The sequence below is a fragment of the Chelmon rostratus genome, chromosome 7 (assembly GCF_017976325.1).
Source record: "Chelmon rostratus isolate fCheRos1 chromosome 7, fCheRos1.pri, whole genome shotgun sequence".
NCBI classification, from domain to species: Eukaryota; Metazoa; Chordata; class Actinopteri; order Chaetodontiformes; family Chaetodontidae; genus Chelmon; species Chelmon rostratus.
Window position 1 is genome coordinate 26,680,019 of NC_055664.1, and position 113,168 is coordinate 26,793,186.

Below are 113,168 nucleotides of genomic sequence, written 5' to 3' on the forward strand. Positions count from 1 at the left end.
TTTGTGAATTTGTGAGTAAACCAAGGGTGTCAATAATGTGTCTGAAGGCTAAAAGTATTCAGGGCCCAACATGCCATGGTCAAACCCAATGACCACATCAAGTGTAAATATTCACCTGTTAAAACATGCGTGCAAGTTTTCTTGACTTCAGATAAATGCACAAAAACCAGAGTGACTGACTTCCTGTTTGGCAAACTCTAAAAACATTTAAAGTTTCCCACATAATCACTTTAACGTCAAAGCAACTTTATCTCAACCTTGGTGGTGCTATGAAGCCCGCTGACCACGATAAAGCCCAGTCACTGCAGAACACTGCAATTTTCACCGGTTCTGACATATACCCATTTTTAGTGAGAATTCCAAACCCCTCAAAAATGCATTGCAAAAGTATAATAATAATACTACTAATATTATATTATTATATTATATATACTAATAATAATAAGAAGAACTTTTGTATCATGTTTAACTGTTTTCTCTCTTGAAATGGATAGACTTTAGCCACCAGGAGGCAATAATTGATATCTCAGGAGAAAAAAAACACACTATGTGGTTTTCCAGGAAGTGAAATTCAAGAGATTTTGGCCTGAAACTTAGTGAAGCCCTGTGTTGCAGTTATGTGTATATAAAACTGTGAGGGAAAACTGAGCCAGTCATCCATTAATTATGGCTTTAATTCACAAGCAAATTATCAGTTACGACTTCAGAAACTCTGAAGACTAATTTCACGAGCCGAACCTGAAGGCAGCACACACGCGAGGGCAGAGAAAAGGCGCGTGTGTGCGCGTGCGCGGCCCTGCCTTTTATTCCCGCTGACGTGCTCTCCCTCCCTCTGCCCCTTGTCACCGTGCTGTTCGGGAGGAGGAGGAGGGGGTTACCGTTTTCTCTCGTCTAATTCACAGAAAATAACGTCTCCGACACGGGAGACATGTCTTCGTACTCCGCCGCTGCTCGTCCGACACCGGCGACTTTCCATCCAGCGCGGAGACACTTGTAAGCGAGCCGAGCGAGAGACGCTCGGGGCGGACTTGACTGAGACTGACTGAGAGGCGGCACATCCGCCGCTTTCTTTAATTCAGCCGCAGTTTGCCATTGATTCGCATCCCGAGGCTTCGTACACCGCCTGTGATGTTGCCTCAGACGGTTCCTGCTTCTGCTTCCGTGGCCGTTTCTCCGTGGGAGCCACCGGTCTGACGTTTGTCACCCAGAAAAATCACACTAGCTACCGCACAGGAAGACAGAAACTCCCTCTTTTCCTCAGGTCAGCCCGCGGTGGTCGCAGGGACGCCCGGAGACCACGGCTGTGTTTTCGCTTTTTTTATCCCGTATTTGTAGCCTCATTGTTTGAGTTTCCTTCCCCACCTCTTCAGACGATGCGAATGAAAGCGAAGCGCTGACCACCTGGGCTGTTTTCGCAGCGATCCAGCCGCTGTCCACCGAAATGGTCCGATAGCGTCTGAGAAGGATCGGGGGAAAGTGAAAAGCTAAGTGGGGGTGGGGGGTGGGGGGTCCAGTCTGGGCTGCTTTTTCTCTTCAGATGAGGCTGTTTTGGTACAAACGACAGCACACAGACATGAAGTGGATGTAGCGGACCAGTTTGTTTTTTCAGTTTAAGCTGGATCACTGACTGGGTGATCTGTGCTGCATTCACGGACTGTGACAATGAGGATTGTATGAGAAGTGAGGCTGTTTTTTCTCCTGATACACAGAGCCTGGTGTGACTGACAACCAGGCTGATCTGGGGTGTTTTTTTTTTTAAACCCAGTCTGAACACAAACCGTCAGCCCACTTCTGTCTTTTCTCTCGGACGGCGAAGCGCACTCAGGGACGAAAATGTCTTTACGCACGGCACTGCCTGGGAACGAGCGGAACCCGGACCATGTAAGTAGATAATTACAACACAGGGTGTCTGATCGTCACCTCCAGCAGCAGGAATAGGCTACCATTATGTTTTATTGTTCTTTTGAAGAATATGATAATAACCCACTCAAGCCTCAGGCCCCGAGATTAGTCTGCCATGTGCAAAGAGCAGCTGCAATCAAGCAAAGCGACACAGACGCGATAATCCCCCCCTAGCTCATTTGGGACGGGTTGCAATTGGACACACGGGCTGGTCAGGATGGAGACTGGGAACATGGGCAGAGAGATGAGAGGAGGGGGGGTTGGGGTGCCTTGGAGTGGGTGCAAGGCATCGTGTGTTACATTGATAACCCACAAAATGCACAGATTTAATCAATGAGCTGCCTAAAAATATATAAATCTTACTAGACTTTCGCCTCCATCTCCGTTACCCACCAGTGTCTCCAGTGCGCATGTTTGTCTTCCCCCAGCTGATCAATAATTAATGCATCTGATGCAAGGCCACCCAGCCCTTTCCGCACCCACCCTGCCCTGCACCTACCCCTCCACTCCATCCCTCCTTTTTTCTGCCAGTCCATCCCTCGTCCATCACCTTACTGGCAGCTCTTCACCTTCTCTGTCCCCCTCCACCCTGTCTGGTCTGTCCAGTTTCCCCTTTAATGAAACTATGTGAAAGGCAGCTCAGTGGGCACCACAATATTGCAAAATCTGCTGTGTCAGGCTAGCCTGGTTTGTTCTGCTGATGTTTTTCTGTGGCAGCGTCTGGGTTTTAGGGAGGCAGGACTTTGAGTGGAATGGCTTTTTTGAAGCATTTGACAGTTTTATTGTAAGGAATTTGTGTTATTTATTGTCAAGATACATGTAAGGATGCGAGACTCAATAATATCCCACTACCAGATATTGACATCAGTAGTGCAGCTGCACTGAGGATCCCCACCTTTATCTCAAGGGCACCTAGCTAACACCAACCTAGCAGCCTGAAATATCACACTCTCCTTTTGGATTTGAAGCTCCAGTCAGGAGCTGACAGAATACTTCCACCCTGTGTTTTTACAGCATGTATCGTCACTACACCAATGTCTGTATTTTTGACGTTTAGATAATGTGCTGCTGTCTCAGGTGATGTAAATGGCAGTCAACAGTAGTGATGGTGTAGTCAGTTTGGAACAGTTTGGTGTTCATTGCTCTTGCCAGGACACAGAAACACTTAGAGGGGGCAGATGCCAGCAGATATTTCGATCTTTTTGCATGAACCAGCTGTGGAAGGTTTAGATGGTTTGTGTCAGGCCACACCCAAATGTAGGACTCGAAAAGGCGATGCTGCATTCAGACAGAGCCTTTTATTGCTTTCATAATCCAAAATGCTCAGTCATGACAACAGGAAACTCCCTTTATAGTTACTTTTAGGACCACTGTGTCGGACTTAGTGGCATCTTATGTGTGAGGTTGCAGATTGCAACCATCTGAACATCCTTCAGTCCTCCTTGTTTGATCGTGTAGTCATGTCAAACTCATTCCATAAAGGGCCGTGTGGCTGCAGGTTTTTGTTCCAACCAAGGAGGAGCACACCAGGCCAACCAATCAACATCAAGGGATCACTTAGTTATCAGCTGAAGACTGAGATCAGCTGATTAATTGATTCCAGCCAGGTGTGCTCCTCCTTGGTTGGAACGAAAACCTGCAGCCACACGGCCCTTTATGGAATGAGTTTGACATGCCTAGGAGAACCTATGGTGGCCTTCAGGTGATATAAAAATACCTTCTCTGGAGCTTGTGTTTGATTCGTCCATTCTGTGGTGCAACATGGTGCAGTATTATATTCGATTTTCCCCCAAATCCTACATGCTGGTATGAGCTGGGTTGTTTTTTTTTGGCCACATGGTGTTTAGTTGTAAATTCCACATAATAATTGGTGTCACTGGTTACTCTCTCCTCTTTATTATGTGCGTAGAAATAATCATCTTATCTGCTGTCTTTGCTAGCTTCACCATATGTAGATGCACCTGTATTCTGGTTGGTAGTTTTAAAAACCAAAACCAAAACCCAGCATTTAAACCTTTGTGGTGACCACGCTGGTATAGAGGAGAATCTTTTCTGAAAGCTGTGGAGGGAATAAACAGTTTGGCTGTGAGCTGGACAGCAGAAGGATTGCTGTGCTCGCTCAGTCACATGCCACTCTTGTTAGCAACCTCACCATGGCAACCACAGGGGGTCATCCAGACCCCTCCCCTCAACCCCAAGGGCTGGAACACATAATCAGTGCGCTCTTTTGCAATATGTTTTCACCACTGGCACCAACATTGTGATATATTCCATCATGACATTTTCTCTGAACTGTTCTGCTTTCTGGCAGTTCGAGGTCCTCTCAGGCTGAAGCTGTTTGGTTTTAATGATGCTCATGTTTGTGTTACTGTGCGCGCTCACATTCTATGCACTTTAATAAGCTGTAGTGTAATTAAAATGCTCACATCTGATTTGAACCATTCTGATCAAGAAATCGCACTACTCTCTGTAGCTTCAAACGAGAGTGAGGTCACTCCTTCACTTAGCTTAAGAGCTATTTCATGAATGTCTTTGACAAGAAACACGCAATGTCTTAACTAGATGCTGATGTAGCTGCCTTGTCGTGCTAATTTTAAATTAGAACAGTTTCACTGTTTTTTACCTTCCTGGTATGTCAAATTGAGTGCATTTTAGTCTTTGAGCTTGTTGTTGAATGTTGAGATCTGAAGAAAGAAGTAAATATGTGGTATTCACAGCATGTAATATGAATGTTGTTGCATGTACATGCGTGTTTTGCATGTAACACAGAAAGTAAGTGAGGTGTTTTACAACCTCCTGCAGATTGGAGAGCATCTCCTAACATTTACCCTCCCGTGGGTTCCTTGTCTTTGAGCTCATTGTCTCCCAGTTGGGTTATAGTTCAGTCATGACATGACAGCCAGAGCTTTCACGGCAGAATCTACAGTTTGCATGTTCGTACACTCTGTTCCATCTGTTGCCTCTCTTCTGTCTTTCTCCTCTCATTACACTCCTTAGACAAACAAATTTATCTACACATTTGCAAATCTCAATGCACTTGCAACTCTTAATACAGATTTGCAGATTCTGTTCTACTCCTTTGTGGATTCCTGTCCACATGCACAAATCTTGAGATGCAGTTACACAGCTCTGCACTCACATTTGTAGATAGATTTGTTACTATAATGGCTCCATAACAAACTGCTCCATCATGGAGAATCCATCGCACCCCTCCATGATACACTATAGAGACAGTGGGGCTCATTGTCCCACAGACTCATCAGCTCAGCTGTCAAAGACCCATTCAGGAAGTCTTTCTTACCTTTCAGCTTAACACTGTACAGAAGCTCACCTCTGTGTGGCAGGTGAAAGCACTTCTGCAATCTGTAAATACTGAGATACCCCCATTCTCTGCCATTTTTGCACATTCACTGCTATTACTATATATCATTCTCCTATAATATAACAAATTTCCCTCAAGGAATCAATAAAGTCCCTGTATCTGGCGAGCTAGCTGACACTGGCATTTTCAACCTTTCTTTACCAAACTGTACCAAACTCATCCCCCTCCAAAACACTGAGTGAGACGATTAAGACTTTGGTGCACATTAACGGTGATCCAACATGATGAAAGTTCCAACCAATGAACTTGCTTGTTGACATTATGAGTAATTTTTAAGTTCCACATTTCTTCAGTGATGAACCTCCACACAGAAATGACATAGATTGATATCTGCTTTGATATATTGTTGCTTTGTGAGTGTTTCTCCTCTCAGAAGAGCCAGGTGGTGGTGCTAGCCTAAACTAGCCTGCAGGTTTACTGGTGCCACACACTCAAAATCGTGTTCCTTAAGCATTGTCGTGGTCCAGGTGTTGGTCAAAGCCACAATATATGCAGAGGCGGAGGCTAAATGACCCACTTTTACTTGAGAACTTACATTATGTGTGCCTAAGTAAAGTTTAGCAGTGTACTTATCATGGATGGTTTGGTATCTTACATCACATCTTTCCCTGTAGCTCCTCATGACCTCTGACACACTGTGGTTGATACAGGTACATTACTTTTGTATATTTGTTGTTAACGTCATAAATCTGCTTCAGATGTGTTTCTGGGATTGTGTCTGTATCACCAGTTGCCTTTATTTCTACACACAACTGAACCTGGTAACCTGCTGAACCTGCATCTGTTTTAAACCTGCAAGATTTTGCATTTAAACTTTAGTTTGCGTCGTTGTGTCTGCACCATGTGGTGGTGAAGCTTGAAGTTCAGAGCTGAAGTATAATCAGTGAAGGTCCTTATGTAATAAGCAGGTATGAATGTAGGTTGCTGTACTGTGGGAATGGACAAACTCTTTTGCTTGGGGCTAGTCATGAGGTTTTATCTGTGTGTGAGAGAAAAGGAAGTCCTGCAGTAGGTGTGGATGAGTGCTTGTGCGCACTTGTACCGCTGTGTGTTCTTACAAATAAAGCTAACATTTCTTCCGTGTGCCACCGCAGGGCAGGGCTTTTGTGTTCCCAGTACAAGCCAAAGATTCATGAGCTCGCTGCCCTGACTTGTTGCCCGAAAGCTGGCTCCCACCTCTGATACCCCTGAAACACACCACATACATAAACAGCTCCAGGCTGTTAATCATCTGGTCCACTGAGGCCAACTCAACCACATAGGATTGGTGTAATTTTTTTTAAAGATTATTTTTTGCCGGCTTTTCCCCCAGCCTTTATTTCTGATAGAACATTTTAGATGGAAAGGAAAGGTGGGCAAGAGAGGGGAAGACATGCAGCAAAGGGTCTCGCTGCTTGGGCCTCAAACGTGGGGCGCGCTCCACCTGCGAGGCTCCCCATGATCACTATAAAATTAGCTGGGTTGATATCAAATGACATACTGGCCACAATGTGCTGATTTGTACACCAGCTTAACTCAACTGAAATGTGTTTTGAGTTACGGTGCAACAGGAGCCCAAAGGTCGGAGAAGTAGGTCAGTTTTAGGGGCATGTCCGGCTTAATCTCTGGAGAGGTGATTGAGTTACCATCTGTTTAGCCTTAACGGCTACTACCGAGGTGCCCATGAGCAAGTCTTTATGCTCTCGTGGCTCTGGTGACACTTCTTAGTGGGCAGCAGTGGCAAACTGTGGTGACACTGAGCATAGTCTGCTGTGAAAGTATGAAAGTGTGAATGTAAAGCAGGGCAGTGCTGGGAAAAGAGCTTAAGAGATTTAGCAGGCCTGCCTGTAAATGGCTTGCTCAAGAGCACAGCATTGGCAGGTTTTTAAAGGGAAATTTAAGTATTTACTTTCTCTGCTCAGATTAGTATTCTTTGCTTCTCTCTCTGTTGTCTTTTCACATGGCACTTTCCAATCACGCGGTCCATCACCGTGGCGTCTTCTTCCTTGTATGTAGATGAGATTTCTGTACGTGGTGCTCCTCTTTTAGTTTGTGTATGCTTTCACTCAACCATACCTATTTCTTAATTTATCCAAATTATATTTAGTGCTACTGTTGGAAATGTAAAAACATAACAACAATTTAAATTCAACTATTTTCTTTTCTTTATTATACAGTATCTGAAATGGTAATATTAACATAAAAGTAATATTAGTGCACTCAGAATAAGGCATAAAGAGAAAATTATGCAGATGTTTCTTTTGCAATCTGGCTTGAAGCATTTCTCTGTAACCAAAGCAGCCACATATGACAATAAAAAACAAGAAGGTTCAAAAGGAAGGAACCCAGTATCAGGTACATGCCACATCTACATATTTAATATCGTCAGCACAAATTGTTTTCCTGCCAGTTATTATGTAATTCTAGTGAAGAGGTTGGTCAGCAGCTGGTGCTGAACAGGTGGCTGGTTGCAGGTTTTCTGGAGATCAGGCTACTGTGTGAAGAATGACGCTGTTCACAGAGCCCCTGTTAACAGCCCCCCCCACACACACACACACACACTCCTACATTATCCCACAGATACACACCATTACAAAATCAAAGTGGCAGACAAGCATAAAGGACAGTCAGACGCACACAGTCGGTCTGTTGTTCATTGTTTAATGGGGCTCTTCTGCTGTCGGCCTCTCAGGTGTCGGCTTACTGTGTGTCTCCTCAGGCCTGAGCTGCTGCAGTTTAACCCGTGCAGATACATTCGCCGCTCTTCCTGTTTGCTCGCTTCTGTAGTGTGAATGTCTTGTTGGTATCTCGTCAGTTCTGCATTTCGTTGAAGCTCCGCTCCACGTGTGGCTGTATGAAGTGGCAGATAAATGAAAATAATCATTGTGTTTTCTGTCGGTTGAATGAAGGATATTCATTTATCTGCACTTCCACACACCTTTTTTCCAATCGTGCCACCAACTTGTTTTGCATTCTGGTCACCAACACCAGTGATGAATCCGTGCAGTACTCACATATGTTTTATCAGGATTGTTTGGCAACTTGCGCTCCGTGCTTCATGTTGTTTACTCTTTGCTGTGTGTGATAAAAACAGCGTCACGTGATCTGTGTGTTGTAATATTCGATTCTTGTTATCCAGACAGAGTCCTGTAATTGTGGTCTGCAGAAACAGAGTCTCTGATGTGGTCATTGTCACTGGCTTTTTCCATTTGTGTTTTCCTCCAGGGTTGAAGAGGCTTTTGGGACCTTTCTGTTGATTAAATGGCTAAAGGCAGAGAGACAGCGGTGCATTGCAGGTGTTGTTGACTGCTTTGTCACGACTTCCCCAAACAGTGACATCTTAGTAGCTTCCTGCAGCAGACAGACTGTAACTTGAAGAAAAACATCAGCAAAACCAACTTGGTCAACAATTGGCCACAACAGTTTTGTTTCAAATTAAATAAATAAAAGCACGTTTTCAAATAATAGTTTTTAACTAAAAAATAGTAAACCCAACATGGAAATTCCTTGTTTCAGCCAGTTAGTCAGTGGATCTGCACTAATCCTCATCTGTGAAGCCAAACCAACCAATAGATTTAATTTCCTCGCAGATCAGGTGTCTGTTTCACTTAAAAAAAAGCTTGTTGAGTCCCCCTATAGCAGACCTTTCAGGAAGATTATTTGGGCACGAGGAAGAAAAATGAATGTTGTGAGAGCTTGTGCAGACCTTGGGTTGGACTGAACTGGCCAGAAACAAAGACTGTGAGACGGGAGAATGTTAGAAAAGGTTGGAAGCCGCTGGGCTTAATGTATATTACACAGTGAAATGTGAAATGAGTGAGAGAATTTGACTCTCTAAGTGTATGAGCAGGTCGAAACAGGTTTTTCGGATTCAGGGATGATTAAGAGGTGAGAGTAAAGATCCAGTAAAAGTATAAAAACGCCCACCATTAGACAGCAGTGGCATGTGTCAGAGGCGGCCAGTTGTCTTGACCAGTGTTTCAGTAATGTCTACAAATGATATATGTAGCATCTTTGAAGGAAAATTATGGTTTTAAACAACTTTTTTTTGTAGTTTGGCCTCCACTCCTGCCCGTAATCATAGTTACTCATCAGCAACTTTGCTAAAAAGACGTCTGACAGGGAGAAGAGCACAAAAGATTGTACGAGTTTTTAAACAAACAAGCACGTTAGCCAAACTTGGCATTTGTCTGCCTGGTTCAGTTGACCTACTGTACTAGTTTCCTGTGCAGTGAGGCATTATTACTGACATTTTGGGGACACTTTTATCTCCAACCAAAGCGAGAGAAAATAAGCTAAACTGTGGGCTTGTGCACAAGCTGTTCGATCGTCTGACTGCATGTTTCTCAGAGCATGCAGTGACACGGAGTGTAGGGAACAGATCAGTACAGAGAGAGGAACCAGAAACCGAAGCCAAGGAGTGACTCAGCTCTTTAATCCGCTGCTGTTGATCCAAACAGAATAAATCTGACCCTTACGCAGCCTGGCCTGATGATCACAGCCCTGCAGTGAATGATATGCTGAGTAATGTGGCAGATCTCCAGAGGCAAACAGAAAGAGTGTGTGTGTGTGTTCCGGCACTGTCCACACGGAGGAATCCAGTTACACTTTACATACTGGGACCAGATAACGTCAGACTGGAGGAGGAAGGCGTTTGGTAGTTATCCTCTCCAAATTTGTGTCCTCTGGCTCACGTTGGCTGTAATATTTCGACAGTTCTCACCATGTTCTCCAAAAGAAGTTCTTGTTTCTTAAGTCCACTCGAGATGTTCCAGTGTAAGATGGTTCTAGACTCACTGTGGTTGGGCTGATGTCTGACAGTCATGAACCACTGAGCCCTCTAACATTTCAAAGCTGCCTCCTCCACACCAGAACACACCCTGCCACACACAGACAGGGTCCGGATTAACACCTACCAAGCACCAAATGTGGGTAAATTTTCAGTTTGGCAAGTAAAATCTTGTTACTGAAAGTTCAATAAAGCTTTGTGAGCATGAAAACATTTTGCGCCTCAGAACTGGTGAATATGTGTTTTAAGAAGTGTCAACCACAGAGCACAAAAACGAAGGATGGCTTTATTCTTATTGCTATAATAGCTCCTTGTGCCTGATTTCCTAAAGGAAAAGCTGCTTATTTAATCACACTATTTGCTGCCCAGTGAAAGCATGTTTTGCTTTAGCTGCAAACAGAAATGAATTTTAAATCAGGGTCTTTATGTGAATGGCAAAACTGAGGATTAAAAGCGAACTCTCCTGTTCTCTCCTAGGAAACCAAACATTTCAAACGCCTACCTAACAAGAAAGAGAGTGGAACACCTGTCTCAAACAAATAATTCCTCATTGTTTTATTGATATTAACCCTTTCTGCACCATGTGTCATCTTCACATCAACTGAACACGTGTCATGTTTCATAAACATCTAATCAATGAGTTATTGATATTGTAATGACTAGAGGAAACACTGATTTATTTTCACATCAAAAATGGGGTTAGGGTCACAAAAATAGAAGTGATAACTAACATCCAACATACATGGGGCTGTACTTGGAGTGGCCAATCAGATTTCAGTGGTGGACAGTGCCACTCCTGAAATCACGTATGCTTATCCAGTTTTAATCCTCCCTCCCTCCCTCACACACACACACACACACACACACGCTTGTTAATGTCGTACTAACTTGTCAATAATCATAACGGGCTACCACGAATAGTTTGAGGCTTCATTCATAACGCTGACATTTGAATTCTAAGTCACATTAGACCAATGCCTCTCTGCAATGATCCGTCCTGTTGTGTGTGGGCTGGAACGAGGACAGGGGGGACCAAAGGGACAGACACCGACAGACTGACCGAGAGCCAGGGATTTCTGGAGGAACAGTATAGTGTCTGTGCTGAAATGAGTGCGGTTTGTATATTGCATTGCTGCGTTTTGCATGTGGATGCTGCCCTGCACAAGGTCCGTTAGAAAAAAAATAATGCAACGTTGGTTGTCAGTGATATTCATTGAATTCAGAATATTTCTTATTGAGTTGTTTACATTTTAGTTCACATAACATGATTAGGCACTTTTTCTGGTGATAAAATGTGCTTTTAATTATAAAACGTGGACTTCAGAAGATCAGAGTCTGGAATGGACTTCATAAGGCTTCATATTTTATTTTAATCAGAAGTGATTCACACTTTATTCAATAACTGTGACTAATATCCAGCGCGGTGGCTAATAGCCAGTTAGCGGTTATTCTTTTTCTAACACATCCATCACCTGGAATAAAACGCTTTGTGAAAAATGCAGATCACGTTGACATTGAGCAAAGCCAGACTGGAGCAGCTGGCGGAGCCTCGGCTCCTCGCTCTCTGACAGCCTGTCTGTCGTGGTCACTGACATGTTTTTCTGGCAGCTTCCTCTTCCTTGTCAGGCCTGCCAGGAAATGCTTGCTGAGCAACATGTGACACGTCTGCTGTCACTGCTGTGACATCTCAGTCTTCAGGACAGGAAGTGACGCAGGTTGAGTTCATGCAACTTCCTGCTGCTCTTGACACTTTCTGCTGATGGATGACTGAGATGTGAGAAGTTCACACAGAGATGCTGAGTTATTGACGTGTTTGAAGGTTTAACAGAGATAGACAAGAATGATCTGTTATTGCCTCCATCTGTATAAACTTTTTCTGTGTTCAGTAGTTGACAGCAGTCGAGGAGGGGGTGCCGTGAGACGGGGAGCGCAGTCAGACTTTAACTTTGGATACTGTGGTTGCATGAGAGGCATCTCAGACTGCCAGTCTACCGTGATGCCAGCAGCATGCTATCCAAAGGGAGTCGGTGGCTTTGATTTTTAAAAATATGTAATTATTGGCTAGTGTGTGCATTAGGTGTAGAGGAGCTCTGTCAGTATGAATCCACAGTGGTGTAAGACTGCTTTTAGTATCTTTTCACCTTTTTTCCTCTCGTTTTCAGTGCTACAGGTATGAGCGTTTTGGTATGGATCACCCTAATTTCATCAGTTAAAAATAGACCTTTAAATAAGCTTTAGCTGCTGCTCTGGGACCTGATGATAAATTCATGTCCTGACCTCCCCAGCTAGATATCACTGGCCGCGTCCTCCAGCTCAGAAAGTTCAAAGCTGTCTGTCCTTTTTGTTTTTGTTTGATAAGACCGAGCACAGTGCAGTCCCACAGACTGGAAGACACCGTCCGGACAACTCATGACATCAAAGTAGCGTGTTGTGTAATTTAGCCAACTGAGCCGCTAGGATAACTCTTTTTTTATTTTCAGCAGAGTTATCTCTTTGTTTTCGTCTGTTTTATTGTGGAGACTTTGTGTCTGCTGTGGCATGTGATAGAGGAGGTGTGTGTCAGGACGCACCAATCTGAGGCCACAAGGCCGAGCGCCGCGGCAGAGGAAGAGGAAATCGGACTCTGCGTGCGTGCGTGCGTGCGTGCGTGCGTGTGTGTCTAAGGATAGATCAAGTTTACGCCATTCCCTCTGCTGGGGAGTAATGTCATACATCCTGTTTTTACTCAATACCATCCCACTAACACACACTCCGCCCGTCCAGGCTGCAGCAGCAGGACGCCTCCCTCGGGGCGTGGTCCATTGTTTGGAAACACGTGTGTGTTCGTCACAATGCGAGTCTTGACGTTGCTGTTGTGTCCCCTCCCTTCACCGCTCCGCCAGAATTAAAACCGGAAAAAGGAAGAAAGACGTTCGCATTCAGTTTCGCATGTAAAGAAACTGAAGCGTCATGTTCAGCCACAGAACTGTATCACAAGATTTCTGAGAGTTTCCATTCAGTCATTCATTCATATGAATTTTTATTCAGCTGTACGCCCACACAGACCAGCACAGAGATGAGAGCTGCTGTACTGTAGAGCAGCTTGACTGGAACGCCACATAGCATTTACTCTTTTGTACTACGGAGGATGAAAAGATTCAAGAGTTACTTATCATGATTTGTAGATCTATCACATATCTCTGTGCTGTGCATCAGGGTGTTTTACTTTTCTTGCAGATATATTGTATATGTCACATATCAGGTGGGACCAGAGTGCACCAGATCAGAAACGGAACGGGAAGAGAAAACGCTAGCAGCTGGTCTTTCTTCTCATCTTTTATTACGTAAAAATCTGCAGCCTGATTAGCAGCATGTCACATAAAACTGCCACCATATTTAAATATCCTGTTTCTATATTTTCTCTATGCTTTTGTTCAGTTTTGAAACAAGACAGGCATGAATGGCGTTCATGGTGCTAACAAACGTGGACAGCGTCCTCCTCTCAGTCACCACATCCAGAGAGTCCAGCTCCACCAATCACAGAGCAGGCCTTCCGAACTGGCTTGCTGAGCTCGTTAACATAACAAAATGTCATTACAAGTAGGATTTATTGCAGGATTGTTGTATTAGACTGCAGTAGTTTTAGCTAGGTGTAGCTTTAGGTAATCTTTAGGTTAGTCTAAGGTTGTTTCTGGAAGGTTTTGTGCCGTCTTTCAGCTGAAGCTGACGCGTACGTTCGTGTTTAAAGATGTGATGTAACAATGATAATGCTGCTGCTGTTGACAGGTTGATTGTCTTCTGTTTCACGTCAAAGCCGTCTGAGTCACGCTCCCGTTAGGAGCATTGTTGTTGAAATGACGTCAAGCTGTCAGTCCTGTCAGCCACACAAGAATTTTTAAAGGGCCAAACTGCCCTTTCACTGTGTTCAGTCTATGACAGGAGCCGGCTTGCCGATATTATTGCTTAGTAAGTCGATGGAGATGGGTTTGCCCAAAATGAATTTATGCTATTCACCACGAGTGAACTTCCACTCTCAGATCCTGCTATTATTATAAGCACGGTCACACTGACAGTAAGAGTAAAACATGTGACATCTCAGGATGATTTCGCTTCGCAGTGAATCCCTTTTTTATCCTCCTGACTTAAAGAGTAACCTGCAGGTTTAAGACCCAGTGATTCAGTTTGTAGAGAAATGAGTATAGATCTATGCACACTGCAGCGACATCAGAGAAGACAAACCACAAGTGACATAACGTGAGGGAGAGCAGCCAAGTTTAACAGTAAGAAATGGATGCAGTGCTAGTTTCTACACCAATGAGTTTTTAATATATACTCATATCCATATGACGGACCACAAACTTAGAATTATGAGCCTGTAAGTGTCCAAGAGAGCAGGAACAGACCAGGATTAGAAAATATACTAAAATAATAACAGAAATTGAGTTGTGGTGTGAGGAGACCCAGTGGAGAACTGGAGTCTCCATCAGTGTCTGGTGTGTTGGTGCAGTATGTACTGTATCTGTGAGCGGTGGCCAAACTTTTAACTCGTACTGTACATCAAATGCAAATGCTGCAGTAAAATAGATTTATTTTGATTTATTATCCTGCTGCCCCTTCAGAATCCATCATACATGTTTAGCCTCAGTTACATTCATGACTCTCCCATCAGCCCCCCGAGCTTCACCAGCAGCTGAGTCAGAGAGTTCAGGACAGAAGAACTGGATTTCCTTCAGTCCTTCAGTTTAGAAGGACAAGGTGTAGCATGTTTGCTGAATGTGCAAATCACATAGTAACAGCTCACCACACACACACACACACTCACACAGAGGCCTCCTCCTGAATGAAACTGCATGATAATCAGAATGAGACGGTGAATCGATGGACTGCGCGCCTTGAAAGGAGTGTGCGGGGCGGGGGAGGGGAGATGGGGGGGCGGCACGAAGCTCCAAATGATGTGAGGTCGCTGTAAATGAAGATAGCGGCGCGAGACAAAAGACGAGGGTGGGTCCAGGCACGGAGAGGAGAATAGAGGGAAGGGGTGAAAATTGATTCATCTGGGGGATGGGATGAGCCGGGAGAGAGAAGAGAAGGGGTGAACACATGGGGGAAGGGTGAAGAGGAGGTGAAAATGAAGGTGGTGGGAATAAATTGGAACAGGAATATGTTCTGCTGGGTGGCTGTAGTACTCTGAACCTCTGTAGTCCCTAAAACACTTATGTCCTCGAATGCTGCTCCAGGGTTTTTTCAGTTTCAGCTTTGGTGCTTTGTTTCTGGTGCGAGCGCCTAAATGAGTGTTTGACCCTCGGTCAGATTCGTACAGAGAGGCGAAAAAGATAAAAGATGAAGTAGATTTTGGTTGTTTTCTGGTGAACTGGTTCATGTTACAGTCTTAAAGTCTGTTCCCATACTGAAGGCTGCAATGTGCAAAAAGCCAAAACATTTTTCTGTAAGCAATGAACTCACAGATGACTCAAGTGTTCTTATCGCACTGTGTGAGGCTGCAGATGTTGGCTGCATTGAAGCTTTTGTCAGCGTGTGCTCATACTGTGTGAAATAGGCACTTTCCCGTCTTCTTGTCGTAAATAATAGCACTTTGACGCCGTGCTGATGGCTCACTCTATTCAGTGGGAATTTAGCTTAACCCTATGATTCATAAGGCAAGTTTTTGGGTAAGATTTCTGCTTTATTGCAAGTGTTTTCAGGTGAAAATGGACCTAATTCAGAATGAAATGAAAGATTTCAGGTGATGTCTCTAGTTTTTTGGAACTGGTTTCTGAGTCTGTATTGAGTCACTCTCTGGAGTATTTCCACTTTTATTTTGGTTGATTAGGTCCAGTGGAAATAATGCTCGTCCATCTCATGTTACACAAAACAATGGCCCTAAATGAACCTGAACCTGAATCCAGGTACCTTCCACAACCCCTCGTTCACTTGTAATCTGACTACGAGCCTCCGATGTTTCCTGTTCTTTCATATTTCCCTGTTCCTTGTGTCATCTCCACTACAGATGAGACGTTCACCCGAGCTTGTTTCTGTGGGATATTTCTGTTTCCGCTCAGTACTCGGTGGAGAGCAGACTGAGGGATTAGAGTTTGATGTTTATGCTGTGAGGTCTGAGGTCTTACAGGGTTCAGGTAGGGTCAGGCTGACTGAAAAGTGGAGTTGGAGGACAAAAGCAATCACATATTTAAGGACTTATCTTTTTTTGGGATGCAAGTGCAAATGTGCCTTTGTGATTTGTTACTCATTAGAAATATGCTGGTCATGATTTTTATCAATTTATCATTTTGCTAATTTGTATTCAGAACGCTGCCTTATTTATATATCAAGTCTATATAATCTAGTTCTACAAGCTGAAAGCTACGTCCTTTGAGTTTTAGCTTCTTATTTCACTGATTTGTCACCATTCTTCTGCTGCTTTGGCCCCTGATGGCCTCTCTGAGCAGTGAGGAGACGGTGATTCACAGACTGACTGTTTATGTTGTGGAGGTTTGAAATCAGAGCTTGTCGCGCGTGTTCAGGGCAGATCAGCGTGTCGGTGTCACCACTGACCTCACGGCCACGCATGAATGTGAGGAATGCAAAGTATGACGGCTCAGATGAGATTCATCGGTGGCCTGGTCACTCTCGCTTTTCGCCTTTGGTTGTCTGGTACCAGGCTGCGTTCACATGACTCCAGAACCCGAGGTCGCAAGGCGTTTGTTAGCAGCTCTGATGTGACATCTGTAAAACAATGTCAATCACTCCTGACACCAGTACAGAGTATGTTTTATGAACACTTTTATGAATATTTATTTCTTCTGGTGGTTCATCTTTCTCTCCCTCTCTCCACAGCATACCTCCCTGTCGGCCAGCCGCTCAGAGAAGGGTACCGGCTGGTCGAGCCGCTCGCTTGGCGCCCGATGTCGAAACTCCATCGCCTTGTGTTCAGATGAGCAGCCGCACATCGGAAACTACCGGCTGCTCAAAACCATCGGCAAGGGCAACTTTGCTAAGGTCAAACTGGCACGGCACATACTGACCGGCAGAGAGGTGAGTTTAAAGACGCTGGACAGGAAGAGAGGATGTGCAGCAGAAACTGTTCATGCCTGCACTGGAAGTACTTCCTCCCTCCCGGGTAAACACGGCTGTTTGGGAGCCAGAACAGAACTGTGACTCAGCCCACAGATGGAGGTTTAAAGGGCTGTTCCACCAAATTCAGAGCATCTTCTGTCAGCTTTTACAGCCAGCCAAAGTCTTTTCTCACAGTCGAGGCCTCTAACCCTTTGAAGAGAGGCAGGCGCGTGTGTTACTGCGTGTTTAAATACACTGCAGTCTTTCTTCTCGTAAAACCCTGACCTACATTAGTCGAGTCGACAACTCGATAAGGCTCAGTAGAAACTTTGTGTGTCTGCCACTGGCTCGATCATGTGAGAGCTGTTGTGTTCCACTTGGATAAAGCAGAAGACGTTCATATAGAGATGTTTACAGTGGTAGTTTGACGCAGTCTTTGACCTGGTCGCCACATGTTGTTAAGCCTCTTATGAAGCCTTGTTGGTTTGTTTATCTCTCTGTGTTCTTTACTGTAAAACACTGCATATTTCTAACTGTTTGTCCTCACTACCGGGTGGATTTATTTTCATGCCATGTCTTATTCAGATTTAAGTGACCGATAATGTTTTATTTTAATACACAGTTTATATAGTCCAGAAATTGGACTCAGCACCAGATCACATTGTAAACAGCCAGCAGTCCGATCAAGACGACAGCAGCCTGATGTAGTTTGGAACTGAAGAGCTCAAAATAAATACAGTCGATGATTGTGATTTAAAAACTTGATCAACTATGAACCGTTTAAAGTCAGTTTTCAACCAAAAATACCAATTTCTTTATATTTCTAACATCTTAATTGTTAATTTTCTCAATTTAGAGTAAACTTAATGTACTTTGGTTGGACAAAACAAGATATTTGAGTGCACCACATTGGGCGATAGAAAACTTACAAGCCAAAGGATTCATTTAGAAAGGAATATGATGTAATTGTTAAATGCCTCTATGTGTAATAAATTAACCAGAACAACGTAAAGCTTTAGAGAACAGTGAAGAGCGCTCCAGTACAATAACCTCTGAACAGCTACCTGAGAGTCTGTGGCGTGGAATTCATAGTCATTTCTCTTTGTTCATTTGTTTTTCTGTTGTTTCCTCCCAGGTTGCAATAAAGATCATTGATAAAACCCAACTCAATCCAACCAGCCTACAGAAGGTGAGTCACGTATTATTGTGTAATGTGTTTTCTCCGGCTTCACCTGTTGTGCTGTTGTTTAAGGGCCTTGTCTGTCCACTTCCATGAGTGATTTAAATTTGCGTAAGCTCTCAGCGTACTCTCATACAGACGTTTCATTTGATGAAGCTGGCAAAGCGTCATCTTTGTTTCGGCATAGTGTGCTCATCAGTTGTCCACCCAGTCCTCTGGAATTAACTGGGTTAAAGGCTCGGAGTAATCTACGTCATTGTGTGCTTGCATTGTGAAATCTAGGATCATGTATTAACTACATGTGTTACGTTCATGGCACTAATGAGATTAAGCTCTCTCCTGTCTGAAGTTAGTCTGCTGCAGCTATTTGTGTGCATGTGTGTGTGTGTATGGGTTAATTGAAAGTTATCTAATGAAAGAAAATTGAGCGAGAAGCATTGCCTCAGGCCTGCACACGCTTCACTGTTTTCATGCAGTTAAAGCTGCAGTGTTTTCACATCTGGCTTTGCTGGTGGAATATTCACCTCTCACTCATTATGTGCTGTTTCTCACACCTTTTTTTTTTTTTTTTTGCACTAGATAGCCGTCGCCTTCGCTCTTTAGAGATAGTTTCAGCCTTGTATGTATTTTGTGCGATAAACTCTGTTCTCACAGTTCATACAAGTCGCTCTTTGTTCAGCGGTGGCTCAGCTGACCAAACTCTGGGTTTCTGTGATTATGACTCTAACACTCTCTCGCATCATCCGGATCGATGCTGTATCAAACACACACATATATACGCACACAGCTAGCCTATTGATGAATGCTCAGCTGGTTAGCTAACAGTCCGGGTTTTGACTTTATTGATCACACAGCGTTGGGTTATTGATGGTGTCTGGCTCTGTGCAATAGTTGGTTCACCTGGCCTAGATACTGGCCAAGACCGCAGATTCATCCCTCTGCTGCTCTGACTGTTAACATCCATGGTTAACCATGTTGTGTCTGTGCAACTGACACTTTCTGAAGAGTATTAAATATCTGTTATGGTGCAGCCCAGCCTCTTTCAACCATCCCTGCTCTGTTTTTATTCCCTGCCCTGACATTCTGTTTCAACTGGAAATAACATCAGAGAACAGCATGAACGCGACATTTCGTAGCTCATTTAAAGCAGGATGACACAGATGGAACAGTACAAATCTCACAGCCCTTGAATTGTTTGTAGCTCTTGTGAGAAAATAAACACAAGAGGATGAGGAAGGGAAAACATATGAAAGAGAATATTCCGATCATACCCGTTTGTGGTTGTGAAAGCTAAACCTTTTTGGCAGCTGCAGTTCTATTGTCAATGCATTTCAACCCAGAATGCGTTCTTGTCAGGAATAGATAGCGACTGCTGCCATGCAACGCTGCAATTGACAAAGAATGCAAGTGTTCATTGCCAGAAGGCTGCATGTCAGTTCTGAGGCTGCTGCTGCTGACTGAAGTTGATCATTTCGCATCATAGAAATACGCTCGAACCGGGCCAGAAAATACTTTTTTGAACGACTTGTCATGTGTTGTGAAGTGCCATCACCGGGTCACAGGACAGTTAACAGTGTGTCAGTGTTATCACCACCTGATAAACTATTGACTCTTTATTGAACAGAGGTGAAGCTGTTTGTGTGTACGCTGTGTGTGTGGTTGTCCCTCTTTGGGAATACAGACCTCTTGTGCTGAACAGAAAAAAGTGAGTTTTATCTCAGAACATCATTTCCTTCTGTTCTAACCGTGATGTGCCTGCATGATTACGCCATGAATCTGCTCTCCAAATCATTTAGCAAAGACCTTGACTTTAACACACGTGTGTGTGTGTGTGTGTGTGTGTGTGTGTGTGTGTGTGTGTGTGTGTGTGTGTGTGTGTGTGTGTGTGTGTGTGTGTGTGTGTGTGTGTGTGTGTGTGTGTGTGTGTGTGTGTGTGTGTGTGTGTGTGTGTGTGTGTGTGTTATGCAGCATGGTAGTGGTCTGGTACTGCATAGCGCAGAGCTGGGGCTGCCAGTTGCATCCTGTCCTGTCAGCATTATTGTAGTTAGTGTAGGACACTATGCATGCTGCCAGGTGACTCTGTCTCTCTGCATCTCTTTGTCTGTCTCTGTCACAGTCTCTCTCACTGCCTGTCGTTGTTCAAGCTTTTACTTTCTCTGTATCTGCAAACTTGGGCTGAATTTCATTTTACATCTTATTTTCAGTTTTTCAAACAATTCATTTTTTACTCCACAAATGATTAGAAAACAGTAGTGTAATAAATTAAAATGTATTTGCTTAAATAACCTCTGGCTCACTCTGGATTTTTGGAGTTTTGAAAATGTGAAATACGTCCGACATTAGCTGACTTTTCTGATCTTTCATGGGAGATTGATTTATTTGCTTCAGTGTACCTAATGGAAATGCACATCATTTGCATTTAAATTTCCACACCATTAATATTCAGAAGCTGTAGTATTCACAGTTGGGTTAAAATAGATGCAGCACAGTAGCTTCTGTCAACTCTCTAAATCTCTTTACAGAACCTCGCTGCATCCTCTCCTTCATCCTCTCTCTCTGTCCTGTTTTGCCTCAGTCTATATTCTGTCATCTTCTCCCTTTTTATTTTCTCTTTGTGAACTCTTAATTTCATTCTCTCCACTGTAGCTCTAAGTGCCACTTCTCTCTCCTTTCCCCTCAGGCGTTGCACTAGTAGGTCTACTGTAATCACAGCTGTACTCTCTACTGTCTGTAGCACTATTTTAAGTCCTCTAAAACTATTTCAGGGAAGCAGCAACTGGTTTTAGTCTTTTGAAAAGTTCTTAGTTTCTCGAGAAAAGCCAGTATTACCAAAGTGACACTGTGCAAATACGACAAAGCAGGTGAAGTAGTGCAATAGGTTGTTTGATGTCTCTGGCCTTAAAGCATAACTTTCGTTTTTTACAACCTGGACCTTATTTGTAGCATTAAATACGACCATTTACTCACCCAGACAACTTTGGTGGCATTTGGAGTCGTTTTGAAGAAATTAACCCCAGAGGAGCGGCGCGTATATCCGTATAATGCGAGTACTCGGGGCATCCATGCGCAGCCTCTATATAACGCATAATCTGCGGCGAAACTCGTTCATAGTCCAATATTTTGTTCTGATATGCTGGTGCTATTCCCCTCTGAGCCCGTGGTGGCATGTTATCAACATCCGGCGTCTCTAGGCAACTACCTCTGACGTGGATGATGTCATTACCGAACGCCGGGCGCTGCGAGCAGCCAGCCACGACACGGCTAACTCTGCGGCAGTCGGCTACGAAAACGCAATAACGAACCATAGCTGTGCCAAACTACAGCTAAACTAGCCGACCGCCGGCTCAGAGGGGAATAGCACCAGCATATCAGAACAAAATATTGGAATATGAACGAGTTTCGCCACAGATTATGCGTTATATAGAGGCTGCGCATGGATGCCCCGAGTACTCGCATTATACGGATATACGCGCCGCTCCTCTGGGGTTAATTTCTTCAAAACGACTCCAAATGCCACCAAAGTTGTCTGAGTGAGTCAATGGTTTTTAATGCTACAAATAAGGTCCAGGTTGTAAAAAACAAAAGTTATCCTTTAAAATTGAGTGTAACCCATGCATAAGCAGGTGTTTTTGTATATAACCTTTATTTAACCGGGCAGTTTGTTGTTGACACACAACAGCAGATTAGCCACACGATTCATGCAGGTGCACGTTGGGCCAGTCAAGAAGAGGGTCATCACCGGTTTCATTGAAATCAAACAAATACCTCATGGTAGCATTGATCTGGTAAAGTGTATATTGTCTCCTGTTGTTGACACCAACTGAAGAGCATTTGGTGGAGTGCAAATCTCTGCCAGTGCTGGGCGAGTCTCCGCCCTTTGTAAACAGTTTATTCTCGTTTACTTTGGGTGCTGATTCTTGTAGAAGTGAGTAAATAAATCCAGAGTTCCTGAACGCAGCAAAGAGTTAGAGGCAGTAGAAAGTGTTTGTTGTCAGGATGCAGACAGGAATCAGTGTCCACTGATTCTCGGTTGAATCTCTTGTAGTTTTTTTGTGGTAATACTGCACTAAAAAGATGCTGTTATATATGCTGTCATGGTAAATATCTTAAAACTTCATAATAGCAACATACAGGACCAAGTGTTTTTTATGTGCTCTTCCCTGCAGTGTGTGTTGTTGGATAATCTGCCAGACTATGCAGGGCCCCATCAAAAGCCCGGTGTTACTTTGAGAACAGGAGATTTTGTAGGCAGCCATCCAAATTTGTGTGTGTGCACAAAAGTAAAGTGTGTATGTGTGTATATGCAGGACAGTGTTTGGGCCACCATCTAATGTTGTGAAGTCTGTTTTGTCCCTTGCCCAGGCCCCCTCAACCAGGAGCTAAATTCCAGACAGGCAAACAAAAGGGGCGGCCGAGTCGTGGTGGAGTGGGGGTGTTGTCGGGGCTTTGGCACTGGAGGAGGGACCCTGAGAAAGACAAGATACAGAGCAGAACCGAAGAGAACGGACATTTTGTGTGTGTGTAGGTCGGCGTGTATGATAACAGGCGGATAAACTCACAGCCAGACACGGTCTCTGCTCGGCCTTTGTGTGCACGTGTAATGCCATTATCTGCGTTGTTATTGTATGCAGCATATTGTCCCTCTGTGGGTGTCTGTGCATAATCATATTGTTGCTCCTGTGTGCATTGTCGTTATTGCACCAGTGTGTAAAGGGAATAATTAGACAATAAAAGGACAAGAGGGTGGACAGAATGAATTTCCCACGAGCTCATCTTCAAAAGCAGCGTGAAGAGAATAGTAAAAGAAAGCTGTGTTTCCACCACCATCACTTTCAGTAAAGTATGCTCGAGACCTGTACCTAACCCAGCAACCTCAGGGTTACAGGGTTGATGTTCAGTTTCAACACTCTTAGTCCTCCTGGTCTCTGAGTGGCATTTCCATAGTTACCGAACCCCTGAGGTGTAGTTGTAATTTGTCGAGGTGCACGTTAGCTCTGTTGTAGCTTATGCACAAAGCCTTTGTAACTACACCACAGCCCCTTAATGCACAAGTAGGCCTGTCACAATTTACATAATGACCTGATCACGACTGTTTGAGCTGACCGTGCTAATTTTGCGTAATCTTTAGAATCGTTTCCGTTCACCTGTATAAAAACAGCTGGATGAAACGAAATGTCACGTTTCCATCAGATTCCACATCTTTTCCACTGTTTGAGGTGTGACTGCCGCTCTTTTAATAACAACATCTCGTTGTGCCCCCTTCTTAAAAAGGTAGTAAGTTAAACTATACTTAAGTTTACTACAAATAGTATACTTGTTTTCAAGTTCTTTGTAGTACTCTGGTAGTACGCTTTGTTATAGAATGCTTTAATGTAAGGCCAATATATGCTGATTTAAGTGGTATGAAATGTTTCTTCTCAGCCGCAGTCAGTAATGGACTGTGTCTCATTCACTGTCTACAGACTCAGACACACAGACACACACACACACACACACAGAGGGTTATTCACAAGAACTACTCTGACGTGGGAGTAGAGAGAGAGGCCTGTGTGTTCCTTCGTCCCTCTCATTCTGTCGTTCCTTGTCTTTCAATCTCTTTCCCCTTTTTTCCTCTGGATTTCTCTGATCTCATGATTGGCTGCGGCTGATAGGAGGAAGTCTGCTGCACGTTGTGTCGAGTGTTGTAAATTGTGTCCTGCAGTAGGGATGTGACAGGGCTGGATATTTAAATATGTCAAATATGTCTTTCAGCTTCATATTTTTTTTAATGCTCCCTCTCTCTCTTTTCTTGTGTGTTTGTGTTTGCGTACTTGTGTGCGAAGATGAGGAAAAACAGACACATGGCGTAGATAAACAGGTCAAAGGTCAACAGACTGGCAGGCCAGACTCATGGATCAAACCCACACAGCACCACTCTCAAAGTGACAAAGGGAAAGGGGGAAAAGCACTCGACAGTCCATCATTAAGTCCCTTTGTGTAATTCCTTGTAAAAAGGAGTGAGAGCTCTGTCGATTAATAATTCCTGCCAAGACGAGAGACAGAGACAGAGGATGTAAATGCTCAGAAGTTGATTAGTGTTGCCTGAAAGGAGGGATGAACAAAGGGAAAGTGAAGGATGCTAGAAAAGAACACGCCACTGTCAGATACTGAAATCTATTCTGGAATTGAGAAAAGTGCCTTGAAATATTTGTATTTCCTTCAGAAAAGTTTGAAAGCGTTTTCTAAACCTGAGAGTTTTAGGGGCTGAATTTGATTTAAGGACCAGTGGGTAGGATCTAGCAGCAAGGTTGCAGAATGCAAACAGCTGAATACCCTCATTCCTCCATCTCCAAGCGTGAAAAAGAGCTATGGTGGCTGTAAAAAATGCAAAAGGCCTTTTGTAGAGCTGGTGTTTGGTTTGTCCATTCAGGGCTACTGTAGAAACATGGTTGAGTCTGTGGAGGAAGACCCGCCCCCTCTGTAGATATAAAGAGCTCAGTAGAAGGTAACGAACGCACAACAATTTTCAGGTAATTATACATGAATGAAAACACACTTATGAATAGATCCTGCTGAATCCTCCTCACTGGGCCTTTAAGGCAGCCCACATTCTTTTAAAACACAAAAATCAACATATTTCCCACATGACAGCAGCTGTGTGTGAGCAGGCTTTATGTGCTTGGCATTCCATGACTTCCCACAACCCTCCTCTCAGCATTAGGGAATACCTGGGTTGGCATGGCAACTGTGACGCAGAGCCATCGCCATGGGAGAGAACCAGGAAAAGGGGTAGAACATAAGAAGGCAGGAGAGTGAAGTTATTGTACAAATTGTGATGGGAAAAATCTCATATTTTTGCTTTTTACCAAGAAATATTTATCTACCAATTGCACCAAAAGCGTGATAAGCTCCGCAGCACGTTACAGCAGCTGAGGATTGATTGGATTGTTGATCAATAACAGTGACTCAACAATTTCCTGGCCAGCTGCTGAGGTTTGAGAGGACGAGGTGAATGAGAATAGGAGCGAGTGAGAGAAAGAGAGAGGTGAATGGATGCATGGGAGAGGGAGGAGAGGCTAAGCTGATAATTCTTCCTAAAGCTCAGATGAACAGCTGATGCACCGTGCACTTAATTCAATTACACACACTCCCAGTGGACTTGGGTGTGTGTGCGCGCGTCCGTGTGTGCGCGTATGATGATGCAGCTTCCCATTTTAAGAGTAGAAAAACTGACGTAGAAGAATAGAAACGAATGCTCGTAACATTGCCAGCCAGAGAGTGTACTGGTGTTCATGTGTGACTGCTTCACCATCACAACATCGTTCTTCTTCATATAAATTCACATCAGAGGTCCAAAAATAGCAGATAGGGTCACTGCAGCTGTGCACATCTGCCTTTTTAGATGAGTTCATTTTCCAATCGCTGATAGAAATCAGTTTATAGCTGCAACTAATGATAATTAATTTTCTTTTCAGTTTGCAATGAAGAGAAAAGCAGCAGAGAAGCTTAAACCTGCTTTTCTCTTTTTGAGAACTTTATTAATAGATTATCAAAATTGGTGATTCATATATAATAAAACATTGTTATACGTGCATGGTATACATCATTATTTGAATGTCTTTTAGTGTCTTAACTTGGCACAAACCTTACATTTGGCTGTTCAGTATGGCCAAATCCATCGGTGAGTGTGTGTGTAGGTGTGTGGGTGGATGTAGGCGAACTAAACTGGTGTTTTTCCTTGGGGTCCACTGGACACCAGGAATCTGTCTCACAGATCTCATACATGCACCACCTCGGGCGAATGTTCAGTTATGTCATTGTGAAAGTGTTGCTACTTAACTGTGAGAAACCGAATACCATGAACACTTTTCTCCAAGGGAAGAAAAACATATGTTCTCATGTGAGGTGTCTCTGCCATCTTTGATTGGTCATACCCATCTGCTGTCAGATTGGAAATGTGATTAAGTCGGTTTAGTATGAATGTGAATCCGGATGTATGGAAGCATGTAGTCTGCACCTGGATGAGTAGGATAAATAGAGGTAATATACCATATGTCACGTTCTGTTAATTAAATGTGTAGTACCGTAGTCTGCACTTTCTTCATTTTGACAGCTTCGACCCTCTTTTTGCTCGTCTGTTCTGTCCTACTTTCTGAATAATTAGCAAAATATCTGAATTGTGTTGCTGTCTTTGTGCTTCATTAAAAAAACGTGCACATGTATACACATGCTGCAGCTAACTACGCCCATCAGTCAGTCTGTGTAATGTCTCCTTCTGTTTTACTGCCATGTTGAACACAGAGTTTCATTAAATGTGCAGCTCCTCGCATCAGCATAGCTGAATCTCAGCAGAGGGAGAAGAGAAGGCTGCAGCCTGGTTCACGGCTCCATTGCTTCACACATGGCAGCTGTACAGTGGAACATGTCACAGTTTATTGTCTCTTTGCACCAACAAAATTCTTTATTTCTGTTTGCTATCAGCCCAACGACCACTGGCTTAAGGTCATAGATCAATGAACTTCTTTATCTTATAAGCACCTCTTAACCCACCGATGAGCATTAAATCATCTCAACTAGAGATAAAAGATGAACATTTGTAAGTGGGACATCACAATGAGATGCAGTGTGCTTCCTGATGAGCTGCAGGGAAATAAGAGATTGTACTGTACAAATAAAGAAACCATAATAACATCTCTCTTTGTATTAGTAGAGTTGAGAAGAGACAAACACTGATGCAGTTTCACTTCTTGCTGTGTGCAGTTTTACTCCTTCTTCTTTCTTACTTTCTCATTGTTTTCTTGTCTTTTTCTCCCTCTGCCCCCCCCCCCCCCATCTCCTGTGCATTGTTAATTTGCCTCATTTTCTATTTCTGTTACAGTTTCCTGCTGACACAGTCTGCTCTCGTAACACACACATTTTGTTTTTTTTTATCATACACTCAGTGTACACACACACACACACTCACACACACTTCCCCTCTAGGGTCAGAATGTCTCACTTTGTCTCTAATAACCAAACCAAAACAACTAATTATGGATGCATGGCTTGATTGCATTTGTAAGACTTCACAGAGGCCGTATGCAGACCCTTAAACCAGACCTGTGTTCAATTACATGGCAAAATCACAAACCCTTACTGCATATGTTTCATATAGCTCACTCGATATTTTCTCATTTCTGTGGGTTGAAATAATGCTTCAATTGACTGTAATTCCATCCATGTTAGAAACATCTCATAACCAACCATGAGCATGTTCCGCAGTGATGCATCTGGCCCTGCGCTTTCCTTCTGTGATCTTTTAAAACGGGGTTCACAGACAAATACATTACTTTAATTAGACAGTGAGAGAGAGTGAGGCAGCGTCAGAGTGACAGCATGAGGCAGCAGTCTGGAGCTCAGTGATGGATGAGGGGGTACAGCGGGAGAGAGCGACACCCAGGGGAGGGAGTTCACTGTCAGCCGAGCACCAGTGAGACGCTCCCCTGGGTGGCCCCAGGTGTAGGGGTGGCCAAAGTGTGTGTGAGCGTGTGTGTGTTGTATGAAATAAATGACGACCAATCCATTTGATGAATGAATGAGAAATAATTGAAATAAAGATGTGAAGAAGTCGCCCTTCTTTTATACTCCAGTCAACACAAAGAAAAGAGGTTCTGCTTTAAAACTGACTCACATGTTTGTGTAATTCGTTGTTCGTTTGAATGTATTAGCATTTTGAAGATAAGATAATTCTGCAATAATTGTCCCTTAATTGTTTCGTCCCAATGCAAGCCATATTTTCGAATATTTTAAGTAACATTTGTTTTAAATTTTCTGTATGGACTTTTATGTAATCTTATAGTTGATACTTGATTCATGTTCTCCTTCAAATGTTTTTCAGCTGTTTCGAGAGGTACGCATCATGAAAACTCTCAACCATCCCAACATAGGTGAGTTACACTCTGGCGTACGATGTCGTGTGTGTGTGTGTGTGTGTGTGTGTGTGTGTGTGTGTGTGTGTGTGTGTGTGTGTGTGTGTGTGTGTGTGTGTGTGTGTGTGTGTGTGTGTGTGTGTGTGTGTGTGTGTGTGTGTGTGTGTGTGTGTGTGTGTGTGTGTGTGTGTTCTGAGGTGGTGAGTGGTCTTGTGTGTGTTTTCTTTGTGCCTTTGTGTTAACGTCTCTTCCTCTGCGTGTTACAGTGCAGTTGTTTGAGGTGATTGAGACCGAGAAGACTCTTTACCTGATTATGGAGTACGCCAGCGGAGGTGAGTGGCACCCCGACCACCCTCGTCATCATTGCCAATTTGAATCGTCCCAATTAGATTGATTACTTTGACTGAACTATACTCTACAACCAATGAACTAATTAATTTAGGGTATAAAGGTTGAGTTCAGTCCTTTGTCTACATTTTCATTAGTGAGACCTCCCATCTGTCTCTGAGAAAGTCGTCCCTGCTGTCTTTGGGCTCTGTGTTCAGCTGTTTCCCATGCACTCTTCTATTTTTACAGCTTCTCTGTTTTTCTTTGTCTCCTCACGATCCCTTAATCTCTCTCCGCTGCTCTCACTGTATGTTGTGTGATCTCTTACTTCAGTACCTAATAAGGAGGCTGCAGCTCACCAGCCGACGTGCCGATCTGTTCAGATCAACCTCAGACTGTTTTACTGTTTAGGATCTCTGGGGTCAAATGTTCAGCTCCAGCACTCATTCACACAAAATGTATATGAAGACATGCACACAAAAACAACACATGAGATGTGTTCAGCACACAAGATGTCAAGCGGTTTGGGAATATCATGAATCTTGGATGCTAAAGCATCAAGTTTTGGTATTTTTCAGCTGGAGGGTGATGCAGCAGTGCCGAGTATTAGTGCATGGACTGCATTTTTATACAAGGCTTTTCTAGTATTACCTAATGCTAAAAGCGCTTTCCAACACGAGCCAGCATTCATTCTCACACACACACACACACACACACACACACACACACACACACACACACACACACACACACACACACACACAGGTGGTAGAGGCTCCCATGCAAGGTACCACCTGCTCATCAGGAGCAGTAACCATTGACACACACACACACACACTCACATTCTTCATTTTTCTTGCAGGCGAAGTGTTCGACTACCTCGTAGCTCATGGCAGAATGAAGGAGAAAGAGGCCAGAGCCAAGTTCAGACAGGTCAGTTAAATCTCATACCTCACCTCATCTCACCTGTCTGTCTGTCTGTCCGTCCAGCCATATACAACTAAAAGCTGCTGTTATGTTCCAGTTCCAGTGGAAAGCTAGATTTAACATGCTGTTTGACTCCTCCCGATCATTATCACTGCACTGTGAGCCTAACTGATAGCCTAGCCAGGTGAAATTAGCATCAAGGAAGTGCAGTCACATTACTGTCTGAACAAGGGCTCATGTTGCACTGTAGCAGATGGACATCCGACAGCCAGCAGTTCCTAGTGGTTGGAAAACTGAGCAGGAGTAAATAAAGTCTGGACTTATTAAGAAGAGAGAACGAGTACAAAAAATTCACCATGCCTACTAAAAGTTAGAGGAGCTGAACTCTAAGCTTATTGTTTATAGTCCCTGCTGGGCTTGTTACTGGGCAATGAAATGCAGTTAACTTTTCCACTGTGGTTCAAACCAAAGAAAACAAACAGTAGGTACAACGGCACAGGAACAAATTCACTCATCTATTTTTTACATGTAATGCTGCTTTATGTTATTGGTCAAGAAGTTCATGTGTAAATGGAGCTCCCAGTTTAGCTTCCATTTACATGTAAGTACAAACATAGATGCAATTATCTTCCTTCATTTGAAGCCTTTTTTTCTGTCTCTCCTCAGATTGTCTCAGCGGTGCACTACTGTCATCAGAAGAACATTGTTCACAGAGACTTGAAGGTGATTACACAGTGTTAGAAGAAAAGGAAAAGAGTCTATGAACCTTCTTCAGATAACCAAAATCTGTGACTCTTCCTGTGTGACAGGACAGAAAGAAATTATGGACTCAGGCTTTAAGTTGCAAATATACAAATAATCTATTTCAGCACTGAGCTTTTTTAAGAAAAAGAAACATGATAATCGTTTTCCGCTTCTGTTTTTCTGTATTTCTATGTGTTTCACTGTCTGTGTTGTTTCTTGCAGGCGGAGAATTTGCTATTAGACGCTGACTCCAACATCAAAATAGCCGACTTTGGCTTCAGTAACGAGTTCTCTGCGGGCAGTAAGCTGGACACGTTCTGTGGCTCGCCGCCCTATGCGGCCCCAGAGCTATTCCAGGGAAAGAAGTACGACGGTCCAGAGGTGGACATCTGGAGCCTGGGTGTCATCCTGTACACGCTGGTCAGTGGGTCCTTGCCCTTTGATGGACAGAACCTAAAGGTGGGTGACGTGGAGGCTATTTTACTGTAGTAGAAGTGCAGTTGCTTTATCTGGGATTGAGGTTTTCTTCATTTATTATTGGTATTTTACTGAAAAGAAAAGTGATGGCACTTTGAGGCATTATTATGAATTCTTTCTACATGTAACCATCAGTCACTGCACTTTTGCTTTTGCACACTGGGGCAAAGAGTTTATGGCACGCTAGTAAATTTAAACTGTTTCCCATTTTACTTAAACTCCTGCAGCACAATTCCCCCACAATCAAAGCTAGTTTTAATCTGTCTCCTCTCAGGGTTGTGCAGCATGCTTACAATCAATCTTAAGATAATTAGTATAGCTAACGAGTGCTTACACATTTCGAATTGACATGTCAGTTTTCTAATTTAACTGTTTAAAGAGGTTCTTGCAAACAAACCAAAGTTATATTTGCATTCACGGTGCTTTCCAGAACACACGGTGTGTATGCTTGAGATAATATATAATTAGATTAGATAAGACTTTATTAATCTCACAATGGAGAAATTTACTCTTACAGAAGCTCTTCGGAACACACATAATGATATAATATTTCTAAGTATTTAAAATCCTGCATTGTTTACCAGCTTGCAGTCTTCTTCTTCCCTGCCAATGTTGGCCAGTGGATTAGTGTGAAACTTAGCAGGGAAGTGTACAGTGCTGCCCGTGTGCGTGCACAAGATGAATAAAACAGGAACCCACTTATAAACAGCTCCACAGCGCTGCTAGAGGTCAAAAACTCCACAGGGAACTGCTAATCACATAATTATGCATCACATCACGTAAGATTTTATTAAGGACAGATGGACAGTAAAGATAACCAATATTTAGATATTTCCTAGTCCCAGTCTTTCATTGATTCAGTGTCCCTGTAGCAGGAACTCATTATGCATCAATGTATGTTGGTTGTGTTCAGGAGCTGCGGGAGCGAGTTTTGAGGGGGAAATATCGCGTGCCGTTCTACATGTCCACAGACTGTGAGGGGATCCTCCGCCGCTTCCTGGTCCTCAACCCTTCCAAGCGCTGCTCGCTGGAGGTGAGAAAGAGACGTTACAGCTGCACACACTTACAGGATAACTTTGTTTTTTTACAACCTGGACCTTATTTGTAGCATTAAATACGACCATTTACTCACCCAGACAACTTTGGTGGCATTCGGAGACATTTTAAAGAAATTAGACAACTGAACAAACATACAGAGCAAAATGTTTGTTAAGACAGCACTTTCCTTCTCTTTTCACACCAGCAAATAATGAGAGATAAGTGGATTAATGTCGGCTATGACAGCGAGGAGCTGAAGCCCCACACAGAGCCTGAGGAGGACTTTAACGACACCAACCGCATCGGTGAGAAACGTACCTTCTACTGTTCATTTATTAACTGAAGCATCGATCTCATAGTGATTATGTGATAACCGTCTGGTGATGAGGTGATTGCTGTGGCAGTTTAGGCAGGTAACTGTAGGCAGTGAGGGTAAGCAGGAAACATCTGGTCCTGTCCACAAAGTCATCAACTCCAACTTCTAGAGGATTTTTTAAAAATGTGTTTAATGGGATGTTTGAGGATGTGTCATCTGATTGGGTCATGATCAAAGCCTCCATTACAGACGCCTCACTTGACCTGTTAGGATCGTTCTTGTCTTGGATCTTTGCTTCTATCTTGCTGACAGCAAGATTGAAGCAAATAGTGATATTATACAGGGTTTGAATAAGATAAATATTATAAATGGCCTAAATATAAAGATATATAGCCTAAATATAAGTATGGATGCCCTTCAAAGAATAAGAAATAAATAAATAAAATATAATTATAGATGACTTCCTTTATATGAATGTCTGATGGGATGTCATAATTTAGTAACCATAAAATCTTAACATGAGCTTTTGTACTGGAACTAATCTCATGCAGGGGTTGATTTTATGTCCTGCATAAAATCAACCCCTGTACACCGAGCGGAGCGCCGAGGTTGAACCTTTCATTATTGTGCAGGAACTCAACCTGCCTGACTCCTGCGTAGCTTGCTGTTGTGGAATAACTCTTTCTACTTTTGTGCGTCTCTTTCCAGATGTGATGGTTGGCATGGGCTTCACTAGAGATGAGGTCAGGGAGTCGCTGGTTGGTCAGAAATACAATGAGGTCACAGCCACATACCTGCTGCTGGGACGCAAGAATGAAGTGAGTGCATCGGTTCACCTTTTTATTTATTTGTTTATTAGCAGATCTTCCGATGTCGACAGGCAACATGCAAGTAGCATGAAATTAACTGGACCTGGTTTTGGAACTGGACTGGACTAACTTTGTCTTGGTTATAGCTCTGCTCTGAGAGAACCTCTAAACAATCTTATCAATGCCCGTCTCCAGTCGGACTGCAAGTGTAAATGTTTTTCTTCTTTCTGTGTCCGTCTGTCTCTCAGACGGAGGGCAGCGAGTCTCGGTCAGGCAGCAGTCTGAGTCTAGCTCGAGTCCGGACCAGCGGCATCACCAACGGAACCAGCAAACACACCACTTCCTCCTCTGGTGCACCCTCCTCCTCTTCTGGCCACAAGGCACAGCGCAGCGCCTCCACCTACCACCGCCAGAGACGACACTCCGACTTCTGTAAGGCAAAATACAGACATCAGTGGGTGTTTAGGTGGTTTCTGAAACGCTGAAATGGTTGCAGAAATCTACCTCACTGAGACTCTGTTTTATACCTCTCAGGTGGTCCAGCAGTTCCTGGGTCAGCACACCCCAAGCGGAGTCCCAGTGGTGTAGGCGAAGGGGCGGGGCTAAAGGAGGAGCGGCTGTCAATCCGCAAGACGAGTACTAATACCACTGGCTCCCGTAGCATCCCAACCCCCTCCAGTCCAATGGTTAGCTCTGCTCACAACCCAAACAAAGCTGAGATACCCGACCGGCGCAAGGAAGTGAACTCAACCACAGTAAGGCCAAAAGGATATGTTGTGGGTGTCACATTTAATCCCTTATCAATACAACAGGTACAGATGGCAGAATCCTCACAGTCCTCCTAATCCCATTTCCTCAGATTACAGCACATGGAGACGACACTGACACAGATATTATGGAGGCTGCAAACATTAACATCCTCCACATATTAGAGAAAAGTTGAATAGTGAAACACTTACGTACCTTGACATGAATTAACTGTAGATATTCCACCCATCAGGAGGAATATGGAGATTATGGGTGCTCAGTGAGATTAGCATGAGAGAGAGAGAGGGAGAGTTTAAGAATGTTAAGGATTGAAGATGGCACCCAGATTAACCTGAGATTAACTCTTCAATGTTCTGCACAGCAGATACTTGCAGAACTCATGACCATCTGAGGTCAAACAGTCAAGGCAGGAAAAGCTTTAAGAAATTAATTGTAAAAAAAAAAAGTCTTAAGAAGGTGTGACACGTGTCTTTCAGTTTTGAGGCTCTCCTTGCATTGTGTTATGTGGTAGACCACCCCCCACCACCACATCAGATTATTATCACATTCATGTGATTTTTGGTTTGTGATTCTCTCTGCAGAATAACATCCCTGCTAGTGCCATGACCCGAAGAAACACGTACGTGTGTACAGACCGATCCAACACTGAGAGACACTCACTGCTGCAAAATGGCAAAGAAAACAGGTGAGAGAAGCACAGGTGTGTGTGTCTGTCTGTGTCTCTGCTTACCTTTTACAGTGCATATGACGACAAACTACAATCACAAAAAACAGCACAGTTTGTTTTCTTCTTCTTTTTTTGTGCGGACCACAGTCAATGGTCATCGAGTATAAACAAATACAAAGTAATACTGAAAGTTTCAGCATCATGACTACAAGTGAGAGCGACGGTTCACATAGCCTAGAGCTAATTTCAGTCTGTTTGCTAACATTTATCACCTCTTATTGTATCTAAAAGCCCTCACTGTCCTTGAGGGTTCAAAATTTAGATTAGAATTAGGTTTAGTTAAAAAACTCATTAAAAGATTCAGTTTTATGAAGAGTGCGGTGCACAGGCTGTAAATTGACCGGCTGATACTGTTAGCTATTAAATGTCAGTGTGATGCAAAAACAACAGCGAGGCGAGCTCGAACAAGATGGAATAAATTACACAGTTTGACCTCGAATTGACGTGTTGCATCGTATTTAATCCAGTGAATACATTCATATTCACAGTAACCACAGTGTGGTTGATAGACACTGGTTCCATTGGTACAGAAGATAAAGGACTTAAACCCTGTGTGTGTGTGTGTGTGTGTGTGTGTGTGTGTGTGTGTGTGTGTGTGTGTGTGTGTGTGTGTGTGTGTGTGCACTCAATATGAACTGTCTGTTGTTGTGGCAGATGGTTGTCTGCCTGTCTAGTGTCAGAGCATGGCAGGCACATCTCTCTCTCTCTCTCTCTCTCTCTCTCTCTCTCTCTCTCTCTCTCTCCTTTCTTTCTCTTTCTCTCTCTCTCTCTCCCTCTCTCTCTCCTTTCTTTCTCTTTCTCTCTCTCTCTCTCTCTTTCCTCTCTCTCTCTTTCCTCTCTCTCTTTCTCTCCCTCTCTCTCTCTCTTTCCTCTCTCTCTCTTTCTCTCCCTCTCTCTCTCTCTTTTCTCTCTTTCTTCTCTTTCTCTTTCTCTCTCTCTCTTTCATTTCTTTCTCTTTCTCTCTCTCTCTCTCTCTCTTTCTCACTTTCATTCTGGCTGACCTGTTTTCCATCCTTCTGTCTCTTCATCGCTCTGTAATTCTACCCCTCAGAGGGAGAGCCAGAGAGTTCCTGTCTGTCTGATCTCGAGTTAAATGTGAGGGGCTGAGGGTTGAGCACTGGCCAGGAGGAGGGTTTATCGAACGGATTTCGAGACTGACCGTAGTTTTTAAATCTAAGACTCCACTGAAAGCAGTGAAGAAAACTATGAATAAACACAGTAAAAATATTTTTAGTAAAACTCCTGCATTGATTAATCGATTATAATCAGGAAACTGCACTTATAGTATTAAAAGTAAAAGTGACTGCTATACTGCCATATATTACATCATTAGATTATTATTACTCAGAATTGTTAAGTAATTGGTAAGTAATAAGATTGAGTAATTGAGATACTCAAAAGGAAAAGCAGCAGTTTATTAATTGACTAATTGTTTCAGCTGTACTTGTAATCGGTAACTGTCTTTTGTGCCTTTGTGTCCTCTGGGACGGGTTGTAACCGAATGAATTTCTCCACTGTGAGATTAATAAAGTAATCTAATCTAATCTATGTTTCATTTATAACAAAGCGTCATATTGTATAAGCTAAAGATGTCAGATAAATGTAGTGGAGTACGAGTAAAAAGTGGCTTGAAAAGAAAAGGCTCAGTAACGTACTAGTACCTTAAATTTGTACTTAAGTACAGCACTTGAGTAAATGTACTTAGTTACATTCCACCTCTGTTGATGACACACCAGACACTATTAAATCCAGCCGTTACAGTGAGGCTGTATCCTCTGCAGCCACTCCCGTTTGAGATTTAACAGGTGGTGGTGAGGGATGGAGGAATGGAGGTAAAGAGTGACGCATCACAGGAGAGAAGGATGAAAGGATGAAGGAAAGGAGAGGCTATGGGAGAGGGGGAGAAAGGGCAGCTGAGCAGGAGAGAGCGGCGGGATGAAGTGAGGACTGGCACTGTGCCAGCGTAACCTTCCACTTGCCTCAGAGGCCTTGTCAATGTGATGCCATGCCAGAGTGGTTGATGGGACAAACACGTGCATGGACACACACACACACAGTCACATTTGGTTGATGAAAATGTACGTGAACATCGAGTATAGACACAAAACATTGCTTATGTATATGACAGCATGTGTGTGACTATAGTCAATCATACTCTGTTTGCATTAAGGACACATTACTGTGTACACACATTAATGTATCTTGACAAAGAGTTGTTTGTTTACATGCTCGGAAATTCATGTAATCAGAATTATTTGATTTTGATGATCTTTGTCAATAATGTAACTGTAGATATTTATATTGATAACTTGTTTGAGTGCAGGTGTACAAAGATCAGCTGATCCATTCATGATCGTCTCAACCCTCCTGTTCATAAATGATTTATGCACACAACTTTTACAACCATCAGGCTGTATCACCCTCTCATCTTCCTTTTCTCCTCTCCTCATCTTCATCTCTCAAACCTCTAAAGCCTCTTCACGCCTCTCTTCTCCGCCCCTCCCTCCTTCCCCGGTGTGCCCCCCCCTGCAGTTAGCTGCAGTACACAGCTAGTTCACATTGACATTAAACGATTTTGTTCTGCAACGGCTGCTCTTCAACTTAACCCGTCTAATGGTTGTGCTCCACTTGAGCCCTGTGTGTGGGTGTTATCTAGAGCGTATGAAAAGCAGCCTCAGGCCACCAGCCAGTCAGAGTCAGGGGTGGAGGTGTGTGCATGTGCATGCGTGCGTGTGCGTGTGTATGCGTGCATGTGTGACTTAGCCTACATCTCAGACTAAAGACCAGTTAATTGGGGATGATTCCCCAACTGGGGAAAAGATAATTTTTGCTCAGTTAGTGTTAGTGGTTGTGGTCAGAGTTGGGTGTGTAGGTGTGACAAAATGGGCCAGTTTTCAGAGATTAGAGAATAATTGTTGGTCCTGATGTTGCTCTCTCTCTCTGTGAGTAGTGATGCTACATAATTCTGAAGAAGTCTTAAATTACTTCAGTTTAAGACGACTACTTACTACTAAGTACTGCTACAAGTATCCCAAATCTGAAGTGCTCTTAATTTGACGTTTGTTGTCAACACATTACACAAAATCTAGCAAAAGCCATGTAGCCAAATATCCTTCTCTTCTGATCCTGCCTTCCATACTTCAGGGGCTTATTAAAGAGGCATGATTAATCAGAAATAAACGTTTTGTGGCTTTATTCTGGTCGTCTGTGGTATTCAACCTTAATTCAACTGGTATACTGAAAATACATTTATGCATACATGTGCTTTCAAGAATAAGGTTGGTAATATTCTTTACTTATTCCTAGAAAATCCAATGAAAACACAAAAAACTATGATCCTATTAATGTGTTGTGTGTGTATGTGTGTCGAAAGCCTGATTTTGCTTCTTCCTCTGGCCATTGTTGTGAAAACCACATCACTGAGTCTCACATTGCACTGGGTGACGTGTTCCTTCTTTACGATGAACATGGGCACTGTGCTGTGTAGGACTGACTCATTGGTAGGAGGTACAGCACCATAATGTCAGAAATATGTGATTCCTGCACTCGCCCGTTGCAAATCACTGCTCTTTGTTTTCTTCCTCCCTCCAGCTCCGTTTCCCACCGCCTTCCCCCTGCCTCCCCGTCAACCCACAGCATCGCCGGTGCCTCTGGAGCCTCCTCTTCGTCCTCCACGCCCTCCTCCCGCCTCTCCAGGGGATCCACGGTGAGGAGCACTTTCCACGGAGGGCAAATTAGAGACCGTAGGCCTCCCTCCCATGCCCCCCCTGCCTCCCCCACACCGTCCCATGATGCCAGCCCGCTGCCCCACGCCAGGACCCGGGCCACGACCAACCTGCTAAGCAAACTCACCTCCAAGCTGACTCGCAGGTAAGGGGAGAAGCCGGGGGAAGGAGGAAGGGGGAGGAGAGAATGGGAGGTTTCTGTATGGCTTCCATTGACGGGTTAGCATAAAGAGGAAGAGTTTAGTTTAGAGACTAAAAAATCATAATTCAAAGAAATCAAGAAACCTTTTACAGATGAAGCTTTAACTCAGGACTCATTGCTCATTCAGACATTTGCAAGTATTTTGGAGGATTGTATGTTTGATGATTGCTGATGTGGTGACGTGATAGCAGCAGCCTGTACAGGCCCGTGTGTTTCTAGGCTCATTTGCTATAAAGCTGTACATGAAGATCATTTAGCTAACCTTGCTGCCTCTCATGGTCTCTTCCTTAACCAGTACTAACCTACCAGCCTTTCTTCTCTAATAATGACTCTTTACAGGCTTCAGAATTTGTTCTCCTTAATCTCAGACTTGGGTCTAATAGTGTTTAAACATTATTAATACTGTTTGTTTTACTTGCTTAAACTAGAGGTCTGTGTTTTTTTTGTTTTGTTTTGTTTTTTCAGTCCCGCACCTGCCGACAGGTGAAAGATTTCTGCCCATTATCACCTGCTCACTACAACATTTGCCATTGAAAATCTCCCTGCTCCATCCCAATTAAATTTAGCCTTTAGCAAAATTTGACCGTCACAGTGTGCCTGTAACCAACCCGATGAATTAAGTTAATTACTGCCGTGGGAAGGAAAAAGAAAAAAGTTCAAATTGCATAATCGTCTGTCATGAAGTGTGTTTACCTGATGCACTTAACCCACCCAGGTGTTCCTCTAAGCTGGTACAAACAAACCATAACCTATCTGACCCAGGTCTGCAGGTCAGGTGGACATACTGTTGGTCTTTCACAGTCACTTCTTCTCAGCTGCTTATTGTTGCTTTATCTGTTTGTTTCTTTGTTTGTTTGATTCTTTAACAACTTTTGCTCTCCTTACCAGTCACCTGCCAGTCTTCTATCCTTCTTTTTCCTGATCTACCGTACATACTGTTTAATTTGTACTCTTCTACCTGTGCTTACTGTCATCTCTGTTGTCTCCCCCCCCTCACTGGCTTTCTCTTTCATTCAATGTCTCTCTGACTCTCTGCGGTTAATTTTTCCTTTCTCCATTCCTCTCACCCTCTCTTCATCTCCTTCTCTTCTTCCTCTCTCCTCCTAGGGTCACTCTTGACCCTTCTAAACGTCAGAGCTCAAACAAGTCCATGTCGGGCTGCACCCTCCCACAGGGGACAAAAACAGTTAGTAAGTCTTCCTTTCCCATGTTTTCTGGCTGCTTCTGTCTGCCTGCCTGACTGTCTGCCTGCTTGCCGGTGCCCTGTCATCCCCTCTGCCCCTCACTCACTGTCTGTCGTAGGTTGGAGTTTAGTTATACAAACATCTGTCCGAGGCAAAGCTACTCTACAGGCAGGAATTTACCCAGTGGTTGAGTTAAATTCAACCTGCAGCGTTCTGGCTCCACAAAAAGTCCAAGCTCCCTTTCTCTAGAAATACAGAGTTCATTTTCTGATTTGTTCTCTGTTAACATTTTCCACATGAAGCTTAACGAGAGCTATGTCTGCTGGATTTAAAGGAAGTGGGCAGTATAAAAATGTGTTTCATATCACAGCTTTGATATATTTTGATATTAATATATGGTGGATTTTCTGCTTATGGCTAACCGAGTGAATTAAATTAATCAAGCAGTGCGTCTGCAGGTCACGAAAAGTGTTGCATTAAAAGTTTGGTCTGTTGAGATGGTGGATTGTGCTGCAGGAGGCTGTTCACCATCAGACCTGCAGTAAATACTGTCACTGCTGCGAGCTGCAGTAGGAAGCTCGTCATCTGATAATGGGAAGGTGGTGATTTTAGCAAAAACTATGATTATTTTCAACCAATTAATCCATCCATCTATTTTCTACCACTTAATCCAAGTCCAGGTTGCATTCATTTAATTTGTTATATAATTAGGAATTAGTGTGATATACTGCCTTTAAAAAATGTAATATAATAATGAATAATTCTAGGCCATGAACCAGACTGATTGTGAAGTTGGTGAACCCCGCAGAAACTCAAAGTTCTTCATCACATTAATGCAATAAATTGCTTATATTGCAATATGACCATATATATGATGAAGGGATAGTCACCTCAGTATAAATAGATTATATAGGATATTGTAATACTGTTTGTTTTATCCTTTCCTGTTCAGCTTTGGTGATTCCTGCTAACTCATGCTTCCTTATGCTAAGGCTTAATTCTGACTTAAGGACACGAAGGAGTCTAAATGCTGGAGCTGAAACTTGGAAACTTAGCTCTGGTCCAGTTTAAAACCACCTTATTCTGTGTCCAAAGCTCTTGTCCAGGAAGCCTGAGTTTCTGGGAGTGTGACCATCAAAGTTTAACTCAGTTGACTGTTTCTTCCTGTAGAGCAGCTCTATCTCAAAACGGTATGTTTGGGACTAAAACTCTAATCAGCAGCTGTCTGCCTGAACGTCTGTCTGTCTGGACTGCTTGTGTCTCTGCTGGCTGGGCTTTATGCTGTGTAGCGCTCACTAGAGGCTGTGTGTGGCACTGCGCCGCTACCTGCTTCCAACAAAACAACAGCTTTGTTTTCTGGAGCGACGACAGGTGAAGTTGGCTTATTGTTAGATTTTTAGATGTGGGTGTTCAAGTCATTTTGAATGTTAGCCTTAGGTATAATGGAGTCTGTTAGCTTATGGAGGCAATCACAGTCACACACACACACACACTCAGAGTCACACAACTTGTTTTCAGAATAAACAACTCTATGAAGATGTGTGTGTGTTTGCGTCCTGTGGAGTGTGTGAGTTTGTTTCAACTCGACTGTACTCGTCTGAGTCATGTAATCAACACCATATGTTTCCCCGTGCTGTTAACAAACCAGCAGTCCTGCGGCAGGGCTGTGGGATCCAGGACACACAGGAAAGAGGGGGATGGTGCTTTATTAGTGTTTTATACAAGACAGAAGTCCAGACTAAAGAATGAGGAAGAAGAGAAGTGATGATGAGGGAGAGGTTCATTCACTGCCTTTGACTTTATCAGTACTGGTAACATAGTGTGCTCGACTGTTTTTGGGGGCAAATATCAATAATAACTGTATAAGTGGTGAAGCACAGGCATCATGGCACCACTTTTACACATATCCAGACATCAGCTTTGATTATAAGTAGTTGGAGTGTTTGTTGTCTGTCCTGCAGAATCAAAGCGGAAAGTCTTCTTCCTAGAACCAGCGTTTTACAAGAAGCAGACATATGGCCAAAGAGGCCGCCGGCCAGTGTTTTCTACCGTTATTAGGACTAGAATGCAGTGGAAGGACAAGACATTGTGTTTCAGATTAGCTTTTGAAGTCACAAATTTGAAATTTAGAAAATTGATAACTGAAGTCCACCCACATGGCCAAACCCAGACGTCACTGGACTAACACACAGTGTTTAGTGATGGGAAATAATACTAATCACACAGTCCAGAAGGGAAGAGGGTATTGGAGCTTGTGCCATCATAAGACTCTAACGTGCCACTATGATTAACCATTACGACAAGGAATGAAGCAGTTGTAACAGTAGGGTGTACTTTAGGTGTACATAGCTGTCTTACAACAACAAATAACAGATGTATAAAAGAGAAGGAGGAGTTGGCCAGTGGTTTAAAGGAAGTTGCTGGAAAGCTGCACACACCTAATCCATATTCTAATCAATAAGTCATTGATTGGTTCATTTATTGAAGTCGAAGTGTATTGAAGGAATGTGGAGACTTTAAAAAGTGTCGTCACAAAATAGTTGGTTGACAGTATTGACTAAGACTGTAAATAACAACCGTTCTGATTATCTATACATCAATTATTTTCTTAGTTAATCGATTAATCACCTGGGCTATAAAATGTCAGAAATGGGTCTTCAGATGTCTTGTTTAGTCTGACCAACAATCCAAAATCCACTGTGCAGTTTACAATTGTGGAAGATGAAGGAAACAAGCAAATGTTGAGGTTTGAGAAGCTGAAATCAGAGATTTGATTTAGATCATTTGGGCATTTTTCCCTAAAAACTGACTCAAAACATTGAATCAGTTGTAACTGATAATTTTCTGTCAGTCGACTAATTGATAATTCAGCTAATCATTGCAGCTCTAGATACATGACATGTGTCCCCTGTTGTGCTCACACAGACAGCATTCACAGTGGTAAATGTTAAGGCAGGTGGCTCAGTTTGAAAGGCAATAGCAAAGTTCAGTGTGAGTCCTCTCCAGGAGCAGATGCTTGTAAGAAGCAGCAGTCATACTGACTGACCCAGCGTCACTGCCGTTTTAAATCAGGATTAGTTATGTAACCAGGATTTATCCCTCTCTTAAACAGGGATCTTGCACAGCTCTCCCTCAAGATACAAGCAGATTGTCCTGTTACACTGCTTCTAGCTTCTCTGATTGTCTCTCACAGTTTCTGTCTGCTTCATTTCTTCTTCCTCTCTCTCTCTGTCACTCTCTGCTCTTCTTTCTCTCTTTCCCTCAGTTTCATCCCTCCCTCTCTCCCTCTCCGCTCTCAGCCTTTATACAGATTGCACAGTCTGGTACAGTTACAGTACAGTTTGTACACAGAGAGTAACAAACTCAGCGCACAAGAGTCTGTCCAGTCTGTCAATCATTACTCTTCATTCCGAAGAACAGATGGATGTTTCCCACTTTTATTCTCCAATAAGGATGTGATACCACTTGTCTTGCTCTTGGCATCAGTTTCTGAGGAAACTGAGCTCTCTAGATATTTGCTGGATAATTGTTTGGATAACATTCATTCCTAAATGCTGAGACGTGTCCCAATTATTATCTGTGCAGATTAAAAGGGATGCCTCCATGTACTTTAAGAAAGGCGGCATGTTAGACTGCTGCAGTCAGAAAGCTGAGACACACAGTCTAAAGGTGTATTTCTAAAACCCTGCAAACAGCTCCTCAGTCAGAGCCAGGCCCATACAAGAGTAGGTTTCATTTCCACTGAAAAAAATCTATCAATGAAGTCTTACTGCTCTCCTCCAGACCTCCCCCAGTTCCTGGAATAAAGATCAGGTTGCCAAAGAAGCCCTCAGTCTACGCACAGAAAATAGCAACAGTGACCCCTGGTGGCCATGAGTGGGAAGTGCAATATGCAGCCCCACAGTCAGCAGTACCCCACAGCAGCCATGAGTTACACCCTGGATGTGTGTGGCCATTTAGTGCATGTTAAATGCAATAATCTCTAGAAGCTATATGCAAATTCAGTCAAACTTGAACTGTAGTAACTGTTTGAGTGCATGAATGAATGAATGTGTGCTGCAGTTAAAGTAGACCTAGAACAAAACTAACAAACCCAAAAGACACTGGATAGCAGGAAGGTGGCAAAGAACTGACCAACAGCACTTTATAAACTGTACTGGCAGTCAAATCAGGACTAAGGAACTAGAGGAGGGAAGGAAGCCTATAGACGAGGGGGCCATCAAAGGTTTTACACTCTGTTTTATGTCAATATATATTATCAGTTTATATAATTATGGGATCTTGTGGATCTTAGGTAATTATCAGTAATTGTGTTTAGACTTGAAACCACGTTTTCTTTGTTTCACTTGAAGTTTTATTCTCATCATAGTGGAATCAGACGCTTTCCCATGTGATTACGAAGGTGTAACTTACGGTGAAGTTCCTGAGGATCGCCATTGCAAATAAAACAGTTTGACACTGAAACAGTAACAAACAAAAGTTGTGAAATGCAGACACAGACTTTATAAAAGCTTGTGAGTGGAGACAGTTGATGGGATTTCAGCTGCGATGTGATTTATTGCATATCTTGGATCAGTTTGGTTCCAAATCAGCTCTACACCTTTTTACTTTTATGTAAAAAAAAAAAAATCACATGTCAAAATGATCATATATTTAGGGGTTTTAGAAGTCTTGATTGCAAGCGGGACTGAATTATTTCAGTATATGGCCTCATGCTGTTTCAGATATGGTCAAGATGACAAACATCAGTTGGTTCCTGTTGTTCTCTGTGTGCTTCAGAGCGTCAGATTTGTATTTGTGTGAGTCAGGTCTGGTCACCGCTGCAGCAGACTCTGTATTTCCTGTGTGTTTAGACGTGGCCCTCTGCTCTGGACTCACTCCCTCTGCGTTTGTTTATCCTTCTCATTTGTTTTGTCGGTGATTTTGTCGTTTCACATCCATCCAGTGTTCCAGTGCAGTGAGTGTAGGCTGGTGATGATCCATCTGTGATTTGAAGATGAGTTGTCGTGTTCTGTGTTGTGATTGGTTGATGTGGATTCACTGTTATAGCCATGCTGCTAATTGATGCATTAAAACAGGAAGCGGGGGGGCTTGGTGTGAAAACACGATTGGCCGATTGATTCCTAACAGATACGTTTGTCTTCTTCTTGAGGGTCACAGACGAACCTGAGAGAATCAGCAGATCTCCGGTCACAAGGTGAGTGCACATCTACATTTTTCCAACCAAAGAGCAATGGTGGAATAATTTCATGTGTCAGCAGAATTACAAGCAGCCTGTTTTCCATAATTTTTAATTAGTAGTTTACTCAGTCAGAGTGCACAGTTAGATTTTTTGTGTTTTGTGAATTATGACATCGCTGCAAGATAAGTAGAAATGTGCTTATCTGTCTTGCAGAGAACGACATTTCTTGTATGACACTTAATCCGTGCAAAGACGTGCACAAGTGACAATTGCAGCAGATTGTCGTTTTGGTGCATCTGTTTATGTTTAGATTAAACAAACAAGATAAAATGTGTTAATTAGAGAGCTTTAGAGGTGCTGTTGAGCTGATTTTGTTTCCTCTGTGCAGTCCCAAATCTCCTATTTTCAGTATTTATGCTAAGCTAAGCTAACAGCTGCTGGCTCCAGCTACATATTTACAATCAGCAAGAAAGACAAATAGCATATTTTTTTAAAAATCGAACAATTTCTCTGCCTGACTGCGACTCTGAAGGTAATTCAATATTAGTTCTTAAATTCTATTCCTTAAATCAGTGTTGCATGCTGAGAACCACTGTGGTCCCACTGCAGCTGTTTTCATTCTTCATTTTTCTCTTTCATGTGGTGAGGGCTCGTGGAAATACAATAAAATTGATCTGAAAGTGCTCACACAGAGCGACCACACTGCCCGCTCAATTATCTAAATCCACTCTAATGAAATCAGGACAAATATGCACGCTTCTCTGTCCTAGAACCAACAGCTGATTAACATTAGGAACTTAGAATTGCTATAAATGCTCAAACACAAACGTCATTACCCGCCTGTCACGTATTCCTCATATACCTGTCACCCCATGGCTGCAGAACAGAAGGTATGAAAGAATAAAGAAGCAGATTATATATATTCAACTTTTGTATTCCAGTTAGAAATCAGTGTTGTTGCCATTATTTTGGCGCATAGAGAAGCTTGGCTGTTCACGATCATACACATCAATGTAAAGAAAGACGCAGCATCAGCTCTATAATTATTGCAGAGATGCTGTGATTGGATCAAAGCTAAAAGTAACAGACATTAACCAATAAAAGCACATACATATTTTTCACTCACTGTCAGTTATCATTGCTTTAATTATGGGCTGCATCCCAAAATATTTATGATTAGTCACAGCCAAAGTATTTCCAAGGCTGGACCACTGGAACCTGGATTATAGAGATCTCTCTTGTACTCTCAGTGTATTTATACTGTATTTTTCAGGATTATCAGTCTCTGATTCTCAGTATGTTACTAAAGGTCTTGTTTACTTCCTCTCCGCCTCAGCTGCTTCAGCCCAGTCTCACTCTCAGATTAAAAACAGCAGGTAAACCGGCACCACCAGGCTGTGGTGTGACTGTAGCTGCTAAGCACGACTCCTTGTGGTAGATGATGCCTGTGGGTAGAACCTTGTTCAGTCCCTGAAACTGTAAACCCTCCCACAGCAGCAGGCTGATGTTTTAAGCTCTTTGTGTGTTAGTTGGTGTTTCTAGAAAAAGGATGATCTAAGTGGAAAGAAATTCTATAACAACAACAAACTGGTATTAAAGAACAAAATAAACAAATTATTAGTTATTAGTTTGACCTGAACCCCTCACATCAGCGATTATTTGGAGCGATTGGTTTGAGTTGCATCCCCTTGGTGTTGTGCTTCAACTGTATTGTGTGAAAAAAAAAAGAAGTTGTTAGACAAGAAGGTGCACATGTTTTCTATCTGACATCGGTAGCTGTATAGAAATGTAAAAATCCAATAATGTATGACACTAATCTTTTTTTCTCTCCTCCCTGTTTCCCTAACCCCGCATACACATTCACATTCATACAACCACACATTCACTCGCCTACACATCCATCTCACTTCAACTCAAATACCCATATATTCATTCCAACGTACCCTTAAATCTGTTCATCCATGCTCCTTTTTATTTACATAACCCCCACCCCTCTCCTGTAAACATCCCATATCTAACTTTTGTTTTAAATTACCCTACATTTCCTCCTTCATCCTCTGTCCGCATCGCCCCTCCCCTCCCTCTCCTTGTAGTCGCCATCTATCTGGGCATCAGAAAGCGGCCGAGCCCCGGACCCCCCGATGCGGCTGGGATGTGAGGGTGCGGAGCCCCCGCGACCCGGCAGAGGTGGTGCTAGCGCTGCGTGAGGCGGCGCAGGGCTGCGGCTGCCAGGTCCACCTGGCCGGGCCTTTCCTCCTGTCCTGCACCCACGGAGCAGCCGGCGCCCGCGTGGCCTTCGAGGCCGAGGTCTGCCAGCTGCCCAGCGGGCTGGGCCAGAGCAGCGGCGTGAGGTTCAAGCGCCTGTGGGGGGCACCGTTAGCCTTTAGAGACATCGCCACCAAAGTGTCAAAGGAGCTGGAGCTCTGAGGGGGACAGGAGGCGGGGCAGATTGATGACGGACAGGACAAGTTGATGAATGAGGAGGGACAGTGAGGCAGAAAGTATCGCCTCCTCTTTCTCCCTGGGCTCCACCTCATGTGACGTGGCTAGCGATGCCTTGCCTCCGCTAAAGACCCTCTTCTTCTGATGCCACCAATCACAGCCAGACAAACGGATGCACAGACGCAGATAGGCCGCCATCGGCAGACTTATGATGACCCCTTGACCTTGGAGCTGTCAGAGACCTACGACCCCTGCTTAAAACATGCCACCACCTCCGTATAATGAGTCAAACAGCTGTTTTCTTTTTTTCATGATTTAATGTTTGATGATGAAAAGGACGGTGTCGCTGAGAATGGTGGAGATTGCTGATTTGTTGTTGTTGACTTTGTTATTCCTATTGTATCATATTTGTCGTCATTCCTTTTTAAAGAGCTGCTATTTAAAGAAACGTTTTAATTTTTTTGTGTATTAAGTTTATTTTCTTTCTTTAATGCTTTTAAAATGGGCAGAAGTTTGACATCTGTTGTCATTCTCAGAAGCAGACGTCACATATTGAAGAAGCGAGGGCGCAGTCTGACCTCCGGCCCCAAGAGGGAGACATGCAGAAATGCAGATACTTGTGACAGACTGAATGAAGCATCACAGCCTTTCTGCCCCATCCATTGAGAATGCCCATTTCACTACTCAGTTGGGATTTTGATGTTTGTGTCATTCCTGGTGAAATGTTCGCTCTCTGCCTGCTGTCCACACTGAATTCTCGACAGCTGGCAGGTGAGCCGCTAACAGATGAGCAAAGCTGCCTGATAATACAAAACCCAGATAACCTGATCATTTGAACTTATGCTCTGCCCCTCACAAATAATCAACTCATCCGTGTGTTTTGTTCCTTGATACCTTCGTTAACGAGCAGAAGTCCTTTAAAAAAAATTAGCAAATGAAAAACTGGATCTCCAACTGAAAGCATAATTTTATTGGGTTTTAATTGCTGTATTTACAAGAGTTTCTGATCTGGAGTTGGATGTTTGCAGGTAAAAATGCGCCGCTTCTCGTTATTTTACCTGAAATTCCTCAGCAGGTGTAGTTTGAATTAAAAAAGAAGGTTTTAGCAGCCAATCAGAATACGTTATTCTGAGTGCTAATTTAAATATTACTTCAAGTGAATAAAGTCAGTTTAACTACCTGCTTTACCCACAACAAAATTCAAATTAAGTGTTTTCAGCACATATCGTAGGCTTTTACTGAGTGCCCAGACAACTAATAAGATTAAACTGGTTTTGTTTGTTTTGGTCGGGTCCAAATTCTTATCTGATGGGATGGAAAATTTCACGTATATGATATGAAAAATCTAAATTTTTGTTCCTTTACCGATGCCACTGCAGACAGTTTCACAGCCTGATCAAACATGAAGCTAAAAAGCTTTTACATGTCGTTTTGGTTGATTGTTGAAGTCAAGCAGCCACAGATTTCGCTTCGGCATTTCATCTCAGTAAAGCCAGTTTATTTTCTCAAAAACTATCTTCAAGCTTTTTTATTATAACTATGATTTGATGTCTTCTTTCTACACCAAGTTTCCCCACACGTGAGTGCAGTAGCTCAGACTGGTTTAGAGTAAATGGAAGTTTACAGACATGAAGTAGTTATTCTGGTAACACTTTGTCTTTGTCTCTCATAATGCCATCGCCATCGCTTTCCTCAAATGTAGTGCAATACAGCCACAAAGCCAAGAATCGAGACTTGAATCCGCATTGATTAAGACTTATAGGGCTCCTTGTTCATTCATTTCTTCATGTTTGGTATTGCTGATTTGTTGTTAAAAGTCATTGAGCACTTTTTTGCTTTTTAGCCAGGATTGCATTGTACTGTACTGGCAGATATTTGAATTAATATGTATTTTTATTTTGTAATTTTTTTTAAATCACATTGTCTCACACATTTAAAGCCCACTGAAGTGAATAGTCGACATTCTGAATGTCTTTCTTTTCCTTCACTTACACTTCTTGGCATCATTTGCTTCCCAAAGGGAAACCAGCTGAAGTGATGCTTCAGGTTTCCAGGTAGAGGTGCTGTTTGCTTTCAGATTCACTCAAAATTGTGATCTTCCTCAATTTAGTTTTGTCAGATTTTACAGTTTTCTTTTGTCCAATCTTAAATTTGTTTTTCACGTTTTAACCTTTTTTGATAGATAGAAACTGTAAACTTTTCCCTCTGTCGACCAATCAGGCTGCAGCACTGCTGAGACATGTATGACTGTTGACCAAACAGACTTGATTATTACTGTAAGAGGTGTATGACTGTTAATCAGACTCCTGACTCATCAAGCCACTGTTAAAGTTCAGAGCATGCAACATGTGCCGTGATGAGCCACCGGTTGGAGATGAGAATGTGACCTTGAATGACTTTTGATTTTCTTTCATAAAAACTCAGCTCGTTGCAAAACAAAGCTACCAACAGAGTCCACCAAGTGCTACGTTGACTATATATTGACACTGACGACTCCAAAATCAAAAGGTTGTTGTACATGTAACTCTATAAAGCCAAGCAATTATAACTGTACTTCTGAAGTATGCAGCATCTAACAAAACATGTAACAGGAGAAGCTAGAGGTGTGATCTTTACGGCTGTAAGGTCTGCAGGAGTCTGTCTGTTTAATGGGAGATTTCAGTCGCAGCAGGTATCCACCACTGTCTGAAAATGTGAAGCTGTGATGTAGGGCTAGGGTGTGTGTGTGCGTGTGTGTCTGTGTAACTGGGCCTCACTCTCTGAACCTCTGTAGATACAGTTAGGACCATGCTTTAAGGCTACAGTTCTGTTGTATAGTGTGTTTGAAGCTGTTGCTGTTATCAACATAACTTAACTTATGGGCTGAAATTACAGAAATGATCGACCTGCAATCCTGCATGTCTCCTAGGAAATAATGTGTGACACAAAAATAAAGACTTTCAACCTCTTTTGTATTTTATGCTTTTGTTTTTATGTGACGTCTCACCAGTTTCTCTTTTTGTCGGATGGCTGTGTGCATGTGTGACTTGTGCACGTATTAAAATGCACTGTATCTGTTCATGTAAGTAAAGCTGCACGTGTCTGTTGGGAGTGTGTGAGCCACGTGTGTTCACATACAAAGAAACCATGAGAGAGAAGGTTTGATTGTTACATGGGGCATAATTTAATTGTCCAGTTATATTTTACAACCAAAAAAAAAAAATTCTTTTGGTGTGAATACATAGCCATGACCGGACTATGCATGGATTGATCCCAGGATGTTACAGAGAAAATGGGGAGAAAGATGATTTAAGTGATGGGAGATTAGAAAGAGGAACCAAATACAAAGCAGGAAAGGAAAAGATGAATGAGATTAGCAGAAATGAGTAAGAAAGGAAGGAGCGGAAAGGAAAGAGGAGTGTCTCCTTGACGGAAAGAAGTAAGCAGAAAGCAGCCAGTTGGCCGAAACCAGTAAAATAACTTTACAACAAGGCTACCCGTTCATTTTTTATCATATAAAAAAACAAACACAGACAGTCATTCAGTCACTGGTTGTCTGTCCACTTTACTTCTGGGCGGGGATCATGCCATCGATGGACTCTCCCTTCTCAAGCTTCTTCTCCATCTCAACCATCAGCTTGACACCGTCAACCACCAGCTGCACCTGGTACACCTCAGAGGAGCCCAGACGGTCGGCGTTGGAGATGTCGAACACACCACCCACAGAGGCTGTGTCCACACCACCTGAAGGGAAAAGAGTAAATGTGAGTAGATTTTCTAAAATGTATTTGCTACTAAACGCTAATTTTGCTCATGCACCTGTGTTAAGACTCGTCTAAATACACAAACTTGTGAAATCCATTTAACCTGTTTATTTTGTTTTGACTTCTTTTTGGTCTTTTTTAAAGTACCTGTGCCACGCTTCTGCAGACGCAGCCTGGTCAGGATCTCCTCGAACTTGGGGTGTGTGCTGAGCTTGGGCAGCTTGACGTGCACGCCACCACGCAGGCCAGTTCCCAGGTTGGAGGGGCAGGTCAGGATGTAGCCCAGATGCTCGTTCCACATGAAGCCGTGGTTGTGCTTCTTGAAGATCTCCTCAATCTGAACGATGAGGAGGAAAGTGAAATTAATCGTACATGATGGTTAAAATATAACTAGATCGATGTCACTAAATTCTAAGTGGACCTGTCGGCTAGTGTAGAAAAACTTAATATCATGCAGAATGTGCCCAGCTGAATCATATAACTTATGTGTCTGCATAACTTTTGTATGTTACCTTCTGCAGGCCAACGCAGAAGCGTCTGAAGACCTCCTTCATGTTGCCTCCCTTCTGCATGGAGATGACACGCAGGTGATCCTCCTCGTTCACCCAGACCAGGAAGGTCTTGCCCTCGTTGTGCCTGGAGAAAGAAAATCCAGCTCAGTTTTCACGTCATTTACCTACAATCAACAACCTACAACCCTGATTCCAAAAAGGTTTGGACGCTGTGTAAAACGTTGAGAAACGTTAATAAAACAGAATAACTTTCATTATTAATTGAAAACAGTACAAAGAAAAATATTTAATGTTTGAGCTCATCAGCTTCATTGATTTTTGTAAATATCTGCTTATTCTGAATCTGATGCAGCAACACGTTTCAAACAAGTTGGGACAGGAGCAACTAAAGACTGGGAAAGATGTGGAACGCTCCAAAAACACCTGTTTGGAACATTCCACAGGTAAACAGGTTGATTGGTAACAGGTGATAGTATCATGATTGGGTATGAATCATCCTGGAAAGGCAATTTGGTAGAAGTGTTTCTCACAGAAACATCAAAGTGAACCCTGATGAACACACTAACCCTGAGAATGTGAATAATCTGAGCTGTGCAGGGGGGGGTTGTACAGCATGTGAAGCCACTGTAAGGGCCAGTGTCTGCTGCAGCTGAACACACTTTATGACACACTTTGTTCCTGTTTTCAAACATCTGTCAATCAGGATTGTCATATTAGGGCTTGGGAGAAAGAGACAGATGGTGGAAGTCTTAGAGGTTGGCTTGTGGCGGGCAGATGACAGATTTTAGTTCAGAGGGAGGTCGTTTGTTTACTGACACTCACAATATCTGCTTTTACAGCTGATTATAGCGCATATCTGATCATCTTTTTGCTTCCTGAACTGGGGCAATCCAGATGAAGTCTAATTTGTACTGAAATGTGTCATTTAATTTCCATCCTGAGCGTCTGTGTGTCCCTCACCAGATGCCTCTGCCGTCGGGCCAGTCGCGGGCCATACCAGCGCAGGTCAGCAGGGGGGACACGGGCTTGTCGAACAGGAAGTGATCGGCAATCAGCTGCTCCTGCTCAGCGTCGGTCATGCCTGTCAGGGGGTAGTACTTTCCCTTGAACTCACCCTCCAGGCTGGCCAGGGCTGAGAGGAGAGGACCCGGGAAGAGGAAAGGAGTCAGATTGTCGCTCTACAAACGCTTGCGTTACAGACACAGATCGGCCTTATTGTGGTGAGTTTGATACTCACCCTCGATGGACAGCTTCTCAATGGCTCTGCGCTCTCCACGGCTGTTGTGGGGGGGCAGGGTGAATCCCTTGATGCTGCGGCCGGTACGAACGCGGCTGGACAGCACATAGTTGGGGTCCAGGTCATCACCACCCTGAGAGAGGAAGAAAAACACAACAGACACATTATTATCATTGCACTGAAGCCATTGTTTTTCATCTCTGATTTACAAAATTAATCTTATAAAAGTTAAGGAGCAGATGATTTGTTGCTTCAGAAAATGTATTAAAGAACGTGTCAATAGTTTTGAGGGGATGGCCAGCTAGTAAACTTCACTTTGAATTGATGTGGTCCTAAAAGAAACCAATCATTTATTTTTTGTGCTGATCTAAAACAACACCGTCACACATGTCCCGGCTCCTCACCTTCAGGTTCTCGAAGTTCAGGTCGGTCTTGTGCTTGTCGGTGGGCTTGTATCCGTTGTGACGGTCGGAGATGACGGGGTCCAGCAGATCCTTGAAGACCTCGTAGGACTCCTCATCACCGGCAACGCAGCCCACGGTCATGATGAAGGGGTGACCTTGGGGACAGGAGGGAGGATGAGGAGGTTGTTATGTGTGTGTGTATGTTTGTGGAGGACACTGATAGAGTGTTTTTGTGTTCCTGTTGTATTGATTGTGAGGTGCTCTTGTCCTTTAACCACTCTGTAACAAGGACTTCCTGGATGTAACTATTCACTGAGTAGAACAGAAAACTTGCCAGACATTTAGCCTTGATCCTATTAAAATGCTACGTCACCTTAAGGTACTGATAGAGGCTAGCGTTGTCGGGTTTCGACTCAATCCATAATCATAATAACACGATGGCATAATCAAAACTCGTGTTTTGCAACATATGGTGTTTGCTTCAGTTCCTTTATGTCACCTCAAACCTCTCTCTGCTGCTGTATGTTCATCTCTATGCTGATGACTTGCTCCTTCTTACCAGGGTTGTCAACACCAGTCTGGATGACGTCATCCAGGGTGAAGCCGCTGGGGGTGGATTTGCCCCTCAGCTTGCCGTAGATCTCCTTGTTCAACACCTACAGCAGATGACACCAGTGCAGGTCAGAGATTATACGGTCGTGTGATGTCCTCTGTCTTATCATTTATGCTGGATAATAGCAAAGTATTTTAGCAATCACGAGATCTGCTGCAGCCCAACAGCAGCAATGAAAATGTTGCTTGTTTTTGAGTGTTTTGTCGTGCTTCTCTAAAAGTCTGTGTCAAAGTAAGCTGAGTGGCTGAAAGTTACCACTGCCTGTTTGGGATGTGTGGTCATGGGCTGACACAGGTCAGAGCAGGATCTGTACCTTGGCCATGTGGTTGTTGTGCAGGGAGAGATCGGGGAACTCGTCGTCCAGGGAGAACTTCATCTTGTAGTCGTTGTGGCAGTTCTTTGCCATGGCTGCGGTTCTTACTCCGTCTGAGAGGAGATGAGAAAAAGGTGAGAGGAGGTGATTCGTTTGGTGAGACTGCAGTTTGCAGCGATGTAACAGAACAACCTGAGACACAACATAAAGATCTGATGAATACCGTTTCTCTTTTCTGGCATTTCTCCAAGTTTTTCAAGCGTCTTGTCTATGAGTCTTCTGGTGAAGACGAGACACCTCCTCATTCTGTCTCCCCGTCTTTTCTCTTTCTCTTTCTCTCTGCAGTCTACATGCTTTCCTGCCTGTCTGACTGTCTCACCACCTGTCTTCCCCTCACAGTGCAGATTATTAATAGCGTGGCTGTGCCCTCTGTAGTCCTCCACCTCTGTGGGGAGCTCCAGGACATTAAGATGAATGAACTCAGATTAATGCAAACCTGGTGGCTGTGCTGCGATAGGTAGGTAGCAGAGAAAGTGCTTCGATACCAGAAGCAATAAAGCTTTTTCAGATTGAAAATAGCACAAAAATGCTAATGTTTAAAACTACAAGTGATCGCTCTGCTGATATTTAACCATCTCCTTATTTGTCTTGAGGCATTATTTAGCTTCTAATGTTTTTTTGGACAATGTAATTCCTTTCCTTTAAATTTTGATCAAACTGAAAACGCTTTGTTTATTCCTCCCCCAACACTCACACATCTCAAATTCAGGATCTAATACTTCAACAGAAACACAGCTTTCTAAATGCAGAGCTGGAATCCACAGAGCTGCAGCTGCAGAATCAGTCAGAATAGACACGTGGGCTCAAGAATAGATTTACAGCCGCCTTCATAGCCATCATTCTGTAACTATTTACAGGCAGATCTCTCTCTGTCAGAGGTCAGAACTCCTTCAGTTGCTTGAGGTGCTTGATTAATGACACCTGAAAGGTCAAAGCTTTGCATGCCTCTTCGAGAGCTCCAGAAGTTCCATGACTAAATCAGGCGCTCCTGAACTATTCAGGCACATTTGAAGTCTGCCCTGGAAGCGTCAGCAACAGCTGACAGAGAGTCACAAGTGTTTCGGTGCCACTACACTGCCGTATGCTTAACTATCCCTGTATCAGCAGACCAGTGCTGCCCATAGCCAAGAAAGCAAGAGCAAAGAAAAGTCTCACTACAGTGTGCACTGATCGTTTCCATATCCAAAAAATCTGCACAAAGCTTTGGAGGAATCCAAGACAAAAATGAGAAAAGAGAAAGAGGTTTCATGGCCCCAGAGTTCACCAATGGAGGAGTCAGTCTGACAGAGATTTGTTTAAAAATGATTTGGTCAGGGAGAGGTTTCTGTCCATACTTATTTGGAAACATCACCACAGTCATTCCCATGGATTTCTAAAAAGGCTGACTAAAGTGTTGTTTTGCTTTTTTACCTGCTTAGGAGAAAAGAAAGGTAAAAGATCCCGGGATCAGGTCCTCTCCACCAAATGTAGGGGTTGCCCAACTTTGCCAGGGGATGGACTTAAGCATTTATACCCAGACCTCTGTCCCGATTGGCTGACTACACTTGGGGTCTCCTCATTCGATTGGTCGCAGGGGGTCTTCTGTGCCCGGGTCAGTTTCTAAAAGGCAAAAATGAACATCACACAACACTCGAGACGAGAGGCGAGGCAACAGCTGCAGCTGCTCCCTCCAACCTTTCATCTTGGTAGGAGCCGCAGGACAGAACAGGGTGGACAGGAGGGCACAAAAGCACACGCATCCTCCAACTTTTATATATGAGATGCATGCATGTCGTAACTGGACTGTGGTGAAACTAGATTCACGTAGTCTTTGCAGCCTCGCTGTGGTCAGTGTTTGCCCAGAGTGAGTTACAGTGAGACAAACTTTATTTATTTTTCAGAAAGAGAAACGTGTCCAGTCTGCACTGCAGAGTAAAATGAGATTGAATGCAAACTTTAAAGAACGTGAAAGTTTTCTCCTTCTTGTCATTTGCATTGTGATTATATAAGCACCACCTCACAAGCTTTCTAAGATTTAAAAGACATTAACTCAATCTGTTATTATTTGTGTGTAAACAGCCACAAAAAAAGAGTATGAAGAGTTCCCCACCCTCGTCCCTCCATAAAGGCAAACACCCAACCAAATTAACAGTTTTTAACAAAAGATAAATCAAACATGGCTTTAAAAATGTTAATGATGCTTAACATTCATGTATCGTCTTTGCTGTGATTTAAATAGGATTGCTTTCAGGGGAGAGGGTGACCGCGTGCAGCTTTATTTTGATGAGGGACCGAGAGTTTCACCTGCTTTCACCTGGTCAGGTGCTCTGATGGTTTAGACACGTCAGTGCAGGCACGTCCATGTTTCCCCGCTGAGTCGCTGAAGCAGAGTAGCTGCACTTCTGTCTGCCATCATATCGAGCAGTCAAAATAACCACTTTGTCTTAGATTACATCACGGTAATATTGAAGATTACAGATTGGATTACACTGAGCTGTGGCCCTCACACCTACCAATTTGCTAAGTGGAGATGTCTGCATGTGTGAGTTTAAGATATGTGTTACTGCTGCCTGTGTTAAATGTCATGCAGTGATGCATAGTGACAGGCTGTCTAAACTTCAGATATTTGGCATGTTGGATGTGGATCTTGCCTTCTTGCGTACAAATCATCTTTGTATCTTTTTTCAAAACATGTGAGGATGTGTGAGCTTTCCCAGCTGGTCTTCTTCTTAGAATCGCTTTGTATCTGGCGCAAAAGGCCGTTAGTCAAGTCTGGCCTCGCAGAGGTTTGTACTCAGAGTCAGGTCTGACTGTAAAACCTCGAGTCCAGCTCTGTACTGTATGAGTGCCAGCACCATTACCCCCCTCTGGTAGTGTGATAGGCCTCAGTAATCTACCCGCCGACAGATATTAAATCACACACACATCATGTGACAAAGTAGAAATTGCAGGAGGTGCACTGTGACGCAGACAGCAGTCTCACATATGATTCAGGTTTCCCTAAAACACAACAGAAACTAGAGGTCAGATATTTCTGCAGGTTTCATTATAGTGTTTCAAAACAATTCATTCAGTTTTCATTTTTCACACAAGACATCAAATACAAGAGATGAAAAACATTAAAAAACAACAACATTAAAAACTAAATTATAACTTTTAAACATACATTAACCCCTCAACCCACCCCACAAACCCCTATATCCCCAAAACTAAGCAACAATATAAATAACAATAATGAACAGTGGTAAAATACAGGTATGCATAGTTCACTGGCAACACACAAAAGTAAATAGATGAATTCTTTTTTACCGTCTGGTATCTGGTCAATACCTGCAGCAGGCTTCACTGTAAAAGATAAAAATCTGCATCCTGTATCCCGATGTTTTATTTGTCCTTGTTCGCAAAGCACTTCTTTCCTTTTCCTCAGGAAAATGCTGGTGTTTAACCTTAAATCTGCTGGGAAATTTGGGTGGAGAAAGCAACTACAAGACAGACCTTGTATTTCTGTGTGTGTGTGCAGATAAAGGAGGAGGTGGTTTGACTGGAAAACAGAGGAACCAAAACATCAAGAATTCCCAAAACATACAAGATTAGAAAGGCCACTGGAATTACTGCACCACCTGTTTCATGAGCCACAGGTGTCATTTCATATCTCAGCTCTCTGCTCTGCTCTGCTCTACACCTGTTGGATTTTTCTCAGCTTTAATTAAGATATGTGATAAACGTAATATGTGCTCTCATGCACCCAGCACATACTGACACACAGCACACACACTGCAGGTGTGTGTGTGCGTGTTTATGGCTGTATCCATCCTCTCAGCTGCCAGATGACTGTTGTGTTCATGAGTGTGGGGATTCAGAGTCTCTGCTCCTTTGCTCAAATTCAACACTCAGGCTCCAGTTTCACAGCTGTGGCCTCACCGTCCACTCACACGAAATCCAAATTAGTCTCCCTGTGTTGCTGCAGCCACAGTGAACATATGCATGAACACACAAACACACACACCTTCTCTTTACCAGAACAGCGAGTGTGCACGAAATGACAGAAGCAGCCACATTAACAGAACCTTGTAATTAGGGACAAACGATAAAATCTAGTTAATGATCTCTAGAAAGTAGAAACCATGCAGGATGGAGACAGATTTAAGATTTATCTTGAAAATATCATTTCACTTATGCCATCAAGGACTTAAAAAGTCTGTATAAACTCTATTTTACCTGTGAAAGTATAGTCTAACCCTCCACTGCATCCTTTACCCACACACCCCCATCGGTGGAACTCAAAGGTCATGCTGACTGACGTGTGATATGTGCTGTGTGTGTCTTCTGTCCATTCAGACCAGTTAGTTCTGTTGCTTGTATGCCACTGTGGCGCAGATCCAGTATCCCAGTTTAGACTGTCATTCAATCTCCCAGCACTCCCCACACACACACACAAACACACACACACATACCACCCCCCACCAGCCTCAGAACCCTGCAGCTGCCCCAGGGAAACAGGCACCAAGGACAGTTATGTAACCAGGAACACTGTGTGAATCATTTCTAATGATTCTCAATCGCATGAGCAGAGTGTGCAAAAAAAAAATCACCTGCTTGAATCCTTGTTTGTTACTAAAGAACATAAAATTAACTTTAATAATCGGTTTTGTTTTCTGTTGTCTGTGTGTTGTTAGAAGAGGTGTAAAGTTGTTCTGATTCGTATGTGGCAGCAGGACGAGGGAGGAACTGGTTTACACAGTCTGATCTGTGAGTTTGTTTGTGTGCATTTGCACACGTGTGCATGCATACGTGCACGCAGGTGGTGGAAACTTTCCAAAAGTTATTTACAACAGTCTTGCATTGGACACAACCTCTGAAGCTGAAATCGTTAGACTGTAGTTTGAACCTGTTGAAATTGTTCCCTTGATGTTGATCACTGTCGAGCATGTCGAATCATTGTGTGTAAGGAAGCACACACACACATGCAGGATCTTGTTATATTCAAGCAGTTAATGTTGTTTTGCAGAATTCAAGAAGACATTGATCTTGAATTCTGCTGAAATCACAAACTGCTGTTGTCCAAGTTTTTTGGTTTTTGTCAGTTATGCATCCTGATTCATAGATGACCGCACTCATTGAGGCACATATGCAGTAACTTACAAACCTTGCATGCAGTCTGTATGCAGATTCTTATTCACGGCGAAGGCCTGAGGGAGCAGTTGAGGGTTACATGCATTCACACGTTCACACATGGGTGTTGCCAGGAACAACTGGCAGTCTCGCCCACTGACGGCTCCCACTGATGCACATTTGTGATGTTTTTATCTACATCATCCAGCATCTTATTGCTCTGGAATTTGTCCTTGTGCTTCCTGAGAGAGAAGAGAGTGAAATGAAACAGATGAAATTCAACGTGTGGTCTTTTTCCTGAATTTTAATTGTTGTTTGATTTCATCATGACACTGTCTATCAAAGACTGAACTCATGTTGATATAAACTCATCTCTTAACCCCACATGTGAAGACATGACTTCCTAAACTCAGGGGGAGGTGTTTCTCTTATGAAAGCGCTCAGGAAACAGCCACAGCCCTCACGCCTTCTTTGGATTCCTCAAGTTTGACCTGGACTGAGGTCAGAATTTATTTCAGACTCGAGTCCTGAACCAAAGCTGGTAAAAATCATGTTAACAGTTAAGGAGCCCACAAATAGAGCCGGGCATTTGTAAGATGACTCTGCCGATGTGTGCATGTTCAGTCTGTCCCTCTGTGAATGAGCAGGGTTGAATGACCCGGAGTGATGATGAGATGTGGGGCACAACACTGAATAAATGAAAGCTGAAGAAAATATTTCAGGTTTTGTGACGACTATTTCTTTGTTTGATTGCAACTTTATCTGCTAATTATATTTATACTGTTTATACAAATCTGTTGTGGATGGGGAGGATAGTTGGACCTACCTGTGCTAACTCACCTGTAGACGGCTGGTCACAGCCTGTGTACTACATGTAATCAGGTTTACGTTACGAAAAGGCTTGATTTTACACCTCAAAGTCTGTTCATAGACGTTGGGAAGAACGACTGTGTCTGTTTGGAGCCTTTTGTGGCTCCAAATGGGGCCACGTGAAATCTGAAAAATTGAGTTTAAAAATGAAAAAAAAAATCTGTTGTCTCTAGTGTGGATTTAGAAAGACAAGAGCTCACCAGACCTCTGCAGCCTGCTCCTAATCTCTGAGTTGCATTGTGGGTAATGTAGGCACCAGGTTTTGACAGAGGAATGTGTGGAAGGAAAAGATATCTCTGGTTCTGTTGCTTCAGTTTTCTGCTTCTGTGATTCTGTGTCGCTGAATTTGACACCATTTAACAAAAGAACTGAAAATAGCAGAGTTCATTCATCAAAACATGATGAAAAGTCACCACCAGCAGGACGTGTGATGATGCTCTGGTCCAGTTCACAGCACATTTATCACTTTTCATGTTCATAGTGATTAATAAGACAATACTTTATTAATCGAACCAGTAACATTAGAAAGATGACAGCTGTAAAAATCTGATTTTTGGATAATTGTTCTGAGGTTTTGTGTGTGTTTTGTGAAGGTGATGGTGGCGATTTTACAATGAAACATGATCTACCTGGGTAACTCGTGAGGGGGAGGTGGACATGCGGTCGGGGGTGAACTGTGGATTTCTATCTTTAGTGCCGCCTCACCAGGTCCTCCAATCTCCAATACCAGTTCTCCTGATTGAATTGCATCGACTCAGCTATCAGTCTGTCTGTCTCTCCGTCCATCCCTTCGTCCATTCATCTGTTCCTCCACCTTCACTTGACCACATTCATGAAATTTATATTGAGAAGGAGTTGGGATCTAATCCACGACTAGCAGAACAGAGCATACACATTATGCCAGGGAATAACTCACATTGTTTGTGATGTTTATCTTCTCACATGTGCACAACTTCGTGTGTCATGCCGTCACTACTGTCACGAGTGAAAGAGCCCAAAAAATGGCAGCAAGAAAATAAAATCATCTGCAACATGAAGCTCCTCAGAAACGCTGCACAGGTTACTGAAGTTACATAAACCAGGTGTGTGTGTGTGTGTGTGTGTGTGTGTGTGTGTGTGTGTGTGTGTGTGTGTTGCATGTTTTGATCATGTGAGTCCACATGCATATGTCAGTGCAATTATGTCCACCATGCATACGTCTGACTGCAGAGTGAACCGTCACTCCTTCCGTCTGTCGGCTGTTGTTGGGCGTCAGCAGCAGTGTTGTATCGCACCACCTGTCCCGTCTCAGCATTGATCTCATTTTGTGTGCTTAGCAGCCAACCCAACACACACACAAACGCACACACACACACACTATCAAATACATCACATGTGAAACACAAGCAAAGTGCTTATTTTATGTGAAGTTATGACTTGTTGAAATGCTGTTTTACTTTTCATAAATCACATGTGCTTTTTTCATAAGAGTGGAGACTCACCATAACCACCACTCTCCTAACCCTAACCTGTTACCCCAACCTTAACCCCCGCCTCACCCTAAAATTCAATGATGTACATTATGGTGACTTGCATTTTGTCCCCATAAGGAAAGTGAGACCCCACATTCTGACTATAAAAACAGATTTATGTGTCCACAACATGACACATCCACAGACACACACATACAGATAAAACATCAGACTTGAATAGAAAATATAAATATTTTCCATCATTCGTTCTTGGCGGCTGCATGTGGACGCCTTTCTGTCGAGGATCCGATCTTCAGTGTATTATCTGTGAATTAAAAATGGAGGAGGCAGCAGCAGATAAATGATTAAGGATGCAGTCATGATGGTGTTATTTTTAGTGCTGACATTGTAATGATAGACAGTGCTGCTAATGTGTCCTCAGATTGGGACGCAGCAGCTCTGCAACTGCAAGGTGCTGTCTCATTAGTCTGGTGTGTGTGTGTGTGTGTGTGAAGACAAACTCCATTGGAAAAAGATAACCTTTATCTGACACAGCTAGGTTTCATTTATAATAAATCAGTAAGTGATTAGAAATAAGACATCAAACATCCCAGGGGATAAAGTGTTGTGATACATTTTACATTTTAAAATAAATAAGAAAAAGAGTTTTGCAGAAATAAAAAGAAGAACAGGAAACGAAAAATCAGTTAAACTGAGCCAAAAGTTAACAAGTCAATAATACCGTACTTAAGAACAGAGACTTAACGGTCATTATGAAGGTCAGGGGGGTTTATCAGAGGGCTGAACTGATTTAATGAGGCTCAGCTCACTCAGTTTGTGTCCCCTCTGTTCTTCAGTCTGGACAAACTTATTGCAAACATTAGAGAACAGTCAGTGTTTAAGAAAATGCACAGCGTGACTTAATGGAACAAGAAAAATAAAATCTCTAACTGAGAAAAGAAATCATTGAGATAAGTGGTTCAGCTCTGCTTAATTCACAGAAACGCAGCAGTTGTGTTCTCAGGGTCAGTAGTCAATAAAGCGATGATAAATATTTTCACTACGACAGATGAAGAAATAAAGCGGTTTCTATTTTCTGCAGCTGGGTCAGAGGTTGAGGAGAGAATGAGCTCTGACCTGCAGAGCTTTCTGGGTAATATGTGATGTCGCTGCAAGGTTCAGTGACACCAAGTCACAAGTCCAATTCCCAGAGAGAAGCATTCACACTAATACTGTCAAATGGCAAATGGCTCACAGAGTCACTCTATAGATCCCACAAGCTAAAACCAAGTCACTTTGGATGCTCTTTTAAAGAGGCTCATATCACTGTGTTTGTCTGTACTGGAATCATTGAATCTTAAATCCTGAGCCATGAAAATTTAGCTTTTCTTGCACAATCCTCCACTACAGCTTTAAATCATTAAACTTACACTTACTGCAGACTCATATTGAACCTTCATGTTTTTTTCTTATTGACCGTAATGTGTCCTTTGCATCAAATACTGAAATGTGAAAACTGTCAAATTCGCCATCTTTTTGTCAGATAGTTCCTGATTTCAATCGGGATTTTACCAATTTTAGACTGAATGTTGGTTTTAAGCAGGAGGCTGTTATAAAATGTTTTCTGTTAAATGTAAAAAGTCTGTAGAAGAACACGTTTATATTTGTCAAAGCACAGAATCTTTAAAGTATTGTTCTAGTATTGTGGCAGCCGTATATTGAGCTACTTCTAATGATATCTAGCTCTAACATACTGATGTCTTTGAGGATCAGCTAAGACCTCAGGTGGGTTCCTGACTTTTATTTAGGAGGTGACTGAGGAAGTGTTCCTGGTTTTGAAATGTAAAAAAACCCCCATCATTTTCCCATAATCCTCTTCTCCCGTCCCTTGCTGCTGCTCTGCCTCAGCTCAGGATCAGGACTTATTGACTCAGTTTGTCTAAAGTGCTGAAGTCCTCCAGGGGGTTATGACAAATGTAAGAGACTGTTCACACTTTGAATTATGTCCATCATTAATGATAATAAGCGTTTTAATATCAGGGAGTCTGCAGACTTATTGCTGCTGTCAGCTGATGGTCTGCATATTTCCCTGGCAACACTTGTCTCCTGTGGGTGTGGACGGGACTGGCAGCCTGTTGTCCATTTGATCAGCTGTGAAACAAACCTCTATGTATGACTTGCAGTTAAGACTCAAAAGACTAAAATAATTTTGTTGTATTATCAAGCGAACGCCAGCTGGAACCCAATGATCTGATTTATCAGGTTCCTTATGTTTTCTGCTTTTTATCAGATAATTTCTGATTTAAATCCTATTTTTGTTACAACATTGAACACTGCATAGAGCCCAGGCTTGTTTTATTATATACAAGACATTGTATTTATCTGTATCAGCTGATCTATAATATGTTTAGGAGCTGAAACTAAAACTCTCTCCTCAGTTTGAAGTTGCAGAGAGAAGAAGCTTCAAAGTGCTCTCTTCTTATTTCATCTGCGAGCCGCCGTCTCGTGCAGCCTGCTCTGAATTGGTGTGACTTTTTCAAACTTAGGAAGAACCTGATCATCAGACCCCGACCCCAGGCCCTGACCCTTATAGGTGAATATGTGGCCAGCAGCAGGTATTGGAGGGTTGTTAGCAGGAAGCACAGAGGCCTGGAGGAGTTTCCCCAGGGGCCGGTGGCCTTATATGGCTGGGCCCTGCCGGCATGCCCACCACAGTCAGTTGTTGGTGCTTCTCTGCTACCTGACAGCTGAGCCGTCCATCAACCTGCTCATATAACTGTCACACACACACACACACACACACACACACACACACACACACACACACACACACACACTCTCTCTCTCTCTCACTCTCTCTCTGCTCTGCTCACTGTCTCCCTCTGTGATTTTATTTCATTAGTTTTTAAAATGGGGCGTTTGTGACACCTCCATCCTGGGGTCATGCCTGAATATGTGAAGTATGTGCAAAGTAGAGGAGATAACAGTAGCTCCCTCTAGTTTTAGCTCTCTGCGTGCTCTGTGACTCAATGGATAAAATGGGAGAAAGCGCCACCTATAGAAACTCAGACTCCACCAACAGCAGTCACAGCATGGATGGATGACTGAACCGGCCTGCCGGGCTCAGGCCTGACCTGATCACAGTCTTTTAATATTGATTATTTGCCAACCAAATCCAGTTGTTGAAACATTCAGATCATGTACTTGGGTACAAAGAGTACCACAATGAAAATGACAGCAGCCACTGTCACAATTTTATCATTTTCATATTATTGATAATTAATATTGATGCATTAACATGTAAACAGCTCTTTAATATTGTACCAAGTGGTGGAGGTAATTACAACTACTTTATGTGTTGTTGGGTAGTTAAATCTGGAACATTGCATGTTTTTATAGACTCATCATGTATTTTATTGTAATCTTAAGAATAACTCCAGCTCCCAGATAAAAGTAGATTTCCCTCTGAAAATGTAGTGAAGTAGAAATATGGAGTAACATAAAATGAAAATACTCAAGCATAAAACCTAGTACCTCAAAGTTGTACATAAATACAAGAACTTATTACTGAGCTGCATTTCACCACCGACCAAATCTAGTTTATCTTTTCTTCCTAATTCAGCTGCACATCATACTGAGTAATCGATAAAGCAGTTTAAATCTGTGTAGCTGTACTTTGAGATAGTGGAACCTGCATCTGAAGCTGCATTTGATGGTTTCCTGTAATATTTTGGATCGTTTTCTGGAGTATTCAGTAATGACTGTGCAGAGGAGTGTCAGTGTGGATCCGTTGTGGTAGGTGGCCTCTCTTCATCTCCAGTGTGAACTAAATGCGAAATGACTACAAATGAAGGGCGCCTTTCTTCTACTGTATGTAGTAAAGGTGGAATTAATTATTAATGTAAATTAAAAAAAAGAATGCAATGACTTGGAAATCTTTTTCCATCTATATGCAGTTGAAGACAGTACAAAGAAGAGACTGAAAACTGATCGCTCACTTAGATATTTAACCACAGGGACAGAATTGTTAAAAATAATAAATATATATCTAATATCTATTAGTATCTGTTATTTATTGAGATATCCATTAAATGGAGGTCCTCTTTACAGAAAGGCAGGGATATTTGCATAGTATATATAATTACATTTGAACATAGAAAATAGTTAGTATTGGGTAAAAAACTATATAGATATATCTCCACCAACCATTCACAATCTGTCATTAAATTGTCATTAATAATCTGTCATCAATTATTTGTCATTGATAATCTGTCATTGATGATCCGTCTCCTCCTGCAGGCAGTTCATCTCCCCGACAGATAGGTGGCCTTGTGCCGGGCAGGACATCACGGCCAGCCCGGGTGTCGCAGTGCATGGTGGGAAATATGGGATCAGGTAAGCTCCTCAAATGCGTCAAGCGACGCAGACGTAACTGGACAAATCCAGGAAGTCATGAGACTCTATCTTCAGAATAAAAGCACAGTGTTTTCATTTGACTTCATTTTAAGGGGATCAACTTCATCTTAATTTCCACTTAAGTTAGATATATATCTGTCAGGTTATTCAACAATGCTTAAGTTTTTTTGTATTACACAATTGATTTTATTGTTGTCGTTGTGCTATTGTTGTATATTGTTGTTCTCCTACTGTTAGATAAACTGCAAAGTGCTGAACAAAGGATCGATAGTAAAGTAAAAGCCTGATGCCTGTAATGCTGAGGAGAAGGTAAGGCTCGTGATTTCGTTCATAATAATTGCATCAAGTACAAATGTACACCTGTTATGATAAAACGCAGTACTTTTGCGGTCTCGGTGCGTTGATACCTTTACTTTGAAGGTGAGAACCGGAAGTTGACCGTGCAATCTTGAGTGCTGATGAACACGGGAGGAGCTGAGAGCCGAGGAGGCAGCAGGTGAATCATTAACAGCTTCTAGTTTTTACAGTCTCACCTGTTCACCGTTAAATAAAGTGAAAGATACGGTGAGCGGAAATGTTCGGCTGTATGTGACCGGTTCCGGTTTCCAAAGGAAAACAATAACATTAGCTCCGAGTGGACAAAAAGACGCAGCCACGCCGCCGGACGGGGACTTAGCAGGTAGGCTATAAATAACTTTGTGGATGTGAGATGAAGCCTGCGTGTTTGTTGGTGTGTTTACATCCTGCTGGAGAGAATAATCATCAACCGCGTGGAAACGCGTCTGATGTTTTCACCTGAGATAACAGAGAAATGTCTGGAAGGTGTGACGCCGTCATTAAACCTGCTGTCTCGTTAGTGTTTTAGCATGAAATTTGCATACAAGTAGTTTATTCCTGACGTGCTGAGCTGAGCCCGAGGCCTGCTGCGCCGCCCACAGTAAACAAAGCGCATAGACACTGAGAGCACTTCGTTTCCCTTCATTTAACGCTTCGTTTATACTCAGACGCCTGAAAAGACACCAAAACATCGCTAGTTTTTCGGATATTATTCAGTGACTTGAAGTGCTTCTTTGTCAGAGATGAATATTTGTTTTTGACAGAATAAATCCAAAGCAACAGAACAGTCTGGATTATTAATCTGTCTCCATGCTGCTTCTTCTGCCACTATTAAAATAATATAAAATAACATTTCCTCATTGATCTTTAGGTAATACAGTAGCCACTGATTCTACTAACAGCACCTGTATCTCTTCGCAGGTACTGCTATTACTATTCCTACTTTTACTGCTATTATTGTATTACTGTCAATACAACCCTGATTCCAAAGATGCTGGGATTCTGTTTTATTTATGCTCTACACAATGTGATAACTGGACAATCTCTTCACATAAACTCACCTGAAAACAGTCCAAAGTCAATATATTTCATCTTTAATCACATCAGCTTCATTGATTTTTGTAAATATCTGCTTATTCTGAATCTGATGCAGCAACACGTTTCAAACACGTTGGGACAGGCGCAACAAAAGTCTGGGAAAGATGTGGAACGCTCCAAAAACACCTGTTTGGATCATTCCACAGGTAAACAGGTTGATTGGTAACAGGTGATAGCATCATGATTGAAAGGCTCAGTGGTTCACAGCGAGGATGGAGCGAGGTTCAACACTTATCAACACATGATTGGATAAAGGAGATCAATACCTGGACTCAGGAACACTTCATTAAAACTGTCAGGAAACACAGTTTGTTTGGAAATGATTGATTCTGGTTTAATTTACATTTTACACAAAGTCCCAACCTTTTTAAATTGAGATTGTATTTCTAGAACTGCTCTAAAATATTCTACAACCTCTACTGACACACCTCTTACTGCTACCACTGCTCCTGTACTACCGCGAGCACTAATGACTTCCTCTATTTTTGTGGACCTCTTTGTGCTGTTCCCAGTTCAGTTGCTGTGAGAGGAGGAACCTCGGAGTCGGAGCCATGTTGTCGGCGGATGAGATTCTGTGCAGCACGCAGCAGGTGATCGCAGGGCTGGAGGCGCTGCGAGGAGAGAACCGCGGTCTGCTGGAGAGCCTGCAGGAGCCGCTGGAGAGCCAGCCGGCGTCAGACAGCGGCAGCGTGGAGCAGGAGAAGAGCGGCATCGTCCGCCAGTTACTGGAGAGGATAGAGCTGGGGCTGAGCGAAGCACAGGTACCAATACAAGAGCAGAACGGAGGCAAAGCCAGAAGGAGTCTGATGGCAGCTGTGGCTGTCAGGCTGCCGTCCCTCTGTCCCGTTCTCATGAACACGATATCTCAGGGACGACAAACATTCACTTGGACCCAAGGATGAACTGATTAGATTTTGGAGGTCAAAGGTCACTGTGACACAAATGTCTCAGAGGATAAAATGATGAAGTCATGACATTTTATATCCATCAGGTCAAAGGTCAGCTCTGCTGTGACATCATAATGTTGTGGTCATTATTCAGCGGCATCACTCAGGAGCTGAAGGCAGACTTTGGTCATGTTTCACATTTGGTCAGATGCTGAGTTGGTGACTCTAATCTTGGGCGTCCACCTTGAAACTGAGCTGACTGTAAAGATCTTCTGAGCTGCAGGTTGAACATGTGTGTGAAGCGTCCATGTTTTATAGTTTGTAGCTCCTCTGCAGCAGCGTTCATATTTGAAGCATCATAGTCACCACGAGCTGATTGGTTGTGCTGATATTCAGCTGATTGTTGTTGCTCCATGTGATGAAGTGAAGACAGCATGTTTCTCTCTGGACCCTCAGAGTCTTCTCTCTGTCTGGTATCACCATGAGGTGATAACTCTAGTTTCTCAAATGTTGCTTCTCTTTTTTGTGGTAACTAATAATTAAAGTGGCTGTAATCAGTATTTTTAGATTAGCAGTGGAACACGTTACTACTTCTGTGTGAATCAAGTCGCTCGTAATGATGAATCCACTGAGAATTATCACAGACATCTTCGTTCCCCACAGCTCTGTGCAGCATTGGACTGTCTTTCAGCTCATTGTTTTGATGTCACAGCCCATAACTTCAGTGTTTCGGGTCATCTTCATAGCTCTTGTCAGCATCATTTTGTGCCTTTTCCAGCAAGGAAGTTTTATAAACCATCCTTACACCACCTGCCCGGCATCAAATGACAGACAGGCAACATCAGCTACTTGCTGGTGGATATAGTTGAATATTTAGTAGCTGCAGAGACAAACAGCTGAAAGGAGATTGAATGCTGGACTGAGATTTTTCAGATAGTGAGAGATTCACTAATGTTTTTACCTTTTTTGATTTTTGATCTACTTTGTATTTTTTTGCAACATTTCAATATTCGTCCAAAATAACAAACAAAACTCAAATCTCACAGAATCCAGTTTGGCACCTCCCCGTCCTTTTCGTCCTTGAGTTTGTCCAATGTTTCATCTGTGATCTACAGGTTTAATTTGACAATTAGAGCTCTAATTTCCATGTGCGTTGTGTTTCTCTCGTCCTTCCAGGTGATGATGGCGCTGTCGGCTCATCTGGGTTCGCTGGAGGCGGAGAAACAGAAGCTGCGCGCTCAGGTAAGTTTCTGCAGGTGAAAAAGAGGAGTAACTGAGGAGGTGAAGAGCAGGTGGGAGTTTCTCTGATGGCGTATTTTCACCGGAAATCCCTCAAAGAAAATCAAGATCACTGAAATTCTCCCTCACCCTCTGCTCCTCCTACCTCTCGCCTCCTGTTCCTATTTTCTCCCTCCTCCATCCATCTTTTACTCTGCCTCTTCCTTCATCTTCCTCTACTCACTCCTCTCTCCTCTCCTCCTCCTTCATGTCATTTTACCATTTCTCCCTCTTCCTCCTCCCTTTCCCTTCCTCCACCGTCTTTCATTTCCTTGTTCCTTTCTCCTACATCCCCCCCTCCCTCACTCTTCCTCCTCCTCTTTCTTGGTGTGCTCCTCCTCCTCAGGTGCGTCGCCTCTGTCAGGAGAACCAGTGGCTGAGGGACGAGCTGGCCGGTGCTCAGCAGCGGCTGCAGGACAGGGAGCAGGAGGTGGTCACCCTGGAGGAGCAGAACAAACACCTGCAGTTCATGTCCTCCATACGCAAATACGACCAGGAGGAGCCGCAGCAGCTGGTGAGGAGGCCGCACACAAACACAGACGTATGTGTGGATCAGATGTGTTTGCAGTTTGGTGCTTCATCAGGTCACATACAGTCGGTCTGTCAGAGCTTGGTTGTGCTGGAATGAGACTGAACATGAGGAACAGGGGCAGTAAAATCCAAACTAGGAGCTAAAAGAGGCTAAAAAGCTCCATAAAGCTGCAGAGTCCGACTCGTCACCGTGACTCAGCCCTTCCACATCACAGTTTAATTATTTGTTAGTGTAAGAATATTTGATTTGAGCTTTAATAATAAGAGAGATGTCTCGAATCAGACCTTATTAACACTGATTGTATATTATACACACTGAGAAATATTGAGAATATGATCATCGATCTGCAGATCATCAGCTTCTGAAGTGTGTTTGTGTCTCACTTCAGGATGACAAAGACACATCTTCCACCAAGGAGTCTCTGGATGATCTCTTTCCTGCTGAGGATGAGGAGCAGTCACAGAGTAAGGCTTCGCTCTGACCGTAATGTCTCTGTTTGTTCAGTCATTCGCAGCATAAGTGGGACAGTCTCGTGTTTTTCTAAATGAAGGTAGGTAAAAAATGTAATTGTGTTGCATCGTAAAAGAATTTCCTGCCGCCTCAGGAGCTCAGAAAAAAATCTGCGTAGATGCCACTGGTGGAAAATGTGTCTGTATGTATATTTATTCCGAATCCTCTCTGTAATAAAGGTGTGCGACTGATGAACAGTATGTTCACACACCGTGGATCAACTCTTTATTCTCTGTAGATAAGCTCAGGGTTCAAGTGTTTTCACACACAGCAAAGACATTTCAAGCTCTGATGTCAGATTTATATCACATGCAGCGATAATGAGTTTGTGAGAGCATGGAGGATCTCTTCAGAGTAAAACGTGAGCTATGAGATAACTTAAAGCTTTAGCAATGAGAGAAGAAAACGGGTCTGATTTCTTGAATTTATTAACACTAATTAAATGTCTGTTTATTGGTGCTCAGTGTCGCAGCCTCATCACAGCAGTGCAGCAGCTGCAGCTCAGCAGGGCGGCTACGAGATTCCCGCCCGCCTACGAACGCTCCACAACCTGGTCATCCAGTACGCGTCCCAGGGCCGATACGAGGTCGCCGTGCCACTCTGCAAACAGGTGAGGGGAGCGCTGCCTTTCTTTTCCACCAGAGAGGTTAATGTCCGAAAATCCAGTTTACTGTTAAGTCGGTTTTATTTATGTAGCTCAGTATCACAGATTTGTCTCAGACTGGAGCAAAAACTTTTGAAAACTTAACGAAGAAAAAAATGAAATTCTTTTAATAGGAGCCATAGCAGCAAGAGAAAAATTGCACTCAATGCTTGGTGGTTTTAGCAGTCATATCAAAACTCAAGTTACGAATTTAGGAGTGATTTTAGACTCGGATTTAAATTTTAATTTTAATTTTAACAAGGTCATTAAAACATCTTTTTTTTACCTTAGAAATATTGCAAAAGTCAGACCTTTTTCAACTCAGAAAGACGCAGAAATGCTTATTCATGCTTTTATCACTAGCCGTTTGGACTACTGTACCTCTCTTTTTACTGGTTTGCCAATTAAGTCCACAAGAAAACTACAGTTAGTCCAGAACGCTGCAGCCAGAGTCCCGACAAAAACAAAGAAAATCAATCATATCACCCCACTCCTTAAAACACTACTCTGGCTCCCTGTTTCCTTCAGAATAGATTTTAAAGTCCTTTTATTCGTTTACAAAGCATTAAATAACCTTGCTCCTTCGTACATAAGAGACTCTCTGTCATTTTATGTACCAGCCAGAACACTGAGGTCCTCTACTGCTTTTCTTTTGAACGTTCCTCATATGCTCCAGGTGAGAACAGGTGAAGCTGCCTTCTGTTTTTACGGCCCTAAACTGTGGAACACATTACCTTTTGACATCAGAATGGCGAGCTTTCTCTGTATTGTTAAAAGGAAATTGAAGACCTGTCTCTTTAATCTGGCTTTTAATTTGGAATAATGTTATAACCCAGGCTGACAAAACACTGCTGTTTTTAACTATTTTAATTTCAAACACTGTTGTTTTTGCCCTAGCTATTCAATTTTTTATTTTAATTTTTTTATTTTTTATTTTTTATTTCTATTTTTTATTCTTGAATTGTTTTATTGGCATTTCATCATTTTGCTCCAATGGCCATTTTATTGTTTTATTGCCATTATATTGTTTTGTTTCTTTCTTGGTGCCTTTTTATTCTGTTTTGTGAAGCACTTTGGGCTGCATGATTGCATGAAAGGTGCTATTTAAATAAAAGTTGAGTTGAGTTGAGTTGGTTTACGACACCCTCTGTCCTCAGACCCTCGATTCAGATAAACTTTCCAAAAAAAAAAAAAAAACAGTAGAAGAGCAGCAGGGGAGGGATCCGACAGACATGTGATACATGTCCAATGTAAAGCTGCCCGGGTCACATGGACACACCCCCTGCCCCGAGAAGATCATGTGGCAATTAAAGAGTTCAGTTTCAGGAAATTCAGTTCTTCAAAAACCTCCTGGGTCGATTAAATGGCTCCCGTTTAAAACAATGTCTCAACAGGCTTTAGAAGACCTGGAGAAGTCCTCAGGCCACACCCACCCGGATGTAGCCACCATGCTGAATATACTGGCGCTGGTTTACAGGTGAGGCCAGTTACCATGGCAACAAATCAACACCACTTAAACATTATTCCCCACCAAAAAAAAAAAAAAACCCAACTCTTTCTCCGATAGGAATTCTGGTATCAGTGACATTATTATTATGTGATTTTATATGAACTGTTTTCTCTACAGAGACCAGAACAAATACAAAGAGGCAGCCAACCTGCTGAATGACGCGCTCGCCATCAGGGAGAAGACGCTCGGGATGGACCATCCGGCGGTAAGTTTCCCGACTTTTCATAAACAAGCTGCAGGGCGAGACGCCTCGTCATGAGACGGTTTCTAACCTCGGACACATCCTGAATCTAACATGAACTCTCTGTTTTCTTATTATAACTCAGAGGCAGCCATGTTTCTTCCTTTGGTTCGCAGGATGCATTATAACAGATATTTGAGCCTTGTTGTTGCGGGGAGTGCTGCCTGTCTGCTACACACCGGATCACGTCGTGTATACTGTCTGTTTGTGCAGGTGGCGGCAACGCTCAACAACCTGGCGGTGCTTTATGGGAAGAGAGGAAAATACAAGGAAGCAGAGCCGCTGTGCAAAAGAGCTCTGGAGATCAGAGAGAAAGTGAGAAAACACACATTTCTAACACTTATGAGGACTTTCAGGGTTCATACAGTTCCCAGATCTTGCTACTACATAAATAACCTAAACACTGACCCCAACAATTCCTAATTCAAACTCAAAGGATAGCTTTCGTTTTTTACAACCTGGACCTTATTTGTAGCATTAAAAACCATTTACTCACCCAGACAACTTTGGTGGCATTTGGAGTCGTTTTGAAGAAATTAGCCCCAGAGGAGCGGCGCGTATATCCGTATAATGCGAGTACTCGGGGCATCCATGCGCAGCCTCTATATAACGCATAATCCCCTCTGAGCCGGCGGTCGGCTCGTTTAGCTGTAGTTTGGCACAGCTATGGTTCGTTATTGCGTTTTCGTAGCCGACTGCCGCAGAGTTAGCCGTGTCGTGGCTGGCTGCTCGCAGCGCCCGGCGTTCGGTAATGACATCATCCACGTCAGAGGTAGTTGCCTAGAGACGCCGGATGTTGATAACATGCCACCACGGGCTCAGAGGGGAATAGCACCAGCATATCAGAACAAAATATTGGAATATGAACGAGTTTCGCCGAGATTATGCGTTATATAGAGGCTGCGCATGGATGCCCCGAGTACTCGCATTATACGGATATACGCGCCGCTCCTCTGGGGCTAATTTCTTCAAAACGACTCCAAATGCCACCAACGTTGTCTGGGTGAGTAAATGGTCGTATCTAATGCAAGAAATAAGGTCCAGGTTGTAAAAAACGAAAGTTATCCTTTAATAACTGTAACTTTAATTTACTAAAACCTGAATAAAAGCCCTTTAGATAGGAGGGAAAATCACAAAATGAGAAACTGTTAACTCAGTTTTTATGTCAAGGCATTCGTTTCAGACATTTTCTGCACACCAGGTATAGATACATAGAGATAGATGGATAGATAGATACTTTTTTAATATCCAAAGAGAAATTTACAGTTCCAGCAGCTTAAAGGGTGGAAACATACGGGCATATAAAAAAAGAACAATTTTCAAGTGTATATTTTTTGCTTAAGATTTTGAAAGCAGGAAGTTTAAAAAATCTGAATTTGTCTTCCACTGACCCTCACACCTGAGTAAACGCCGAGCATCAGGATTTTGCCTGTTATCATCTAATGCTGTTGCATTCTTCGTGTCACTGACAGGGTTGTTTGGTCTCAGATGACAAAGCTTAAAGGCAAAATTTAACGTAATGTGTTGAAATAGTTTTTCAGCCTGCGTTAATCTCATCGTTGTGGAAAGGCTGATGTGATGTTCCTGCTCACTGTGTATCTTGTGTCTGAACGCCCCCTCAGGTTCTGGGCACAGACCACCCAGATGTGGCCAAGCAGCTGAACAACCTGGCTCTGCTGTGTCAGAACCAGGGGAAGTACCAGGAGGTGGAGCAGTACTACGAGCGCGCTCTGCACATCTACCAGAGCAAACTGGGACCAGACGACGCCAACGTGGCCAAAACCAAGAACAACCTGGTGAGAGGAAACCTCGATGTCCGATATCGTGAGAGTGAACAGTGCTGATGGATCCATGTACCCTCCTCTCACTCAAACAGTCTCTTTCCACACTGTCTCAGGCGTCCTGTTATCTGAAGCAGGGGAAATACAGACAAGCTGAAGCTCTTTATAAAGAGATCCTGACCAGAGCGCATGAAAAGGAGTTTGGATCTGTAGAAGGTACAAAACAGATATTTTTAGATATGTTGTTGTGGATTTGTCATTTTGGTTCATTACACGTCTGCCGCCACATGCTGTATTTTACACAGGTGACTCTGATTTCACCTTTCTTTCATTTAAGAGCCCGAATCTCGTTTTGTAGTTCATTTGTATTCATTATGATATTAACAATGAGTACATCACCATGCTGTTCTGTTTCACTGTGTCATCTGAAACCACTGCTTTGGAAGATGAACCTGTTGTTCATGCTGGAGCTGCTCGTGCACTCTGTTTGCTGCACAGTGGACGTTCATGTGGTCTGTAAAGTAGCACACAGTAGTAAACAGTCGCTTAAAGGATAACTTTCATTTTTTACAACCTGGACCTTATTTGTAGCATTAAATACGACCATTTACTCACCCAACAACTTTGGTGGCATTTGGAGTCGTTTTGAAGAAATTAACCCCAGAGGAGCGGCGCGTATATCCGTATAATGCGAGTACTCGGGGCATCCATGCGCAGCCTCTATATAACACATAATCTGCGGCGAAACTCGTTCATATTCCAATATTTTGTTCTGATATGCTGGTGCTATTCTCCTCTGAGCCCGTGGTGGCATGTTATCGATATCCGGCGTCTCTAGGAAACTACCTCTGACGTGGATGATGTCATTACCGAACGCCGGGCGCTGCGAGCAGCCAGCCACAACACGGCTAACTGCGGCGGTCGGCTACGAATACGCAATAACGAACCATAGCTGTGCCAAACTACAGCTAAACTAGCCGACCGCCGGCTCAGAGGGGAATAGCACCAGCATATCATCACAAAATATTGGAATATGAACAAGTTTCGCCGCAGATTATGCGTTTATAGAGGCTGCGCATGGATGCCCTGAGTACTCGCATTATACGGATATACGCGCCGCTCCTCTGGGGCTAATTTCTTCAAAACGACTCCAAATGCCACCAAAGTTGTCTGGGTGATTAAATGGTCGTATTTAATGCTACAAATAAGGTCCGAAAAAAAAACGAAAAAAACGAAAGTTATCCTTTAACGTGAGAGCTACAACATGTACCAGTAGCACCAGTAGAGACGGACGTCATGTTGGCAAACTAGTGCAAATTTGCATACACCGCGTCATCCATCTAAGTTTGCAGGATTTAATCATAGTAAGCTACTGGTCATATTGAACTTTTCATTTTAGAAAAGGAAAAAATGATCCTTTCTGAACCCGCTCTGGTCTGTAGACTGTTGTTCTGTGCTGGGATGTAATGAATTTGTTGTCGCAGACATTGTACAGTAGCAGTTCATGCATGACAGAGGCGAGGCAGCTGGTTTTTGCAGACCGCATGTTCACGCACTGGTTTGTTTCTGTCTGTCCGTCCTCCAGGCGATGGGCGGCCCAGCTGGTCCGGCGCCGAGGACGGCGGCTCCGGACAGGACGGGCTCAGTAACCTGAAGCGCAGCGGCTCCTTCACCAAACTCAGAGAGTCGATACGGCGAAGCAGCGAGAAACTGGTCCGCAAGCTGAGAGGAGTCGGGATGGAGGAACCAACCCAGAGGAATGCTGGGTAATATTCTGCCATAAAAGGTGTTAAACCCCCACTGTGGGTCTGGAGCTGAAACCAGATCCCTTTTTGTAACTCATGGATGCAAGTTTAACACAAATAATGCGAATGTGAATTGCAAAAAAAGTTAATATTTTCTATAATATTTCGATTTTTCAGATCAGTAAATCTGAACTTTCAGGAGTTTTGTTTGTGTTAAGTTATTTTCTGTAAGAGTTTGTTATGATATTGTGTCCTGCTTTCAGGATGAAGAGGGCGAACTCTCTGAATGTGTTGAATGTTGGAGCCAGAGAGAGTCAGGATGGCGCTCAGGTGAGCAGACTGTGATCCAGTCGGTTTGACAGTGACGACACGTGAATCTGCGAGTGATCATTTAATCCAGTGATTTATTCAGAGCTAAACTTCCAGCACAATGTAGATTTACTGCCATTTAAATATTGTGATTGTTGTCAAACACACTACTACAAATATTACTGAGATTACGAGTACGGAACTGAATTCTGACTGAATTCTGCTGAATACTGAACAAGGCAACCAAATAATGAGCAACAATTTTATGAAGAAGCCAAATTTGTGTTTTGTCAGTGCTGCGTTTGTAACAGAAAACAGTTCAAATCCGAATACTGACATGTACACGTCGCCAGTAACTGAGTAAAATACCTTTTAGACTTCAGGTGTAACATCCAGTCACAGAAATCGCTAACAAATGAACGTCCTGCGTGTGTTTGTATCCTCAGTTGAGCCGTCTGACTGATGCTCGAGGCCTGAGCTCCAGCACACAGAGCCTGACGAGACGAGGCTCACTCGGTGGGACCAGCTAACACACACGCGCACACGCACACACACACACACACACACACACACCAGAGTCCCCTCAAGAATAACTGAGTTGTGAATCATCCCTCATTTGAAAAAGCAGTAAATTAATATTTTGTGAACCCTCGAGGAAACGTCACAGTTATCGTAATAATTTTTGAGACGTTTGTCTCCAAAAAGTGATGATTCACGTCTCGACATATGGACTTTGCACTAGAAGCTTTCCTTCCTGTTTGCTTGAAACTGAACATCATTCCCTCCTGGATTCACTTTCAGTGTCCTGATTACGACCATTAACTTCCAATAATACCAGCATCCACACTGTAAGAAAACAAATGTTTTGAAAAGACCGTGTTTGCATTAACCAGACGACGAGCAGGTGATGTAGGAGGCGTCTCCTAATGCTGCTGTGTCCTTTTTAGGTATATTTCTATTAACGCTGGAGTTATTTATGGTTTTATGTTTCTAAAGATGATGTTACAGATTATTAACGTGGGAAATTCTCTCCTGAGAAGAACAGGGATGTCAAGTTGTTTGCACGATGATCAAAACGTGAGACGTTTGTCAAAATGTAAATGTTACATTTGGTTTACGAGGGACAAGTTAAAAAGTTATTTGATGTATTTTGCCTTTAAGATGTTCAAGTTGTTGTAATTATATTTTCATAATGTCGAAGCTAATGAGAAAAACACTGGTGTGGTTACTTCAGCTGTTTTGCACCACAGTTTTTCCACACTGAGAAGAAGGACCAACTTTTTTTTTAACTTGAGAAATCCAAAATGTGATTTTCACCATTTAAAAACACGTAACAGCAGCTCGACAGGAGGAACGCACATATCTGACATTAAGATATCCCTCTTAACGGCAGCAAATCAGTAAATTGATTATTAACATCACAAAAGTCTCAATATTCACCGGATGATGTTTTTACTGCATTGTGAGTTTTTGAAGAAAATAGTTTTAAGATATCTGGATACCAAAAGTTATTGTTGTGTGCCTGAGTCAATGTTGTTCTGATGACTTTCAGCCAGCCTTGGACTGAGCCGGACCATTTACTCACAGCCCCTCGGCTGTCATATCAGACACGGTGGACGGTCGTGTCCTACCACAGACTAAACGTGAAGCAAACTGCACGACCGTGTGCACAAAGAGGCGAAATCTAGACAAACACGTGTTGAACAAGTTAAATCGACACAATCTGCCCGAAAGCAGCTTAGACAAAGTTAGTGGCGAACCTGTGAAGACTGTCAAAACCTCGAGCAGCTGAAGTGCAACACAAGCAGAGTGAACACTGGAACATGTGCATGTGATGCACACACAACCAATACACAGACTTCAACTATTCGACTTTGTTTTTGGAGTCAATCTGCCCCTTAAAGTAGCTCAATGTAGCACAAATGAAGAACAATTCTGATGTTTCTTTCATCTTATAATTTTACATCAATGCTTATTCACTGAAATGCCTGAAATCAACAACTCACTATTACAAATAGTAAACAAGATTTCTTTGTGCTCTTTTTCGTTTTGTTTCGTGAAATTTACTTGAAGTAGTTTCGACTCAAACTGGTGACATGAATACAACGCCGTGTGAATAAAATATACATACGATCTCTTTTTATGTTGATACGACACAGAACAGTAAGTGACTGTAGTTTTGTGCGTTTCACACTCAGGAATGTTTAAAGTGAGGTACAAACGAGCGTGTTGCTCAGAAATGTCGGATCCCTGATGACGACGTTGACCCCCCGACCCTCGTGGATTTTATTCCATATTTTTATTTTATGTCCTCTTTTGACTCACTTCCTCTTTCTTTGCTCAAACATTCAGTTTGTCCTGTTTTCCCATGATGGAGAACTACTGATTGTACATTTGCTGTGGTCACTGCTGTTTGTTGTAAGGGCTGAAATCGGCTGTTAGTTACTGTAGAAACTACAGTCTGTTATTGAAATACTGAGAATGTTACAGACAAACCTGTGTAGAAACTGGACTAAATGTCTCCTGACACTGTTTATTCTGGTAAATATGAATGTTTGTATTTTATATTTGCAAACTTGAGCTGAAATAAATTACAATAAGACTTTAACACCCTTCTAGTGTTTGTTGTTTGCTTGGAAGTGTTGCGTGTTTTATGGCTTCAAAGGTGTTTGCCCTTGTTTTTATCAGGATGGAAAGGCCTTTTAAAAAAGGAAGCACACAAACAGTTAAATACAAACATTTATATTCCAACTTCCTGGTGGAACAACAGATACAGAAGTATTCAGTATAAAATGTGACTTCCTACACTTACAAAGGGAACTACCAGTAGTCTTGCCTGTATGACAGACGCTACACAGAATAACTGCTGTGTATGTTCACACACAGCATCACAGAGAAGTGTGTGAGTGAGAGCTGAAATACTGAAAGCTTTAAACTGTTTGATAACCAACAAACTGTCTGAATATACGAGGTAAACTCCTTACATCCAGCACACCAAGCGGGTTAAAATGACTGAACTGCGCCTGCTATCTGACCCAGCTCTAATCGCCACAGTAACGACGTCATTGTGACAGCTGCTGACGCCATCACGGGTGTTGCCGTGGCGATGGCATTGTGCAGTGTACGTCACCTTCAGGTCTGATGAGCGATCTGAGAGATTTTCTGCAGCATCTCCTCCGACTCCAGCTGCTCGAGAGTCAGCAGAGACAGACCCAACTGGTCCTCCTGCAGAGAGAGAGAGAGACAGGCAGACAGACAGGTTATCAGACAGGTAAACATCAGGTATTTTTAGAGGAAAATGAGAAGCTGCTTCAGGCTAAAAACAGGTGAGAACGCAAATGACTACAAAACAGATGGTTTTATGCAACCGCGAGTCAAAGTACATCTAAAATGACTGTTTCATGTCAAACTTTTTCACTATTCTGATCATTTTATCTCACCCAGAGTTAGAAATCAACTTGCTGACTCGCCTACAGAAGCTCAGAAATATACTATTCTTTTTTTTAATCAGCCAAAGTAATTAATTCACTCCTGTCATGAAAACACCGAGTACAGCTCATGCCCTACATGTAATGATTGTATGAACTGAGGCACAGATGTTACACTCGTGTGAGGTTTGGCAGGTGTGAGTCGTACCTGTCTGAAAGGCTGAGCCATCTGCCGCAGGAAGTGCTTGGAGAGCTGGACGGCCTCGTCCACGGTGAGGTTCAGACTGCCGTCGTTGATGTGCTCCTGAATCCAGCGAGGAAGCTTCCCGCGTTTGTCTGCTCGGGCGTAACGCTGACGAGGAGACACATCATCACATACTGACCGATCTTCACTCAAGGCGAAGGATAATTATGATTTAGACCGGGTAGAGACATCCTCACACACCTTGTCGGCAAAAATCATGAGTCCGTAGTCGGTCTTGCCTCTGATGGCTCTGCCCACACACTGAGCCGCGTGACGCATGGCATCGAACGTCAGAAAGTCATTCTCTCTGATCTGAAAGTGATCCCGAAGGTACTCCAGACGAGCCTGAGACGTGTGGGAGAGGGGAAAAACACCGTCAAGCTATGAACAGTCCAGTCAGACACAGTATGAACAGTGTCACTGTCCAGTCAGAGTGTGGAAAAGACAAAAGGGACGAGAGATTCATGAACATCTGTGCTTGATCCTTTTTCTGTGAATATTTCATTTACCGCTAAGAAACAAATCCTGCAATAAATCCTGCTTTCATGAAGGATGCAACCGTTTCAGTGTCCATTCAACTCTGGAGGACGGAGTTTGTGGTGCTGTTGAGCTGCTATACGGAGAAGTGTTTCTGTTATTTAACCTGCTCTTTATTCATAGAAGCGGGGGATATCCCTGGTTTTAGCTAGGTGTTCCTAATAAACTGGCGACTGAGTGTATGTTCAGTATGTTTGGTACAGTTCGGCCTACGTTTGTTGTTTTTAATGGATAATCTGACTCGACTGTTTCAGGCTGACCTGTGCTGTGGTTGTGTCTGAAATCACTTCCTGTTTATTCTGCAGCGAGCAGCAAACTGATGTCACATTATTTCCACTGTGGGAAGTTTTGAGGGCATCGTATTGTGGAAAGTTCACTCAGATAAATGTCGTGCATTTCATGGTGAGCGCGAGCGACAGTTCTGACCTTCAGGATGCGGCTCTGCGTGTAAACATAAGGCACTCCGAACATGATGACGGCTCGGCCAAAGTGGTGCACTGAGCAGAAAACAGAACACAAATCAGAGATTTGCACACACAGCTCACTTTATCTTGTATATAACCATGAAGTAATCTGTTGCATTGCTTTTACTGTTTGCTTTCATCACTTTCTCCTGCTGGATCCACTCTTCCCCACAGGAAATTTCCTCTCAAGTCATCTCAGTAACCTCCAGCATCACTTACCGAAGTCTATTCCTTCGGAGACCTTTCCCCTGGCCACAGACAGGAGGATGGCTCCTCTGCCGTTCTCACAAGCCTGAAGAGACAGACAGGGAAAGGTCAGAGGTCACAGGTCTGGGATCCTTGACAGCACCGCTAATGTTAACACAATCACAGGTGTTGTGTAGCACTATGTCAGCTAATATTATATTATTCATGATATTAATAAAGAAGGTGATAGGCGTCTCTCTGACCTCCTGGTATTTCTCCAAGGCCATGCTGGTCTCTGCAGCATCTGGAGTCTCAATGAAGATCAGCTTGTTTCTCTGGATATTCTCCAGGATGCCCTGCAAGCAACCACAAACACAAAAACACACCCTGAAACGTCTTTCCATGCTTTAAGAACAAAAGATCAAATGATTGGTGACATATTTTCATTCGTCATTAGCAGTAGCTGTGTTTTATGTGTGTGTGTGTGTGTGTGTGTGTGTGTGCGCGCGCGTCTCTCGTGTCTGTCCACACACTGACCTGTTCATACCAAGACGCCACGATGTTCTCCATGTAGACGTAGCTGGTGAAAAACGCCACGATGCCATCGGGAACGATCGCAGACATCTCAAGGAGGAGGTTGCCATAGTTACGAATCACAGCTGGAAACAAAAAGAGAAAAATAACGTTATTATATTTCAATGAAAAATCACAGCTGACATCATCATGTGATGCTGCCTCTGGGACACTCGTGCGCTCATAAATAATGATGGAGATGTTTCTACTCACCAAAGTCTTCTCTGGTCTCAAACTTTGAGCTCAGGGCCACCTGATCGTTCCCCCTGCCGACAATCTACATAACACAGAACAGGAAGAAAAGAGATAATCTCAGATACGCTCCAACAATTCAGCTACAAACCTTTCTGTGTGGAAAGGATGAATGAAAGGTTTGCATGTGGTGTAGTCACACACCAGAGGACATAGGCAGGTCCGTGCCAGTGTCATGGTGAATGACGCCATGGTAACCGGGCGGAAGTCGAGGATTCTGGGATAGATGTCCAGCGGAGAGAGAGTCTGAGGAGGTCAAACAGGAGGAGGAGAGAGTCTAAATGAGAGCAGGCAACAGTCTTCTGTTCGGGGAACGCGGACGTCGTGACTGCATGTGACACAGAAACTCAAATAACTTCATCACAATACTGAGCGGCGGCGCTCAAATTAAACCAAATAAAAATGAAAAGAGAGCATCGCAAAGTCACTCCTTTCATTCTGTTCAGAGGAGCGTGTGTATCTGTCCTGCGATGGTTTAGACCAGGCATCTCAAACCGGTTCCATAAAGGGCCGCGTGGCTGCAAGTTTTCATTCCAACCCAGGAGGAACACATCAGGCTGGAATCAATTAATCAGCTGATCTCAGTCTTCAGCTGATAACTAAGTGATCCCTTGATGTTGATTGGTTGGCCTGATGTGCTCCTCCTGGGTTGGAATGAAAACCTGCAGCCACACGGCCCTTTATGGAACCAGTTTGAGATGCCTGGTTTAGACCGACTTTGGTGTTGATACAGTCCAGATCCTAAAAGTAGACATCACATTACTGATTTTTCAGTTTATATAAGCAAAAAAAAAAATCCACATAAGAGCATATTAAGCTGGACTTGCATGTCTAATTTCAAGTCAATGGGACAATGAGCGGCTGGCCTTTACTCAGCCTTGATTACAGCGCCACCATCTGGCCGATTGGGCTCATATTTCTTGGGAAACATTTGAACATTATTTCTATTTATTAAGGGGCCAAGATTCATGTTTCTAGCCGATTTAAGTACTGCTAGAAACATACAAAAAAAAAAAACAACTGAAAGGAGAGAGTGACCTGAACTGACTTACCCCTGAGGTGATGACAACCGACTGAAATCTCTGAAAGACAGGTTTGATGGCTATAGACGGGTCCATACAGCTGGGAGAGGAGCAGAGACAGAAAACAAAGATCAGAACAGTCCTGCATCCTCTCACACATTTCATCTACTGTAACCTGTGATCAACTAGATCCAGAAACGTTTAATAAGTTGGAAGATGGCAGAAAGTTTTTCGAAGCCTTTGCTCCTCAGCTGCAGTCACCGGTGCTGGTCGTACATCTCGAGGGGGACACTTTTGCTTCATGGTGTTGTGTGTTTTGATAATATTCTGCATCTACCCCACCTGAAGTGCAGCACAGGGTTGGCGATGGTTGGAGTTCTGTCTTCAAAGGGCTCGATGATGATGGTAAAACCTTCAGACAGGAAGAGAAAAATACTTCATAAAGTTCAAATAAACAAACACAGTCAGCCACATTAACATAATAACAACATTTGAGAAGCATCAAAAACTAAATCTGACTTCTAGCACATGTCTCACTGCAGCTACAGTGTCTGGTTTCAGGGTGTTAAGATGCACAGAGGGGCTTTGGGACCTTGGCTGTAGGTGCTGACCAGGGTGGCAAAGTTAGAGATGAGTGTAACAGCTGAGAAATCTGCAATGTCGGCAATCTCCAAAGTACGTAGTAACGACTGTAACCGCTCTGCACAAAACCTGGAGACACAGAGAGGGAAAAAACAAAGGTCAAGGAGAGAAAATGAGAACAAATGAGGGTCTGGAGAAATGAGTGAAAGGAAAGGAGGGAATAAGTGAATGAGGAAATTACTGAGGAAGGAGAATAAGTGATTGTGTTACCGAGAAAATAAAAGAGCAAGAAAACGTGATCGCTTGAGGGCCACGTCACCAACTAAAGCTCGAGTTTGTCTGGACAGTTTAAGCAGACGCTAACCGGAGAGGCTTGCGGTCGATGCAGACTTTGTCGAAGATGTCTTTGAGGAACTGGGGGGTGCTCTCCTGCACGACGTGCTGGACCCGCAGACGGGACTTCAGGTACTCCATGAAACGCCTCAAGAAACCGACAAAGTGCTCTGCTGTGCGAATGGTGCCGGGGATCGCCTCTGGGAGGGAGCGAGAACGGACAAAAAGCAACGTCTTCAGAAACTAAAAGTTTAAAGAGTAAAAGCAAACTAGAGTCCCGCTGATGGCCGTACCTTGAAGAATTTCATCTGGTAACACAGGATTTGAGAGGTAGATGTCCGTTTCCCTGGCGACACTGGCCTCCTTCAGCCCCTCCACCATTCGCCTGTACTCCTCCTTCAGTTTAGCAGCATCCGTCTCCTTTATCCTATCAAACAGCAGGAGAGGCAACAGGAACAGGAAGTCGATGCTGATGGAAATAACAGGTACATCCCATTTACCTTATCTGATCATTCCGCTGTTATTGAGGATGAAGTTGAAATAAAAAATGTGTGTTACCTGTACGTGTGATCACTTCAATCATTTCTCGTTTTAACTTGTATAATTTTATAATTATGTAGACATTTAAATCATTGGTGTAATTTTAATTCAATCACATGTGATGCCTGGTAGAATTTATTCTAATGTTCTCCACTCGTCTAAAAATTATGAGACATCCTCATCGTGGTCCGGATTAGCCTATGAAATCGGAGTGATTAGACTAGCGAGCAGACCCAGATGTGATGAAGGGATGCGAAGCGCTCTGTGAGTTCGATGCTTCAGCGCACCTGCTGCTGACCTCGCCCACGCTCTTACTTGTGTATGGTGTTCTGAAGCGTGTCCACGTTGTTCTGGCAGCGGTCGAGGGTTCGTCTGGTGATGTTCACGCTCATCGAGTCGATACACACGTTGTCTGAGGAGGAAGAAACAAGAGAAATGACCAATTCCACATTATTCCAAGGCTGGAATATTTGTTAATGTTGCTTCTTTTATCGAGCACTGAACAATATCATGACAATGACGCTCGTTGTATGTGTATGAAAACACTTCTGGATCTAAGCTCTAACTAGTAGATTATCAAAACGTCTGTTCAACAAGCAGAACCTGCAGAAAAACTATGTTTTCACTTGTTATGTCTGCACACTCCTTTCCACCACCTAAACATTTTAGCCATAGTATCGCTCCTTATGAACAACATGAAGATAACGGTTCGGCCTCATTAGTCGTGTATCTTGAATCATTCTTGTGGATTTTGTGGCTGAGGCGACAGCCCGACCTCCCTGAACCAGCAGAATCTGACCAGCACTGAACCCACTGTGCTGCGTTTCCACAGCACAGTAAGGCTCAACTTGACTCAACTCGCCCTTTTTTGGTTTTCCACAGGTAAAAGTTGTGGATACTGCCCGGTACTGTTCCTCGGTCGAGGTTCCAAGTGAGCTGGCTGATACTCGGTGGAGTGAAAACACTGCAGACCACCGATTGGTCAGAGAGAATCAGCACTTGTGCGACACAGAGTCGTGCATTCAGTCATTTTTTTCATTTAGGAGCTTGTGAACTGGAGCTCTGTCCCATGAGTCATCCTGACATCAGCTGATGTTAAAATACATTCAAAAAAATGATCAGATCAATGAAAATATTCTCACATTTTAGCAATTTAACATAATTCAACATAATAAATCCATCTGATTGCACTCGATTCATCTCCTCACCGATATTATGAGCCTCATCAAACACCACTACGGACTTCTTGGCCAGCTCTTTGGACACCAGGTCGGCTATCTTGGGGTCTAGCAGGTAATGGTAGCTGTACACCACAATGTTGGCATGCAGGATCTGAGAGGAAAGAGGACAGGAGAGAGAAAACAGGACAAGCTGAGAGATACAACACCAAGCTTTGTGAAACAGCTTCAAATATCATGAAAGAGTAGCTGTGGTCAGATTATTTTCTGGTTAGAAGCTGCCGCCAAACGCTTCTCGTCATGACACGACACGTTTCATGTTTGCAGCGTCTGTAGTGCAACGTACTGAGTAGCGTGCCAGATAGTACGGACACCAGCCTTTCCTCCTGCCGAAGTCTTTCAGGTCGTCGAGGTTGTAGATGCCAGCGGGAAGAGGCACCTGTCGGCCGACTGCGTCAAACTCCTGCACACAAACACCAGAAGGACTGAGGAGGTTCGAGGAAACGAGATTCATGCACATACACCAAAGCTGAAAGAACTGAAGTTTGGTAATAATGCTGTCATCAACACTGATATTCTGCAGAACTTATAAAGTTATAAATTACTGCCAAGATCAAAGAGCAAAAAAAAATGTTTAAGTCTTCTGCAGTCAATTCAAAGACTATAAGCTGGTTGGCTTAAGTGCCCACCGAGTGGGAGCTTGTGTTTAAGTCTACTGTACGTACAATGTTGTTCTCCATACACAACTAACAAGCTCATCATTAGTCCAAGATTTGAGCTACAGTCCAGGTTTTAGCTGATTCCATGAGTCCATTCAGAGGACTCTGTATTTAAACACAACACGTGAGTGCTTCTTCTTTCACTCTGAGCTCCTAACATGAGGGTAGAGTTCAGTTTTCAGTTTTCAGGTGTTGCTCCCATGAAGCTACAGACTGCCACACACACACACAAACACACACAGCTCAGCAGCAGATAATCTAATCACAAACTTTATGCAAATGAAGTTCAGTAAAAATATTCCATTAACTAAAAAAAATCTGATGATTCAAATGTTCACAAAGTGGAAGGAAAACAGAAAACCACTGAGTCACGTTTCAATGCCAAACATTTGTTGGCATCAGCTTCTCAATTGTGAATATTTTCTATTTCTGTTCTGTTTTACACCATCATAAACTGAATATCTTTGGGTTTTGAATTGCTCTTTGAGTCACACTGTGAAGTGAAGTAATCACGTCAGATAACAGCCCTTCAACAGATCCTGACCTCATAACACAACCTCACAAACTTTCTCCTGAACATTCTGTGTCCCGGTCTGATGTGGATGAATTCAGGTGACTTCTTACCTCATAGAAGCGACATGCGGGCAGGTTGGGGTCGCTGTGGCGTTGTGCACGAACGTACGATGCTGTTAGACTGTGACACTTTCCATCAACCTCCTTACCGAAGCGCAGAGAGCTCACCTGGACAGAGGCAGACGATCCGGGTTACAGTCACAGTTAATTCACAGACGTACACAAAGAGGAACAGAAAGCTTGGTTCTGTATCTTAAAGACAATCTATCAGCTTCTTTATCTCTCGGCTTTAAATAGTGTGTTCATGCTTTTCAGGTGTTGTATGTGAGGTCCTGGTTCGTCCTGGACAGCAGTTCTTTGTACCTCTGGGTGGATGCAGAGGTTCTTTCTGGAGGAAAGGGCCAGAGCCAGGAAGTTGTTGCTCTCTCCGGTTTGCTTGGAATAAAACTCCATCAACTTCCTCAGCTCCTCCACGACCTAATCAGACAGCGGATCAAATATATGATACGAGTTCGGGTGATTTCTGAATACTGATTTAAATGTTTTTCTTCTGTGTTCTACAGCTCGATTTTTACTTTAAAAACCTCTGAACCATAGAGATAGTTAGACTGAATAAACTGTTGTTGCTGGGCTTTTATGACCTATAAATGACACTTTGCATCACTTTGTGCAGTGCGACCTTATTTGACATTGACTCACCTTCTCGATCTCAGGAACTGTTCTGGAGCAGTAGATCAGTTTGGTCACTTCCAAAGGAAAGGCCTGAGAGAGACAGACAGAGAGACAGAGACCCTCACATATTATTGTGTTCATGTGGCTTTTGGCTGAAAACACAAGACATCACATGCACACACAGATAAACTCACCCTTTGATAGGCAACAATGAGAGACAGCAGAGAGATGGTCTTCCCTGTTCCTGACGGCATCTCCAGGACTCCATGACCCTGAACAAAGCACACACACACACACACACACACACACACACACACACACACACACACACACACTCAGTTACCTCTGAGTATCTGACCTCTCACTGATGCAGCAGCAAACAAACAATGACAATAATCAAAACTCAGAAATATAAACACATTAACATGTCCTCCAACTACTGACACAAACTCACCATTTCCAGACAGACAGAGAGCCTCTAACTACAGTCTGGGTGAAGACATTACCTTTACTGACATATACATGATATCATTCTTAGGTTTTAACGATTTCTTATGGTGTTTTGTTTAATACACTCGCCTGCTCAGCTAAAACACTGTTTTCATCCCACTAAATGCAGACACTAACACCGCCCACCTTAGCATCCAGCGTCCTCTTCAGCTCCAGCATGTAGGAGTACTGCTCAGGGTATATGTAGTCATACGGAAAATACACCAGCAGACCGTCGATGTTGAGCCTGGAATAAAAAAGCACCGAGTCCGCACATTGAGGAGAGAGTTCACCTGTTTCTATCAGCTGCACCGCAATGATGCATAGCAGCTACATCGCTACAAAAGTGAACTAAGCTAATGTGGGCTGGACACAATACAGCAAATTACACCAACACACAGACGAACAAGTGCCTGTTAAAGGAAAAGATGAATGAACTGCAGTGCCAGCCTTAACATTACCTTAGCTAACTTATCTCTGCTAGCATAGGTGCTGTTAAACTTGTTTCAATCAAGCTAGCATGAACAACACATAATGTCTGCAGGGGTAGTTTTTTTTCATTCTGTGTTAAGAGAAACACTCACTTCATTTTGTAAAACGTGCAGCAGCCGGTCCTCTTATCTGACAGTCACGTTAGCTGTTGTGGTAAAATCTTTGAGAACTTTAGTCTCAGTACAACAACCAAACACACTGCAGCTCGAAGCGGAAGCAGCTTCTTCTTCTTCTTCTTTGCGCTCATGCGCATTTCCGTCTTCCACGATGTGTACAACAGATAACTTGAATCACTATTTCTACAGGTAAACGTGTAGCGTGGACCTGAGTAACTGCCTTATTTTTTTTATCACACTCTGGTTGACACGGATTGTCTTCTTGGAGCATAACATTCCCAACCCAGAGTCTCAGCGCGTATATTTACAGCTCTGCCTGTTATGGGAGTTTTATTTTGACCGTCTTCATCGGAAGTTGTAGAATGCCATCGAAACTGCATTGACGGTAACTTGACTGTTGAGTTGCAGTTCCTACCTGTGGCCGCTAGAGGGTATGATATTATATACACCGCTGGTCAACCGAGCCCTAGTCCGCAGTAGACAGGAGATTTCCTGTTACCGACAACAATACAACTTTTTAACTTATTAACTTAACTTATTCGCTGGTTTTAATGAAAGTACCTATATATTACACTGAATTTGTTGTATTTACTGTCTAACAGACCTAATGACACAATAATTATTTTGACAGTGACAGACAGTGAAGGGAGAATTTCTGGGGGTCTGGCCTGCCCGATAGCTCTACAAAAATATATCTGGTTTTATAACTGAATAATACTTTATGGAGAACACTTTCTGGCTTTCCCTATGATGCCCCCCGGCCGCTCTGGCTCAACTACAGGTAAAAACAGTTAGCCTTGCAATTAGCGGTCCTATTAGCTGAACCGACCGGGACCGGGGCTCGGAGCACCAGAGGAGCATTTGCATGAATAATACATTTGTGTTAAATAAACGTTCATTGGAACCAAAAACAAAGATGCTGCTGGGTTCATCTCATTAATTAATTATACATTTAATTACTTAAGTTTAGAAATTAAAACAAGGAAATGCTGCCATCTGCAGATAAAAACTGCTGAGTGCATAAAAACTTAATTTTACATTCATAAGTTTGAATGTTTGCTGCCCTCCAGTGGTCACAGCCTGGAACGGCAACGCGTTAAATTAGTAAAAACAGCGTCACTTGTGGTACTTCCGGTAAACACTTTCAAAATAAAGTGTACCATCCTGACCCCAGGCGGAGAAGAGTAAGAGGAATTTCCGCAGTCGAAACACAACTTAATAACTTTATTCACTGATTTTGGCCATTCACTGATTGGGGCACTGAATTAGAGGTATTTACTGTCTGGCAGACAAAACGACGAGAAGAATTAGGCTGTGAAAATGATGAAGGGAGAACTCTGAGGGTCGGGCCTCACCGATTACTATTCAAAAACAGATTTTTACTGCCCTCCAGTGGCCACAGTCTCGAACGGCAACACATTAGTCAGCAACAACTGCGTCACTTCTAATACTTCCAGTGTGTACTTCCCAAATAAAGTGATGACATGAACCCGACCATCTCATTGTACTAATTATTCTCTCGTGGTCACTTTAATTTCCGCGGAGTGTAAGGCGGGAAGACACCGCTACACCGGGCAAGGCGGAAGTCAGTTGACAAATGGCGGAATCTGCAGGCTTCTTGCGGGTAGCCTCGCTCCCATGTTAGTGGTAATTTATACTGAAGGTGGTTGCTGAGAAGCTCGGAACTAATGCTCCCTGGAATACCCTCGTCAATCACGTGGCCCTCGAATCGCATGTCACCTGTTACAGGTTCACGCTGTGACCACTGGAGGGCAACAAATCCTCATAAATCTACTGGTGACGAGTAATTAATTGTTTTACTGCCCCCTGGTGGTTACAGCGAGGACTGCAATGCGTTAAATTAATCAAATCAGTGTACATACCCATTAAACTATATTTATATATTTTCAAAATAAACAAAAATGTGTTTTTTTAAATGATCAAGTATTATCAAGCACAATTATGTCTGTGCTCGTGTGTGTCGTCTGAACATAGATATGTATGAGATTATTAATTCCTTTGTTTTTTTAAATCTCAACACGCAGCTGAAGTGTTTGTGTGTGAAGGATTGTCCATGAAGCCTCAGTTTTTTTATAGGAATGTTTTATTCTTACATTTACAGTGACATATATACAGCATAAATGACATTGAATAATAGGCTACTGTGATGATGCGAACAGTGAATGTTAGGGAAGCCGATATTGATCCACAGCATGGAAGAAGAGTGTTTTTAAAAGACCAATATTTGTAAATGATCTAGAAAGCAGCACCTTACACTTAAATCTCATGAGTTGAACTACAAGAAGAAGTTTCCTCAGTTTCCCTCTGACACGTCAGAGCCGCTGTTCTGAAAAGCAACACTGGACGGCAGGTAGAGACCATTTTAGCTGACGTCTTCACCTGTTACACAAGGACAGTAAATTCAGTTCTTCACATTAAGCATTACAGTAAACACGTGAAGATATTCAGCCTCCTGAAACACTGAATGAGGGCAGAATACGGCCTTCGGTATCAAACTATTCAATGTTTGTAGTTCAGCTTAGTTTGACTGAGCATGTGTGACTTTAATTCTGCAGAAATGTACATCTGAGGTTGTAAGAAATGACGTCTTAGTGGCTGTTTTCCACGATCCTCCCTTGTCCTTTTGCTCCCAGTCAGTCTACAGACGAGTATATCTGACTCAGCTGGACATTTGTTAACCATGAACCAGCAGAAAACTCCTAGCTCAGTCAGATTATGAGACAGTTTGGGTAGTGGCTGGTATTTGTCCACAGAAATGAGGACTGTGTTGCAGTTCTCCTCTTCGTTAGCCTTCAGTCGAGTCTGAGGTTCAGCTTCGATAAAGGCTCCTCAGGTCCAGCCTGTTGCCTCGGCTGTTGTCGTGTTGGGCTGCTTCCTCGTCCTGCTGCCTCTCACTTCTCTTAAATCTTTAAACAACTGTAAACACAGCTGTCAAGTCCTCTAGAAAAGACATTTTTTTTCCACCCCTTGTCCTCCTTTAGTGTCTTTACAAAGTTTTTAAGGATTCATTAAACCATGTATAAAAAATATCTGTACATCACATGAATCTGTCCATTCTTCACAGCTCACAGCGGTTGTCCTCAGTCTTGTAGCGGTCCATGATACTCAGGACATCCTCCAGGATGGACGGGCCCAGATCCAGGTCTAAGCCCGCCATAGAGTCTGACCGTTGCACACCAGATGAGGCCGTGAGGCCGGCCGGCTGGAAGGCGGCGCAGGGCGACTCGCTGCGCTCGCTCCTCAGATCCTCGTTGCTGAGGCCGGCATCGGAGTCCAGGCTGAGGCCCCGGCGAACGTCCAGGGGCCCGCAGGTTTCTGACATGGAGTCCTCAGAGGAGACCTCTGAGAAGGAGCCAGAGGAGGGGACGAACCGGCGGATGGTGGGGGAGAGGGAGATGTCGCGGCAGGGCTCAGATGCCAAACGGCCCACCACACCATTCTCAAAGAGCGACAGAGTCGGGTGGTGCTGGCCGTGGTCGGCGCTGTGACCGTTGGCCTGTTTGTGGCCCGTCTCTGTGGGCTGCTGATGGTGGTGGTGGAAGTGGTTTTGCTGGGGAGGCAGAGAAGGAGGGGAGGGGTCGTCCAGGTGGAGGCGTGGGGGTTTTGGTGGAGCCTGTTCGTGGGCGATGAACACAGGCATGGAGATGGTGGTCTTCAGCAGGCCGGTGGAAGTGTGCTCATAATGGTAACCGTTGTAGGCGTAGCTGTGTGGGTCGTGTTTGGCGGCGAAGCCGTCATCCAGGCGTCTCTCCACGCTGTGCGAGCGCGAGTGGCCGTTCTGCGTCCGGCTCAGTGACGGCAGCATGTTCATCTTCCCCTGCAGGAAGCCCACATCTCCAAACATGTCGCCTTCCCCTTCAGGCCCCACGTGGGCGCTGTGACGCACGTCGCCCAGCGGCGGGCTGATCATATCGCCTGAGAGGACGTCACGGAGCTTCAGCTTCTTTCCCTTCTTGGGGGTCGTAGTTTTTAAGTACATTGGCGTCTTTGCTGGCATTTTGCTTCCGACGGGTGGGGGTGAGGTGATTCAGATAAAGCTCTGTGTTTATCAGGGGCAGCTCCACTCGCCGGGTGGAGCAGGAAGCTCTTCAGGTTGGAGTAGCAGTCGGTTGCTCAGGGTGATTAAAAGCAGAAAGCTGAATCTAGATGCAGCGTCAACAGCTCACACAGGAAACTCCGAGCAAGTATTCGAGTATTTCGGTGGGTCAGAGTAGCGCCGGCAGCCTCACGCTGACATGTGACTCCGAGAGGAGGAAGGCCTCGACCTCAGCTCAGCTCCCTCCGTCCTGCTCTCACACGCAGAAAAGCCATAACTGAGCAAACACAGCGTCCTTTCCTCTTCCAAGCGGGACGAAGAGTTCGACCTCTGGCAGCCTCGGCGTCTGCTGTCGGCTCGCTCTTCTCGCTTCCTCACAATCTTCAGGAATGTGACATCAAAACGCCGGAGATCTGTGAGGAGAAACAAGAGAGGAGTCAAAGAGATGAAGGGTGGAGGAGGAGAAGCCAGGGAGATAGATGGGGTGAGGGGGAAGGGAGGAGGCAGGGGCTGGGGGAGAGAGGAATGAAGGCAGGAGGAGATTTACAACCTTCTCCTCAGCGAGCCACAGGACATATGATGGAAAACACTCCAAGAATCCTGATGTTTGCTCTGAGGGTCCGCCTCCCCAAAGACCCTCAGCTGAGTCAGTGGAGACGCAGCGAACGCAGGCCTGTTATCACTGAAAAATCTGAAAGCCTCTTTCCTGACACAAACACAGTGAATTATGGGATGTCGCGCCCGAGGGCTCCGTGTGGCTTCGGTTTTCAACTCTTCAAACATAAACAAGTGTTTGTTCTGTGTTCAGAGTTCAGAGGTTCGGCCATGAAAACAACTCCTGCCTCGACAAAAACAAGAATCATGTGCTTCTTAACATGGAGGGAAAATGAGGAATTCATGGCTCTAAAGTTTCTATACGGCAGATTAGATAAGAAGACACGCTGATGTAACCCTTTTCTTCTGGTTATAACCTTCAGATCCTTTGACTCCTCCAGGTTCAAGAGGAACGAGGCATGAAACATCACCGTGTACTGATGTTCATCTTGTGCCTCTGTTGTGTTTCCTGAGGACACACAGTGAGGACACACAGTGAGGACACACAGCAAGGAGACACAGTGAGGGGACACAGTGAGGACACACAGTGAGGACACACGGTGAGGGGACACAGTGAGGGGACACAGTGAGGAGACACAGCGAGGACACACGGTGAGGAGACACAGTGAGGGGACACAGCGAGGAGACACAGTGAGGGGAGAAAGCGAGGAGACACAGTGAGAAGACACTGAGGGGACACACTGAGGAGCCACAGTGAGGACACACAGTGAGGAGCCACTGAGGGGACACATTGAGGAGCCACAGTGAGGGGACACAGTGAGGACACCGTGAGGAGACACTGAGGGGACACACTGAGGGGAAACAATGAGGAGACACGGTGAGGAGACACACTGAGGAGCCACAGTGAGGAGACACGGTGAGAAGATACACTGAAAGGACACACTGACGGGCACATAATGAGGGGACACAGTGAGGAGACACAGTGAGGACACACAGTGAGGAGACACAGTGAGGGGACACACTGACGAGACATAATGAGGGGACACAGTGAGGGGACACAGTTAGGAGACACAGACACAGACACTGAGGGGACACACTGGATCCTGAGTGTGTTAAACCTCAAACCTTTCAACACTTGGAAACATATTTGTCTCGTGTCCCTCAGGGAGCCTCTTTTCACGTTGCAGCACGAGGAGCTGAACAGAAGACGTCAGCTGTCCCGGGGACACACTTTCACCACCAGCTATCAGGCTGTCGCCTCCTTTAAATATTATCATAAAGACAAAAACAGGCTGAAATCATTTAACTCCAGTCCAGCCTTCGAGAGAAAGTAGGACTAACTGTGTCTCTCTCTCATGGACAACGACAACAGTTACCTAAAAAGACCAGAGAAGTCCTGACTGGACTAATCTTGTTTTTCATGGCAGCAGTCGTTGCTTCACAGGATGTGTTCAGATTATCAAAGAGTCGATGAATTATCTACTGGAGCTGTTTCTGCTGCTTGGAGTGTTTATATTAGACGAAGACGTCGTCCTTCGACAAAACCGAGCAGAGAAGTGATGATGTGAAGTTCACATTTACATTTGAGGCCGCCCCCCGTCAGCTCTGACTCTGTGATTTCCAGTTCAAAAGTTTTTATAAAACTGGGCCGAATTTGGCTGAAACATCACATATAACAGCTGTTTCAGTACTTTCTCAACTGCTTCATTTAAATACGACTGAAACAGCTGGTAAAGGTAACCGAATGATTGTTTGTCCAGAGGACACACTGAATCTATTTGTATTGTTGTTAGGTGGCGACCTCTAGTGGCCGCAGTAGTGATGACGGAAAGTCAGGTGACGTAGCATAGAGAACAAACTCATGATCTTATGCTAAACCTGAGCAAACAGTGACAGTTTCATGGTGTTAACAACATGAGGAAGAAGGTCAGGCAAGGTCCACCTTCATCATACCAGCTGATGTTGCTACTCGCCAACGGTGATGTGATGCATGCCGCATTGGCAACGGTCACATGTCATTTTCTGGGTCATCGCCAATTAACCTATTCAGTCGTTATGAGGACATGTCCGACTGTCCTGGATGAAGAGATTCTCCTCATCATCACGGATGATGTCAACACGAGAACAGCTCAGTTTCCTACTGGGACTGGTCTGTTTTAGCCATGATAGCTCGATCAGTGTTGGTCTGTCTGTCCACACTGAAATATCTCAACAACGATTGGACAGCTTGTCATGAAATTATTGACATTCGTAATCCTCAGAGGATAAACCCTACTGACTTCTTCCCTCTCTGCACTATGAGATTCACATTTTTGGTCTGTTGGATGGATTACTGTTAACTGCAATACTTTGATTGGACCTTTCATCACCATCCAGTCAGCATTTCATTTCTTCTATATTTGGTTTACTCTGCAGAACTAAAGACTTTCACACCAACCTCAGATGTACTTTGTGTTTAGTTATCAGCAAATGCTAACATGCTAAGCTACCGTGCAGCATATGCTTCCTTAGTGTCAGTAATGTTAGCATGCTGATGTTAGCATGTAGCTCAAAGCACCACTGTGCAGCGCTCTTTTTATTTCTTCTTATTCACGTAGAAAAACACTGAGTCTCACTTTAACTGATTTATATACTGATGGGTGGTTAATCTAGAACAATTCAGCATATTCTATAAACTGAAATCTTAATCTGTCACATAAACAGTAACTATAACTGTCAGACGGGAGTAAAAACAACAATATTTCCATCTGAATTGCATTAAAGTTCAGTACCTCAGTCAATGTACTCGGTTAAATGGTGCATGTTTGGGTGTTAAGTTGAGGTAAAAAGTAGAAAACGATGGTTCAGATCAGAGATGGTTGGGTTTAGGTAAAATGTCATCTAAGGGGAAGTTCAGTTTCTTCAATCTGACTTCTTAAATGTGTAAATCTTTATTTAACCACTGTGTTCTTCCACTTGTTCCTCTCTTGTTCTGCCTCCAACAGAGTCCGACTGGAAGAACCACAGACATCAAAGATGAGATCTTAAACAGCTAATTTAAGTCTGAGAGTCATAAAGAATGAGACGTTCACTTGTCAGCCTTCATTTTAACACACTAAAAAACCCAAAACAACCATATTTATGCAGCAGGAATCTAAGAAGTGGAACAAATAACTCAAACAACCGAGAGAACAAAGTCTGACGTCCAATGAGGAGAGGACGAGCACCGCCTGCTCCATTAAAGCTAACGCCAACAACAGACTGTGAGATGTGACAGCATCGGCCACAACAATGCAAATACACAGAAAAACGATACCAGTGCAGACCCGAACCAGTCAGAACTGGTTCAGTCCAGCTGGACTGTTGGAGAGACGGTTTCTGCTGCTGCTCCTCTAAGATTCCTTGTACTATTTTTATTTTATACATTTTCAATAGACGGAGTCCTCAACAGCAGTGAAGTAACAATATACATTTATGCAGTTATCACACACACACACACACACACACACACACACACACACACACACACACACACTGCCCTGTATCCTGTATTCCTTGTAGCTACACCTCCAACATTACTGACCTTGACCCTAAAAACCAGCCTGAACCCTCCAACTAAACATCCTCACTCTCCCATAAAATCCAGCCCTCCTTCCGGCAGTCACGTGTTAAACACTGATCCCAGATCGTCGCCTTCCTGAGAGAAACGCTGCTGCTGATGCAATCAGCCGCATGAGGCTGACCTGACATCTGTTTCTGCTCTCAGGCTCCATTTGCAGTTCGTCTCCTCTGCAGCAGGACGGAGAACCAGTGAGTCCTCTCATCTCTGGACAAACGCTCCTTCCACCCTCCTGCGTCACGCGTAATTGCGCACAGCAGGCGATTGTTGACAAAAAGCATTTCGCTCGTCTGCTAATCCGTTTGTTTTTACCATAAAAGTAAAGCTGATTTCGTCTATCATCTGGTTGATGCTGCTGGTTTCCACGCTGAGGTTTCACTACATTCTGTTCTGCTGAGAGTGTGAAACGGATCCACTTTCTCTCTATGTGATCCATCCTTCCTCAGAGCGGGCCGTTAACTGTCAGTGAAACTCTGAATGAGGTGATACTCAAATGAAACAGCGGTGGGACAGTCTGAGGCTGTGATTCATGTCTCACAGTGTTGAAAACAAGGAGTTTTACTCAGCCGACAGCTGGTTCAGGATCTGAGTCTCAGCCTGGAGATAACAGACAGTGAGTCGAGTTCAGGAGTAAAACTGGTTCACTCCCTCTTCCTCTGTGTGTGTGTGTGTGTGTGTGTGTGTGTGTGTTATGTAACTGCAGCCTCTGAGATCACCTCGGTTGACTGATGGTACCAGTGGAACAAATCTGTGTCTTTCCACACACACACACACACACAGTCAGATACAGCAGCTATTTCCACTGAGGCTAATATAGATGAAGGCTGTTGCTCTGGTCGGTTGTGGTGAAACTCTCAGGATGAACCCTAATTCTTCAGCAAACATCTGTTCACCCTGTCGTTTGACGAGGATCTGCGCCGTCTGCTCTTAATAATTAATAGGGGCCTGTTCTTTTGCGCGCCGCAGTGAAATCAAAGCTCTCAGTGCGCAGATTGTGTCAGATAGCAGCAGGACACTGGCGCCCCGCCGGCTGCTGTGACCTCCTGCCTCTGGCAGCAGTGAAGGGTCTATTCCTGTAGGACTACAGTAAGTCACCAGCCTGAGCCGCTGGAGACGTCTTAAAGTGTGTAATATTTCCACCTCTGGTTTGTCCTCTCTGTGTGGTGAAGGAACAACCAGGACGCACCACATCTGACTGCTCCTGTAACACTTAATCTTCTTAGAAATTAGATCACCATAACCCAGATTAGGTGAGATTGTCCATTATAGTCTAAACAACAACGAAGACTGAGGACTGAGCCGAACCCCCTCACGCTGTCTGCAGGAGCTGAGGTCACTCGTGTTGCCAGAAACAGTCGAAAAACCTCGCGGAGCTTCATTTCATAAAAACCTGAGAACATGTGTCTAAAGAGATTAATTAAATATAGTGCGTCTCCATTCTCTGTTTGACAAAGTGCGCATGTTGAAAGCAAAGGGAGTGTCTGAGGCAGCGCGGCCGAGGCAATTCTGTTCACAAATAACACGTTACAATCGTCAGCAAACAGAGGGTCTATTCAACAGGTAAGCAGCGACCACTGCGCACATTCACAGCCATGAAAAAGTTCCACAAGAGTCCTGAAACTGGGATTTCTGCTGATATTTACCGACAGGGTGAAGCGCTGCTCCGTCGCTCTCTCACAAATAAAATCACTGTAGTTAATCACTGTGGACAATCCACCGACACAGGCCTCGGCTGCAGCGCAGGTAAACCTCTTACTGGCGGGGTTTAGTGTCTCTGGACGGAGAAAGTAAAGGGGGACCGGCTTCTGGCCAAGGAGCGCCGTCAAGCTGCTGGAAGGAGGAGAAGTGACGTCCGGTTTAAAATTTCAAATTAAAATCTGTCAACATGTGCTGTAACATTTTACGACCGCTCACCCGGTTCTGGGGGGTCACGGTCCATCTATTGGGGATTGTATTTTACATATAAAAAATATTTATTCATTTTTATAGGACTGGATAAAAAGTTACGACGCTGTGCATTTTTTATGTTTTTTTTCGCCACTTCTTCTATAAATTATGTGAAATTAAACTACCTTTAGTGAAAAGCGAAAGTCTTACACATTATTATAAACCGGATAACGTTTGTGATTGGCTTTAGGTCACATTAGATAATTACATTAAGTGACCTGAAAATGGAAAATCAAACATTAAGTTCAGTGCTCTTAGCTTGTACTGTGCAGCGTCAACGAGCCAAACAGGTAGAACAGACAACATTCCAGCTTAGAAGAAAAGAATAAAACCTAATTTCGTAGGTGTCTTAGATGGAAATAACAGCACGTGCGTTATACTGCCAAATATAAACGATATTCGCGTGGTTTTATTTTTAAGGGGAAAAACTTCCGGTAGCACTTTGGTCGACACCCACGGGTTTGACACAGCAGACCCCAGAATAAAATGACCTGTTAAACAGGTGTTGAAATCGATCTGTGATAATCAAACCATCAGAAGTGCTGTGATAAAGAGGGTTAGTATGGATGAGACAATGTTATTGATCAGCTTCGCCATCAAAGATGAGTAAAACCTCTGAGAAGCTTTGATGGAGCACCACCTCTGGCAGCCTCTCTTGATCAATTGTGAAGCCATAAAAGATCAAAGGTCAAAAGGTGAGACGTAATATCAGATTAAACCAGACTCAGTTACAGCAGTTTTGTTTTTAATTCCATTGTTAAAGCTACATTATGCCAAATGCTGCTTTGACCCTTGTTTCTCTGCTTTGCAAGGTACCTGTATTGAACTGATAAGTCATGGTGTTCGGAACACCTGTCCACCTCACGCAGCCAATAGAGAGCTGTCTTACTGTTGAGCTTCACATTGAATAATTGTCAGGCTGCATTTGAAACACCAGCTTTGCAATGTGCAGCTTGCAGCTGCCATTGTTTACAGTGCAGGACTTATTTTAGTGCCTTTTAAAACTGCACTAGTTCAGCACATTGCATGTGTGATGATGTCTCACACAGTGATGACGCTGTACAGGAAAGTCAGGAATTTTTCAGGCTCATAGTGAATGAAAACATGATGTTGATACACGAGCACTTTCAGTATCTTTTCCCTTTCTTGTCCCTTTGGTTTTGACTGATATAAAGTGATCACAGGAGCATGCTGTGCAAGTGTCAAGAAGGCAGCTGCAGCTTCAAATATCTGATGTTTGGCTAATGTCATCAGCAGCAGTGTCTGAGTCAACCAAACACAATATTAAACTTGTTTTCTCCACAGAGCTATAAAGATTCTGCATTACGGGGAATAATTACACACTTAAATGGGCCTTCAAATTTTTACTGTTGGCTCAGTGGAGACGTGATGGAGCATACTCGGGTGGCCTCAACAGGCTGAGCGTAATTACGGCGAGGTAATGAGGATTTAACGAATGCAGAATGCAGACGTTTGCTGTTCGTAGGTCAGACTGCAGACACGTCTTGTTTACAGCTCCTGTGGGATGCCTGCAAAACAAATTAAACCCATTCCCTCTTCACTCATCCGCTGGTGTGTGCTTTGTGTCCGTCTGCAAAGAAAGATGGCCGTCTTTTCCACCGAAGCAGCATCACACAGTAAGACTGCACACCAGCAGTGTGGGGGTTTCACAACTTCACCTGCCCCTCATTGGACTTAAGTCCTTCAGTGCAGAGAAAGATGGTCGTCAAAGATTAATTCTAGAGGAATTTCCTTAAAACAAGACAAATGTAAAGAGAACACACTCTTCATCTCAGTATCACTGACTCTGTCTAAGTGTTTGAAGCCCAGTGGAATGTGCAAACTAGATAAGTAGTGAATTACACAGAGTCTCTCAAAGACGTGGTTATATCACACAGCAGGGACCAATGCCCGCACACACACACACACACACACACACACACACACACACACACACACACACACACACACATATATGACATCACCTAAGTAAATCGAGATGTGATCAGTGCAGTATGGGGTGGGTCCACATGAGGTTCCATGAAACTATGATCTCTCTCTAATACACACGCACACACACACACACACACGTATACAAACAGTCCAGCAGGCCCATGGCGAGGCTCCAGCCCCCCAGGTGTAGCCCCATGCTAAGACCCCCAGAGACGTTGGTGTTTCTCCAGCTCTGAGACACAAAGTGGGGGGTGGAGGTCTGTATTGTGTGTTTTCTCTGATGGAGTTTAACCCCAAGCAGGGACTGAGGACCAGTGTGCAGTCTCGCAGGGTTGCTGAAAAGTTGTGTAGGAACAAAAAGAAGCAGAGAATGAAAGGTGGAGAAAAAAATGAAGGACAACAGGAAGATTATAATTGCCCGCTCTTTGTAACATGGCACCATCTTGGTGCTGTAAACTGAGCCTGGCAGGTGGGAGTGCAGCCAGAGCCGATCTGTCTTCGCTCTTTGCGAGTTCTTATGCAACAGGCTGACTCAGCCAGGTGGAATGGCTGTCCCCATGAGACACACGTCTCATAGATTTCACAATAAAACAATCAAGACTGAGCTAAAGTTCAGTTCTGTGGAATCTCGATTGCAGAAAGTTTACTGACCTGCTGCTTTAAACTTTACACTTTACACTTTACAACTTTACAAACTCAATCAGCTCCTTAAACTTGCCGGTTAGTAGTGTTGGTTAGAATGTACGAGCATTTTTCAAAGTATATAACATCACATGTGTGAATATTCTGTATCTGCTCCTCCTATAATAATTTAAGAGGTCATGTCATTCGATAGATTTTCCCAAAGTTCAGAATTTCATTTTGTGTTTAAATCTTTAGATCTTGACTACAAAATACAGACAATTGAGACAAAACTTGTATTCAGATATACTGTGTGCACATGAGGATTTGTATTAGAATTGAAAAAAAGATGATAACATTGACCGAAGCTCCGTTTCAGGGTGTCTGATGAGTGTCCACACCCTTCTACCTCATTTTTGGGAAAGATTTCCGTTGTCTTGTTATCCCATTTGTCACCACTGGATTAAGATAAACCCTGTCTGACTTGGAGATCACCTTAAAAAGTCTTTGTCCTGACCCACATAACGTCCAGCCCACAGTGGCTCCTGGTGAGCGTGGGCCGCGCTTCCATTTCCGAGCAGCAAAAGTCACGAGCGACACACGACTGTGACGCGAGTGATCTCATAGCCAGGAATTCTGGGAATCTGTGAGTAAATGAGTCTTCATGTGTTTCCACTTAGTTCGCTGTGATTGAGGCAAACTGCAGAGCCTCAGGGGCGACGGGCTGAGGAGAGAAGAGAGTGAGAGAAAAAAGAAAAGGCATAAAACAAGAAAGGAGGAGAGAAAAAATAGTTTTAACAAGCATTTTGCTCGTGTTTGCAGCTCGTGTTTGGGAAGAGAGATACACAACGAGCAACAACAGAATGATGAAAAACGAGAGACGAAGCCCTCAGATCAGAGCGATGACCTCAGAGAGGAAGTGGTTTCCAGCTGTTTTACTGCATTAGAGGGACACTCTAACTTGACTCATTCTGCAACATGGAACCACCACTCTGTTGACTTCTGACCTACAGTAATCCTTCATTCAGACAGCTGAATTAAACTTGAACTTCTTTATTGAATATTCATTTTCAATCAGTGGACAGACTCGCTTAGAGACTTGCTGGTGAACATAGTGGAGCATTAAGCAGCTAAAGAACCAGATATACCAAACAGAGCTGAAAGGAGCATGAATATTATTACTTATATTCAACACAACGAGACTCCAAAGGCATGCTAATGCTTGCGAACAAGTTTGCCAGAACTCAATAAGGTGTTAATATGCAACTGTCTCCTGGTTTAATTATTACTAATTTCTGGTCCAGGCTGTGCTGTGGTGACATCTACAGATCTCTGCCTGGGTTATGTGCACAGACAACATTTCCTCAAGTGAAAGAAGCTCTACATTAATGCCCCGCACTGGCAGGGAGGTGGTCTAGGTGGATGGTGCCCAAACAAAACCCAGGATTTGGGCGCTGAGCTCTGCGGTTCCAGTCCCATGTGGTTTAGTTTAAGCAACACAAGCTCTGTGGTTACAGTCAGTGAAAGAACTCCCCATAAATTTCACCTTTGTGTGGCTTGTCCGAGTCTGCTTTCGAGTGCAGCATCTTCTTCTTTAGGCTTGAAGGATGAAGACTAACTGGTGGGTTTGGTGAATGTATGTAGAGTGCCTAAGCACAACCATAAAGAAGTTTAACAATGCTGCAGTTGCTATGAACAGATATTGCATTGCAAGATCAGATATTTCAGTGGAGGAAAATTAAATACACTTCCATGAATATGATGTTCAATATCATCAATTTATGATCTGCAAGATTTGTTAATTAACTCCCCTGAAAGTGGGATCATATTTGCTCTTGATTAGTTGCATAGAAACATAATTTCCAGAAGACATGTTTGCATCTAAAGCTTTAACCCAAAGTTGTCAAACAAATCTGTTATTGCAGGCTTAAGAAGCATCCATCCATCCATTATCTATACACCACTGAATCCTTTGCAGGGTCACGGGGGGGAGGGGCACCCTGGGCAGGTCGCCAGCCTACCACAGGGCTACACATATAAACAGACAACCATGCACACCACTCATTCACACCTACGTATAACTTAGAATTATCAATTAACCTCAGCATGTTTTTGGACTGTGGGTGGAAGCGTGGAAGCCAGAGAACCCGGTGAAAACCCACACTGCTCAGGGAGAACATGCAAACTCCACACAGAAAGATCCCAGGCGGGATCGAACCGGGGATCTGCTGCTAACCACCGAGCCACCGTGCAGCCCTAAGAAGGATATTTAGACCTTAATTAGGTTCAAATTGTGATGATTTGTTTGACTGTGTGTGATGCCCAGGGAGCTTTCTTCTGTTTTTCAGCTGTTTTTTCAGCTTTTCCTTTGTAAAGGATGCATGTAGCAGGTCTGACTTTTGCCACTTGGACGAAAAAGCCAGGGCAAAGTCAGGGCCTTGAACCAGTTCTGCTGCATCTATGTTTGCTATATTTCCTGGAAATCATCTTGAAGCACGCTATCAGAATAAAATGCAGATTGTTAAAGAAATAAATCAGTTGAATGATACATTTCCATTTGTGCCACTTCAACTAAAGAAAACTGTTTTCTTTTCACTATCCTTTGGTGACATGGTTCAAATTAGCCACCCATCTCAGTTTTCACAGCTTTGACCCATGAGGGAAAACGAACGTGGCTCATATGCTGCTGGGTCTCCTTACAGACTGAGACTGTGCAGCAGCGCAGCTCGTAGATTTTCCAGCAGTGTTTTCCACAGAGTGAGCGGGCGGGTTGGAAAGCAAAACAATGAATGATGTAAGAGGACCGAGGGCAAACTAACACAGGACACCGTAAATGTGTCATTCCAGCCTCAAAATACTGAGCTATTAACATAAACACTTCACGCAGAAACACATACGCAAACACACAGCATCACTTCCCTGGCTGCAGAGTGCTGTTGCTTAAGTTCTGTCACAGAGCAAGAACACACCTCCTCCACCTCATGCACACACACACACACACACACACACACACACACAGAAATGCACAATATCAACATGCATAACCAACTCCCTCTCCCTCCCTCCTCGTCCTCCTCATGCAGGGCCGATCCTCCCGCCTCTCTGGCCTCCTTCCGTTCCCACAAGCCTCCCCTTCTCTCCTCTGGCCTCCCTGCATTTCTCTCTCTCCCCCTCTCTCCTCCCCCCATCCCCTCACTGTCAAGGCTCAGGGGTCATCCGGAGGGTCAGAGTCGCTGCCCGCCTGGAACAAACACACCGAAATAGACAAAGGCAGAGAAAGAGAGGAAGGGATGGTCACCTCTTAACTTATCGCTGAGCCTGAATCATGCAGGGACACCGTGTGTGTATGTGTGTATCCATGTTTTAAAAAGCGAGGACATTTTGTCCACTCCTCGCTCCTGTGCAGGACTGTTTGAGGGTTAAAGCAACAGTTCGGCATTTCGCTAAAATATGCTTATTCCTGCAGAGAGGTTCAACTCTTTAATTAATGAACATGTTGCATCGTGTTTGTTTAAAAAGAGGCTAGTAACCAGATGCTAAGCAACGTTAGCTGACTGTACAAACATGAGAGTGGTATCGAAGTGAATACGTGTATTTCCCAAAATGTCAAACTTTTCCTTTAAGACTTGGTTCAGGGTTTAAGGTCAGTTAGTGTCAGGGTCAGGGGTTACATAGAGGGTAGTACAGTTTACAGTACAAACATACAGTATGTGTTTATGTGTGTGAGACTGACAGACAGAACAGACCTGGGAAGCTCAATGGCTGAACTGCTAGGCAAACAAATATTGGACTCGCGCCTCAATGATTTTGGAAAGCTTCCAGTAGGGCTGAGGTGCATTAGTGTGTGTGAGAGAGAGTTTGTGTGTGTGTCTATTTGCAAAAGTGACAAGTTTTTTGACAACAGTGGGAAACTTTGCAGATAGAGCACTTAAAACTCTCAGCAATGTTTATCTCGGTAAAACATCTGGACTGAGCGGTGTTTATGTGTGTGTGCTAAAGTGTGTGTGTGTGTGTGACATTAGGAATAAGAAGCGTGTATCTCCATTCTTAAATAACACCCAAGAGAGGTGAGTCCAAAATCCGGTGCCAATGTTTACTTCAGTACTGAATAGTGTGTGTGTGTGTGTGTGTTTCTGTTTGTGTGAGCGTGTGTTTTGGAACATCCCAGCCATGACCAGTTTTAAATTTGTCCTGTGGATTGGTTCAGTCCGCTCCACAACAGGAAGTTAAGATGTTGATGTTGGACTCTCTGGGAACGGGGGACGATGAGGCCTGACACACCACCACAAGCTGTATCGACGTCATTCGAAATTGTTCCCCCGAGTTTAACAAAAAACTTCTGAACTGAAACTGAGCTGAAGCTCAATTCAGAGAGATTAGACGGCTCACATTTCTCATTGTGCTGCTCTCATCTGAGTTTACAAAAGATTTTCCTGCTGGGCTTGTTTTCCTGCTCCTTCCAGAAAAGTTCGTCAACAACATTATCAATGACCAGGTTGAATAACTACTTCTTTTTATATGCTATTTTACAGCATATATCCCCTATATCTCGGGGATAATGCAATTTTCATGTCATACAGCACAGACCAGAATAACAAGCAGTCAAATGAAAAGAATCAACAATATTTATCTAGAGTCGGAGATCCAGAGGACTGTCTGACAGCTACAGCATCTCTCACTTAGCTTAAAGTTGCCATCGGTGTGAGTTACATCCAAAATGAATTTTAATGCTAACACAAAAGTAACTGAGTCAGCTAATTAACAAGACCTACCTGCTGTAATCTGCTGCTCTAACAAACCTGTAGGAATGCATAACATGATTAAAAACACAGCTAATCTAGATTTAACTTTCATTTATCTAGTGTGATTACAGAGCTAGCAGCGGAGGTAACTCAGAGTATCAGGTGAGTTCTGTGAGGAACAGTTGTAAGTAATAAAGAAATATGGCTCAGAGGTTTTAAACCCACGTATTTGTTGGGGGAGTCAGTTTCCTCGAATAACAGCATCTCCACAGTTTTTTATAGATTTGGAGTTAAATTTAGGGAAACACATTCTTGAAAATTAGTTTTACAGCACCTGGGATTAATAATATTCATTTATCTTCTTGCCTTGTTCTTATTGTTGCCTCATTTCTCAAAAATACCCTCACTCTCAAGACAAGTTAGAGTTGTACTGAGCATGCTCTGTTGATTGCAGCTGTGTAAATAAACACCAGAACCGCAGCCCAGTAAAACCTCTCAAGTTACACTCGCCAGATGTTTAATAAACTGACTTCATAGAGCAACATCAGAATAAAAACAAGTTATGCAACTTTAATTATTACTGACCCGTCAAGAGCAAGTGGTGCAACAGCAGCAGCAGAAATTGAAAAAGAGCGTGCTGTGCAGATGTTACACAGTTTCTGAAAATATGCTGCAGGATTTTAGCAGGTTTCATCAGTTCAGGGCTTAAATGACGACATTAACTTTAAACTCAAGGGTGATTATGCAAAGGAAAAAGTAAGAGGAACAGTGCTCCTCAGCAGACAGACAGAGAGGCCTGACTGGGAACATCAGGCTTCTTTTGTGTTTGACAGGAAAGTACAGCATTGTTTAGTTTGTTGGTGAAATGATCCATCAAGGAGGAGAAATGGGCTCATCCCACTCTGACCAACACAGAGCATGAAGAGGAAAGCAGGAGGAGATATGGAAAGAATTTGTTTTGATGAGAGAGGACAGTGACCATCAAACCACGAGTGGAACACACAGACCTGCACTACAGTAACCTCAGCGCAAACTGAGAGAAGAGAAAGGAAAGGAGGGAAAAGGAAGAGAAAGGACAGGGAAGGAAAGGAAATCTAAAGAAGGGAAAGGAGGAGTCTTCCCAGGATGAGAGCAAAGATGGCTCGAGTTCTTTAAACAGGAACAGGAAGCTCTGTGTGTGCGTGCGTGTGCGTGTGTGTGCGTGCGTGCGTGTGCGTGCGTGCCAAGGCCGCATGGGAACTGCAGACTTGACAATCCCAGACTCTTAGCATGACACGCCACACAGAGGACACACACACACAGACACACACACAGACACAGACACACACACACACACACACACATTTACAAAGAGCAACAGAGCTGATCACATGTGCTTCAGCATTCCCAGTTCAGTTCTCTGTGAGGCCATGTTCACACTGATCCGGATACCAGGGTTCTGTCATAAATCCAGGCGCCCTCCAGGTGCTGATTAGTCACAGGACATCTCACGTTATGTCCAACTTGACGCTGGTGTTTTCTGCTGTCCACAAGGCTGCAGACAAAAGTGTCAAGGACAGCTCGAACGATCAGGGTGTCCCAAACAAGGTCAGGGGCACAAAGGGCAGATAAATGGATTGTCACGGACCCTCAGACCACAGGGGGTGATGATCTGATCACCATTATCCTTCAGTTAGAATCACGTTTCTGGCCAGCTGCTGAATATATATATACTGTATATACGCATGTATGTATAACTTTAACTTGACTTTAACTTTAAATTGATAATATGTAATCGTCACAATCATTCTAAAACATGCAACACAGAACCACAGCACAGGGCCTTGCACTGCAGTGTCTATGCATGCAACCTGCCAATGTGCTTGTATGATTGGAAAAGACTGATCTAGAGGTATATTTACTGAAAATGAGATGACAATGAGAACACACACACACACATAGACCCACACATGCAGTCATCCATGCAGACACAAACGCTGAATTGTGTGAGGGGTCAGCACAGCAGCACTGACTTATAGGAATACACTCTCACACACACACTCATACACACACAGGCACCATAAGCATGTGGCTACCACAAAGGCTCCTGTCACATGTTGAGCAGATACATACCAACACAGTGATGTCAGTTTGTTCATCTCGACCTCAGACTGCTGATCTATTCATCAGAAACTCTGCAGCTGAAGGCCGCAGTGAACACAGGCAAGTCTTTTTTCTGTCCCATGGTCGGTAAACTCAGATTTCTGTCTCTCAAACAGCAAAAAGTCATTTGTTCTCTAGATCCTCTGGTGACACAGGAGGTTCTGGGAAACTGCATGAATGCCAAACACACTTACACCAAAATATTCTTAGAAAGAAGTGTTTCATACAGTTTGTACAGTGACAGAAGACAATACAAGAATGAAAGATTTGTGAGGAAAATTCCATCTAAAGCAGAAAAGTTGGGCAGCAAAAATAATTTTGCACTCTTTGGATAAAATATTTTCAGGTGATCAGGTGTGACTGCAGGCGGAAAATCTTCCCAGAACAGAGGAAATATGAAAACTGAGGGATATTAATGCTTTAACAGAAACACCATATTGCTTTATAGTGAGCAAATGCAACAATTGTTTGCATGCCGCATTTCACTCACGATGAATGTTCATCAATCTTTTCATGGTCAGACGTCTTTATTTTATCTACCTCCACAGCTAAACAACAGCTGACCCTGAGCTGCTTCTGCAGACTAACATCAAAATTTTACAGCCACACCAACACATAATAACTATTGCAGACAAAAGGTTATGAAAACAAGCTGATGTTTGCAGGACTGTGGTATCAGTAAGATTAGAGCATGTAACAGCAGAATGTACAAGCTGAAAGCAGCTGAGTGTTACACTGAATTACTTTCTTGTAGCTGAAATATCTGGACAGTTTTTGTCCGCTGAAGACGTAGGTTCACGAGCTGAATCCTGGCTCACCTTCAGGATTTACAGGTGATTACATTTCATCCCCTTTGGCAAAAAACAGTTTTCCTGTCACTGTTTCTGTTGTTTCAGCCAATAAAAGTTCTGAAAGTGGAGGAGCACATCGCTTTCTCCGCTGCTCAGTTCATATGTTTCACATAAATTATAGGTTTATCGAAATACATAACTGAATGATTTGGGTAACAGATTTATGCTAACTTGAGCATATTCCAAAATATGGACCAGTTCTATACTCCTGTGCAATATGTGTCTTTGTTGGAAATGACCATTTTAATTACATGTGCATTTGATTTTTCTGCAATACGAATGAATATGAATATATAACTCAGCTTGAAACTCTTAACAGAACTTGTTTCTGTCAGCTCAAACCACAAAGTCATGTCCTGTGGGATAAAGATGTGACTGAGTGGGGTCACATGGTGTGTGACCATTAGATTATTTGATTAATCTGCTCTCTTATATCCTAATTGACGGCGTCATCGTAAAGATGTCATTGGTCCACGGTTCATTTCATACTTGATATAGGTTTTAATGTAATGCCTTTTCAAATGTTAATCAGGTTAGATGACACAGCACAACAGCAGACATTTGAGGTCATTAACCAGTGACATACACTCCTACTGATATAACAGCCAAACACAATGATGGCGGTGAATGCGGTGTGGTATCTGCTGCGATGTCAGCTCCAGCACACACAGTCCCTACTAGTCTAGAGAACAGGATGATAAAACAGCCCAAATATTGTGTTGATATTGTCCAGCGTAAAACCAACATCAGCATTTTTAGCGAGACTACAGTTTGAGGCGGATGGTGCAGTTTCACAGGATTTGGAAAGTCAGTCTGGTAGTTATTTTTCAGCTCGACTGTCGCCCAAACCAATGATACAAAGACAGAGAGCGAATCAGAGGCAGGAATCTGGCTTTAAACAGACACTCTTATCCGGAGCAGCTTGCAAGAAACAACTGACAGAGACAGACAGACTCCCAGACGGGACAGCGTGGGCGCTGCAGAGAGAAAATTATTACAGGAAAACAATGTGTTCTTTACTTTTATTTTCTGTTTGACGCACATGATGGCATACGCTGAGCCGAACTAAACGCTCTTTCATTGTTTTTTAGCAAAGAAGGTCTTTAATAGTAATTATCTGTCCTCTGGGTGGAATAAATCTCCATTATTTCCTAAACCCCGGTGTCCTCCTCTCTGTTAAGTGCAGCATGTGGGAACTTCCTGCAGTATTATGACATCCATGAAACAGTGATTCCCAGGATAATGAGACAGACAGCCTCAAACAAGCAGAGAGATAACACATAACACATCTCTGAATGATGGCCGAATGTTCAGCCCAGCACATCAACACAGGTGTTCACACATGGCGGCCCCACAACTGCAGAGACAGCACTGCAGCTGACAGCCCGCCAATCTCCAAATCCCAGCCGAAGTCATCCTCTAAGAGGATCAGATCTTCTATATATACACTCGCCGCAGGTAGCGTCCCTGAACATGCAGCTAAGCAGATTACTGATAAAAGATACAGTGAACACACAACTCGTCAGTGAAATCTGGGGAAACACCGGGAGGAAAATGATGCTGCGAAATATAAAACATGGGCCCAGTAACATTTCTAAATCATTGCGCCATGTTGGCGGTGGTGACATTCAGTGTCATACCAGTATAATTATCCAGAACAACTGAGACATGGTTATTGTTTTATTAGAGGAAATTGCAGTTCGTCCTTTTTTTTTTACAAGAGAAACTGAAGATAGCAAAAGAATTAAATTAAACTGAAGAGTTTTTAAAGGCATTGTTTGGCCGTTGTATTCCTTAATTAGGCAGACAACAGTAGGGAGGTGACAGGAAACGAGGGGGGACATGGAAGAGGAAGGACATGAAACAAAGGTCCCACTTGCTCTATTTGTTACATAATGTAAAGCAATCCAGCAGATCAGAGTTTTTTAGTTGTCTTATGTGTTTATGGAAATCACACTAATGTTTCATGGATATAATGATGCTAATTCTTTGTACATAAATACATCAGATGCCATTTATTCTGCAGCTGTGACCAAAATATTGTACAGTACCATGATGACATATTTGAGCATGTTCAAGTCAACCATGAACTTGAGTTGTATGTTAATGGTTCAGAATCCCAAATTAAACACACATTGTTATGCAGCAATTCTCTACAGTGATGACGTGCTGCATGACAGCTTCCAGTAAAAAGCAAGCAAAACCATTTCTCATGTGACACACTGCCACAGAACTGATGGTTGCACAGTACAGAACTCCACCTGGCAGCACTACAAATGTCTTGAATGTGTGTGTGTGTGTGTGTGTCTTGGGGAACCACAGTGGGAAAGAAAATGATTCATGCAGCAGGTACAGTTTGTGGTAAGACCTGCCCACTCTGCTATGACCTCAGCTTGTATCACTCATTAGCTGTTCTGACTTGCAGGTGAGTTTCTAGTTCATTAGGTGCACCCTCACCTTCAAAGGCATAATGCCTGTCACTGTATGTATTCTACTGCTGTTCAGATCAGCATTTCCATCATCAGTTAGAGTCCAGCTAAGGTTTGAAACAGGCAAAATGAGTGATGTTTATAACTGTGTGTGTATGATGGTTGGTGTACTGGTTTGGACATCTCTGATAGGGCACGCAACATCCAATATTTTGATGAATAACAGCTGTTTTCAGGAAGTCAGTAGCGGTGTAACATGTAGCCACATACCAATAAACTGGCGGCTCAGTGCGTGTGTGATAGGAAACCTTTGAGGTACTGGATGAATAGTTTGCCTTCCTGGAGCCAGAGTTGCAGGATGGGAGGGGGACAGGAAGTGAGTCACTAGAGGATCGTAGCAAACCAGGAAACGGGCTGCGTGCTGCTCGGGTGCTGATCCAAATCCACAGAGGCCGAAAGCCACACAGCTCCAGTGAGCGGAGGCCTAAAAATAGCATGGAACAATGTCAGAAAAGCTGACAGCAACACGCCTGCTTGAGAAAAGTGAAGGGATTTAGGATTGATTGTGGGTCAAAGGTCATTTTTAAATAATTGATGATTTAACTGGCCAACCAGACAGGCAGGATAGCAGAATGACAACACGACAAGGGAAAGGGAACTGAAATAGTCTCTGGAAAGAAAGGTCGATTCAGTGACCACAGCCTCAACCCGCCTGAATTGTCCTGATTGATGAAACCACACCCGTCTGGTTCTCTAAGCAGCTTAAAATAAGCATCAGTGGTTCTCTGCAAGATGTGCATTCAGAAAACACTAGAAAATAACAAGAGAGAACTTCCCTTGTCATTTCACATGATGACAAGGGAACAAAATCAAATGAAATGCTTTAATTTAGCCTATGATGACAGATATGGCAGCATTCACATCTTTAAATGCTTCTGCTGTTAATGGACTGTAACAATAACAAGATTAATACATTTATAACCACAATACCTGTTAGACTACTGTTAATGTACTGTAGACCAGTGGTCCCCAACATCTTCTGTACCATGGCCCAGTTTAATGTCTGACAATATTTTCATGGCCCAGTCTAAAGGTGTAGCAGATAAAAACAAAATAAAATGATAAGATCGGCATTAAAAACTGTGGTATTTTCTCTTTAATAATAATAATAACAATAATAATGAACATAAATCCACTTTTTAATCATGTCAAGAGGACCTGGCTGCAGACTGGCACTGTCAGGCACCTCCTATGTGAAAAAACAAAAGAATGGA

General features: G+C 43.3%; 5 protein-coding genes across 8 annotated transcripts; 2 read left to right on the forward strand and 3 right to left on the reverse strand.

The window, feature by feature from the left end:
- Positions 1-1,527: 1,527 nt before the first annotated feature.
- On the forward strand, positions 1,528-49,957 carry mark4b (MAP/microtubule affinity-regulating kinase 4b). Of its 3 annotated transcripts, XM_041940088.1 has the most exons (18): positions 1,528-1,881; positions 16,866-17,063; positions 18,220-18,273; positions 28,121-28,169; positions 28,418-28,483; positions 29,341-29,411; positions 30,072-30,128; positions 30,372-30,608; positions 31,540-31,659; positions 31,870-31,969; positions 32,689-32,798; positions 33,038-33,221; positions 33,324-33,544; positions 34,139-34,242; positions 37,876-38,154; positions 39,319-39,401; positions 44,556-44,592; positions 46,671-49,957. In XM_041940088.1, exons 1-18 carry the CDS (start codon positions 1,834-1,836, stop codon positions 47,002-47,004), a joined length of 2,352 nt encoding a protein of 783 aa, XP_041796022.1. In that variant the 5' UTR covers positions 1,528-1,833; the 3' UTR covers positions 47,005-49,957. The 3 variants fall into 3 exon arrangements, with proteins under 3 accessions (XP_041796022.1, XP_041796019.1, XP_041796021.1); XM_041940085.1 differs by lacking the exon at positions 39,319-39,401 and having other exon boundaries at positions 44,548-44,592; XM_041940087.1 differs by lacking the exon at positions 39,319-39,401 and having other exon boundaries at positions 46,671-46,780.
- Positions 49,958-50,162: 205 nt separating this feature from the next.
- Positions 50,163-55,374, reverse strand: ckmb (creatine kinase, muscle b). Its single transcript, XM_041941520.1, has 9 exons — positions 55,312-55,374; positions 53,842-53,954; positions 53,475-53,571; positions 52,916-53,070; positions 52,512-52,644; positions 52,235-52,406; positions 51,275-51,398; positions 50,910-51,099; positions 50,163-50,742 (listed from the first exon to the last, which is right to left on the reverse strand). The coding sequence occupies exons 2-9, from the start codon at positions 53,932-53,934 to the stop codon at positions 50,564-50,566; spliced, it is 1,143 nt and encodes a 380-aa protein (XP_041797454.1). The 5' UTR covers positions 53,935-53,954; positions 55,312-55,374; the 3' UTR covers positions 50,163-50,563.
- Positions 55,375-66,209: 10,835 nt separating this feature from the next.
- On the forward strand, positions 66,210-79,201 carry klc3 (kinesin light chain 3). Its single transcript, XM_041940043.1, has 14 exons — positions 66,210-66,408; positions 67,676-67,924; positions 69,227-69,292; positions 69,675-69,842; positions 70,249-70,324; positions 70,835-70,980; positions 72,408-72,490; positions 72,641-72,728; positions 72,978-73,079; positions 74,387-74,560; positions 74,662-74,761; positions 76,131-76,311; positions 76,554-76,620; positions 77,046-79,201. The coding sequence occupies exons 2-14, from the start codon at positions 67,715-67,717 to the stop codon at positions 77,127-77,129; spliced, it is 1,545 nt and encodes a 514-aa protein (XP_041795977.1). The 5' UTR covers positions 66,210-66,408; positions 67,676-67,714; the 3' UTR covers positions 77,130-79,201.
- On the reverse strand, positions 78,563-89,111 carry ercc2 (excision repair cross-complementation group 2). Of its 2 annotated transcripts, XM_041940041.1 has the most exons (23): positions 88,976-89,111; positions 88,539-88,638; positions 88,097-88,174; positions 87,930-87,992; positions 87,594-87,707; positions 87,282-87,398; positions 86,285-86,401; positions 85,969-86,092; positions 85,076-85,172; positions 84,514-84,647; positions 84,252-84,420; positions 83,898-84,016; positions 83,648-83,717; positions 83,336-83,405; positions 82,428-82,529; positions 82,245-82,308; positions 81,996-82,117; positions 81,722-81,814; positions 81,492-81,564; positions 81,235-81,305; positions 80,473-80,616; positions 80,236-80,379; positions 78,563-79,824 (listed from the first exon to the last, which is right to left on the reverse strand). In XM_041940041.1, the coding sequence occupies exons 1-23, from the start codon at positions 88,978-88,980 to the stop codon at positions 79,732-79,734; spliced, it is 2,283 nt and encodes a 760-aa protein (XP_041795975.1). In that variant the 5' UTR covers positions 88,981-89,111; the 3' UTR covers positions 78,563-79,731. The 2 variants fall into 2 exon arrangements, with proteins under 2 accessions (XP_041795975.1, XP_041795976.1); XM_041940042.1 differs by lacking the exons at positions 78,563-79,824; positions 80,236-80,379; positions 80,473-80,616; ... (3 more) ...; positions 81,996-82,117; positions 82,245-82,308 and having other exon boundaries at positions 82,481-82,611.
- A 1,995-nt stretch (positions 89,112-91,106) lies between these two features.
- On the reverse strand, positions 91,107-99,001 carry zgc:154093 (uncharacterized protein LOC777623 homolog). The gene is made up of 2 exons (XM_041941018.1): positions 98,853-99,001; positions 91,107-93,469 (listed from the first exon to the last, which is right to left on the reverse strand). The coding sequence occupies exon 2, from the start codon at positions 93,015-93,017 to the stop codon at positions 92,079-92,081; it is 939 nt and encodes a 312-aa protein (XP_041796952.1). The 5' UTR covers positions 93,018-93,469; positions 98,853-99,001; the 3' UTR covers positions 91,107-92,078.
- Positions 99,002-113,168: the final 14,167 nt, after the last annotated feature.

Bases quoted from the DNA above. Each gene is read 5' to 3' on its own strand.
- mark4b (XM_041940088.1), top strand. From the start codon at position 1,834: ATGTCTTTACGCACGGCACTGCCTGGGAACGAGCGGAACCCGGACCAT. The intron at 30,609-31,539 runs GTGGGTGACGTG...GGTTGTGTTCAG, and splicing joins TTGATGGACAGAACCTAAAG to GAGCTGCGGGAGCGAGTTTT. The intron at 33,222-33,323 runs GTAAGGCAAAAT...TATACCTCTCAG, and splicing joins GAGACGACACTCCGACTTCT to GTGGTCCAGCAGTTCCTGGG.
- ckmb (XM_041941520.1), bottom strand. From the start codon at position 53,934: ATGGCAAAGAACTGCCACAACGACTACAAGATGAAGTTCTCCCTGGAC. The intron at 53,071-53,474 runs GTAAGAAGGAGC...CCTGTCCCCAAG, and splicing joins GACTGGTGTTGACAACCCTG to GTCACCCCTTCATCATGACC. The intron at 50,743-50,909 runs GTACTTTAAAAA...TTTTCCCTTCAG, and splicing joins TCTGCAGAAGCGTGGCACAG to GTGGTGTGGACACAGCCTCT.
- klc3 (XM_041940043.1), top strand. From the start codon at position 67,715: ATGTTGTCGGCGGATGAGATTCTGTGCAGCACGCAGCAGGTGATCGCA. The intron at 70,981-72,407 runs GTGAGGGGAGCG...ATGTCTCAACAG, and splicing joins CCGTGCCACTCTGCAAACAG to GCTTTAGAAGACCTGGAGAA. The intron at 72,729-72,977 runs GTAAGTTTCCCG...CTGTTTGTGCAG, and splicing joins TCGGGATGGACCATCCGGCG to GTGGCGGCAACGCTCAACAA.
- ercc2 (XM_041940041.1), bottom strand. The intron at 88,175-88,538 runs GTGGGCGGTGTT...TGCTTTGTTCAG, and splicing joins AGAGGACGCTGGATGCTAAG to GGTCATGGAGTCCTGGAGAT. The intron at 84,648-85,075 runs GTAAGAGCGTGG...GCTGTTTGATAG, and splicing joins CTTCAGAACACCATACACAA to GATAAAGGAGACGGATGCTG.
- zgc:154093 (XM_041941018.1), bottom strand. From the start codon at position 93,017: ATGCCAGCAAAGACGCCAATGTACTTAAAAACTACGACCCCCAAGAAG.